Source organism: Lepidochelys kempii, chromosome 3, assembly GCF_965140285.1.
Source record: "Lepidochelys kempii isolate rLepKem1 chromosome 3, rLepKem1.hap1, whole genome shotgun sequence".
Lineage (NCBI taxonomy): Eukaryota > Metazoa > Chordata > Testudines > Cheloniidae > Lepidochelys > Lepidochelys kempii.
Genome location: NC_136382.1, coordinates 21,866,893 through 22,011,071, shown reverse-complemented (window position 1 = coordinate 22,011,071; position 144,179 = coordinate 21,866,893).

Genomic DNA, 144,179 nt, shown 5'->3' with positions numbered 1-144,179 from the left:
GGAAATAATCCTAAAAATACATCTTATTTGAATAAAGGCTACGCAACTTAAATAAGAAGTTTATATAAGTATGGGACAGAAGAGAATGTCCTTGGTTAACAATTAATTTAATTCAAATTTACAAATTAGAGTGTGTCTGATAGATAAAGTTGGTTCTTATATCTAATATATGTATGTACTGTAGAACTGGAAGGCCTGTATTTGAGGTGTTGGGTCTACTTCGGCTGCCATACAAATGAATGTCTGAAGATGACCCTGTATATAAGCTAAGGTGGAACTACAGGTCTTGTGCAAGTACATGCACAGAAGTTTCTCACATCCACTGATACAGAGTTCCTACCCTTGAAACCCTCTGGGAGGATAGTTTGACAAATCATTCCATTGCTGACAACTCTGTTGAAAGGAATTTCCTGCTAGCAGATCCCCTGGAATTGCTCACTTCATTGGGGAGACTCGTTCAACAGACATGAGGGAGATGGCTAAAGTAAGGCAGGGTCGGTTCTATGAAATTCTGCCCTGCTGAAGCTTCCAAGAAAAAGAATGGAAACCGAGCACTCCTTACTTCAGACTCTGAAATCAGTGGCTTGGTATTGAATAACCTCGCATTGGACATTCCTCCCCCATGATTTTTGATCTGCAACTTGCAATTTTTGATCTGCAACATAAATAAAATGTGGGTGTTCAAGAATTTTATCAGATTTCCCAGTCCTTCACTGGTATCAAACTATATATTGCCTGAAGTTTAACGCACAAATACAGTGAGGTCCCAACACACGGCTGGAAGAGGCCCAGGTTGTGCTTAATTTGTAATGAAAGAGGTGCCAGGGCTCAAGCTGGGCAGCTGGAGAGCAGCAGCTGCTGGCCAGGCACCCAGCTTTGAAGGCAGCACTGTCACCACCAGCAGCTCAAAAGTAAGGGTGACACAATGGTGGGGGCGCTGCCTGCAGAGCTGGGTGACTGGAGACTGGTGGCTGCTGGCTGGGAGCCAGGGCTGTGAACTGCCAAGCCTAGAGATGCCATGGCACAAATGAAGCACTTGCTCCACGGGTATGCAAGGTGTAAATAATCAGCATGTTTTCTGCTTGTGCTCTTTGCTGGAGGCATTTCCTTTTGCTGCAACCAATTCGTCACTGAAGATCTGAAATATGACGTGCCCTTCTTCTGACTATCCAATTCCCCACCCACCACAACCTCCTCATTTTGTCAGCTGTGACAGGAAAATTGCTCTACTCAAAACATAGTACTACAGTCAGAGTTTATCCATTATCCAACAACATTATCTAAACTCAACTGGCAATCTTTGTGTTTGCCTAACATTGTGCAATGGTGAAAAATGGCAAGAAAGGTAGCATCAATTAATATTAAACTTTTTTATTTGGACCATGCATTTACATTCAAAACTCAACTAACAAATTCTAAGAGACTTGGGTTTTTTGGCTGGTATTTTTTCCCCTTGAGTTCCCACCCACCTAACTCCATGACGCCATTTAAAACGCCGTAAGTAATACAGCAGCAGGTCTCTTCCATACTATTTCAGCTTGTGGAGAGTGAAAGTACTAATGAGCACACCACCCCATCTTGCTTGTTTCCAGTTCAATGAATCTACCTGTTTATTTTCAGTACCTATATGGCTTCCATCACCATAGTCTCTGAGTGCCTCCTATTCTTTAATGTAGTTATCCCTATTACAGTCCTACGAAGTAGTATCTCCCTTTTCAAGATAGAAAGTGGAGACACAGAGAGACTAAGGGTCAGATTTTTAAATATATTTTAAGCACCTAAAGATGCAGATAGGTGCCTGGTGGGACTTTCAAAAGAGCAGAGGAATGAACCTGGATCTCTCAAATCCCAAGCTAGGGCCCTAATCACTGGCTCCCAGGAGCATTAACAATATCTTATGTAACCCTTCTGCCCATCAGAGTTGGCAGCAACAAGGGTCGGGTTCAGTATCTAGGGATTCCATTCCAATAACACAATGCAAAACTGGCTCGAGCCCCCATCCAGTGACCTGGGACAAATATATACCACCCCACTGGGCGCCTCCAAGAGGCAATACTTCCCCTCTCGCAAGCACATAGTCTGAGTGTAGCAAAAGCCTTTTAATAACAGAGAGAAACAATGTGGCATTATGTTGGGGAAACACCACCAACAGGCTTCATAACACAACCCATGAGCAAAAAACCCACCCCAAGCAAATTGGGGCGTGTCTTTTCCCTTTGGTTCTTGAGTTCAGCAACCCAAAATCACTCAAAGTCCCAAAAGTCCAACGACACTAAAGTCTCTGTCCCTGGTCAGGGCAGCCCCAGAGTTCGAAAGTTTATCTGCAGAGTTTTACCTCCCAACCTGGGTGGAGATGGGGGGTTTAAGGGGCACCTTACATGGTCCAAAGCTGATGGCCCCACCTCTCCATGGGGCTCCGCTCTGCCAGCCTCCCCATGAGCTGCTCTAGGTATCTGACGCTCTGCTCTACCAGCCGCTCTGCTCCACAAGCTGCTCTGCTCACCATCCCGCAAACTGCTCCACCATATATCTTCAGGCTCCCCCACTACTTAACACTCAGTGATTTCTTAGTAAGTTTAGCTCTTTTGTGATTTCAGCTTGTAGTAGGGGAGCCTCAGTGCTAGTACACCATAAGGCCAAAGTGAATTCAGCTCAGCAGCCTGTAACTAGACTTCTGATGGAATCAAAATTAGCTCTGATATTCTACAGTGGAGAGAGGAGGAAGTGCAATTAGCATGTAAGGCCCTCACCAGGGGGCCCATACCATCAAGTATTAATACCTATCCCCAACCTCTCTCAATTCACACAGTTTTGGAACCCATATCCCTTGCCTAGTGAGTGCTACTTAATTGATGGCGAGTCCCTCCAGCATAACAAAAGGCCAAGTACAGTTCCACTGTCCTTGATTCCCATAATCAGGGTAATAACAATTTATTCTTCCTGCCCCAATAACAGAGACACTGGGGATCCCACAGCAGCCAAAGTGACCATTTGGGCAGCTATGGCCTCATTCTAGGTGGGGTGGGTGTGCCTATGCAAATGAGATCAGCTCCTGAAGTTCTTTTCCACAACTTGCCACACTTCACCACCAGATGTCAGGGTGGAGCTCATCCTGACTCTGCTTACATCTGGAAAACACTGAACACCAATACTAAACTTAAGCACACCCCTTGCTTGATGCAGAATGACCTACAATCTGACAGCCAAACCCTTTTGGTTCGTTCAGCACCAGCACTAAAGATTTTGCCTTCAGGCAGTTGACAGTTCTTCTTCTGAACAAGCCAGGACATAATTTCTCCCTTTCTCACAGCTGTGTTGCCTCTCCTGCACCACTACACCATTGCCAACCCCAAGCATTTGAAAATGAGTCAGGGCCCCCCAGATCATAAGATTATAAATAACGATGAGTTTGTATTTTCCTTCTAGTTTTCAAGTCTTTTAGCGTTCACGTTTTTAAACATTTCTCTCCAGTCATGAGAGCTAGAAGCTCTTATTTTTCAAAGAAAGCTGAGGTTCTCACACAGTCACACAGCTCCAGCAGCTTGCAGATTACCACCAGGCATCACAAGAATTAGCAACACTAATACTAATAGGAGAGGGCAGTAAACAAAATACATATGACCCAGCATGTCTGGAGAAGATCAGAAAAGTTCTTACACTAACCAGCACCTTTCTACTCTGATCATAGCAAGTGGCACTAGCCTTGATATAACAAAGGTCGGCAACCTTCAGCACACGGCCCACCAGGGTAATCCGCTGGCAGGCCACGAGACATTTTGTTTACGTTGACCGCCCCAATGGGCACGGTCCGCTATTTCTGACCAATGGCAGCTGCAGAAAGTGGCAATGGGAAAGTCTGATGAACAAATGTCCCTTTAACACATCACTCCTCTCTCCCTTTGGTCTGTCCCACTCACAGTTGGCAGTCCTTGGTTAGCGAAGACCCAGCGTTCAGAGGTGAATTCATGGGGTTCACATCCCACTCCTGTGATATAACAATAGCTTACTGTAAGGGGTAAATTTTCGGAAGGGTTGTCTCCCTTTTACAGGGAAAATGTGCAGCTGAAGTTCATTCTGAATGCACATAAATGCAAGTGTAGTTTGTGTGAACAATGTCAGAGTTTTATTTTCTGATAGATAAGTTTGCTCATTAAGCAGAATGAGGCAAGATTTTTTAAAATGGGGAGCATCAAAGATCCATGAGAACTGTTTGGTGCTAAGCAGTTTTGAAAATCAAGTCACATTATCAGATGAATTTGGGAGACTAGCTTTATAACTAACTTTTGAAAATATTGGCTACCATATTTAGCAGTTATGCAACTTTTTCAACTTTATAGCAAGCTATAAAATCCTCTGGAAAATACTGTCCAATAGGATATTACCTTTACTTTACAGTCTGAGAAAGCTGAGGCAAGAAGGTAAATTGGGCTAACCAAGGCCAGAGTGAATCAGGATTGGAATTGGAGAGCTGCTTGCTCTTGCTCTTAAAATAGATTACTAATCCACTTGTTATATAGAAGTATAAAGAGTATACTGTACCATTCAGCATCATATGTGTACCTAGCACAATGTCTAAAAAGAATAATACAATATAAAGAATGCTGAACTGGTGAATCATAGTTGGGTTTCAGGAGTGATAAATAAAACAGACAGATACCTTTTCATCAGTCTTTAAAAAAAATGGTATCAAAATCTATTGATCAATTGCTGACATAAATGAGGTGATTGAGCTGGAATGAAAAGCTACAATTTGAAGTTGTCTGAAGAAGTTATGGAAGCAAGTGTAAAACTTATAACCAGCCTAGCTGTTCAAAAAAAGTAATTTGGTTGCAATTTACCAATTGTTTTTAATCATAACATCTTCAGTTTTAAGTGTATATAAAGCTAATACATAAGGTAACGGTAAAATTCTGTTTCTAGTTGCATCAATTACACCATTTAACAGCAAGAATAAATTTGGTCCATTAACTTTATAGATTACTGGGCTTTTCTTACTAATTTTGAATCCCCAGGAACAAGAAACAAACCTTTCCTAGTGGTAGCGGGGTAATATACAGAAGTTCCAAGTCTTTAACTTTCTGGTGGATAGATATTGTCATTACCCTATTTTCATTATATTGAATAATTCAGTTTAGGAGATGGCTGCGTGATTTTTGCAGAATTGTCCTAAGACTGGCACTTCTTTTGAATACAGGGCAGACAATTGCCATCTTCAGAGGCAGAAAGAAATATATCTATAGCCATCACATAAACTTGCCAGTTCCACTTGTCAGTATGCTTGACATAAGAAGGGCCCTACTGGGTCAGACCAAAGGTCCATCTAGCCCAGTATCCTGTCTTCTGACAGTGGCCATGCCAGGTGCTTCAGACAGAATGAACAGAACAGATAATCATCAAGTGACTATAAATGTAGCCCTTCTGTCAGGTGTAGTCGGCAGAAACAAGGGTCTGGTTCAATATGAAGGGGTTCCTCTTAACAATACAAACAGAACTGGGTCGAGCCTCCACTCGGTAATCTGGGAAAACTTTTAACATCACCCCCGGCTGCTTCTAAGAGGCAATACTTTCCCACTTGCAAGCACTGAGTCTGGTGTATAATAAAAGAGAACTTTTACTGAAAGGGAACCAAGCATTAATTTGCAAAAACACCACAACCACAGTTAAAAGCATGTGACCATAGGGAAACCCAACCCCACAGTACAGTGGGCAGCGACCTTTGCCTCAGTTTCCCATCTTGCAATAGGAAAGTCTGACGAACCAATGTCCATTTAACACATCACTCCCCTCTCCTTTTGGCCTGCCCCACTCACAGTTGTTAGTCCTTGGTTAGCGAAGACCCAGAGTTCAGAGGTGAATTCATGGGGTTCACGTCCCACTCCTGGGGTAAAGGGGCATCAAGTGATGCCTCTGCTGCTGCCTCTCCAGCTAGTTCACAGCTGCTGCTATCTCTGCTGCTGCTGCTGGCTGCCATCCTACTGCCACTGGATGCTACTCCTTCTCTCCTGCCTTTGGCCACTGCTGCTGCTGCTTTCTCTTCTACCACAGTAGGCTCCTGCTCTCTGCAGCTGCTGCTGGCCTCTTTTCTCTGCTGCTACTTGCTACTCCCATAATATCATGTTCTGAGGTTCCACCACTTAACCCAGCTGTAAGTGATTTTAGCTGGTGCTGGGGAACCTCATAGCCACTGCAGTCTCTGTGTTGTCTTTCACTGTCCCCACCCAAGGTCTAAGGAGTAGCTGCTAGACCTGCTCTCTAGGAAGCACCAGCCAGAAACAAGGACTCTCAATTGAATCTAATCTGCTTTTGTCATTAAATGCTGGAGAGGGGCAAGTCAAATGGTGTCTAGGGGTCTTTTGGGCAGAGTCCACACCACCAGGTAGAAACCTGTCCATGCCTACTCTCATCTGCACTGGGATTTGGCAACCTTACCCCTGCTTAGGAAGTGAAGTTCAGGGTGGCCCCCTCAAGCAGGACATGCTAATCACAGTTCTGCTGCCCTTTACTCATACAACAAGGATAACAACATTTCATTACCCCTCCATTCGAATGCTAGAGTGATTTGTAAGGCAAAAGCAGCCAAAAATGATCATTTTGGCAAAGCAGCTCCATCATGCTGCACACCTAGGCAGAGTAGGCACCAGTACTAAGCCCTATTATGAAAGCTTCAGCAAGGGCAAGGGCTGGCTGCCTCACACGTTGCCCAGTTCTGGTGACTTGCAGCTGATGTCAAATGGAACAAGGCGTCCCAATTGCAACAGTTTTGGTAGGTACTTAGTGGGGAGGTAAAGAATGAGCTAGTCCCTGTTGAGACCCTGACCAGCTTGGATGACTTTGTTGACCTGTTTCTCCGTATTGACAATTGCCTGCATGAGTGAAAGGAGGAGAAAAGGGCTTTGCTCACATGCCATACTGAAAACCCCAGGGTCCAACCATGAATTGGTGCAGATTGATCTGCCCTGCCCACACTTGACCCAGGAACAGCAACAGTGCAATAACTTAAGACTTTTATTGCAGGGCACCAGGACATATTGCCATCTCTTGTCCATTGTGGACCTTGACCAGCAAAGGATCGGGAAATAAATAAAGCCAATGTCATATGCTGGGGAAGCCAGCCTGAGTCCCAACAGCTCATTATGCTTCAGAATTACCCTTCAGCCCTTGATGGAAACACTATCTGAGACATGCAGGTCCTCCTCATGCTTCCAAGTACAGATACAGATGCGCACCATAGATACACGTTTGGCATCCTTTTGTCTGCGGGAGACGGTGGGAATTGCAGCCTATTATGTAGATGGTTAGTAATGTGTCATGTGACTGAATAGTCCAGTCCAAGATTTGCATGATCTTTGACAGTTATTGCAAATGTATGTATCTTGGTTGGGAGCAGCTTGCTTCCTGTGGGCTCTTTTCTCTTCTAGCTGTAGGAGCCAGCTTCTGTCATGGACTTTGATACCCTGATGGAGATGATGGCACCACTTGTTACAATTACTTGCCAAGATTTCCCATTGGTAAGGATCAATTCCAAAGTCCTTCATATCTTCATATCCTTCATAGCAAAGCTTGGGCTGTCCTGTTGTTCTTGTTCCCTCTGATAGTTCGTCGTGTAGCATGTTCTTGGGTATGCGTCCGTCTTCCAACCTACTCAGATGGCCCAGGCAGTGCAGTCATCTTTGCTTGAGCAGGGCTGTCTCACTTGGTAAATTTGCCCTTTGGACAACTTCTGTGCTGGTGACTTTATCCTGCCATTTGGAGTTGAGTATGTGGCGTAAACAATGTAGGAGGAAACTGTTTAGCCTTTTCTCCTGATGAGCATAAGTTGTTCATGTTTCCCCATCATACATGAGTGCTGAGGATGCAAGCTTGGTACACTAGCATTTTGGTCTTGATGGTAAGCTTTGAGTTGTTCCTTGCTCTTTTAGTTAGTCGGCTAAAGGGGGTGGCAGCCTTTTCAATGCAAACATTTAATTCTTCATCCAGTGAGAGGTTGGTGGTCACTGTAGAACCTAAATAGCTGAACTTTTGGACTACTTCTAGCTGGTTTGCATTTAAGATAATTGAAGGATCTTGTGAAACCCCCTATCTTAATACAACCATTTTCTTGATGCTGATGGTGATAGCAAATGTCTGCCAGGCACTTGAAAGGCGGTCCATGAGTTCTTGTAGTAGATCTTCATTGTGGACTATGAGGAGGGCATCATCAGTGAATAGAAGTTCCCTTTTTAGCATCTTTTTGACTTTGGTTTTGATTTAAGTTGGGACAGGTTCAAGAGTTTCCCATCTGAACTTGTGTGGAGATACACTCCATCTTTCATGTCCTTAAATGCACAGTTCAAGAGTACTGAGAAGAAGATTCCAAAGAGTGTAGGGGCAAGAACACATCCTTGCTTCACTCCGCTTTTCATCTCAAAGCTGTCTGAAGTGGACACATCAAACTGGACAGTTGCTCTCATGTTGTTGTGGAATGAACATATAAGACTTAACAGGGTTGGTGGGCATCCTATCTTTTCTAGTATTGCAAATAGACCTGCTCTGCTTGACTGTGTCGAATGTTTTGGTTAGGTCCACAAAGGTGATACACAATGGTTGGTTTTGCTCTCTGCACTTTTCTTGGAGTTAACACAGAGAAAATATCATGTCTATAGTTGATCTTCCAGCCCTGAATCTGCACTGTCATTCAGGGTAGACACAATTCGCCAGCTGTTGTAAGTGCACCAAGATGACTTTTGCGAAAGCTTTTCCTGTTACACTTAGTAGCGAGATACCCCCGTAGTTGTTGCAGTCGCCCTTTTCCCCTTTTTTTACAAAGTGGTGATGTTTACGTAACACATCTCTTGTGGTACCTCACCCTCTTTCCAGCATTTAAGTAGCAACTAATGAAGATATGGTAGTAGGGTGTTTTTCCTGCACTTGAGGATTTCCTCTGGGATGCCGTCTTTTCCAGAAGCCTGGCCACTGGATAGCTAAGCAAGGCCATTGATTTGCCCTTCTACAGTGGGCTCCACATCTAGCTCTGGCATGATCTGTAGAGTTGGTATTTGGTCCAGTGATTCGCTGGTGATGTTTCTTTCTCGTGCATCTAGCTTGGAAGCTGGAATGTCAGGACCATGTGCCCGGGACTGACAGAGTATGACGACCTACAATACACAAGCATAATTCGGAAGTCAGCTTTGATAGACTGTGAGTTGTACAAACACAATGTTGACATCGCAGCACTTCAGGAAACAAGACTTGCAGATGCTGGTTCTGTCCAAGAGGCCAATTACACCTTCTTTTAGCAAGGTAAAAGCAGCGAAGAAAACCGTCTGCATGGTGTCGGTTTTGCTGTGAGAAACAAGTGGGTAAAACTCCTAGAAACTCCCACTGGGAAATCAGAGCGAATCATCTCACTTAAACTTCAGACGACCATCAACTCTGTGAACATCATTAGTGCCTATGAATCAACACTCAAATCTAGCCCCGCGGAGGATACATTTTACGACCCTTTGCATCAAGTCCTCAAAAGAATACTATCAACTGAGCAACTTTTCCTCCTTGGTGATTTTAATGCAACAGTCGGTGCAGACAACAACTCATGGCCAGATTGCCTAGGACATTTTGACATTGGCAAGATGAATGAGAACAGCCAACGACTTCTTGAATTCTGCGCCCAAAACCAAATGTGTATTACCAATACATATTTTACAGGAAAAGATCACCACAAAGTATCATGGCAACATCCATGATCAGGCGACTAGCACCAATTAGCCCATGTTATTGTCAAGAGGAAAGACCTACCCTTAGTGCAGAACACTCGTATGTTCCACAGTGCTGATTATGACACTGACCACTCCTTGATTATTAACAAAGTGAATATTACAGCCACGAAACTACATAGAGCAAAACCTAGGAGGAAGCCCAAAATCAATGCTATTAACACTGAAAATCAGAGGAAATGCCAGGAGTTTGTGAAGGCTTTTGAACTTAGCATGCATGGGAAGTCATTACCAGGGAAGGCAGAGGAATTATGGGAAGATTTAAGAACAACAATCCATGAAATAGCTTTCGCTACATTTAGGGAAAAGAGATCGTCAAAAAAGGACTTGTTTGAAGAAAATGAATCGGAACTATTCTCTCTCATCAACATTAAGAACACAGCCTAGCTGGAACACAACAAGAAGCCAACAGAGAGCACCAAAGTGAGACTTTGACATGCAAAAAACAAAGTACAGCAAGCAAGCAGATGCTGTTCAAATCATCACTGGATCAATCTCTGTGAAGAGATACAGACAGCCTCACACACAGGAAACCTCAAAGTCATGTATGATGGCCTGAAAAAAGCTCTCGTTCCCACTGTCAACAAGGTTGCCCCTCTCAAATCTCACAGCAGTGAAATCATTACAGATAAAAGCAAGCAGTTGTCTCGTTGGGTTGAACACTATTCAGAGCTATACGTATCATGGATAGAGCCAAGTGGTTTTCCCTCTTCAGGGGGCTGTGATCTATTCTGGGGCCGCCAATAATTTCATAGATACCAAAACCAATCACTCCGGTTAAAGCCTATTCCAGTTCTTGTAAAGATGATAGATGGGTCAGCCCTATCCTGTGGGCCAGTGACACAGGAAACAGTATCCCTAGAGGCCGTACTCTAGGGATGCTGGGAAGTGCTGCAATTCAGTGTGATTTGTTCTCTACACTTTCCCCTGGTTATGTGTTACTGTACCAGAAATGGATATATGGATTGGCTACAGAGCTTGCTTATGCACACCAGATGCGTTCATCATAAGATCCTTTAATGCTCTATCAGGTATGACTGAGGTTTGTTTAAATAAGATATTTTAACACTGCACCACCTAGTGGCTGAACTAGGTTTAACATTCTATTACACCCCTAATTCTCAACTTCACCTGACTGGAGCAGCAAAATCCTTGCATCTCCTAGCAAGAAGAGAATCAGCTTCCCCTCTGAATGTTGCCAAAGGGTCTGCATGCATGCTGCTGGTCCCAGCCCTCCGGACCCAAGCTGCTGCGACCTGATCAGAGATGGCAGCACCTATGAGGGAACCCTGGATGGTGGCAGCTAGCCAAAAAGAACCACTCCCATGTCTGAGTCCCCATCTCCCTGATAAGTACCAGGATTATGTGGATGCTTTAGGGGGAAAAATGAGGACATGTTATCTCTGCACCAACACTATGACTGCCCCTTATGAACGAATCCAGGGGTTCTCAAACTTCATTCCACTGTGACCACCTTCTGAAAACAAAAATTACTACATGACCCCAGGAGGGGGGACCGAAGCTTGAGCCCATGCGAGTCCCACTGCCCCGGGTGGGGGGCCAAAGCCAAAGCCTGAGCCCCACCGCCTCGAGTGGTTAAGGGGTCAAAACCGAAGCCCACTGGCTTCAGCCCCAGCCAGGGGGCCTGTAACCTGAGCCCAGCTGCCCTGGACTGAATCTCTCGGGCTTTGAGTTGGGCCCCAAGCCCCAGCAAGTCTAAACCAGCCCTGGTGACTCCATTAAAATGGGGTCATGACCCACTTTGGTGTCCCAACCGACAGTCTGAGAACCATTGGACTAATCTATGCAATGTCCAAGCCATACCTGGCAGCCCTTTGTGCACACATCCAGGAAAACCTGGCCAAAGGCTTTATCTGATGCTCCTTTTCCCCAGCAGGTCTCTGGTCCTTTTTATTAAGAAAAACAATGGAATACCTCAAACCTTGGAGTTGCTAGATTATGTGTTATCTGCCAGAATTTTTACCAAACTGGCTCTCTCTGGGTTTACAACCTAGTGCCCCTTAGGGCAGGAGACAAATGGAAATCTGCCTTCCAAACCCCCTAAGGGCACGTTGACTACTAAGTAGTGTCATTTGGTCTGACCAAGGCTCCTGCAACCTTTCAACACTTTGGGAAAAATGTGTTTAGAGACATTCTGGACCTGTATGTAGTCATTTATCTTGATGACATTCTTGCCTTTTCAGAGAACCCTGAGCAGCATTGTTACCATGTCCATTTCATCCTGGAAAGACTAGGAAAGCACAGTCTTAATGCCAGGCATTCATAGCGGAAACTGATGCATCCAATGTAGCCATTGGGTTTATACTCTCTCAGAGGAATGGGCCAGAACAAGGCTGTACCCCTGAGTGTACTAGTCCTGAAACTCATTCACACAGAATGGAATTATAAAATACTAGATAAAGAACTGATTACGATTAAATCAGCTTTTGAAAAGTAGTGCCGTCAAGTCAGGGGAGCCCTGCCCCCTGATGCAAGTCTTCACTGATCATAAAAACCTTTAACGTCTGTGTAAGCCTCAAGGCTTGAAGCAAAGACAGCTGAGGTGGTCATTATTCTTCTCTGTTTGATTTCATCATCACCTATTACCCAAATATGGGAAAGGTGATGCCCTATCCTAAAATGGGGGATGCTACCAAGAGGGTGAGAAGCCTAATCAAGAATCACCTTTTCTGCTAAAACCTTGGAACTTCCTTATAGCCATGGTACACCAAGAGATGAGCCATCTGGTAGGACGACCCTTTAGCCCAGGAAGTGATGGAACAACCTGAGGATATTATGGAGATTCCCAAACCTGAGCCATCTTTTGTAGGTGACAAATCTGAGGAATTGTCAAAGATTGAAGTGTCACTAGAGGAGGTTTTGGAATTAATTGAGAAACTTAACAGTAACAAGTCACCGGGACCAGATGGCATTCACCAAAGAGTTCTGAAAGAACTCAAATGTGAAATTGCGGAACTATTAATTATGGTTTGTAACCTGTCCTTTAAATCAGCTTCTGTACCCAGTGACTGGAAGATAGCTAATATAATATAATATAATATAATATAATATAATATAATATAATATAATATAGCCAGTATCTAAGAATGGCTCTAGAGGTGATCCTGGCAATTACACACTGGTAAGTCTAACATCAGTAACAGGCAAATTAGTTGAAACAATAGTAAAGAATAAAATTGTCAGACACATAGAAGAACATAAATTGTTGGGCAAAAGTCAACATGGTTTCTGTAAAGGGAAATCATGTCTTACTAATCTATTAGAGTTCATTGAGGGGGTCAACAAACATGTGGACAAGGGGGATCCAGTGGACATAGTGTACTGGCCATAGTGTAATGGCCATTATCTTTGAAAACTCATGGCAATCGGGGGAAGTCCCGGATGACTGGAAAAAGGCTAATATAGTGCCCGTCTTTAAAAAAGGGAAGAAGGAGGATCCTGGGAACTACAGGCCAGTCAGTCTCACCTGAGTCCCTGGAAAAATCATGGAGCAGGTCCTCAAGGAATCAATTCTGAAGCACTTAAAGGAGAGGAAAGTGATCAGAAACAGTCAGCATGGATTCACCAAGGGCAAGTCATGCCTGACTAATCTAATTGCCTTCTATGACGAGATAACTGGCTCTGTGGATGAGGGGAAAGCAGTGGACATGTTGTTCCTTGACTTTAGCAAAGCTTTTGACACGGTCTCCCACAGTATACTTGCCAGCAAGTTAAAGAAGTATGGGCTGGATGAATGGACTATAAGGTGGATAGAAAGCTGGCTAGATTGTCGGGCTCAACAGGTAGTGATCAATGGCTCCATGTCTAGTTGGCAGCCGGTATCAAGTGGAGTGCCCCAAGGGTCGGTCCTCGGGCCGGTTTTGTTCAATATCTTCATAAATGATCTGGAGGATGGTGTGGATTGCACCCTCAGCAAGTTTGCAGATGACACTAAACTGGGAGGAGAGGTAGATACACTGGAGGGTAGGGATAGGATACAGAGGGCCCTAGACAAATTGGAGGATTGAGCCAAAAGAAATCTGATGAGGTTCAACAAGGACAAGTGCAGAGTCCTGCACTTAGGACAGAAGAATCCCATGCACCGCTACGGACTAGGGACCGAATGGCTCGGCAGCAGTTCTGCAGAAAAGGACCTAGGGGTTACAGTGGACGAGAAGCTGGATATGAGTCAACAGTGTGCCCTTGTTGCCAAGAAGGCCAATGGCTTTTTGGTATGTATATGTGGGGGCATTGCCAGCAGATCGAGGGACATGATCATTCCCCTCTATTCGACATTGGTGAGGCCTCATCTGGAGTACTGTGTCCAGTTTTGGGCCCCACACTACAGGAAGGATGTGGAAAAATTGGAAAGCGTCCAGTGGAGGGCAACAAAAATGATTAGGGGACTGGAACACATGACTTATGAGGAGAGGCTGAGGGAACTGGGATTGTTTAGTCTGCGGAAGAGAAGAATGAGGCGGGATTTGATAGCTGCTTTCAACTACCTGAAAGGGGGTTCCAAAGAGGATGGATCTACACTGTTCTCAGTGGTAGCAGATGACAGAAAAAGGAGTAATGGTCTCAAGTTGCAGTGGGGGAGGTTTAGGTTGGATATTAGGAAAAACTTTTTCACTAGGAGGGTGGTGAAACACTGGAGTGCGTTACCTAGGGAGGTGGTAGAATCTCCTTCCTTAGATATTTTTAAGGTCAGGCTTGACAAAGCCCTGGCTGGGATGAGTTAGTTGGGGATTGGTCCTGCTTTGAGCAGGGGGTTGGACTAGATGACCTCCTGAGGTCCCTTCCAACCCTGATATTCTATGATACTTAGATTTCCAGAAAACCTTTGACAAGGTCCCTCACCAAAGGCTCTTACATAAATTAAATTGTCATGGGATAAGAGGGAATCCTTTCATGGATTGAGAACTGGTTAAAAGACAGAGAACAAAGTGTAGGAATAAATGGTAAATTTTCAGAATGGAGAGATGTAATGAGTGGTGTTCCCCAAGGGTCAGTCCTAGGACCAATACTATTCAACTTATTCATAAATGAACTGGAGAAATGGGTAAACAGTGAAGAGCAGTTTAGTATCGCCTGCAAAATTTGTCACAAGATAGTTAAGACCAAAGCAGACTGTGAAGAACTTCAGAAAGATCTCACAAAACTAAATGATTGGGCAACAAAATGGCAAATTAAATTTAATGTGGATAAATGTAAAGTAATACACACTGGAAAAAATAACCCCAACTATACATACAATATGATGGGGGCTAATTTAGCTACAACTAATCAGGAGAAAGATCTTGGAGTTATCGTGGATAGTTCTCTGAAGATGTCCATGCAGTGTGCAGCGGCAGTCAAAAAAGCAAACGGTATGTTAGGAATCATTAAAAAAGGGATAGAGAATAAGACGGAAAATATCTTATTGCCCTTATATAAATGCATGGTATGCCCACATCTTGAATACTGCGTACAGATGTGGTCCCCTCATCTCAAAAAGGATATACTGGCATTCGAAAAGGTTCAGAAAAGGGCAACTAAAATGATTAGGGGTTTGGAATGGGTCCCATATGAGGAGACATTAAGGAGGCTAGGACTTTTCAGCTTGGAAAAGAGGAGACTAAGGGGCGATATGATAGAGGTATATAAAATCATGACTGGTGTGGAGAAAGTGAACAAGGAAAAGTTATTTAACATGAGAACATAAGAATGGCCATACTGGATCAGACCAAAGGTCTATCCAGCCCAGTATACTGTCTACCGACAGTGGCCAATGCCAGGTGCCCCAGAGGGAGTGAACCTAACAGGTAATGATCAGTGATCTCTCTCCTCCCATCCATCTATACCCTCTGACGAACAGAGGCTAGGAACACCATTCCTTACCCATCCAGGCTACTTGTTCCCATAATATAAGAACTAGGGACCACCAAACGAAATTAATGGGCAGCAGGTTTAAAACAAATAAAAGGAAGTTGTTCTTCACACAGCACACAGACAACCTGTGGAACTCCTTGCCTGAGGAGGTTGTGACGGCTAGGACTATAACAGGGTTTAAAAGAGAACTGGATAAATTCATGGAGGTTAAGTCCATTAACGGTGATTAGCCAGGATGGGTAAGGAATGGTGTCCCTAGCCTCTGTTCGTCAGAGCGTGGGGATGGATGGCAGGAGAGAGATCACTGATCATTACCTTTTAGGTTCACTCCCTCTGGGGCACCTGGCATTGGCCACTGTCGATAGACAGGATACTGGGCTAGATGGACCTTTGGTCTGACCTAGTATGGCCATTCTTATATTCTAACCTGAGCAAACCAGAACCAAAATGCAATGCTCCATACAGGATGGAGTCACATATGTTGACAGGTGCATATACATTCAACCAGGGAATCCCTGGTTGGAGGTGCTTCACCTCTGTGTTGACACTCCATTGGCTGCACTTTCTGCACAGCTTCCTGTTTGTGCAGGTGATCTCATATGTGAGGCAAAATCCAGGACAATGTTAACACTTGTGACCTGTGTGCACACACCAAGATGCCATTTGCTAAGCTCCTTGGCAGTCTAGTATCTCTGGGCCTTCATTATCCTGGAATTCATAGCGGAACTCGCAGACTCTAGCCACACTGTGGTCTTGACTGTCGTAGACCAACTGACGAAAATGGTGAACCTTATCTCCCGAGACCCTCTTCTGAAACAATCAAATCCCAGTGGTGTATGTTATCCGTCTCTATGGGCTTCCAGACTGTATCACCTTTTACTGAGGCCCACAGTTTGTCTCAGGCTTTTGGCACAAAATGCTGCGGTCAGCACACATTCACACTTTTACCTCCTCTGTGTATCATCTGTAGGCAGATGGGCAGACTGAGAGGGTGAACCAAATAGGGAAGCAATATCGAAGTTGCTTTCTCTATCAAGAAAATTGGTCCTCCCTCCTACCTTGTACTGTATTCTTGTATAACACTGGCCACACCTCATGGTGCAGAGTCCCTTTTTTGCAAATTATAGGTTCTACCCTCGTTTCCATCTGGCTTTACCAGCACACTCCTTGAACTGAACAGTCACTGACTGGATACAGAGGATTCAATGCATCCAGGAGGAGTTTAAGGACCACGTCAAACATGGAAAAAAAGGACTACAAGTGATATGTGGGCCATTGACACCAGGAAGGGCCACCTTTTGCACTGGGCCAAAGGTCTGGTTCATCTCCAAGCATTTCCATATGAACAGGCTGTCCCACAAGCTAGACCACCAGTTCCTCAGACCTTTCTGGATTTGTCAGGAAATCAGTCCCATCACTTTCAGTTTACAGCTTTCCTGTTCCCTTAAGATACGTCGTGTTTTCCACATATCACTCTAGAAGTTTACACAAAGGACCCTTTTCCCAACTGGTTCCACCAGCTACCCCCACTGGTCCAGGCCCAAGGGCATGAGAGATACATAGTCCAGGCTGTCCTCTACTTTAGATTGTAGAGGGGGAAACTTCCCTACTTCATAGACTGGAAAGGCTGTGGTCCCTGAGACTGCTCCTGGGAACCTGCTCCCCGTGTCCTTGCCCCTGACTTGGTAAAAGGATTTCATCAAGATCATCAGGATAAATGGGGCTTGGTGCCAACCCAGAAGGGTACCCCTGAAGGGAAGAAGATAATTTAAGGATCCACAGGACTAGGACTAGAATCTGGGTAAGTAGCACCTTACATCATCCCTGGAAAGCTATGTAGAGCCACAGCCAAAGATCACTCTGGAAAATAGGTGCTACAGGAGGTACTGCCTGAAGGGGCCAGAGTGACAGCACCCTGCAGCCCTCTGATTTGGCTCACACTAATTATTTAACCTTGATGGTGCCTCAGGAAGCTGTCTGGGCAACCACACAGACTACTGGCTTGTTGCAGCACCAGACCTCACCTTGCTTTCCAGTCTCCGACCCCACCCAGACTTTTGCTTCCTGACTCCAGCATGGTAGCTACTCCTGATTTCTGGTCTCCAATCCCAGCCTGACTCTGACCCTGACTCTTGCCTATTGATCTCAGCACTTACAATTGCTTTGATACCTGCTCACTGACTATGGACTCATGGCTGTCCTTGGCTTGGTGACACCAGCCCAGCTGTGACCACTAGGCCAGACTGCCTATGCCCTGGTCCTTTAGACTTTAGTCCTGCCAGCAACAGATCTTATCCTGATGTTTTTCCTTCCTTTATTGGTTTTCCACACTTCATAACTTCTGATTTATATTCTTTGCTATCTATTTCCCCTTTTTTTCCATTTGTTAAATTGCTTTTTTAAATCACGGAACCAGGATGGGATTTTTAGCCAAAGTTTAGAATATAAAAATTTTATATTACCTATTTTAAATGCTCACTATTTCCTCCCTATAAACACACTAAAGACACAACTCCTCCAAATTAATTACCACCTTTGACAACTCATCCAAGGTCACAAAAATTTTGTGGCATGGCCAGAAATCTAATCCAAGTCCTTTAACTCACCTTCCTGTGAGTTAGTTAGCCCTTCCTCCTACCATAGACTTATGCTGGCAAGGAGTAACTCCACAACACAAAAGAAAGTTCTCCACATGTTCTGGTATAAACAGGTCCCAGTTCTGAAAACCTCCCTTTCCAGAATATGTTCTCTATACACTCTGATTCAACTTGAGTTTTTCCAAGCTATAGCAGCCTCCTTCTGTTTTATGTCTGCCAGCCAGTGTGGCCAAGTGGGTTAGCCAGCCCCAGCTACAACCTCTCTTCACCCCTCTACAGCTAAGTATCAACTATAATGAAACTATATGAGTATGACACTTTTCGGGGATGGCTGTGGTATCAAGAGTGAATTGTTACCACCCTGCTTACAGCATGAAGGAGTCTTGTCTGTGCCTACCAGGGGAAACTTGCCCTGAACTACCTGCAGCAGGAAACACAAATACTCCATACTGGGCTATCGTGAGTCATAGAATATCAGGGTTGGAAGGGACCTCAGTAGGTCATCTAGTCCAAACCCCTGCTCAAAGCAGGACCAATCCCCAACTAAATCATCCCAGCCAGCCTTGTCAAGCCTGATCTTAAAAACTTCGAAGGAAGGAGATTCCATCACCGCCCTAGGTAACACATTCCAGTGTTTCACCACCCTCCTAGTGAAAAAGGTTTTCCTAATATCCAACCTAAACCTCCCCCACTGCAACTTCAGACCATTACTCCTTGTTCTGTCACGTGCTACCACTGAGAACAGTCTAGATCCATCCTCTTTGGAACCCCCTTTCAGGTAGTTGAAAGCAGCTATCAAATCCCCCCTCATTCTTCTCTTCTGCAGACTAAACAATCCCAGTTCCCTCAGCCTCTCCTCGTAAGTCATGTGTTCCATGACTAATAATTTTTGTTGCCCTCCGCTGGACACTTTCCAATTTTTCCACATCCTTCTTGTAGTGTGGGGCCCATAACTGGACACAGTACTCCAGATGAGGCCTCACCAATGTCAAATAGAGGGGAACGATCACGTCCCTCGATCTGCTGGCAATGCCCCTACTTATATATCCCAAAATGCCATTGGTCTTCTTGGCAACAATGGCACACTGTTGACTTATATCCAGCTTCTCTTCCACTGTAATCCCTAGGTCCTTTTCTGCAGAACTGCTGCCAAGCCATTCGATCCCTAGTCTGTAGCAGTAACCTCAATAAGGATTCTTTAAAATACAGCCAGCTCACCTGGACTCCTTTCCCCCTCATGTTATTCTCCCAGGGGATCCTGCCCATCAGTTCCCTGAGTGAGTCAAAGTCTGCTTTTCTGAAGTCCAGGGTCCGTATTCTGCTGCTCTCCTTTCTTCCCTGTGTCAGGATCCTGAACTCAACCATCTCATGGTCACTGTCTCCCAGGTTCCCATCCACTTTTGCTTCCCCTACTAATTCTTCCTGGTTTGTGAGCAGCAGGTCAAGAAGAGCTCTGTCCTATTTGGTTCCTCCAGCACTTGTACCAGGAAATTGTCCTTTACATTTTCCAACAACTTCCTGGATTGTCTGTGCACCGCCGTATTGCTCTCCCAGCAGATATCAGGGTGATTGAAGTCTCCCATAAGAACCAGAGCCTGCGATCTAGTAACTTCCGTGAGTTGCCGGAAGAAAGCCTCGTCCACCTCATCCCCCTGATCCGGTGGTCTATAGCAGACTCCCACCTCGACATCACCCTTGTTGCTCACGCTTCTAAACTTAATCCAGAGACTCTCAGGTTTTTCTTCAGTTTCGTAACGGAGCTCTGAGCAGTCATATTGCTCTCTTACATACCATGCAACTCCCCCACCTTTTCTGCCCTGCTTGTCCTTCCTGAACAGTTTATATCCATTCATGACAGTACTCCAGTCATGTGAGTTATCCCACCAAGTCTCTATTATTCCAATCACATCATAATTCCTTGACTGTGCCAGGACTTCCAGTTCTTCCTGCTTGTTTCCCAGGCTTCTTGCATTTGTGTATAGGCACTTGAGATAACTTGCTGTTTGTCCTCCTTTATTAGTAAGAGGCAGGAGCCCCTCCCTTTCGCGTTCTCCTGCTCGCGCTTCCTCCCGGTGTCCCATGTCCCCACTTACCTAAGGGCTTTGGTCTCCTTCCCCCAGTGAACCTAGTTTAAAGCCCTCCTTACTAGGTTACCCAGTCTGCTTCCGAAGATGCTCTTCCCTCTCTTTGTAAGTTCCTTTCCTGTCTAATAAATGTGTTTTTTACCCAGTGGTCAGTCCATGCCATACCTGTTCTGTCTAGAGAGATTTCACGAGACTTTAACTCTGGCAGAGTGTCCTCTCTGTAATGGATAACATCTTGTGCCCTTTCTCCTTTTCTTATACAGTCCCAGACTTTGTCTAACTTCGTAAGCAGAGCAATTCAGCTCAGCCCTAATGATTCCCTATTCAGACTCTTTTCCTGGGGTCCTTCTGTCATAAATGTTCAAACCTGCATCTGATCCAGATGTGGCCTGTCTGTGTCAGAATGGGATCTTGTGGCTCATTGGTGTGGAGTAATGAGAGGACTTGTTTCAGCTGGGAGCAGTTTGGCTCTGCTTTCAAGTAGAAAAGGCCTCACTCTGGATGCTCAGGTATAAATGAAAATAGTAGGGTTTTTGGCTCGATCCACAAAAAGACTTAGGCATTGTGACATTGAGCTTTGCAACACTTAACTTTTAGATACCTAGAAGATCACTGAGACAATACCAGGATTCACTAGTATCCACAAAGTCTGGGGTAGGAGCCTAGGCTTATATACAGTCATGGAGAGAGGCACTCAAAAATGGGATCCACAAAAGCCTGCATGTTAGGCTGGAAGCTGCTGAAGCTAGCTAATGGGAAATGCTGATGAGATGGGGTGTGTACAAACCTTGTCCCTCTCATTGAGTTTGTCACCTAGGTTCTGGAGGCTGGAAGGAGGCACGTATCCCTGCTTGCAAACCACAACCAGGAACTCTCTCCTGGAGTCAGGTTGTTTCTTATGAGCATGAGTTAGGCACCTGTCTCACTCCACCCAAAACAGCAGAAGGTGTTGGGGCCTCATAAGTTTTAGTCCAGTGGTTTTAGCCCTCATCTAGGAGTGGGAGACCCAGGCTCAATTTCCCGCTGCCTGATGGGAAGAAAGGATGTGAACTGGGATCCCCCATACCTCTCAGGAGAGTGCTGTAACCACTGTGGGGAGTGCAGAGTGGGAAACTGTGTCACAGTTTAGCCAATTTAGGATTAAGCAGATTTTGCATTGGATACAATTTCAGATAGAATTGTTGTCACTTATAGTAACTGGACATTATGGATATTATGGTAAACAGGTAATAACAGACAAGACAAAATAGATAAATAGGCCCAAGTTACCACATTCTGGGGTACTAAAAAGACCTTCCTTCCTTCTTGATGGTTTTCACCTCCCCTGATCTCCTGGTCTGGCACTTCAACCTCGTTCTGCAGTTTCTGGTCCAGCATATCGCCAGTTTTGGGCTTGTTTTCATTTGTATTCTCATAGATTTTCACATTCACCATTACTCAATTGTCCTCCAATCAGCATTCAACACATTACCCGTCCATTTTACATTTTACATAACCCGTCCATTACCCATGTGCAAGCTTCAGTTACCTAATGTCCACTTTTCCCCTGCTAAATTCGCAGTTCATCCTTGCATGTTTGTGTCTCTTGCTTAAATCTTCCAACACGGCACATTACTTATCTTGCCAGCAATATCGTTTTAAACAAATCAACAAATTATATCAAAGAGAAATTAACAAGAATACACTCATGCAAGGCAAAGCCTTGGCCTGTGTGTTACCTTATCTATCCACTTACTCACTATCCATAACCACAATTTATTAAAAATATAGTTAACAAACCTTGTAATCTTATCATTAGTAATTCTTCATTTTAATGTTAAAGATTACTATGTCTATGTTATCCTCCCCCTTCATCTATTAGTAGCAGGATTTTGGAGAGCACACTATGATTAATGTCAACATTTCTTATCTTCTGCAAACACAAATTTATCAGGGAATTTTTATTTTACTTCAAGTCTAAAACCTTTGTAATTTTCTAAAGCCAAGTTTGATCAATGCTTTTCCTGTTACAAATTTTGAGGTGCTCTGGTTTTCAGGCTTTGTTTTTTAGTTAATTTTAATGGTACTCCAACACCACTGAGGTATGGGCTATTCTGATGTGGGGCATCCTCAGTCTCTCCTGTTGAAGCTGCTCCACTGTGTATAAATAGTCATTGTGCCGGAGAGAGAGAGAGACTCTATAGCCAAGTGATTAGGGCACCCACCAGAGGTCCAGTCCCCTTGTTCCAATGGTTCTCAATTGTTTACCCATAGTAGAACATTTCAATGGAAGAGATTAAGGGAGCCCCACATCCCATTGCTCAGTGGTTAGATCATTCTTCTGAGAGGAGAGACCCCTGTTGGAATCCTTTCACCTCTTAGGGAGAGGGGGAATGAAGCCTGGGTGTCCCACATCTCAGATGAATGCTCTAACCACTGGGCTAAAAGTTATAAGATGGGCAGTGGCATCATCACCATCTATTTCTCCTCCTGGATTCTGAATGGGCCCCAATCCAGTAGGTAGCGCACAGAGGCCACCTCCTAGATCAGTCCCTGCAGGGGAGATTGGAGTTTGTCCACCTATCTTCCCTTGGTTTGTGGATCACACTACGGTTTAGGTGTTAAATAGTGCCCAGGTGTCTAGCATGAGGCAACAGTGTACTTGCCTAGAGGCAGAAACTTAGACACCTAGGAAACTTTAATGGCAAAAAATTAGGCTCTTAGCAAGTTTAGGTGTCTGCAGGGTTTGGTGGCAGCTGAATGGGGAGTTTGTGGATCGCAGTGCAGTCTAAAACTGCAATGTTGGCTCCTAAGTACTTTTGTGGATCTGGGCCTTTGTCAAAAAGGGATGATCTCCAGTTTTGTTCTTATTTGCTAGGCTGCCCCATCTCCCCCCACCACAGAGGAACTTACGTAGATATAAAGTTCTGGATACGTTTTAAAAGTGTATTCTATTTTTGTATGTCATGTGAAACATTCTTTATACAAAGTGGCCATAACCTTGGTTTAATGTACTCCATGGCATGTTCTTCCTGCCTTGTTGTAAGATGCTCTAGAATTCATAGGTAAAATGAGTTTTCTGGTCTGGACTTTACCTGGCAGGCCTCAGCTAAGCTGCCAGGGGTGTCTTGGAACCCAGACAAATAGTACATGCCATCAGATGGGTGCTTAGATAGTTAACAAATTGGGTAATGTTTGTAAAGTTCCTCAAAGAAGAAAAACACGGTGTATGCGCTAATTATTATTAAGAAACATGCTTCAAACAGGATGTTATGATATGAAAGATGTTCAGTGAGTCCTTACCAAATCATAAGATTATAAGCAAATTTCATTAAGAGATCATTAGGACATTAAAAGATATCCTTACTAATCTGTACATGATCTAAGTTTGGCAAGCCACTGTAACCCAGGCTTGCTATATAAGTATGATTGCCTTTCTAGCCAAAAAAGTTTTGGGATTTCACATGGTAGCATTTCAATTTATCAACAATATTACAGAGGAAATAAAAACTCTGATTTTTTGGAAAATCTCCCTTTCTAGTCTCATTACTTCTTCCTGGGTTTGATGAAGTGCAGTTGTTGTTCCTGGCATTTGGGCCTTTGAATTCAGCATTGCAGACATTACTTTGAGTTTGAGTAGGTCTTGTACATAAAGTGCAAAAGATTTTCTGCAGGCTCTGTGCAGGGGATGCTTGGATCTGCATCAGTTGATTTGCATGGGAAAAAATTCCTCTTGGTAAATGTGCAGTCATTAATAAAATATACTAATTATGATGTATAGTAAAATAAATAGTGTATTGAAAATCATAGCTATTTGTTTTAAAGGTTGTTTGATTTAAAAAAAAAGTGCTAAAATGCCTGAATGTAGATATGCAAAAACAAAACAAAACAAAACAAAAAAACAAAAAACCCAAGAAATGTATATTTTCATGTAAAACCCAAGAAATGTATTCACCAAAAAAGGATCGACTATATTTTCTTAGTTGCCAGTGAATTCTCACTAATTCTTATTTTCTAATTACAAGCATGATCTTGTAGTGATTTCTAGATGATCTTGCCTTTACCTGTGCAGAGACTGCACAACTGGCCAGTTACAGATGAATGAAAGAGAATAAGAGGTAGTGAAATACAATAGAAATTACCATATTAATCTTCCGTTTTTAGGTATGAAAGACTTCTTACGAAAGAAGTTTTGGAGCATGCACAGCTGGCAATAGATATTTGCTAAGGAAAATCTGACTCCTAGCAAGAAAGGATTAATGAATTCTTTTCACATATATTGAACAGTTTAGAAAATAAACTTTGTTCATCTAATATAATAACCAAAAAGATTTTCTGTGCATTTGGGATATAATTGCACCATCTCACAAGAATACCAAATAGAACACAACACACCAACATTTCAACATTATTCTTACATATAAACTTCTAGGTATTTTATAAAAAGAAAAGGAGTACTTGTGGCACCTTAGAGACTAACAAATTTATTTGAGCATAAGCTTTCGTGAGCTACAGCTCACTTCATCAGATGCATTTGATGCAGATTTATTTACATTTATAAAACTCTGTTCATCTAGAAGGATCCCCTAAACATTTTAGAGTCCTAATCTTACTAACATTTACTTTCACAAGGTTATTCAAGGCTATCACTCACAGCCGTAGGAAACAGTAAGGGACAGATTTTTCAATGTATATAGCCATCTAAAGATGCACCCAGGCACCCAACTTCCATTGACTTCTTCGGAGCTTATTGCAGGAGTGGAGCCTTAATTAGCTAGCTGATTTAGGATGTGACTTCTCACAAGTGAGAAAAATAATCCTTAATATTAGCAGAGCTATAGTTATGCTAAAACAAAGATTCCTATCTACAATGATCATGAACAAGATCCAGGTTCATTATTAACACCTTAAAATGTAAGACAAAGGCATATTCTGTCAATACTTGGGTAACAGAAGAAGAGTACATGTACACAATGCATGGAGACTGTACCACATAGAGAATAACATTTGAGGTGCTCATGGAAGGAAGAAATAAAAATTACTAGGTGGATCTGGTCTATAGAGCTTCCCTCGTGGTCTACAAAGAGTGGCAGGACTGTCTTGTGCAAAGGACACAGCTGCACAGTGTTTCTGTGGTGTGAAAAAACATCCACCAGAGGCTCTACTGAGACCAGCAAATGCATCTGAGTTCTATTTTCAAAAGTGACATAGGCACTTAACAGCCTCCTTTGTCTTGTGACTTAAGCCAGACAGACTTTGAAAACCAACATTTTTCTTGGGCAAGGAAAAGCTAACAGCTAAGAGAGACACATTTTTTTCCAGAGGATGTTATGTTGCAAGAATATTAAATACAGGAAACAGCACCCGTATTTCCTTAAAAAGAATAGTTGAAACATTGCTAAAATATTGTACCTACATTGCTCTCCCTATTATGAGGAACATTTTACACAACATTCTGGATAAAATCTATGGTTAAAAATCTTTAGCATAGTACAATATTATAGCTTGCTATTGTAAACAGGAAATGTTTCACACTGAACTCTTCAAGGCAAATATTTATATGTATGACTCTATACATACACTGGCTGAGTTCGACCCACATATTCCAATCATATCACCCTAGTCATAGAATATGCCAGCCATTCGTAACTCTATAATGGAATATGCTCCTAGACTGAATATTGGATGGTAGACTAATATATTGCTGATTGCATTAGTCTTACTTGGTATCACGTCCTTCTCCTTGACTGGTCTTTCTTTTTCTGGTTTTGTTTTCTATATGTTTTCACTGCTCCATACCAAAGAATATCTTTGCAGGGCACAATGTATAAGGACAATGTATGTTTATATATACACATGTCCAATAAAATGTACTTATGAGTAAAGCTTGTACTTTGTTTTAATATGTTCATTTATTAAAATTATTCTTAAAAACCTACTTATTTTTCAAAGTTTGTATGTATAAAGTCTAACCAATAGCAAAAAGTCTCAGAACACATGCCCATCATTTGATATAATAAATTACTCTTGACAACTGAAGTAGAGAAACCAAATGTATGATATTATTGCTCTAACTCTCATATTCCTCACTCCATCCCCTTCATAATATTCATTCCCTCCCCACCCATTATGTCACAGCTAAATTTAGGGTGAAACTTTCAAAACCACCTAACTGGCTTAAGTCCTATTTTTAAAAGTGACGTAGGCATGTAGGTCCAGAACCTCAAAGGTATTTAGGTGCCTATCCACCTCTTCAGGTGTCCAATTCCACCATTTTGGCACCATTGTCATCCTGAAAATTGCTCTTCAGCTTCCGCCTAACCTGGTACCACCTAAGACCCCAACACACCTAAAATTTCTGTCATGAAAGCTCTAATGTTGCCCCATCTTACAAGGTGCTCAAAGCCCTAGCTCAAGCTGAAGTACCGACAAAATATTAGCCACTAACCTTGGTATACCACAACTTTTAAAGACTCTACTGCAAATCACTTAGCTTTCCCTCTGTAACAGCCTTCTAAATGCTTTACTCTGCAGCCCCTTTGAAGGAGACAGCTAGCACCTTTAGTTTAGTATAAAAGGTTAAAAAGAAGCTCTTGATGGTCACCATGAATTTATTGAAACAGCTTCCCATGTAATTGATATATATAAACTTTGCAGAAGTTGTCTGAAATAAATAGCAGAAATGGCAAAATATTTTAAAAAGCCATAGATCTTGCCAACTCAACGCTAGGGCATCCTGACCGTGAGTCTGGAACTACAAGAAACAAGTCATAAACCTCTGACCCTTGGAATTATGAAATCTGGCACAAAAAAGGCAAAGCTAAGCGTATCATCTCAGCCATGGTTGATACTTGGGGTGTATTTCCTGCCTCTTCAATGGGAGTATATGCAGAGATGAAACACTTTGAGTGGAAATAGATAAACAGCACTGAGCTGCAGCAAATAAAATGTGTGATGCAACAAAGAATATGGGAAGGATGAGGAGGAGTAATGCAGATGGATAACAAGTACATGAAGAAAGTGGGAAAGGAATGCATGAGAGATGATCACTTCCCCCAACCCCCTGACCAATATTCTTCATTTTGTTCTTCACATCATTCCACATTGGGCTGTGCTCAGACACAAGGAAAAAGAGTGAGCGAGGACTGGCACTGAGGAAAAAAGGAGACATGAAAGGAAATGAAGAATGGAAAGAAATGAATGCAGGAGTTGCTAGAGAGAAAACAGTATAAAGAAGAGAGATAAAGGAGTGGTAATAGGAAACCAAGGAGAATGAGGAATGGAGAGGGCAAAGGACTGGAATGGAGAATCACAGCAGAATTGCAAAAGAGGGGTAGGGGGAATGAATACAAGGTGAGAGAAAAAAATGCCAGAAGGGGAACAAGAGGACAAAGGGAAATGGAGAGACTTGAATTTCATGGAGGGAGGAAAGAAACTTAAGTCCTGAAAAGGAAAAGAGAAGAAATTATGTGCATTAAAAAGGAAGACAATTAAGAAGCGCAATGTGAAGAATACAAAAAGGAATGAGTGGGAGTAGACAAGAGGACTGGTTCATTGAAAGGGAAGGAACAATTGTTAATCTCACTTTCAAAATTCATTTCAGTTGGCCTGCAAATTAACAGTGTTTAGAATGTGGATAGAAAACTGTTTGAAGGACCACTAAATAGATGGAAATGATACACAGAAATGTATGAAATCTGGGAGCCGGGAAATGTCTAACAGTCTCACCTGCTAAGTGTCACGTATCTGTGATGACTCTCTCATATATGCCCTTGCTGTTCCTCTATCACTCAGCCCTGCAGAAATGTAATTCATAAGCCAGGTGGTGCTGTTTGGAGGTGAAAAGATTTCTCTTGCAGTTCTTCCTCCCACCTTCCAGGGGCTGCTGAGCAGACTGTCCAGGCTTCTTTCTTATCCTTCTATGCTACCCTCCAACCTCCCGGCCCCACCATGCTCGCTAAGCTTCCTCACCTCCCCTGTGCCTAACTGTACAGCACAGTGTGCAGAAACTGTAGTGGAGATGGACAGTGGGAGGATGCGGAGAAGTCTCCAGTACTAGCTGTCTCATATTTGCTTCCCCGATGGCCTCCAGGGCTGAAAAATGTCTAGCCCTAGAAAATACTACATGCCTATAATAGTGGGCATTGTACTGATGCTTTGGGGAAGGGACTGAGGAGGGTTCCCATAAATGCAAGCCAGAGCAGTCTAAGTCTTTGGTGAACGGAAGAACGGTGGTTGCCGAATAGTAGGTACAATAGGATTAGACAAGGCTTTGAGGAGTGAGAGGGGGAGAGAGTTTCCTAAAATTAAAAGGAATTATGAACAGCTTGGTGCTTTCTGCAAGAAGGGAGAGCGAGGATTGCCTAGATGAGGAGGAGCTAGGAACTGGGGTTAGATGAAGCAGATAGTGGAGTAGTACAAAATCCCTGATTGCTGCCTCTAGAAGCTACTGCCATGCAAATAATGAATTGTAATAATTAACAGCAAGCAGGGCACCATCCTGAGTCATGCAGGACAAGAGGGTGGTACCAGTAGTTTTTAAAAAACATGCTCTTCTCTGGTGTAGAAAGTAATCCCTCTTCTCTATAGGTGATCCTGGTAGAAAAAGCCATGTTATGCATAGTTTATTTCTTTTCAGGAGTCTGTAATTAAAGGCCATGTTTTAGAACACCAAGTGGGTCTCTGCTGGCTGTGATACAGAATCGATTCATGTAACAAAATTGTATTATCTAACTGAGATCCTATGAAATCTAGTCACTAATTTTTCTTGTCTATTTGCCTTGGAAATTTTTCCCAGTGTTTCTTTAAAAAAAATACCCCCCCACCCCCTTTTTGTAATTTTTTGCTTTAAATTGACTGCAGTGAAGTGTTTTGGTGAACACCAATGCTGGCTTTCATCCGTGATCCCAGCCAATGAACTGTATATGTTTTCAACAGATGTTGCTTCTGTTTAGGACAATAAGATGTTGTGTACTTCTCAGATGTAAATTAAAATAAGAAAGAGATATTAGAATGTCTTATGGAAACAAGACACTTTCCCATGCTGTTTTTTATGATATTTGATGTCATATTTGAGTTTATTAATAAAAATCAGAAAGATGGTCAAGTGAAAATTGTGAGTAGGAAGGAAACATCTGCTACATCCACCATTAGACATAACAGGTGTTGTTGCTACAGTTTTGGTACAATAAGCCAGATTCTCAGCTTCTATATATTAGCATAGCTCCATTGACTTGGCCAAAGTTCTGCTGATTTTACACTGGTAAAGGAAACAATCCTGATGTACAACAGCTGAGGATCTGGACAATGAGTCTCAAGCCGTGAATAAAAAGAAAAGAGGAAGGAACAAAATATGGGAATGAATTTAAAGATGTCTGTTTCTTATCTTATTTAAATTCTGAATGCTTTCCATTAACATACAATATCTTTTGTATTGTATAGTGTCTGTGCTGTATACAGCATTATTAAAATGACATGTAACACGAGCCTTCGTTAAATCAAAATTACTTCAATCAAAACATCCTGTGTTCTGCAAAGCTTATGTCATATTTCCTTCCATTTTCTTTGTTCTTTCGGGTTGGGCTGCCATCTTTATTTAATTCACTGACTCTTGTTAGGGTTTTGTTATTTTGCTATGAATAGTGTCTTGTAAGAAATTTGGTGGCACCCGTATATTTGAGGAAAATCTGATGCCAGAATAATTAGTATTTGTAGGATATTTTGAAAATGTACAGGACTATATAAATGCAACCTATTATTACCAGAAGCAGTGGTATTAAGACTCTTTCGTCTTTGGCTCTTCAAATGAGAACAACATAACACTGCAAAACCAGCCTTATAATGGAATCATATTCTGTGCATATTGAAAGTACCCACTCAACTCCCACAGAGCCATGAGGAAGATTGTTTGTGTGAGAAACATGAGTAATCCTAATGAGTAAGGTAGCATTGGGGTGTGGGAGATAGGTGATAAAATTATGAAATATAGTCCCTCACTTCAAAGCCCCCACTGGTGGCTTGATCCAAAGCCCACTGAAGTCAATAGGAGTCTTTTCATTGATGGGCTTTGAATCAGGTTCCAAGCAGGGAGTGAAATGTGGTGCTGGACAAATTTACCAAGGGTGTTGGTGTTTTCTCCATCACTGGCAATTTTAAAATCAAGATGAAATGTTTTTCTAAAGAATCTGCTCTAATTCAAAGAGGAATTATTCGGGGGAAGTTCTATGGCCTGTGTTTCAGGAAAGTTCCTTCTGGCCTTGGAATCTGTGAATCTATGAGTATGAGATCAAGATGTTGGTAAAGGTAGAGTTGTGCAGAACTTTGAAAGCGAAGACAAGAATCTTGAATGTAATGAGGAAGGATGAATATATTATGTGCCAAATCCTGCCTTCTGCAACACCCATGAAAGTGGCTTGGGTTCAGCAGAGTTGTATAAGTATCAGAGGCTCCAAATGAGGCTGAGAGTGTGAGGTGCTTTAAAAATGCAGAGACAGGCGTGGTCCCTGCTCCAAAGGGTTTGGCACGTGGGATGTCTGATTTGAGGATGCTAAGTGATTACATGCAAACTCTTCCTTGTCTATTAGTAAGTATTTGAAGGTCATGCCAGATGCAACTGGCAAACTAATTTTCCATAAAATCTCTGATTTGGCCTATTGCTTTCATGTCATGGTAATTTTGGTATTTAGGTATTCCTTTGTGGGGAGCCTCAACATAATTTGTCTTGTTTGCTTTATAAGTAAAATTTCTAGGCGATGCCAATTGTGGCCCAGATTTGCCATTGGTTTAAATTGGCATTGCTCTTTGTCTCCCATGGTGTGAGAATAATTTACACCAGCTGAGAATGTGGCCCTATAGGATAATTTTTGGTAATCATAGGTATTCCCATCACAAATGTAAATAGTTATATATGAAACATAATTTTTAATTAGTTTGCAATTGTGACCATTTATTCCTGTTTGTGGAACTATATAAAATCCGAACTGCTCTTTTTCAAAATGAAAGTTGCTAGCTGGCTGCATTTTTCATTTTTCACCCACTGGCTTTTAACTTTGAATGTAAAAAGATGGCTTGAGAACACTTTAACCTCCCCTTTTTGAAATCAACATTTCATCAAAGCAAATAAATGAAGATTTTTTTCAAAGGCAACTGTGCCAAAAAGAGTATGAGTGAATAAATGTATGAAGTGTAGCTAGAACTGGGTTACAGTCTAAAACTACAAGACACAAAGTGAACATAATTTCTTCTTGAATGTTTTCTCTTGTCAGAAAAGCAAACATCATTGAAGTGTTTTATTAGTAAAATATTCCAGCAGGTTGTGTAAAGACTTGATCTTACAACCGACAAATATATGACACACAGAGAAACTTAACTCATACAAAAACTCTAGTTGAGGTCAGTGGACCTAACCTTGTGAGTAAAGGTTTAGAGATTAGGCTCTATCTTTGGCTGATGAAAATGTTGTATCCACCAGTGGAATTACTTCAATTAATGTATCTGGGTCAGCACTTTATATGTTTTCAGAAATTTACACCAGATCCAAATCAAACAAAATTAACTAATTTAATATTGCAATAAAATATTGTTCTGCTAACACACAGGTGTACTAGATGGAAAGAAGCCAGCAAAAATACTTGAAACCTCATGCACTGAAATTACAAAGACTTCACAAAAGACCATAGGTCACACTTTTAATTACATAAAGAGCCATTCATTTAGATAGGCAAAAGGGATTTTAATCTCAGCTGAGTAAGTCTGGGGAAGTGCCATTTTGTTTCAAGTGTGCAGTAGGTCACAAATCTTCTCACCCTTTCTGTTGTTTTTAATAGTATAGATTTTTATTGACATGTCTTTAACAAATAACAGTTGTTGTCTTTAAGAAGAAAAAGGAGAAGGTCCTTCCAGAGGTATGATATGCATAGAACTCTGAAGGAGTTTGGATATTTAGTGAACTTATTCAAACCACTTTAGTCCACAAATTGGCACATGTGGAAAAGACATATGGGCTTGATTCTCCACTTTATTACACCAGTTTTATGCTGGTGTAACTTCAATAGAGTTGCAGTGGTGTAAAATTGATGTAACAAAGTGGAAAATCAGATCCATATGTGTTTCATGTACCTAGAGAGTTGTATATCACACACTCTTCATATATGGTACCTATGTAATGTGATGTAATATATGGGAGAGACCACTTTCATGTTAGTTCATGTAAGTGAATATATTATCTTGTACAAGTTCAAAATGTATGCTACTGATATGAGGTCAGATTGTGAACCCCTTATGCAGGTGAGAAGTTATTTACTCAAGCCCTCCCACTGATTGCAGCAAGCTTAGCATTCAATACATGCTTAACAGTTTTTCTGGGACTTACAGCACGGCCCATTTTGATGGAGCAGAAAGAGAGTATCTCTGAAAGCATAATGCCTCCTTAACACCATGTTGGTGTGCTGATCTTCACTACTGGCTGAAAAAGGAAGACTACCACCTACTTAATATCATCATCACTTCCTAAAACATCTAGGTGTATTTTGTAAGTATCCCAACCAAGCAATGACCTCGCCCATCCCTGTTTATCTTATGAGATCTGATTGGATTGTAACACAAAGCAATAATACTCCAAACTAACAGCTGTAGAAAAAACAGTCCAAAGTTCTGATCTGTGTACAAGATTCACAGCATATGTTAAACTGTTATTGTGTACAACAGAATTAATTTAATTTTGCAAACCAATTGTTAAAACATGCTGCAAGATGTCAAACTCATATTTTTAATATGTTGGGCAAACTATCAAATGGTCAATGTTCCTTGCTTCAGCCTTTTTTGATTAGTAGCTTTGGAGGCAGATTTGGACAGTAATATGGAAACAATACAAGGATGAACAAAGAAGGAATTGGAGTGATAATTTGAGAGAGTAACTGGGAAATCGGTCAAAGGATGAAAAGCATGATGTAGATGGTTCACGGCATGTTGCTTTTTATCCTGTTCAGTTAAAAACAATGTGCTGTAATTTATGAGTGGACAGACCTGTTTAATCCTTACTCGGTTTATGTAGATGCATGGGTGTCCAAAAGCACTAAATCAGTTTTATAGTATGTATTACATGTGCTGTTGACTGGCTGACCCGAATAAAAATGAAGTTTACAAACTGGTTTTGATTAACCATGTCTGATTGTAGATATTTAGCCTATTATTATATCTAGAAGTCACTGGTTTATATTTTCTTAAATTGTTAAGCATCTTTTGAGTTACATTCATGGTTTCCATAATGTCCAATTTAAAAACATAATGTCATTTACTGATAACAGGCTTGTATCAATAAGTCCTGTGTCATATGAAAATAGCAGAGCACTTATCTGGATAGCACCCATTCAACTGCATTGTAATACAATGGAGGAATTGCAGACAGGGACAAGAGAAATCTGAGGGCTTGGCTACACTTGCGAGTTACAATAACAATATTGTGCAATAAAGGAGCCTCGGGTGCCCTAGCTCACTACCCGTCCACACTGGAAAGGCACGTAGAGTGCTCTGTCTCCACGGCTACAGCACTCTTGGTACTCCACCTCGGCGAGTGGAATAATGTTTGCTGCGCCACTGCTGGAGTGCCGCAGCACCAGTGTGGACACCCTGGTCTGTTATTGCGGTGTGATCGGCCTCCAGAAGTGTCCCACAATGCCTGGTCTAGCCCTTCTAGTCATCACTTTGAACTCTACTGCCCTGCCCTCAGGTGACCAACCTTCAGACCCACCCTTAAAATTCTCTGGGAATTTTGAAAATCCCCTTCCTGTTTGCTCAGCCAGGCGTGGAGTGCTCTCAGTGCACCTTTCCAGGTGACCATGCCTCCACGCGCCAGCCGATCCCCAGAATGGAGCAATGGCGAGCTGCTGGACCTCATCAGTGTTTGGGGGCAGGAAGCCGACCAGTCCTAGCTGCGCTCTTAGCTCAGTGGTTTGAGCATTGGCCTGCTAAACCCAGGGTTGTGAGTTCAATCCTTGAGGGGGCCATTTAGGGATCTGGGGCAAAAATTGGGGATCAGTCCTGCTTTGAGCAGAAGGTTGGACTAGACGATCTCCTGAGGTCCCTTCCAATCCTGATAGTCTATGATTCCAGCCGCAGGAATTACGATACCTTCAGGCAGATATCAAGGGCCATGCTGGAAAGGGGCCATGACCGGGACAAACTGCAGTGCAGGGTTAAAATGAACGGTCTGTGGAATGCCTACCGCAAAGCTCGAAAGCTGCTCCAGTGCTGCCCCCACAGCCTGCCGTTTTTACAAAGAGGTGGACGCGATACTTGGGGGCGACCCCACTTCCATGCTGAGTACCAGCATGGACACCTCAGAGGCCAGTGCAACAAGGGAGGAGGAGCAGCTAAGCAGAAGCGAGGGTGCTGTGGTGGAGGAAGACACCCTGGAATCCCTAGATGCGTGCAGCCAGGAGCTGTTCTCAAGCCAGGAGAAAGGTAGCCAGTCACGGCGGCCAGTGCTTGGGGAGGGACAAACACCAGAGGAGGTTCCCGGTAAGCGGCTTTTATTTTGGGAAGGAAGTTATTCAGTGCAGGCTCTTGGGGCAAGGAGGGTTTAGGGCTGCATGCATGCCTAGATGTGGAATAGGGCATTGATGTGTTCTCTCACATTGCGGTAATCGGCCTCAGTGATCTCTTCAAAGGTCTCAGCCAGAACTTGGGCGATGCGCTCGCGCAGGTTTTTCAGGAGAGCCACTGTTGTCCTCATCCCAGTAAGGCTAACTTGTCTGCGCCACTGTGCCGTGATGGGCGGGGGGACCATTGCTGCACACAGGCAAGCTGCATATGGGCCAGGGCGGAATCTGCATTGCAGTAGAAGACCCTCCTTTGCTTCCCTGGTCACCCTCAGCAGCGAGATATCTTCCAGGATGAACTCCTGTGGAAAATGTGGGGACAGTGTTCAGTATAGGGGCCCCCTGCTGCTGTTGGCTCTCCCCAAGGCACAGAAACCCAGAGGACAGTACAGCTATGAAAGAATCAGTCACGCTTGACCCTGTGCTTACTCACCATTTTGGGGCTCCTGTGGGTTATGTGCGCTCGCTTTGGATCAGGCAAATTATGCTATTGTGTAGACTGTGCTTGCCCTTGAGTACAGGGGAGTCATTGCTCTGTCTGGTGTGAACAATGCTGCCTCTGTTAAGTGTTGCATTTTGCCTTTACGGATGCAACCTTGAGATCTCAGTCATCTGTGTTATCACCAGCCGAGAGGCTGCAAAGAATCAGGAAGAGGCCACAGAGAAGCAAAGAGGACGTGCTGTATGAAGTCATGAAGCATTCAACCAATGAAAATCAAAAAGTGCAGGAGTGGTGGGACAGTGAAAGGAGGGTCCGCCAGCAGAATGTGGATCACCGGCACCAAAGCACAGAGCAGCTGATAAGCATCATGGAGCGCCAAGCGGACTGTATCCAGGCACTCATAGCCATGCAGGCGGAGCACTACCATGCCCATCCCCCCCCCACCCCGCAGCTCAGTCCCAAAACTCTTTCCCTTGTGCCACCATGTCACCTCCAAACCACTTTCCCCAACATCCAGGTTCCTACTGCCACCTGCTGCCTCCAACACCGGTAGCTTCACAACCCAGCCCTGAAAACTATGACCCTTACCCACTGCTCTCAACCCCCATCACCAGGCAGTATAGCCATCCTGAAGTGTAGCACGCATTGCACAGCACTCCAGACAGGACATACGCAAATCTGTGATTGTACCGTTCTCCACCCCACCCCACCCCACTCCACCCTACCTCCTTCCCTTTTTGTTTTTCCCAACCAGTTGTGTTGAGTTTCTTTTCAATAAATTGATTTTTTGGCTTTGAAAACATTCTTTATTATTGCATAACGTAAAAGAAACCTTAGCCCAGGAAAGCAACAGGCACTGCAAGTCAGTGTATTGTACATAGCAAACACAGACTCCTACTGCACTTCACTCCCGTGCAGGGCACCACACTAGAAATTACTGTTGGCTTTCAGCCTCAAATTGCTCTCTCAAGGCATCCCTAATCCTTGCAGCCCTGTGCTGGGCCCCTTTAATAGTCCTGCACTCTGGCTGTTCAAATTCAGCCTCCAGGTGTTGAACCTTCGAGTTTCATGCTTGAGTGAATCTTTCACCGTTCCCTTCACAAATGTTATGGAGGATACAGCACGCGGATATAACCGCGGGGATGCTGTTATCGCCCAGGTCCAGCTTCCCATACAGAGAGCACCAGCGACCCTTTAAACGGCCAAAAGCACACTCCACAGTCATTCTGCACCAGCTCAGCCTGTTGTTGAACCGCTCCTTGCTGCTGTCAAGGCTCCCTGTGTAGGGTTTCATGAGCCACGGCATCAAAGGGTAAGAGGGGTCTCCAAGGATCACAATGGGCATTTCGACTTCCCCTACGGTGATCTTCTGATCTGGGAAAAAAGTCCCGGCTTGCAGCTTCCTGAACAGGCCAGTGTTACGAAAGATGCGTGCGTATGCACCTTTCCGGGTCAGCCTGCATTAATGTCAATGAAACACCCACAGTGATCCACAAGTACCTGGAGAACCATAGAGAAATAGCCCTTCCAATTAACGTACTTGGAGACTAAGAGGGCTGTTGCAAGAATTGGAATATGCGTCCCATCTATCACCCCTCTGCAGTTAGGGAAACCCATTTGTGCAAAGCCAGCCACAATGTCATGCACGTTACCTGGAGTCATGGTTCTTCTGAGCAGGATGCGATTAATGGCCCTGCAAACTTGCATCAAAGGAAATGCTAGGATGCGAACCAATGCATCACAATGTATTGGGACAGGACCCAGAATGCCCCGCACTCCCCGCCCCTTCCCACAAGCCACAGCGCCAGAATGGGAAGAGGTGCTCTGTGGGACAGTTGCCCATAATGCACCACTCTGAATGCCCCTGCAAGTGCTGCAAATGTGGCCATGCCAGTGTGCTTGCAGCTGTCAGTGTGAACAGACTGCAGCGCTTTCCCTACTGCGCTGTCCGAAGGCGGGTTTAACTCACAGCGCTCTACATCTGCAAGCGTAGCCATGCCCTTTTGCCCTTATCTATAGCAAAGACAGGATGATCTGTTTGAGTGACAGGTGCTGCTCCAGATCTGTTGTGCTTGAACATAACTGCACATATGGAAAGTCATGCATTCTAGTGATCTGGCTTCCTATAGATTTTGCTGTATACTTGTTAGGTGTCTCAAGAAAAAAAGGCACCCATGATTGAAGCCCATTTTTTAAATTTTAGTGATAGATATTGCCAGTTGGGCAACCATAACTAGTGGGCACTTTGGGGCTTAAATAATTAGAGCTAGTTCTCCTTTAAGTCAGTGAGTATTGCAATCCCACCAAGTTCATGGGATACCCAGAACCTCAAAGGAGGCCCTCAGCAACTTGTTTTAATGTTTGCACAGTGGTTTGAAAGTGAAAAAATGTTTGGTGAGAGTTCTAGTATTATTACTATTCAGTATAGATCAGAATTTAGCCTAGCTTCCATTTGAATGATCTTAGTCACCAAGGGGAATACATCATGCCTTGTTCCAAGGAGAGAACAGTTATGGATGGACACTAGCAGCTGCAGCAGCAAATTCACATAGCTATGATGTAGCTCTGGTGGTGTGTAGAATGGATTTTCTTCTTGAATAGTCCTTTGCAAGTATTCATTTGGCAAGAGTCAGTATGGGAGGATTTAGGTTTCTTAAATCCCTCAAAATTGCATGTTCTAACCTCATTCATGCTCTATTTCCTTCAACCTCAGCTCTGTAAACCTTCTATAAAAGCATACCTTCATCTGCGCATTGGACATGGCCCCACCATTTCAGTCGTCTTGTTCTCAACTGATGCAAGACTGCCACTTGGTGGGATCATGCAAGTATCTCCTGCTTTGACAAAATCAAACCAATGGATGTTAAAAATATGCTATGCCTTTTGGCGCCGAAAACTTTTTAGTTTCCTCTCCTCAGCTGCTTTTAGCAGCCATGTTTCTGATTCATGTATCAGAAAAGTCATCACCACCGCGCTGAACGCTTGTATCTCAGCTGTCGCACAGACATCCTGTTGCCCAAACAGAGGCCTTTGAAGATGCTGAAATGCCATTGATGCAAGACTGATCTGACGTGTGACTTCATCACATACAGAACCTCCTGCTGTCAAAAGACTGCCCAGATAGATAAAACTATTCTCCATTCAATATCATTGACATCTACATGTTTCATTTTTATAGGGGGCATGCTTAGCTTTGGCTTTATAACCATTGATCTGAAGTCCCATAGATTCTGCCTTTTTTGCAGCTCTTCCAGCATTAACTTTAGTTGGTCAGTAGTCTCTCCAAGTAAGGCAATATCATATGCATACTTGAGCTCCTCTAAAGAAGAATCTTTAAATTTCACACCTCCTACTTTGGCCTCAATCAGCTTTGTCATCAGATAGTCTAATAGAACATGAAATAACATAGGTGAAAGACTGAATCTCTGGCATACTCCTGATTCTAGTGATACCTAGACAGTAATACAACCATTGCCCCTCACACAGCTAATGTACTACGGTATAGTTCCTCTGCTAGGCTCACTAAGTTCTCAGGCATCCCATACTGGTGTAGCAGTACTCGCAACACTGATTGATGCACTCAGACAACAGCAGCCAGAAATCGTAGGGCAAGTCTACCCTATAGTGCTACATCGGTGTCACTGCACAGATGCAGCTGTGCCACTGTAGTGCATCTGGTGAAGACATACTATGCCAATGGGACAGCGCTCTCCCATCGGCATAATTACACCACCTCAGTGAGAAGCAGAAGCTATGAAAAAACTCATGCAGACACAGACAGACATCATCTTCCTTTCCAAATGCAAACAGATGGACATCATACCAAAAGGACTTCTGTAATATATATACTGCTTACTGTATTTTTCACTCCAAGCATCTGATGAAGTGGGTTTTAGCCCATGAAAGCTTATGCCCAAATACATTTGTTAGTCTCTAAGGTGCCACAAGGACTCCTCATTGTTTTTGCTGATACAGACTAACATGGCTACCCCTCTGAAACTTTCCACTGCCAAAGTGCCCGTGTGGACTTGTGTCGCTCGGACGGGGAAGGGGGACGGATGGACTTTTTCACACCCCTGAGCTACGTAAGTTATATCGACTTAGGCGGTAGTGTAGACCTGCCTTATATACATTGTGTTAACTTTGTTTTGTCAATCTAGTCATTTTTCAGTGACATTCTGCAGAGCATATGTAGCATGGATTATAGATCGATCTGTGCAGAATTGGTCGTTTCTGATTTTTGGATTGAGACGGTATTTCAGTTGGTTCAGTAGCATGGTCCCTGGGACTGACAGTAGCATTATTCCCCTATAATTTGAGCAAGATAATTGTCCTGTTTTGAAAAAAGGGATGTTGTAGACCCTTTTCCAGGTTTCTAGAATGTGACTGTTTTCCCAAACTTGTAAGATAACTCTGGGAAGTCAGTGAATGCAATTGGGGCCTCCACTTTTTAGCAGTTCTAATGAAATATTGTCAAGATCAGGTGCTTTATAGATGATGGAAGTCTGAAGAATTCTGTTGTATTACTGAACAATTAAGCGTGTGTGAATGCGTGCGCTTGTACTTATGCTGTTTGTTAACAGAGACTGCATCAGAGCCATCTAAAGGAGAATCTTAGTTTCTGGGTTTTTTTAAATCTTTAGCCCAGTGGTTCTCAAACTTTTTTTTTCACAGACCCCTTGAAAATTGCTGAGGGTCTCGGCGAACCACTTTATGATCTTTCCAAATGTTGTTTGTACCGTTAGCTAACTATTGTAAAGTGCTTTGGATAAAAGCACTATATAAAAAAACCCCGTAATAATAATTAACGTTTTTTTGTTCTACAAATAAAAGCACACAACTCATATTTTAATATCAGTGGTCTTACCTTTCTGATGTGATGGATGTGCTCTCTCTCCCTGACTGCAGCAGCCCCCAAGCTCGGGCTGGGAAGAAGTGGGGGTCTCTCCCTCTCTCCCCACAACAACAGCCCCCGAGATGGGGCTGGGAAGGAGGGGGTCTGTCCCCTCCACAGCAGCCACAGGGTTGAGGCTGGGAAGGAGGGCTGTTTCTCCCCGGCAGCCGCAGCCCTGGAGCTGGGGAAAGTCACCTCCTTCTCTGGCTGCTGCAGCCCTGCATGTCCCAAATTCCCCCCACCCCCTCTTCTCACCCCACTGCCCCCTCCCACCTACCCTCTACTCCCCCCAAGGCCACCACCTCACCTTTCATGTGCGTCTTCTCCAGGGTCCAGGCACCTAATTAGTGGAGCCATGCCTGCGCGGCTCCACTAATTAGATGGGTGGCCCCTCATTCTCTTGTGTGCAGCTGCCAGGCGCACACCTTAGAGGGAACTATCCACAGACCACCTAAATGGAGCTTGCAGACCACAGTTTGAGAACCTCTGCTCTAGCCTTTTCCTTGTAAAGGTAGCCATGAAAACCTAGTCATATAAAGTTTAAGGACAGAAGGGACTAGCAGATCATTTATATCACAGGTCACCATGCCCACCCTGCACCTGGACACTAAACCCAACAATTGAAATTAGACCACAGGAGACTCGACTATTATGTGCCTCAGTAAGAAAATAGGACCGAAGTGTCAGGAGAGATTTGTTGTCCCCAAATCCCCCTCACCAACTCCAGCAGTCAGGGGAGACATGCCGACCACAAGAATCAAAGGAGTACTATTCCCCACCTGACCACCCAACCAACCACCAAAAGGAGACCTACTCCCCATCCCCGCAACCACTTCTCAGCTAGTAACCCATCTGCCCGTGGTGTTGCCAGTAGTGGCCAGGACAACTCCTCATCCACCTGGGCTGCTGCTTTGAGGAGCAGCTGCCAACTAAAGGATCCACCTAAATAAGGCTCAGTGAGATACTAGAAGGTACTGGGTGGTGGAGTGGAAGGACTGATAAACTTGGGAGGGGAAGAATATGTAATCAATGGATTTTGGGGACTTTGGGAGAAGAATATAAAACTGACTTTTTTAAAATGGAAGAACCAACGGTGAAAGTTGTCACTGGTGGATTCTTTTTAGAATAGTTTAGAATGAAAGAATAGTTGATCCTGAGTTGAGTTGAGTGTGCTGCTGACCATGTAAAGAGTTTTGAGGGAGCACCTTTGTTAAAATTTTTGTGGACCATTATTGGGCTATGTCAAGAGGTTCAAATTTCTGATGCAAAAATACACAAATAAATAAATACATAAAATAAAAATAAAGGTGCCTGACCTTCCAAAACATTTTTCATTGACATGAGTCTAGTGAAGTACAAAATATTTCTAAGGCTCAAAATAAGTGATTTTCTCTGAATACAGATGCAGTACGTACATTCTACATCAAGCACGGCAGAATCAGGATTGGCATAAAGTAAATTGCTCTTTTTGAGGGACTTGTTCATAGATTTAACAATGCTTTGGTGCATTAAACACCATTGCCTTGTGAATGCTAGTCCTAGCTCTGTGTGTGATTTATGTAGTTAATTATTGTTTGTAGTACATAAGTGCATTCAGTAGAATCATGCGGGGTGGAAACTTCCTCTATTTATTTTAAAGGGGGATGGGCCAAGTGAACTAAGTAGCCTAATTAAGAATGCTTATGTTGTTCACCACTTCATTGAAGATCTTTACATTGATAATATCTAATTGATGCCCTTGTCCAGTGGTGATGGATATATTTGTCCTACCCTCCTAGTCACAGAGTTTCAGTCTTGAGGGCACTATTAGATCATCTAGTCTGACCTCCTGTAAATAACAGACCGTTAAATTTTCCCAGTTACTCCTGCACTGAGCCCAGTAACTTGTGTTTGGATAAGTATATCTTCCAGAAAAGCATCCAGTCTTGATTTGAAGACATCAAGAGAATCCATCACTTCCCTTGTTAGTTTCTTTTCCAAATCATTAATCACCCTCCCTGGTAAAAATCTGTGCCTTATTTCACATTTGAATTTGTCTGGCTTGAGTTTGCACTTGCTGGGAGAGGGGTATTTTCACAGGGTGAGCTGGCACTTTAAGGGTGCTAGGAGTACTAAGTGCCCAAGTCACTTTTGAAAATGTTACCCTTTGAGGTAGCTGCTCCACAGAAGTGGGTTAAAATAATAAATAATAAAACACTTTGTTTTCAACCACATAAATATTATTGGGAAGTCCTTACCAGGTCCCTGTGGATCATAATTATTGAAAGTTGCTTTCTGTGCATATTAAAATCCAGTAAGCGAACAACAGGTAGACCAGAATCACTTTTCCCATTCACGAGAGTACTGAACGGCTGCAGAAGAAACATGATCTGACCAACTTGGTTATGCTGCAGTTGGCCTACAAATCTTCAGTCACATGCCCACCCCCTTATTCCTCCCCCCTCTTCTGCATCCTGTTCTGACTGACCCCGCCTTCCCCAGCCCAACTAAAAAAAAAATTTATTACTTTGTTATTAAGAAATTAAAACTAAAACAAACAAAGAAGCAATATTTGGCCAATGGTACAGATGGTTGGGAATTTTTTGATGAATAATTTTTCATAGAAAAGTGCTGATTTGTCAAAAGAAAACAGTGTCAGTTGCGCTGAATTTCTCGACTCACAGAAATATGAAGAAAAAGGATTTTAAATTGTTGAAAGGTTTTGTTTTGATATTTTTGAAACAAAAAATTCTTGTTTTCTGGTTCAAAATGATGTTGTTTCAAAATGTGAACCAATCAGACTGAAACAAAGGTTAAAAAAAAGGTTGAAACAAAACTATTCAAAAGTGTTGAAATAAATGGTTTGATTGACTGGAACTGAATTGTTTTTTCAATTTTTGATTCATCAATATTTCTGAGATTTTGATTTTTTTTCCTGGTTCGGGATAGTAAAAATTTTTGAACTCTCTAAAATATTCTTGGGATAGTAAATTTGTTTCCCACCCAGCAGCACTCCATGGTCCAAACTTGCTTGACTAATTCATGCAAGTAGTTCCATGGAAGTGAATGATGCTATTACACAAGTAATGATAACAGGAGCTAGCATTTAATGTATAACCCTATAATATTTGCATCCTACATTTCTAGAGGAAACCACTCATGCAGCAGCATGAGCAGAGCTTAACCAGTCCTATTACCAACACTATTCTGCTATCAGTGATGTGCTGGGTCTGACCCGGAAGGCATAATACTTACAGAGAATACTGCAAGTCAGTGGAAGTTTTGCAGGAGTAAGCTGTGCAGGAACTGAACCACCACAGGTCATGTTTTCTAAAAAAGGGAAGTAAACCAGAAAGGTCATGTTGGCTTTTGCTCCATAAATCCAAAAGAAAGACAGTAAACATTGAGCCAAATTCTGCTACTGTTGTAAATCTGGAGAAAATCTTTTTATATCAATGGGGTTACTTTACATTTACAAAGGTGTTACTGAGTGCAGAATATGGGCCATTATATATTATATATATGAAATGTTCCTCTGAAGAGATAAACATCCACAGACATGCCATCAGAGCCATGGTTTCAGATCCCTAGCTGGTGTAAATTGGCACATTTTCATTGTCTTCCATGGAAATATGCTGGTTTGTGCAAGATGAACAGCTGACCTATGAGACTTTTGCGTCCACAATACCTCTTGAAGGTATTAATCAACTGCTGGATTAATACAAAGTTGTGGAAAATCTGACAGAGGGTGGATCCCAAGAAAATTAAGTGAATTAGTCTCATTTCATGTGGAAAATTGGGGAGAAATATGCATACATTAAGGAAGTATGCAAGCTAATGTCCTAGGTATTTATTATTTCCATGTGTTTATATCTAAACAGCATAACTCAATAAATCCACTTTGGTCTTTAACATATGGGCTAAAATCTGAGGGAAAATAGGGAAGCAAAAGTGAAATGGAGAGCTGGGGTAGGTTTTTTTTCAGTTGTTTCCCCTTTTGTATTACTTAGGAGGGCCATTTTAAAAATCAAGTTCTTGGAGCCACTAATGTGATTCACATAGCAGGCAGACTAGTCTCTATGGTATGTTTTCTGTATTTGCTGAGCTGGGTGGCCTCATTAGATACAACCTATGTATGTTTTAAAACTTTCTCTCAGATGGACATTCTTATATGGTGAAATAATAAACTGTTATGTGACAGCTAAGCTAGAGCCAGTATAGAATAGGTAGGAAGGGCCATGCCCCACCTTCTCCCTGCCCCATAGCGAGGGAGCAGTGACTACTATTGTTTGGCTCTGCACAGCAGACACAAGAGTGGGACAAAGTTCCTTGCACCCTAGCACCCCCATGCCAGGGCCAGAAGCAATCTAGCCCTTATAGAGTTTGTCTTGGTTAGTCTAGTAGAACAAAGGCTGAGTGCAGATACGATTGTTCTATGTAAATAAATCAGGGGAGTAAACATCAGGGAGGGAGAAGAGCTATTTAAGCTAAAGGGCAATGTTGGCCCAAAAGCTAATAGGTTTAAACTGACCATGAATTAATTTAGCCTGGAATTTAGAAGAAGATTTCTAACTACCAGAGGAGGGAGGTTCTTAATAGGATCAGTAGGGGAAAGAAATCTAAATAGTTTTAAGATGGAACTGAATAAGTTTGTGAATGGGACTATATGACATGGTTGCCTGCAATAGTAGAGGCCTGCATTGGTGACCCAGGAGGTTCCTTCCATTCCTATGTTCTTATATGAACTGTGAGGAACAATCCTATATAGAAACGGGATGGAAAAATGATCTACAGTAATAGTTTTTCTTCTCTGAGTGTTCTGAGTCTGGTAATAAAACGCATCATACTGAACATGAGGGGAAGTATCAATCTTTATTGATTTGTTTGTATTATCTAAGCACCTAGGAGCCCTAGTTGTGGGCCAGGACCACATTATACTAGACACTGTACAAACACAGAACAAAGGACAGTCACTTTCCCAAAGAGCATACAATCTAAGTACAAGACAAGAGACAATGGATGGATGGTCAGTCAGATGGGGGAATGCAAGGAAATAGTGAAGAGGCCCTGGAGGTTTTTCGCCTTCCTCTGTAGCATGGGGCATGGGTCACTTGCTGGAGGATTCTCTGCTCCTTGAAGTCTTTAAACCATGATTTGAGGACTTCAATAGCTCAGACATAGGTGAGAGGTTTTTCGCAGGAGTGGTGGGTGAAATTCTGTGGCCTGCGTTGTGCAGGAGGTCAGACTAGATGATCATAATGGTCCCTTCTGACCTAAATATCTATGAATCTATGAATCTATAAAACATTGGCCAGCATGATAGGAAGTGGTCTCACCTTACCAGCAGCCTAGGCCATTGTCAAGTTTTTGTATGCAACATGGAAACAAAATCCTATTACTATATAACAGAGAGCACAAAACCATCTTGTTCTCTATTATTTTTGTAGGATGACTCATTTTAAATTTCAGACAAAGACCATGTTTCCTCTTTGTTTAGCAAATTATCAACCATGTAACTTAATACAGATGAGCGAGACTGCAGGGTTTGCATGGTTTGTACTTCAAACAAAATTCTAAGTAAGTTACATCCAGTCAAATCTTATTGAGTAAAATGTGGCTGTGTGCATACACAGGCCTCAGTAATGGCAAGATACACAGGCCTCACAGGGCAAATAATTGTGTTCATATCACATTAGTGACATGATGTGTTAAAACATTGTAATTGTAGGGAATGATATAGATGCTAAAACTGGTGTATTTTGAATGCTACACAAAGGTCTAGCAGAGGAGGCCTATAAATAAAACAGTATTGTGGCAATCCATTCTTGCTGTTGAGGCATGAATCAGGAACCCTAGCCCCTGCTAAGGCAGTAATGATCTCAAACTTTTAAAATTGCTGAAGTACAAATCCCATCAAGTGATTTGGGCATCCAAAAGACACATTGCAAAGTAACAAACAAAACCTTGAAATTAGATCATCTGATTCGAAAGACCAAACAATCATGTTACTACTCAGTGGCGTAAATAGTGAAGAAACAGGGTTCAACTAAGCCTAACATTCTCTTTATCTGGATGAAGCTTTAAGCTAAGTCTGCACTGGAAAGGCTTTGCTGGAGTATACTGGTATAGTATACCAGCAAAGGGCTCCTAGTGTGGATGCAGCTTTTATCAGCAAAACTGCCAGCATAGCCATGTTGATCAGAGATGACATCACCTCACATGCCTGGCCAACATAGCTATGATGGCAAAAGTTTGGAGGGTAGACCTGGCCTTACAATATGGTTTCCAAAGACTCCATATCCTACTACGAATGAACCCATCTGTTCACATAACTGACTACCTCCAGAGTTAAGATCATGAGTATCTGCAGCATGAGATAAAGGACTAACTCACCTAACTGGCTTCTGCAGCAGAATCATTTCCTCTGGGGATCAGGAATAGAAGGGGAAATGTAACACATACTGAACAGTGGGTTACATGCACATTATCATAGAATCATAGAATCATAGAATATCAGGGTTGGAAGAGACCTCAGGAGGTCATCTAGTCCAACCCCCTGCTCAAAGCAGGACCAATCCCCAATTAAATCATCCCAGCCAGGGCTTTGTCAAGCCTGACCTTAAAAAATTCTAAGGAAGGAGATTCCACCACCTCCCTAGGTAACGCATTCCAGTGTTTCACCACCCTCCTAGTGAAAAAGGTTTTCCTAATATCCAACCTAAACCTCCCCCACTGCAACTTGAGACCATTACTCCTTGTCCTGTCCTCTTCTACCACTGAGAATAGTCTAGAACCATCCTCTCTGGAACCACCTCTCAGGTAGTTGAAAGCAGCTATCAACCCCTCCCTCATTCTTCTCTTCCTCAGACTAAACAATCCCAGTTCCCTCAGCCTCTCCTCATAAGTCATGTGTTCCAGTCCCCTAATCATTTTTGTTGCCCTCCGCTGGACTTTTTCCAATTTTTCCACTTCCTTCCTGTAGTGTGGGGCCCAAAACTGGACACAGTACTCCAGATGAGGCCTCACCAATGTCGAATAGAGGGGTACGATCACGTCCCTCAATCTGCTGGCAATGCCCCTACTTATACATACCAAAATGCCATTGGCCTTCTTGGCAACAAGGGCACACTGTTGACTCATATCCAGCTTCTCTTCCACTGTAACCCCTAGGTCCTTTTCTGCAGAACTACTGCTGAGCCATTCCATCCCTAGTCTGTAGCAGTGCATTGGATTCTTCCATCCTAAGAGCAGGACTCTGCACTTGTCCTTGTTGAATCTCATCACATTTCTTTTGGCCCAATCCTCCAATTTGTCTAGGTCCCTCTGTATCCTATCCCTACCCTCCAGCGTATCTACCTCTCCTCCCAGTTTAGTGTCATCTGCAAACTTGCTGAGGGGTGCAATCCACACCATCCTCCAGATCATTTATGAAGATATTGAACAAAAGCAGCCCCAGTACTGACCCTGGGGGCACTCCACTTGAAACCGGCTGCCAACTAGACATGGAGCCATTGATCACTACCCGTTGAGCCCGAAAATCTAGCCAGCTTTCTATCCACCTTATCGTCCATTCATCCAGCCCATACTTCTTGAACTTGCTGGCAAGAATACTGTGGGAGACAGTGTCAAAAGCTTTGCTAAAGTCAAGGAACATTATCAGAAATGGACCAGTCTGTTTTTTGGAGGAAAAACTAAACAGACATAGTAACTGAACTAATATTTTTTCCAAATAAATTGCCAAGAAAATAAAGTAATGTAGAAGAGCATTGACCTATCTGTCCTGCAGGGGTTTGCCATGCGTATCTAAATAAGTCCAGTAGAAGTAGCGGTTATGGACTGATAGAGCTTTGATTAGTATGGTTGACATCAAACCCGGTATAAACTGTGTGACACACTTATATGATTTTATGAAAGTATGCTGATGAGTGTGAATATAATGTAACTAAAATACGCTTCAGGTCTCTTGCAAAAGGTCTCTTGTAAGGTATCATTACAAAGCTTATAATCTACTGAGTGTGGTCATCCTATTTGTATAAATGTATCACTCTTGTATCTGAAACTAGAAATATGAAATATAACTCTGAGGGCCTTGTCACGGTTCCTCCCCCACTCTGAACTCTAGGGTACAGATGTGGGGACCTGCATGAAAAACCTCCTAAGCTTATCTTTACCAGCTTAGGTCAAAACTTCCCCAAGGTACAAAATATTACCCCCGTTATCCTTGGACTGGCCGCTACCACCACCAAACTAATACTGGTTACTGGGGAAGAGCTGTTTGGACGCGTCCTTCCCCCCAAAATACTTCCCAAAACCTTGCACCCCACTTCCTGGACAAGGTTTGGTAAAAAAGCCTCACCAATTTGCCTACGTGACTACAGACCCAGACCCTTGGATCTTAAGAACAATGAACAATCCTCCCAACACTTGCACTCCCCCTTTCCTGGGAAATGTTGGATAAAAAGCCTCACCAATTTGCATAGGTGACCACAGACCCAAACCCTTGGATCTGAAAACAATGAAAAAGCATTCAGTGTTTTACAAGAAGACTTTTAATAAAAAATAGAAGTAAATAGAAATAAAGAAATCCCCCCTGTAAAATCAGGATGGTAGATATCTTACAGGGTAATTAGATTCAAAAACATAGAGAACCCCTCTAGGCAAAACCTTAAGTTACAAAAAAGATACACAGACAGAAATAGTTATTCTATTCAGCACAATTCTTTTCTCAGCCATTTAAAGAAATCATAATCTAACACATACCTAGCTAGATTACTTACTAAAAGTTCTAAGACTCCATTCCTGTTCTGTCCCTGGCCAAGACGACTACAGACAGACACAGACCCTTTGTTTCTCTCCCTCCTCCCAGCTTTTGAAAGTATCTTGTCTCCTCATTGGTCATTTTGGTCAGGTGCCAGCGAGGTTACCTTTAGCTTCTTAACCCTTTACAGGTGAGAGGAGCTTTCCCTTGGCTAGGAGGGATTTCAAAGGGGTTTACCCTTCCCTTTATATTTATGACAGGCCTATTGTAATTATGTAAAGTGTGAGCCATTAATGGTGGTTTGGAATCTTGATGGCTCCCATCAACCAGGACAATTGGCTCTGTTTGCAGGCAGGCCTTCCTGTGAGTCAGGCTGGGAGGAATGAAGGCTTGGGGTCTCACAGGACATGTGATCATGTCACCTGAACTGGAATCCATCTTTAACCTGGTGTTTTTCCATTGAGAAGGAGGGGTGGGAACCCAGAGGGACAAAGGATTCCCACCTTATGCAAAAGATATATAAGTGGATGGAACAAACCAAAAGGGATCCATCATGAGGAATCCCCTAGCTACCACCTGAGCTGGAACAAGGGCTGTACCAGGGGAAAGGATTGTGCCCAGACTAGAAAGGTGTCTGGTCTGTAAAAGAAACTTATTGAAACATCTCTAAGGGTGAGATTAGATCTGTATTCATTTTTTATTATTGTACTAGACTTAGACTTGCATGTTTTATTTTATTTTGCTTGGTAATTCACTTTATTCTGTCTGTTCCTACTTGGAACCACTTAAATCCTACTTTCTGTATTTAATAAAATAACTTTTTACTTATTAATTAACCCAGAGTATGTATTAATACTTGGGGGGGGGGGCAAACAGCTGTGCATATCTCTCTATCAGTGTTCTAGAGGGTGAACAATTTATGAGTTTACCCTGTATAAGCTTTATACAGGATAAAACGGATTTGTTTAGGGTTTGGACCCCATTGGGAGTTGGGCATCTGAGTGTTAAAGACAGGAACACTTCAGTACGCTGCTCTCAATTGAGCCTACAGCTGTTAGGGGACGTGGATCAAACCTGGGTCTGGGTTTGCAGCAGGCTAGCGGGTCTGGCTCAAACCAGTCAGGGTGCTGAAGTCCTAAGCTGACTGGGCAGGAAAGCAGAAGCAGAAGTAGTCTTGGCACATCAGGTGGCAGCTCCCAGGGGGTGTCTGTGATCCAACCCGTCACAAACTGATTTTTCAAAAGTTTAAAAAGTAGCCTCTGATCTGGAGTGTCAGGTGCTACTCAAAGGTCCAACAAAACTATGGATAAAGCATCAGTAATTGTAACCTACAAATGTTTATCTGCTATTTCCAGAGTTATTAAAATAATTAAATCCTTTCTAAAATAATAATGTGCTAGATCTGATTTGAATTCAGGGTTAAGATGGGAATACCATCATCAGTACTCTTACACTGCAAAATAACTAAAAAATATTGAGGAAAACTCAAGGGAAAAGAATGAGGTAGGCAGTAACAATTTTTTCATCATCCAACCCCTTTCTTTCCTTCTGCTCCTTTTAGGAACTTGGAATCTCCTCTTTTACATGGATTTCCAAATGGTTGGTTGCAAGCAAATACTGCTCTAAATGAGCAGGCTCATTTATTTTAGTCAAATTCAAAAAACTTAATTAATGCAAAGTTTAGGTTGCAAAATTCAGCCAAGTCAATGTTACTGTTGGAACCTTAACACTTCCATTTTCTTATTGTTTGCGATTTTTAACTGTGTGAGCCTATTGGCCAAATGATGCATTTTTCTCCATTTAATTTCCTAATCTTTTAAAAGGAAAAAGTATTAAAAACAGGGTGGGAGGTAATTAAGAAAACAAGGGAAAAAGTTAGTCTGGTAAACTTGCAAACTGCTTGCTCTGGAGCTATCAGACGGACAAACTCCATTGACTATGCAAGCCAGAGAATATCTAACTCATTGGACACTAAGGGCAGACCTTTAATGCACAATCTAGCCCAGAACAAGGGCTCCTGTTTAGCAGTTCCACTCCAAGAGTGGCCTTGGGGAGGAATTGTGATTCCCTTCTTACTATTAGTGGGGAAGGGAAAGTAATACACTGCGATCCTTGATATGATGCAGTTTAGATCTCCCATTCTGTCTGGCCAACAAGTGTGTGCGTGTGTGGGTTGGAGCCAAGGATCTAGTATTGTTCACCCCCCACTGCACCTGCACCATATCCAGACTTAATTTATAGAAGAGTTTAGAAAACCTTAGGCTATGATTTTCAAAGCCACTTAGAAGATTTGGATACCCAACTCCCTTAACTTTTCATGGTGAATGGGGTGTCCAATGATCCCTTTAGGCAGTTTTGAAAATCGCAGCCTCAGTGCCAATATAGGGTCCAATCCAGCACCCACTGAAGTCAGTGGAAAGATCCCCATTGATTTCAATGGGCATTTGATATGTGTCTGTGGGCTGTAATTGCTCTTTCCTTTCTAAACACAAAGGACTGAATTCCATAACATGAAGTGCAACAGATTATTTTACATTTGTTTTGTAATAAATATAAGCTACTAGTTCACATAATGCATGAACAGCCTGAACAATTACTGTACTTTTGTTTAAAGGAAAAAGGAACACAACATAAAATATTGAAAACAGCTAACCTCATTTTCTTCTTGTCTGTAGCCCCAAACCAACCAATTTTTTTCTCCAGCTTTGATATGTTGTTAAGAAAATATTAGTCGGTTAAATAGCTTACAAACTATTACAAGTGACTCAGCTAGATAGGCTTATTTTTTATTTTAGGTTTTCTCTGAGGCCTGGAAGACAAAAGGAAGTTTGTGAGATGCTTAATAAACAGAGGAACAATTTTGTGTTATTTCGTGATTAAATGTTTACCTTCATTTGTGACAAATGCAAACTGGAATGACTGGTAGAATGACTAATGGTTGTGCCTCTTTTGATTTTGAATCACAAGTAACCAAAATAAATAAATGAAACCTCTCAAAAAGATTTTTTTTCGAGACAGCATAGTGAAGGAGTGTATTTTTTCCGTCACATGAACTCAAAATCTTTTGTACCATCTTTTACAATCCAATCAAAACTAATGCCAACAAAGAAGAGAACCCCTGACAGTGTTCTTTATTATTTCCAAACCATTTAAACCAGAAATACTGATTTTTAAAGTGAAACAAGCAAAACCAAGGAGGACAAATATTGATTCTCTCCCCAAAAAGAAAACCTTTATCATATTATTAAGGACACATTAGAAAAAATCTCTCTCTTTGGAACCACCAACTATGGCAAAGCAAAAGCATCAAATTGCATAAAGTAAAGAATTGAATGCAATGGTTCTGATTTTCTTCTCAGTGCAATGAAGGAGTAAGTCCATCAAAATGATTGGAGTTACACCAATGTAAAACAAGACTAAGAGGAGATTCAAGTCCAGTATTAGAGCTGGATGAAAATGGGAAAATTCAAAGTTGACCTATTTTCTGTTTTTTGTGATTATTTAGCAGATTTTTAAAATTTAAATTGTACTGATATTTGTATCAAAATGGTTTAAAAATTATTTTAGAAGCCTTTTGTTTACCAATTCTCCATTACCCTCCCCTCTTCCACTTACTTAAGGAAAACCAGGGATTTGGTAAATGAAAAATTTCAATACAGATTTCCAAAAAAATTGCAATAAAAATTGTAATAAAATGTCATGGAAATTTTTGGAAAAAATATGAAAATTTTGATAATGTCAACAATTTTTTTTGCAAAAAGTTTTGTTTTTGCAAAAAGCCTTTTTTGATGTAAAAAGTTTCATACATAAAATATCAACCAACTCCATCCAGTATCACATAAATGTTTCCATCTCTTCAATTATTGGTCTATTCACTGATACCCTCCTGAATAACCTTTCCCCCTTTTACATTAGCCTTCACTTCTTCAGGTAGATGCAGCCATGTATTCCTCCTAGGTGTGTGTGAGCCCAGTGCACCAGAGTTGGAGAATTTTACCTACCAGTACCTGCAGAGTGGCAATGTTTGTACCTTGTGGCCATAGTCCCACCCCTGGCTATAAGACAGGGCGTTGCCCTGACCTCTTCACTTCCTTCTTACTGTCCCGTGGCTGGAATCAAAGCTCTATGTGGTCTTAGTCTCACAACCTCTCACTATTTTAGTGTGTGTTTTCTATTGTATATAGTTAGTACCCTTAGTGTTAGATTTAATCTTAGTTGCATTTAGTTAAATGTTCCCCTGTGGTGCCCTCACTGGGATTCATACATTGTCCATTGTATGGGGGAGCGATCCCCAACAGCAATCCCCACATGTGGTACTTGCTTTGCTTGGGTGAGGCCCATGTCAAGGAGTGGTATTCGATTTGTAGATGATTCCTGAAACAGACCTAGGTGCCTAGGGTTCTTTGCCTAAAGCAGCACCAGCTTGAAAAAGCCATGTGGCCTGCTTCGGCACTGAGGCCCTCATAGATTGGCATGGCTGCTCCGTGGTGGAATGAGGGGGAAGAGTGATGTTTGGTGGCAGTTCATCAGGTCCTACTCAGTAGCAAAAAACACTCTAACAAGATGGCCTATTTGGCATAATGGAAGCGTTTATCAATGTGGTCATTGGCTTGCGGAGTTCAGCGGACAATGGCTACTATCTAAAACATCTTAGAGAGTTTGTTGCACCTTCAGTCATCGGGTCTTATGCTTAGCTGGTTGAGGGTGCATCTAGTGGCGATTTCAGCCTTTTATCCACCCATTTATGGAAGATTGGTGTTTTCCAATGCCATGGGGGTGAGATTTTTAAAAGGAATCTCGCATTTCTGCCCACCAGTGAGAGAACAAGTTTCCTTGTGGGACCTTAATATGGTCTGAGCGGCTCTGATGGGACCTCCATTTGGGCCACTGGCCTCTCCTGCCCCTTTCCTCTCATGTCAAAAATTGCATTCCTTGTGGCAATAACGTTTGCAAGGAAAGAGTGTGAGTTAGAGGCTTTGATGGCAGAGCTTCCTTACATTCAGTTCTCCAAAGACAAAGTGATGTTGCGGCCGCACCTAAAATTTGTGTCTGAAGTGGTCTCTCAGTTTAATTTAAACCAGGTGATAAATTTGCCTGTGTTTTTTCCAAAGCCACTTTCATTTCCAGAGGAGCAGAACATTCACACATTAACCATCAGACCATGTGTGGTCTTTATCTGGACAAGACTAAACACTTTTGGGCTTTGCCTCATCTGTTTTGTTTCATATGCAGACTGGCAGGACAGGCAGTTTCCTCACAGATGATAGCTAAGTGGATAACTTCCTACATCAAGACTGCATATGAAACAGCTTCAGCTACACTCCTTCTACAGGTTCTACAAGAGCACAAGCCATGTCAATAATGCTCTTAAGTGATGTCTCAGTACTGGAGATTTGCAGGGCTGCCATGTGGTTGTCGATACTTTTGTTCACAAACTATTATGCCATTACCATGGCATCCAGAGCAGATGCCAACTTTGGTAGGGGGTCCTGCAGTTCTTGTTTAAATAGACTCTGAGCCCCAACTCCTGTAAGTACTGCTTGTGAGTCACCTAAGTGAAATACACGGTTGCATCTATTAGAAGACATGGTTACTTACTGCAATTCTGGTTCTTTGAGATGTGATGCAGACATATATTCCACAGCTCACCCTCTCTCCCCTCGGTATTGGAGTCAAGTTTCTGGGTTTTTGGTGCAAAGGAACTGAGGGGAGTTGGGGCAGCACCACTTCATATAGCCAAGGGAGGGACTATGGCCACAAGGCACAAGTGCCATCCCTTTATGGGTACTGCTAGGCAAAATTCTCTGGCTCTGGTGCACTGCGTGCGCACACAGGTAGAATACATGTCTGCTTTGCATGTCTAGGTAGAATACATGTCTGCTTTGCATCTTAAAGAACCACAGTTACAATAAGAAACTGTATCATTTCATAGCATAACAATATAGGAAAACTGTGGTCTTCCACATAACATTTTCATTGCTACCTTAAAATAATGCTTCACATGTTGTTGTTTGTTTAAATAAAAATGGGAACAGGTGGGCTTTTCAATAAGTGGAGAGAACATTTTGCCAGCAGCTGGATGTGATACGAATTTACAGCCAAGAAAGCAAAAGTAACAGAAACATATTTACTATTTTTGAGGCGGGCAGGAGAGCTTATTTTCATTCAGATGTTGACCATCTGTTAAGTTGGTGAAGAGTTATTTTTTTGTCAGGCTGCAAAAACAACAGTTTTCCACAGTTGCGAACTGATGTTCACCCTGTAGGATCATCTTTTAGGCTTTGTAAAGCATCTGTTAAGGTGATGTGTCTGGAAAATCCAGCAACTTTATGCAAATGATATCATGACCTAATTTGCATATTCTGGTAGATATGTCATTAAAAATAAACCCTGCACGTCAAACCATTCTTCTCTGGCATCCCCCAAACCCATTAGTTCCCCACTCCTTCTCTCTGTGAACCCATAATTTCTCCCCACCTTAAATTTAGGCTCCCCCATTCTCTCCCTCTAAATGCTCCCCAACCCGCCTAAACCCAAAGATGCATTACTAGAGTGACACTCTGCACAGCAGTGTTAGGATAATTTGTATAGTGTCACAGTAGGCATAGCACTATCTCTGTGGGCTGTCTGGGCACTACACCTTTGGAGGTGAGTAATCTAGATGTCTGAAGTTTTGGAGGACTGAAGTGGGGACCTCAAGGCGCGATCTCTAATCAGGCATAGAACTCTGGAGGGGTAATGTCAGGCATCCTCTTGCCTTTTCCTTAGGCCTTACAGAAGGGGGGATGGGCAGACTACTAGTAGATAGCGGGTGGTGGAATCAGGGCTGGTGGAGTGCATGTTAGCACTCAGTGAAAATTTCAAAAACACCTAAGTGCCCTTAGGAGCCTAAATCCCTTTAATTTTCAATGAGATTTAGGTGCCACTTTTGAAAATTCCACTTAAGCACTTTTGAAAATTGTATCTATTAATTGGAAAAGTAACATGGCCTTGTGAAGTTCTCTTGCCCCTTACAAATTTTACCATTGGAACGGTTTCTCTGACCCTTAAACAGGAAATCTGTGACAGTTCCAGGAAAAGAACCTAGATCTTCTGATTCTACCCCTGCTCTTTATCCACAAGATCATCCTTCCCCAATTTATGACATGGAAGTGGAAAGGGGAGGGTGAATGCATAGTGAGTTTTAGTATCCTTTTTTATAGTAATATAAATTGTCTGAGAGTTTAAATATGGAAAGTATTACAATAACTATGCAACTTTACATGATTAGAAGCACACTTTACTGCAGATATGATCTGTATTACCAACTAAATAAGTATGTATAAGGTCTGGTTTAACTTAGTTATCCTTTTGTCCTTTTTTTCTGCTTATTGTTATATAACAGTTGTGATGGTGAAATGCATAATGACTATTCCGGACAGTATGATAGAGCATCATATGGCATTTATATTGGAGGCTAGCGCACTATAAACATATGAAAGTAATTTACAGATACAATTAAACTTCTAAACAAAGAACTTCATAAATATTTCATTTGAAAACTGGGCATCAACCAACTACCTGAGGGCGGAGGGGACTTTTTTTTAATACAACATAATAAAGATTTAATAAAAATGTTGTTATAGGTGCAACTGTGTTAACTCTCCCTGGCAGTTAGGTATTAAAATGTATCCTTTAGTCAGTTCCATCTTATGTTTTATTTAAAACAGCAAGGAACTGTGAGTTTACCGCCTGGCATTCTGGTAAATAATGGAAGCAATATTTACAAGTTACATTACATTATATTTATTTATATAAACCTTTAATCCAGATCGCTCTTCCTCCCCACAGAGACTGTTCTACTATATATGAGCCAAATCTGGAACTTCTTTCTCAGTCCATGTTCAGTCCTTATACAAGTGAATCTGTCACTGAAGTCAATGGACTGAATGTCTGGCTTGACATTGCAATCAGATGGTAGCCACTCCATTTTTATGGTGGAACCTAGCTTCCCAGGGATGTGGCGGCTTCTCCGTCACTTGAAGTCTTTAAATCAAGACTGGATGTCTTTCTAAAAGATATACTCTCACTCAAACACAAATTATGGTTTGATGCAGAAATTAGTGGCTGATGTTCTATTTCCTAAATTATGCTAAAGGTCAGATTAGATTATCATAATGGTTCCCTCTTGAAATCAATGCATGTCTGATTTTCAACCACCCTACCTTGGCTAAAGAGGGAAGCTGATCTTCCTTTCATGTCACATACTGCATCTTATCCCAGGAGAGAATGATTCCTATAAATCTGGTAAAAATCAAAAAAGGAATATTAAAGTTGTGAGGTAAAATCCTTTCTCCACTGAAGTCAACAGGAGTCTTGAAATTGACTTCAGTGGGCACAGGATTTTACCCATGCTGTTTTGGAAACTTACCTGAAGTTCATTTTTGAACATTCTCATAATATTTTTAAACGTATTAAAACTGGAAAACTTTCAAATTTTTGTTTGGCCTCATTGAGGAGAAGTTCACTTCTGTATTTTGGGGGTGGACAGTGGGGGAAATGTCAAAGGTATATAACAAGGACATAAAAGCAGCTTTTGTTACACAGGAAGGTAGGCAGACAATGGGTTTACTGGGGATTAATTAAAACAATGATATGTAAAGGAGTCAGTGGAATGTCAAGGGATAGGCCCTGAGAGGAAAAGAAGAGGAAATGATTGCCTACTATAGTCATACCATAAGGTGGAGAAGCAAGGAAGAACTGAAAAACTGCCTAAAAGAAATGTTGTAAATTAGTTTTTTTTCCTCTTGGCTGAAGCAAACAAGCTATGTTTTGTGTCCTGGAATTAGGTTTTGATACTTGGTACACTGGGGAATAGAAATGGCCTGCATCTTATTTCTTTTTTCTTTCCCTTTTCCTCCTTTTCTGTGCCTTGGGGTGACAGCCTGGGCCACAGCTATACAGAGCTATATTCATGTGACGACAGATGAAACTTTAACATGTTTAAAGGTGTCATAAATATAAAGGAAAGGGGGAGGAGAATACGTTGAGTGGCCTGAAGGTGTCTACTACGAAGGGAAAAGTGCTGGTGGCGTGGAAGAGGTGAACCTCTCCATGACACTTGGGCATATGCAGCGACAGCAGATCAAGGAGCTGTGCACTAGCTACGCGCCGACATTCTCAGCCACCCCAGGACTGACTGAATGGGTATACCACTCCATTGACACAGAGCTCCAGGAAGAAATCACAGCCAGCGTTTCACCCTATCTGTGATTTGGGGGGCGTGTCATAAAGATAAAGGGAAGGGTAAACATCTTTAAATCGCTCCTGGCCAGAGGAAAAACCCTTTCACCTGTAAAGGGTTAAGAAGCTAGGATAACCTTGCTGGCACCTGACCAAAATGACCAGTGAGGAGACAAGATACTTTCAAAGCTGGAGGGGGGAGAAACAAAGGTTCTCTCGATCTATGTGTTGCTTTTGCCAAGACCAGAGCAGGAATGCAGGTCAGAACTCCTGTAAAGAGCTAATAAGCAATCTAGTTAGATATGCGTTAGATTCTGTTTTGTTTCAATGGCTGATAACAGAAGTTGTGCTGAATGGAATGTATATTCCTGTTTTAGTGTCTTTTTGTAACTTAAGGTTTGACCTAGAGGGATTTCTATGTTTTGAATCTGGTTACCCTGTAAGGTATTTACCATCCTGATTTTACAGAGGTGATTCTTTTACTTTTTCTTCAGTTAAAATTCTTCTTTTAAGAACCTGATTGCTTTTTCATTGTTCTTAAGATCCAAGGGTTTGGGTCTGTGTTCACCTATGCAAATTGGTGAGGATTTTTATCAAGCCTCCCACAGGAAAGGGGGTGTAGGGTTTGGGAGGATTTGGGGGGGAAAGACGTTTCCAAGCGGGCTCTTTCCCAATTATATATTTGTTAGACGCTTGGTGATGGCAGCAATAAAGTCCAAGGGCAAAAGGTAAAATAGTTTGTACCTTGGGGAAGTTTTAACCTAAGTTGATAAAAATAAGCCCAAGGGGTTTTTCATGCAGGTCCCCACATCCGTATCCTAGAGTTCAGAGTGGGGAAGGAACCTTGACAAAAGGTTTATAGGCAAAGCTTAAAGTACCTTATACTAAGATTGTGTGATACTTTCCATTATAACCCCCCAGTTTAACTTTGTCAAATTTTAATTGTTTAGGCTGAAATTATCAATGCTGAATGTCTGCCTCAGGTTGGATGTTTTTTGGAAAATTTCACCCAAAATGGTTCAATTATTTCCGAGAATGATGGCAGAGAAAAATACATTGTTTTGCCCATGTTAAAGAAAATTCTTGAGATCTTTTCTTTAACATGCTCTAGTGCCAGGGGTGAGCCTTTTGCTGTCCCCTTGAAAAGGCACCTAAATCTGGCCAAGTTATAAGACTTTGAAAAAATGCAGTTCATACGTGCTCAGTAGAGACCTGCTATTTCTTAACAAGTAAAATCTCCAAAGATTCCGTCCTCACTGAGCATGCTCCATCCCCTCACAGCTCCTGTTGCTGACCAGAGTATGCATGCACCATCCCCAAAGAGTAACTGAACATGCTCCAACCTAAGGATACAGATTGAAGCTGGATTTTCCCTGTAATGACTGCTTCTGGCTGCTGCTGGGTAGGGTATATCTTTCTATAGATCAGCTATTAATGAGTAACTTCTGCTTTTTACTCTGTCATTAAAAAACAACAACGAGGAGTCCTTGTGGCACTTTAGAGACTAACAAATTTATTTGGGCATAAGCTTTCGTGGGCTAAAACCCACTTTATCAGATGCATGGAGTGGAAAATACAGTAGTCAGGTATAAATATGCAGCACATGAAAAGATAGGAGTTGCCTTACAAAGTGGGGGGTCTGTGCTAATGAGGCCAATTCAATTAGGGTGGATGTGGCCCATTTCCAACAGTTGACAAGAAGGGGTGAATATCAACAGAGGGGAAATTACTTTTTATACTGCTAATGAGGCCAATTCAGTCATGGCGGATGTGGCCCACTCTGTCATTGTTACCTTGCAATCCCCTGTCTGTTGCATTCACCCTGTTTTCTCTAATTTTAAACTTAGATTATGACTCTTTGGGGGCAGTAACTGTCTCATGTTATGTATTTATACAGCACCTAACACAATAGGGCTGGAGCTACTAGCTGCTACAACAGAAAAAAAAAGTAAAATGAAGTTGTCCAAGGGATGAATTTGACTCACAGATTTAAACATCAAATTCAAATTCTATCCTAACTTTCTCAAAAGGATAGCACCAAAAATACAGAGAAAAAGAACAGGAGATGTAGTAGGAGGTAAGGGAATAGCTATTCATCATAACTGCTAATATATTGCACAATATATGTCTCCATTATTATTGGATATAATTGGATTCTTTCAGAGTTCATTCTACATAAACATTTTATTTATAACAACATATCTCTTTCTTCTCTTTTTTAAAAGCTAAAGTCCAGATCCCATTGGCTTCAATGGGCTTTGAATCAGGCTCAATATCTATGAACAATTTTTGTTTAAAGGCATGATTGATAATACCTCAACATGGTCCAAACCACAGACTCTTAAAGAAAAGCTTTAAAGTATATATCAGTTTGATCTTTATATTGTGCCTAATTATTTTTATAATGTATCTTGATCTGAAAATTACTTGAGCTTGAATAAAAAAATTGCTAGAACTGTTTAAAAACATGAATTGTAACCACTACTGGGGTTTTTTATGATAGTGTCAATGTGACTGCAAGAAAAGTGTTTTTGAAGACTACTATTGCACTCCACAAACTAGGATTCCCTACTCTATGCATCATATTTCTGTTAAATACACAAGGTCACTCTGCATTACCACCCAATGCCTTTGTCGTTAAATTCTGTTTGAAGTTTTCTTTACTCAACTTACATTATCTCACTGGGCAATCATTCCCTGGAACATTTTGAAACAAATGGTAATTTCAGTTCTAACAAGCACACAATCTTTCAGAAAGCACTCAGCACCAATCACCAGGCCATGTTATGGTTTATAATTTTAGCAACCCCATCAAGCTAAAGAAGAGAAGAGAAGTGCACAAATCAAGGGAGAAGGGTAAATATTCATTCAACGTAAATGAGCATCAGCAAAATTGTTTGTGGATTGTGCAGCCCACAAAAGAAAGAAACTACAAACTTAAATAAAACAGGATGAATGAACAAAACATGTGCAATGTGAGAATATTAGAGAAGGTGCGGTACAGAACACATTAGTTCAGTAATTTTAATTAAGCAATTATCCATACCATGTTTCTGATTCGTTTCTTGGATTTTTGGTTGCTTTGCTAATATATAGGCTTGAGAAAATTAGAACTATATACATTTACTAATCAAAAATAGAAGCTTAAAATAGATTAATAAAGTACAGGAAGGAAAATAAAGATGATTGTACAGTATTGTTTACAATGTTTAAATGCATGAACTTAATGCAGGTGTTAACACCCTTTAATAAATGAAATTACAAAATATTTCAAAATTTTATGACACTGCTAAATTCTGTACAATTCTAGGGAGGTGATTTTGATCCAAATATAGAAGTATGGATCCATCCATTTAGATCAGGATTTTTACATGAATTAGAAGTTATTTAAACTACTTAATTACTGTACTACTGATCCAAATACAAATTGCACTCCTAAATAACAGTAATTCATAGTCAAGTCATTTTCTTATACATACACACCACCCACACTAACTGTAAGGCCTTCTCTGCCTTGTGGAGGGGGGATAATTGACCAACATGTTTATTCTAGAATGATTATTTTGCTATATCTATTCTGGCATAATCTAGGTATTCTGAAATAACTCCTCTGGGTGGACACTTGTATTCCAGAATCAAAAAGTATCTTTATTCCAGAATAATTGGAATTGCTCACAAAACAACCACTTGACAAAGTGAGGATTTGAACCTGTCTCCCACATCCCAGGCGAGTGCCCTAACCACTGAGCTAAAAGTTATAGCGAGGGTGGCAGCACCACCTCCTCCAACTATTTTGTGAATCCATCCCTTTAAGAATGCCGAGAAACTAAACATTTTGGCCTGACCTTCATGTTTAGTTCAATCCAAAACTTTGATTCACTGCAGTTTTTTGGAATTTTCTGATTTGGTTTCACTCAAACTGATTTTAATTTTTTTCCAGAACTGCCAGTGAACCAAAAAATAAAATAAAAATCAGTTATTTACTCAACTCTACTAGTAGGTGTAACTACAGGCAATTTGTAACCCTAATCTTGGTTTACTATAAACATTTTTATTATTTTGACCAAATGTTAAAATAGTGATAAAGTCTTTATTTTATAAATCATATTAATTAATTCAAGCTTCTTTTTCTTTGCCTGAAAAGTGATAGTTTTGTATGACACTACAAATCATATGTTCTCTCTGGGCTGTAACTGTGTTAAGCACATATGCTTTTTCATCTGTCTTTTCACTGAATATAAACACAGTTTATTGTTAAAGTACCTGAAGGGGGGTTCCAAAGAGGATGGAGCTCAGCTGTTCTCAGTGGTGGCAGATGACCGAACAAGGAGCAATGGTCTCAAGTTGCAGTGGGGGAGGTCTAGGTTGGATATTAGGAAACACTATTTCACTAGGAGGGAGGTGAAGCACTGGAATGGGTTACCTAGGGAGGTGGTAGAATCTCCATCCTTAGAGGTTTTTAAGGCCCGGCTTGACAAAGTCCTGGCTAGGATGATTTAGTGGGTGTTGGTCCTCCTTTTAGCAGGGGGTTGGACTAGATGACCTCCTGAGGTATCTTCTAAGCCTAATATTCTATGATTCTATGATTTTAGTGCTATACTGAACTAATGTAATGAATTTTCCAGTCTCAGATTTCTTTCCTATTGTTTATGGTGAAAGGTTTTAAAGTTACACATCATTCAGTTAAGAGAGGCAAGGTGGATGAGGTAATAACTTTTACTGGACCAAATTCTTTAGGTGAAAGAGACAAGTTTTCGAGCTATACAGAGCTCTTCTTCAGGTCATACCTTTGAAGAATATCCATATTGGAACAGAAGTTGGTCCAATAAAAGATATTACCTCACCCACTTTGTCTCACTAATATCCTGGGACCAACACAGCTACAACACCCTGCAAACATACAGCTAAATAATTTACAGGATTTATAATTCAGCTGTGTACTTTCTGAGTAGCATCTACCTTAGAATAAACAAGTCATGACTTTCTAAAAAGGGGATACTTATCTAAAAGTCTTTGTTATTAATCAGATGGAACCAATATGTGGATAAATTCTCTAGCTCAGCTGACATTTTGCAATGCCTTTTAAGACAGGTAAAAACGTCATACAGCGCAGAGTAGTTTTACAAGTCTTGTTTTATTCCAATATTGCTGCAGTCTTCCTTTAGGGGCTTAAAAGAAAATGTCAATAAGGTGTTTATCTGTGATAAATCTTTGTGTCTAGTAGCAGGCAAGTCCTCAGAGTCCAGCCACTGGATCTCATCTCCTGACCTGACCATGAGTTTTTCCCAAGCTTGTGGGAAGAGATTTGCATCAAGCTTTTTATTCAGTGGTTTGCTTCTTCTTGAAGAGCTGATGTGGGCCATTCAGAATAAAATGCACTCTTTGGATTAAGAGTGGCAAAATCCAACTGGATTACAAGGTGGGCTTTGCATGTCAGTGTTCTGTAGTTCAATGGGAAAGCAGGGGAGGTTTTTTTTGTGGCTTCATAGTTGTAAAACACACAAGTGATTATGCGCTGTTTTGATACCCCAATGCCGCTTACAGAATTTCAATGGCTTAATTTAGCAATTGATGGACATCCACTCTAAATATCTTTTTCTGGGGTCTTCTGTTTTGCCATATACAGTTCTAAGGTCTCTGTGAAGCTCCCATCAGGCCTTTCTGTTCAATGTAGTGTAAGTTTCTTGGTCATTCCTATATTCTTTCTGAGGTTAAAATTTCTCTACAGATATATCCACTGTGAAGCTTTATGGTATTTAGGGACAGCCTCTGCAAGTTCTTTGGATTGCATTTAATCGGTTTCCTCATGAATCACACTATGGGTTTTGATGGAAAGCAACCCAGCAACAGAAGCTTATCTGCCATTTTAGATCATTTGAATGTTATTTATGACTACGTTCTCCACTAGACAAAACATTCGTTTAAATATTTTGGTATTCATTTATTTTTATGTCAGCACCAAAACCAATTGCAGAAATGAATGAAGCTGAATAGTAATGCAAACTATAATTAGTGTCAAAGTATCCATTGCCTAGGGCAATATACTATATAACTGATGAAGAATGCAGTGAAAACAGAAAACCTTATTTCCTTCCTAAACCTTGCACTAAGGACCGCCCCCCATAAACACGCTCGTAAACCTTTGTCTTAAGATTCTACTGTCAAGTATCTCCAAGGCATAATTTCATTTGACATTTCATTGAAAACCAGTTTTATTACATAATCAATTTTTGCTGATTCTTTTGACAATCACTTAAGACACATTTCACTGTAAATTACTAGATGACGTCTGTCGACTGCAGTCATCTTTTGTCCTGGCTGCAGTATCTGTGCTGCTTCTCTCAACGCTTTACTGATTGTCTTTCTTTATATAATTATTCCTGCAAAGTAATTCTTAATAGTTTGTCCAGTCTTGTTTTAAATGTCCCAAATTTTCTAGTTTCCTCAGTTTTCCATTGGACACTATTCCATGTGAATACATCTCACCTCCAGGAAGGTTTATTTTTCCTTGATATTCAAGCTAAATTTTCCCTTTCTTAAGTTATCCCATTACAGCTAGATATAACCACTTGTATCACAATAAATAATTCTTCTACAATCTCAGTGTTTAAAATCTTCAAATATTTTAGAGGGTTGTCATGTCCTCTCGTTGCCAAGCTCTATATATTTAGGTGGGTAAATCATTCATTGTATATTAGTTGCTCCAGATGCTTGGATCCCTCTAAGTTGTTAATATCTTTCGGGGATTTAGGTACTTGGGACTCAACCCAATATTCTAGGAGCCAAATGGAGAAGATAGTTACCGGTAGATTTGGGTGAAAATTTTCAAGCTAAACTTAGAAATGTCCTTTAATTTTATTTAAAAAGAAATCAAAAACATTTTAAAATACTCACAATTGAACTGAAACTTTTTGTTTTATATTGAACAACAGTTTGTTCAACCGTAAGTATTTTTTTTTACATCTAGATTTGCCAATAATTTAAAAAATGTTTGGTTTTGGTCCAACCAGAAAGGATTTTTTTTTTTACTTTTCCAAATTTCCAAAGAACTGAAAAATCTGTTGTTGATCCAGGTCTCTAATTACTAGGCTTGACTTGCTTCTTCTGTACATGCAGTTCAGAACTACACTTGCTGGTTTTGCTGCTATATAGCATTGCAAACTCAAATATAATTTGTTGTTCATTATTAACCCCCAAGTCTTTTCAGCATTGTTGCTTTCTAGGTATCTCCCTAAGATTGAACTAAATGTCTATATTTTGGAGTATTTTTCTTAAGATGTATTAGATTGCATTTTCCCAGACTGAATCTCATTGATTTAGTTTTTCCCCCATGATTCTAAGATCAGTGTCTTTGTATTATTTCTCTATGCTCACCGAGGTTTTCAATAACTCCCCAATTAATATCTATGCAAATTTCAGTCAGGAGCTCCTTACTCCTACTTCTGGACTGGCTAGTAAAGTCAGGTGTTTAAGCAGTGGAGATCTTCAGGTGTGTGTAGGAGTCGGGGTAAGGGGAAAGAGAGGTAATGTTGGTAATATAACAGATTTTTTAAACTAAAATTAAAAAGAACACCTCACCCCCCCAAAAAAGCCCCTGAACCAACCAAGAAAAACCAACAACATTTAATAGCTTTTGTGATTTCAGCATCCCTGTAGTTAGTAATTGAGAGCGTGGGCCTTCCTTTTTTCTGCATTCAAAACTCCCACAGACTTCATAAGCTCTTTAGGGCTTAAGAGACTCTCTTTTTGTTGTTTGTACAGCACCTAGCACATTGGTGCATGACCGGGGCTCCAAGGCACTAAAGTAATAATAATAATAATAATTAATGGCCTGTAGAACCAAAATGGCAGAAATACCCAAGATAGATTGACTTTACTTGGATTTTTTAGAGTAATAATATCCAGTAATTGTTATTAGTCTGAATATTATTACAGACACACACAACTCAAAATACTATTTTAAACCATATTTGTAATGGGTTGGGAGGTAAATTAATTAGTTTCTTCTCTGGGGATAAAGAGTCCAAGTTCTCAAGGCTATAAGCTATGGCCGGAATGGCTCCAATCTGTCCATTTAACAGCTGATGAATCTGTAGAGCACTGCCAAACACTCACACTATTATTTCTTTCTCTCATTTTATTGTCTTAATTTAATGTTTTTAAAAAAACTGTTCCTATAAAAATGTATCCTGGGGCCTTCTGACTTCCTTTACAGTCAAAAAATAATATCCTTTCTGATGATTCTTCATATGAACATCATGGCCACCCACACTCAAAAGTAAAACTTCCCTCTGTCTGAATTTGCCTGTGATGGCAGACAATCAAGGAATCTATGTAACCACAGATGTAGAGAATTTCACTTCCGGATTTTGGCCAGGTGAGAAAGAGCAGAATAGCTAACTCAAGGGGGAGGGAATGGAGAGAGGGAGGAAATAACCAAACTAATCCAAACATCAAAAAGTTGATAATGGGGTTTAATGTTTATGCTAGTTCTTAATTGATGATAAAATATTCTGCTAATCAATATATTCCTTGCACTCCATAAAAGGAATGATCTAGGCCTGAAATAAACATACGGTGAAACCTGCAGCAAAGAGCACCCCCAACAAGAAATTCCATGCCTTGAGTCAGCACTGTAGAGACTCCCTGAGGTTTCTGGTAATTCTTTGTTCAGTCATTAGCTGAAATCTTTGCTAGGTGGCCAATCTTTGCAGGCTTTTTTGGTTGCTGCTTAACACAGGTTTTGACTTTGCGCTTATATTTACAAGGAACCTTGAAGTCAAAGGCACAGTTCCTGCAATGTGTTCCATGTGGGCAGACTCCTGTGTTCACATGGAACTCCAATAAACATAACTGCAGTCTGTGGATGCCACAGGTATCACCACACATTGAGTTAATCATAGGATGAGGACTTGAGTTCTTATAACGCCTCTTGCTATCTAATTGCATTTATTAGAGCTGGTCAAATAACTGGGGGAAAAATTCCATGAATATTTGAATTTTGATATGAATCCATGTGGGCCATGTCGACTACCACAATTAAATAACAGACCCTGAATTTTGAATATTTCCAACCAATCCACAGAATAAAAGCTTAGAAACTGAGAATAATTTCAAATAATGAATAAAGTCAAAAACACTGTAACATGCATAGAGCAAATGAGGGTAATCTGATTAATTAAATTATTCCTTGTGAATTATTTGCAAAAATGGTTTAGTACAGACAAGACCAGAGGTGATATTCATAGAATCATAGAATCATAGAATATCAGGGTTGGAAGGGACCTCAGGAGGTCATCTAGTCCAACCCCCTGCTCAAAGCAGGACCAATCCCCAATTAAATCATACCAGCCAGGGCTTTGTCAAGCCTGACCATAAAAACTTCTAAGGAAGGAGATTCTACCACCTCCCTAGGTAACGCATTCCAGCGTTTCACCACCCTCCTAGTGAAAAAGGTTTTCCTAATATCCAACCTAAACCTCCCCCACTGCAACTTGAGACCATTACTCCTTGTTCTGTCATCAGCTACCACTGAGAACAGTCTAGAGCTATCTTCTTTGGAACCCCCTTTCAGGTAGTTGAAAGCAGCTATCAACCCCTCCCTCATTCTTCTCTTCCTCAGACTAAACAATCCCAGTTCCCTCAGCCTCTCCTCATAAGTCATGTGTTCCAGTCCCCTAATCATTTTTGTTGCCCTCCGCTGGACTCTTTCCAATTTTTCCACTTCCTTCCTGTAGTGTGGGGCCCAAAACTGGACACAGTACTCCAGATGAGGCCTCACCAATGTCGAATAGAGGGGAACGATCATGTCCCTCAATCTGCTGGCAATGCCCCCACATATACATACCAAAAAGCCATTGGCCTTCTTGGCAACAAGGGCACACTGTTGACTCATATCCAGCTTCTCGTCCACTGTCACCCCTAGGTCCTTTTCTGCAGAACTGCTTCCGAGCCATTCCATCCCTAGTCTGTAGCTAGCAGTGCATGGGATTCTTCCATCCTAAGTGCAGGACTCTGCACTTGTCCTTGTTGAACCTCATCAGATTTCTTTTGGCCCAATCCTCTAATTTGTCTAGGTCCCTCTGTATCCTATCCCTACCCTCCAGCGTATCTACCTCTCCTCCCAGTTTAGTGTCATCTGCAAACTTGCCGAGGGGTGCAATCCACACCATCCTCCAGATCATTTATGAAGATATTGAACAAAACCGGCCCCAGGACCGACCCTTGGGGCACCCCACTTGAAACCGGCTGCCAACTAGACATGAAGCCATTGATCACTACCCGTTGAGCCCGACAATCTAGCCAGCTTTCTATCCACCTTATAGTCCATTCATCCAGCCCATACTTCTTGAACTTGCTGGCAAGAATACTGTGGGAGACCGTGTCAAAAGCTTTGCTAAAGTCAAGGAACAACACATCCACTGCTTTCCCCTCATCCACAGAGCCAGTTATCTCATCATAGAAGGCAATTAGATTAGTCAGGCATGACTTGCCCTTGATGAATCCATGGTGACTGTTCCTGATCACTTTCCTCTCCTCTAAGTGCTTCAGAATATTATCTTCTCCTGTGGGAGGAGTTGTGTCTGCTCTTTGAATGAAGGCTTGCAATTCAGAGGGCCTACTAGATCCTCAGCTACTTCTGGGTGGCAAGGCAGTGGGAGTGACCAAGACAGCTTTTGTCAGTTCCACTTTGCCAGGCATCTGCAACATTTTCTTTTGGATGCTGAAGATTTGTACATTTGCCAAGAGCAGGCGATAGGCACATTTTAAATTGATTTTTTTTTAAAAAAATGTTTTTTATCTGTCATCATAATGAGATCAACCTAGTTGGAAGTTGAAGCTAGAAAAATTCAGACTAGAAATAAGGCATACATTTTTCACAGTAAGTTTAACTAACCATTGGAACAACTTACACCTTGGGATGTGATGATTTCTCCATCACTTGTAGTCAAGACTAGGTGTCTTTTAAAAATATAGGCTATAGATCAACATAACGTACGGGCCTGATGCAGTGATTACTGGGCAAGGTTCTCTGTCCTGTGTTATTCAGGAGATCAGACTAGATGGTCATAATGGTCCCTTCTGGCCTTAAATTCTATGAATCTATATACCTTGCATACTTTCAGGTGGAGAAAAAAATGGTGGGTATTTCAATAAGAAATGTTTTGGAAAAGAGATTCACTACAGGGTTAAATAGAAAAAAGACGAGCAGAAACACAAGTACAATAGGAATGGGAAAAGTTCTTATTAAATAGATTAGATTTCCAATTTTCTCTCCAAGTTATGATTGTATTAATTTTGTTCCATTCCTGATGCCACTTTTGTTTGGCCATCACCCTGCCATTACAGAGCTATCGCTCTGTTTCACTCACTTTGGAACTTCAATTTACAGTTTTTCCTCTTTGTCCTCCTGCACATCAGCTGTTTCCCATGTTCCCATTAAAGGGATTGACTCTGTCACAGCTGGAATTCTGGCAGGGTAGCAATTTAAATTCTGGTTGCAACTGTACAAAGCGATTGCTTTGATGAAGGGGTCCCACCGCCCTGCCCCCCAACAAATAAAGTGTCAAGTGTTTTTTTTTCTCCCCCATCCATTTGTTTTAGAAAAATGGGTAAAATAGGGGTTACGTTTACTTTCCAGAATGTGATTGCTTTTTTATGGTGTGCTGGCTCTGCTGTTGATGCATTCTTTTACAATCTGAACGTGCTCCCATAGAACTCAAAGGAAAAGCTTTCATTGACTTCAGTGAAAGCAGAATTGGGGTCATGCTTGCCAATATGGCTAACTTGATCTGTGTATTTGAAACTCCAAGCCAGATCTTCATCTTGTGCAAATTGTTGTAGCTCCATTGAAGTCAATTAAGGCCTGCAAGTTCACACCAGCTGATCTGTTCCCCCGGAATCATCTTACCCTTCTTCATTCTACATTATCAGATATTATTTTCTTTGAGTGTCTGGTTCCCAGCCCTAAATTCTATTTTTCTAAATGACTGCCCTTTCAAAAAAAAAATAGACGTTAGAAATATTTTAAATGATTCAAATTAGTGTTTGATATGGTGTCAAACTGATATTGTGAAGAAGTCTGAAGCTTAGCTCACCTGCTATTCCAGCTGGGCTTGCTGAATTTCTGCCAGGTTCTCCTGGAAGATAAGAAAGGGAAAAAATGGCAATAAAAATTACACCTATTAGAACAATGAGCAGCACAACAGTTATAACAGTTGTTTAACTGTGCACACACATGTTATCCTGGTTGTGTCTAAAAATGGACTTTCCTCAAACAAGAAAAAAGGAAAGTGGTAAAAGAATGAACTTGACCTAATAGATTGTATACACCTTATCTGGTAATATTAACATGCACTTGAATGTTATTAGTGCCCCAAACCTTTCAATACTAAAGTGTGCCCTAAATGTTACTTGACACTAGATGTTACATAAATCTGTATTTTCATTACTAAGCAACTTTAGGATATGCAGTGTGTATGAAAAAAGACGTGGTAATAACTCACTAATAATGGGTGCCATGTGAGGGGGAAAAAGGCAATATTACCTACCTAAGAAATATAAAACATGGTTTATATTTTCAACAGTTTGAGAATGCAAGGAAAACGGAATATTTGGTGCACCTGTAAAAACATATTTGATCATAATGGCAAGTACGGCATTCTTAGTGCAGGATTCATATTTCATAACTCGTGTTCAAACAAGAAAAATGATTATAATGTTAAGTATTTCCTGAGTTTATTTTGATGGATGGCAGAATAAGTATCTTTTACTCATTAAAATACAGATTGGTATAATTTAATAAATGAATTTAATACACAGATGTTCAAGGCTGTTTGAGCAGAGTACATATTAATCAACTTCTTTATAACTGACCCTCTTTTATATTTATAAAATAAATTTGCAGGAGCCAAAAATTTATTAGATCTGCATGCTCTTGGTCTTGTGTTAGATATCAAGTGTGGTGTTTAAATCGTGTCAGGTGATCAAAGTGCTTCTTTTTGATTGATGAATTTGTAAACATCAAACTACCTGAGTGGTCGTTGCTTTTGCATCTGTTTGAGAGACCGACACATCCTTTTAAAATATGGCCCAGATTTTCAAAAATGATATTGGATACCTCTGTTTTTGGGTACCCAATTGAGACACCTTAAAGGGGTCTGATTTTCAGAAAGTGCTGAGCCTTCTCTGAAAATCAGGCTCACTTTAAGTGCCTCAATTTGGGCACCTACAAATTAAGACACTCAGAATCACTAATTGCTTGGAGAATCTTGAGCAGTGAACACAGCCTGATTCTGTATTCACTTAGACAATGTATTGTTCCATTGGTTTCAGTGGAGTCACTGCAGATTTACATGGGGGTAAATAAAAGGAGAATCAGGAACATCGTTTTTTTAAATAGAGTATGCTGGGAAATACCTGGAGCTGTAAATCTCCTCAAATTATCAGGGCAACCTTGTTGGTAGTTTCAGCAGAGAGGCCAGGGTCAGGAGTAGGCCTAGAGTGAGGCCGAACAGCCCTTTCACATCTAGGCCTTGTCTTCACTGGGGAAACTAAAGTGTGTTCTTAACTCAAGTTAACTAACCTGAGGGAAAACCCTTGTGAAAACAAGGCACTTTGTTGTTTTCACACAGAGTAGCATGTCGAGGTAAAGACTAGGCTCCTCTCATAGTCTGTTACTCAACCTGCTAACTTGGGTGAACAGGCAAACAGCTTTGTCTTCACCAGGCTTTTACCTCAAGCTAGTTACCATGTGTTAACTCTCTCAAATTAAGACTGCATTTTTCTTTCCCTAAGGTACAATTTTAGAGGTGTTCCCTGTGGCCAGGTAAGGCACCTAGGCCAGGGTCAGTCAGTGGAAAGTTTGCATGATCCGGATCATAGGCACCAACTTTTCCAGGCGCTGGTGGGTGCTGGCCCCCAGCCCCGCCCCTGCCCCGACTCCCCCTCCTTCCCCCTCCCTCCCAGCGCTTGCTGCAGTGAAACAGCTGTTTCGTGGCTGCAGGCACTGAGAGCTAGGTGGAGAAGTGGGGATGCAGCGTGCTCAGAGGAGGAGGTGAGCTGCGGCAGGGTGGGGAGCTTGGCTGCTGGTGGGCGCAGAGCACCCACCAATTTTTCCCCATGGTTGCTCCAGCCCCAGAGCACCCACGGAGTTGGATCCTATGATCCGGATTCATTAGGTGGATTTATGAAATAAAAAAATATTTATGGCTACTGCACACTGGGTCAAATCATCGTGGGGGTACATGGTGGTGTAAAAGTGAGGCTAAGGTGGTGCTACTTACATGTTGATTGGGTGAGAAGGTGGGGCTGAAGCACAAAAGCAACGGGGGATCTAACTGGTATAAGAAAAAATAGAAAGGGACTTGCTTTTTCTTGCCATGCCATACACTTTCCTGTTAGTTGCTTTTGCAGCCTCATACCTACTGTACTGCCTACCTGAGGCCAAATTCTCTGAACTGTAAATGGACACAGCACCTTTCATTTCAGTGGATTTCAGATTATTTACACCAATAGAGATTTTGGCCTATGGTGTGTAAATTACACCAATTTAGTCTCACTTGCTAGTGGGTTACTAATACCACCATTTATGTCACATCTGAATTCAACCATAGTGACTCTTGCATCCCACAAATGTTTTATATTCTGGAGGGCACTATTTCCAAAGCATCACACACATTGATCTACGCAATGCTCCCAGTCAGATGAGTAGCACGTTTTATTTAATTCCTTTTTTAATTAATTTCTTTTAATCCTGCTGTAACATGGATGTAATATTTTTTCATGTTTCATGATAAATAATAGGGGCCAGAGCATTCCAGCACTGTAGTCAGAGGGGGACTCCGCTGAGATGTAGTTACACCTCTCACTGTGTGGAAGAAAGGGTTTGTTACATCTACAGCACTAACCTCAATTAACCATGACCATACAGATGCCCTTTCATTTGGGTTTTACAGGGTGGGTACAGAGGCAGGTGTTATGGGAAGTAAACCGAGGACCAGATGCTATCCATGTCTCTGGCCCCTGCTCAGATCCCACATTTTTAATACACAAATCTGGAAGGAAGTTAAAGTCACTTGCTGCAGGATTAGCTCCTGCAGCATCCATTCTGTGGCTGCTGCAGAGCAGGAGGACTGAACCAATGTATACATACAGGCTTGCATCTTTTTGAATGGGAGGGGCCTGACTTTGCATTGCCCTTTGTGCCTCACACACCAGTGCAAAGTGCGGGTAAGACGCTTCCAGTACAGGATGGTAGCATTGCATACCCACTTTGCCCAGATTTTAAAAAGACAGCATAAGCTGCAGGGCAACAAAAAATCAAGCCAATAGCCTTCTTCCATCTCTGCAGCTGCTGATTCCAGGGTACTTGGTAATAGTTCCAAAAAAGGAGATTGTGAGAAAGGGATGCTTTGAGGTGAACTTTTCATCTCAAATGGACAACAGGATAATGCAGCTTTCTTTGGTTTTCAGATAACTTAGACATGGTATTGTAGTGAGAAGAGGTTAGCTTCAGTGTCCGTTTCTATAATGTATAAGCCAGGTTATCAATTTCTGGTCCAAGAATTTTAACAATAGGCTTCTGGTCTGCAATTAAAGTAACTTCTTCCAATAGAGAAACTTGGAATTTCCTGATTCCAAAATATAATAGTCAGCAGGAGAGTCTTGTTTTCATATGCTTGAGCAAAGGTCCTGGAATTGGAAGCAATTAGTCTTTTGATCCCATATATTATTTTAGGTGATAAGTTTTCATCTATACCTACAGCTGAAGCATCATATGCTAGCTGTTGTTCTAACTTGGGGCCATACTTTCTTTTAAATCCCTTGCAGGTGTTTGTAACTTTTTGGTTTGATCAAATAGCGTGTTACAGTTTTTAGTCCAATGCCAGCCACTAAGAACTGTGTTGTTAGATTTTTTTTTTAATGTAGACAAATTGTATGTAGCTCTAAGACTTTCCATGATAATTAGACAGTTCTAGAGAGGATCTGTGGCATCCTTAGGTACAGTGACTTTTGACACAACATTACATTTCTCTATGAGAGGTGTTAAGCCTTCCACATCACCACTCAGATGGCCTAGGTGAATGGAAAAAGGTACATTTGTCCTTTTTTCTTACCTTTTTGAAATCATTTAAACCACTTTAGCCCAGATTCCAGTCTTCTCAAATAAGCTTTTGCATTTGCACCCAGATAAAAATATCACTCCACTCAAATCTGGTAATGTTTGTTTAATTTTAAGTTGAGCTGTAACCAGAATTCTAGTCATGTTCTATGGAAGCATATTGTACCAGAAGAATTCTTTTTGCATATTAATGATCATGTATTATCAAGACTCTTGCTTGAAATCCAATGACTGGTAAACCTGAAACAAATCTAGTTTTATAAACTTTTGTCCCTCTTTTAACAATGGAAACAAAACCTGGGTTTTCAGGGTTTTAATATTGGGACAGAGATTCAAACTTTATATCACTAGTCCTTATATTTTGAGCCCAATTCTACAATCCTTACCTGATTACAGATTTAGTCCTTCTTTACTCTAGAAATTGCTGTTATTTGAGATAATCGCTGTAGATCCAAGCACTAGTCTTGAAGACTGAAGATCGATTTTGTCCATCACTTTTGTAACATTAGTCTTTCAGACCTGATGAAAGCTGGGAACAGCCATTTCTTAAATCTAACTGTGGTGGTTGAACATACTTGTATTAATTGAGGAATATTTGGCCAATCACATCCTCATTCATTATGTATAAAATAATGGATACACAAGATGTGGCTCTATGAGCCCTATTAGGCCTGACCAACTCAGTACACCTAACATGTAGATGTCATAGTATTTATCTATAAAAAATGTTGTGTAAGGAATCAAATAAAAGCTTATATCATACTGGTCATCATAAGCATTATGTATGTATGGATTTTATGCAAAAAGTTGTATGTATGTAGTAAAAATATATTTAAACTATGTAACCAGGCAGCATTGATAAACAAATTTTTCCCAGGCAAAGGAATGTTGATTTACCTGTCTGCCTTGATCGCCAATGTAAAGTAAGCAGGGTAGGCCAAACACAATGGAGACTACATTTGCATCTGAGATAGACAGGATGAGCAAGTTAACAGGAGGATAAGAGAGCAGCATGGTGCCAGCACTCCAGAGAACAAACAACAAAAATACATTTCAAAGGTTTACTGTACTATAAGAAGCAGGGAGAAAAGACATTTTATTGTCCATCACCGAGGAACCAAAAAGGATGGCACTTCTTTGCATCCATGTAAGTTGGACCCTGTCTTGCATGGGGACTAATGATGCTGAGAAGTTGCTTTTGGTGAATGTTTCTTTAGACAAGGATTGTAGCCTGATGAAGTTATGTTTAGTTTTTCACAATCATGCTATACTTTTGTTTTATTTGTAATCATTTCTGTTTCCATGATCCTTGCTCAGTTTCCCTTAAATCTTTTTTCTTTGTTAAAAAAGCTTACTCTTGTTTTATTATAAATTCATCTCAGTGCTGCAAAATTAAGCAAAGTGTGAATTCTCAGTTGAATCAACCAAGCTGGTGTGCACACGGTTTCTTTGGAGATAGCAAACTGGGTAATTTCTGTAAGTGTCCAGTGACAGGAGCTGGACACTCCAAGGGGAAGGCTCTCTAAGGAACAGGAATACACCAAGTATTAACTGCAAGACAAAATAAGACAGGCAGAGTCCTGAGAAGTTTGTCTGAAGTAGCTGTCAGAATGGAGTGGCAGGGACCTGTCATTCAGTTTAGCATCAGCAAATCTATCTCCCAGCAGGACAGTGGGGTGGGAGGAGGTATTGTTTCATGATCTCTGTGTGTATATAATGTCTGCTGCAGTTTCCACGGTTTGCATCCGATGAAGTGAGCTGTAGCTCACGAAAGCTCATGCTCAAATAAATTGGTTAGTCTCTAAGGTGCCACAAGTACTCCTTTTCTTTTTGCGAATACAGACTAACACGGCTGTTACTCTGAAACCTCTCTCTCTCTCTGTGAGGCAGAGGGTTGCATGGTGACCTACAGTTCTGAGTGTCCTGAGGAAACATCACACAAGAGCACAACACATAGTTAGATTCCCTATGCCTGATCACGCTTGGAACAATTATTACTCTCAGACCACACCTGTGCAATTTAAATACTATTTGATATGGTCTAAACAAACTTTGTGATGCATCAGCTTAATTTCCCAGAATTATTGTCTGTACAACTTCTCTGAAATCAGAAAAATTGCAGCCTTGGTATCAATTTCCATTTTAACTGATAAAAAGGAATACATTTTCTCTGTGATGCATTGAATTATGATAGGTGGCTATAATCCCTGTGTTCGTTCTTTCTCTCTCTCTGTTCCCTTCCCTTCCTCCCTTATCTTTAATATAACAGGTTTTTATATTTAAAGCACTTTACAGAGATTACCCAATTATCATATGTCTATGTAAACATGTTTTAGCTGTTCAAAGTAAATGGCATGTTACCTAGCAACAGCTTGATCCAAAACTCATAGAAGTCAATGGGAGGCTTTCCATTGATTCCCACTAGCTTCAGTGAGCTTTGCAACAGGACCCGTATGTCCATGTTTATTCCTAAAGCTATGTTCTTGTATTGCAAACAGCACAGCTGAGATTTTTAGATCCACACAGCTGATGGGCAATTCACATTAATATTAATGGAACTTGGGCATTCAAATACCATAGGCAAATTTGAAAATCTTGGCCTGTGCAATCCAATACACACCCCATTTGTGCATCCCAGTTTTGCTGAATCAGTCTTACAATTCAAGGCTTTTTTCAGATAAATGAAAGACTCTAAAGGACATTGCTTATTATTTGAGCAATGAGCCTTAGGATTGTTCTGTGAATTGTGCGCTGAAGAATTCTGCAGTTTTATAACTTTCTCATATTTTGCTCATTTAGCACATCAACTGCTACAACCTTTGCTATCACATGCCTTGTGCAAATAAGCTTATTATGTTATAATCACTTACCTTTGCTGTGGGTATCACAGTACTGCAAACTCAAAAGGCCATATTTCACATTCCTTCGTGTAGTTGCTTCTTAATGATCTCTCTCAGTTCTTCTATTTGTTTACCTTTTAATTTATAAAATATACACACCCAAAGGCCCAGGTACATCAGCTAATAGTATATAAATTACAACATAGCTAAACTGCCAAAAAACAAACACACACACAAACAAACAAACAAACGAACAAACAAACAAACAAACCCAAAAGCTCTCCAAACATAATTCCAAGCAACAGATCAGGGCTTTGTTGGACCAGTGGAAGAAGGGAGCTCGAGAGCTGAGGCCTTCCTTCACCAAAAATTCCCAGTCCAGTCTTTGGGGACTTTTGGCAAGAACATTCCAGTTCATCTCATTTTCTGGGGGACAGAGGTAGCCAGGATTCAAACCATATAATGCTTTATGGCTCACACTCAACTCCTTGAATTGCAAGCAGATGCCAGTGCAATTTAGGGAGCATCAGTATAGTATATTCTGTGTGAGAATCACTGCTTTGTAAGCGTGGCAGGTGCTTCCGAGCGGGCTTCAAAGGTACATTGCAGCAATCAAGTCCAGGAGACAAAGGCTTGTATAATATAACTGTAGTTAGGTCTCGGGGCTGATTCTAGGAGTTCTGATGCCCTGTGCCAAAAGGCAAATAGCCACTGCTCCTAGAATGTAAGACACACAAATAGATGCTGTTTTGTTACCTCTCATGTTTTAGTGCCTTAAGTGACTGCCTGTCCTACCTGACCCTGTGAGGGACACATCTGAAAGGAAAGGGCTAGGATGATACATAATTCAGTGAAAATGAATGAGCTTTGCATCTTTTCTACCCAAAACCTTATTCCCTGGCACCCATGTGGAAGAAGCTTCACCTGACACTCATTTAAAGTTTACTTGTGTGGTTCCTAGTCCAGTTAGTGAATCTGGGTTCAGTTATGGATTTATAAAGAAACCACAATTTATTATGCCTGTTTTATGTACGAGAGCAGTGGTTCTCAAAGTCAGTCTGCCACTTGTTCAGGGAAAGCCCCTGGCGCACCGGACCGGTTTGTTTACCTGCCGCATCCGCAGGTTTGGCTGATCGCAGTTCGCTGGTCCAGGCTAATGGGGGCTGTGGGAAGCGGTGCGGGGCAAGGGACGTGCTGGCCGCCCTTCCCACAGCCCCCATTGGCCTGCAGCGGCAAACTGCGGCCAGTGGGAGCCGTGATTGGCTGAACCTGCGGACATGCCAGGTGAACAAACTGGTCCAGCGTGCCGGGGCCTTTCCCTGAACAAGCAGTGGACCGGCTTTAAGAACCACTGTACTAGAGAGACAAGGTGAGTGAAGTAATATCCTTTATTGGACCAACTTCTGGTGAGAGAAACAAGCTTTTGAGCCACACACAGCTCTTCAAGTCTGGGAAAGGTATTCCAAGTATCACAGCTAAATGCAAGGTGGAACAGATTGTTTAGCATAAGTAGTTAGCACATACTACAGCAATGTTTTGTCTACTGTAACGTTACTAATAACTACACTGCAGTACAAACTTATCTTTAAAATGTAGCATAGCAGGCTATACTCAAAAAGCAATTGTAGAACCAAACCCTAACATCCCATGTAGAACAGTATAAAAATCTAGATAGAAAGATATACAATATACTAGTACATTGCTTTATGTATCTGCTCAGAAAAACAAAACAAAGGTAAGTCATACATAGGTATCTCTCATGGACTTAAATGTCCTTAGTTTCACATTCTTCTTCCCCTGCTGACAGATTCCTGCCCCCCAACCCCAATAATTCAATAGACAGGGGAGGAAGTAGTATATGTTCCTTCCCAAATTAGCCTTTAAACATTTTGGTTGCATATTTGCCACTTGGAAAGGTTTTGCAGCGGCCTGACATTCCTTTAAAAAAACATGTGTATTTCAGTTTTCTGATTTCTGACATATGTTGTGTCATGCCATAATTGTTTACATCTTGTCAGACTGGGAAGATGAAATAACATGAAGTGACTTATTGTAACCAAACATAATCTGAAACATTATTTATTTGGGGAAAACACATTATTTTTCACTTCTATGACTGATGATTATTTTGGATAGTAAATAGCCAAGCCAATATGATGTCCCTACACACAATTACACGTGCTGAAAACAGTATTCCTCTTATACCTCATGAAAGATCTTAGAATCATAGAAGATTAGTGTTGGAAGAGACCTCAAGAGGTCATCTAGTCGACCCCCCTGCTAAATCATCCCAGCCAGGGCTTTGTCAAGCTGGGCCTTAAAAACCTCTAAGGATGGAGATTCCACCACCTCTCTAGTTAACCCATTCCAGTGCTTCACCATCCTCCTAGTGACATAGTTTTTCCTAATATCCAACCTAGACCTCACCTACTGCAACTTGAGACCATTGAATCATAGAATCATAGAATCATAGAATCATAGAATATCAGGGTTGGAAGGGACCTCAGTAGGTCATCTAGTCCAACCCCCTGCTCAAAAGCAGGACCCATCCGCAATTAAATCATCCCAGCCAGGGCTTTGTCAAGCCTGACCTTAAAAACTTCTAAGGAAGGAGATTCCACCACCTCCCTAGGCAACGCATTCCAATGTTTCACCACCCTCCTAGTAAAAAAGTTTTTCCTAATATCCAACCTAAACCTCCCCCACTGCAACTTGAGACCATTACTCCTTGTCTTGTCCTCTTCCACCACTGAGAATAGTCTAGAACCATCCTCTCTGGAACCACCTCTCAGATAGTTGAAAGCAGCTATCAAATCCCCCCTCATTCTTCTCTTCCGCAGACTAAACAATCCCAGTTCCCTCAGCCTCTCCTCATAAGTCATGTGTTCCAGACCCCTAATCATTTTTGTTGTCCTTCGCTGGACTCTTTCCAATTTATCCACATCCTTCTTGTAGTGTGGGGCCCAAAACTGGACACAGTACTCCAGATGAGGCCTCACCAATGTCGAATAGAGGGGGACGATCACGTCCCTCGATCTGCTCGCTATGCCCCTACTTATACATCCCAAAATGCCATTGGCCTTCTTGGCAACAAGGGCACACTGCTGACTCATATCCAGCTTCTCGTCCACTGTCACCCCAGGTCCTTTTCCGCAGAACTGCTGCCTAGCCATTCGGTCCCTAGTCTGTAGCTGTGCATTGGGTTCTTCCGTCCTAAGTGCAGGACCCTGCACTTATCCTTATTGAACCTCATCAGATTTCTTTTGGCCCAATCCTCCAATTTGTCTAGGTCCCTCTGTATTTTATCCCTGCCCTCCAGCGTATCTACCACTCCTCCCAGTTTAGTATCATCCGCAAATTTGCTGAGAGTGCAATCCACACCATCCTCCAGATCATTTATGAAGATATTGAACAAAACCAGCCCCAGGACCGACCCCTGGGGCACTCCACTTGACACCGGCTGCCAACTAGACATGGAGCCATTGATCACTACCTGTTGAGACCGACAATCTAGCCAACTTTCTACCCACCTTATAGTGCATTCATGCAGCCCATACTTCTTTAACTTGCTGACAAGAATACTGTGGGAGACCGTGTCAAAAGCTTTGCTAAAGTTAAGATACAATACATCCACTGCTTTCCCTTTATCCACAGAACCAGTAATCTCATCATAGAAGGCGATTAGATTAGTCAGGCATGACCTTCCCTTGATGAATCCATGCTGACTGTTCCTGATAACTTTCCTCTCATGTAAGTGCTTCAGGATTGATTCTTTGAGGACCTGCTCCGTGATTTTTCCGAGGACTGAAGTGAGGCTGACTGGCCTGTAGTTCCCAGGATCCTCCTTCTTCCCTTTTTTAAAGATTGGCACTACATTAACCTTTTTCCAGTTATCCGGGACTTCCCCCGTTCGCCACGAGTTTTCTAAGATAATGGCCAATGGCTCTGCAATCACAGCCGCCAGTTCCTTTAGCACTCTCGGATGCAAGTCGTCCGGCCCCATGGTCCTCGTTCTGTCATCTGCCACCACTGAGGTCCTCGTTGGTCCTCGTTCTGTCATCTGCCACCACTGAGAACAGCTTAGCTCCATCCTCTTCAGAACCCCTCTTCAGGTAGTTGAAGGCTGCTATCAAATCCCGCCTCATTCTTGTGTTCTGCAGACTAAGTAAGCCCAGTTCCTTCAGCCTCTCCACATAAGTCATTTGCCCCAGCCCCCTAATAATGTTTGCTGCCCTCCTCTGGACTCTCTCCAATTTGTCTATACCCTTTCTGTAGTGGGGGGACCCAAAACTGGTCGCAATACTCCAGATGAGGCCTCACCAGTGTAGAAAAGCTGACTAAAACCAAGGAAACTTTCAACATTTATTGCTGTTATGGATTGGTGAATTGATTTGACTAAATGGATCCAACCATTTGACAAAAATTGGAACCAAATCCAAAATCATTTTTTTTAATGTTTAAAAGGGGGTAACTTTTATTGTCTAATTTTACATATTTCCACGCTCCTACATTTTTATATTGCGTTATTGTTAGCAAAAAATATCCATATCTAAGGTGACTAAATGTCATTGGTAATCTAAATAGATTGGCAGACAGATAAAATCTGTAGTAAGAAATAGGATCAAACCTATACAGATTACAACCAAAATGGTTAGCCAGCCAGTGCCCTAAAAAAAAACTCATAGCAGTCGTTTTTACCTTTACTTATAACAAAGCTCAGGCTTTTCTTGATACATTTAACTGAGCAGCAGCACTCTATACTCCATATAGGTAGATTTTATTATTCATTGACTGTATCAAGTATAAGGATATGCCTGTTTAATATGTTCCATCTCCTGTTTGTTATTGAAATGTGTCAGTTTCATAGATTAAATATGTTGTTTTCAGTGCATGAATGCTAATGTGTTACAAGAATATGGGGTTATTTCTATGTGGCCTTTGAGAGAGTCTAAGCCAACTGAAAGAGGACGATGCATCCTCTATAACAGGAGTATATTCCTAAATCATCCACTGACTATAGTATGTGGATCAGAAACTCTGTAGCCAATGTTTACCTACTCAGTGTCTGTGGAAAGACGCTTACATTGTACCCACATATACCAGGACTAAGTTAGTTCTGCTTAAACCATGGATAAATTTAACTCTACGTACATAATTCAAACTTATCAAAGTGAAGAAATTGAAAATTAAAAGTTAAACTCTATTCATAAGTAACTACTTTTGGCTTACTAGAGTAGGGTAGATATTATACAGGCTGTCTGATCTAAAGCATCATATCTATCTAATATTGCATGTTAGGAAGGGGCATAGTTTTAGCCTTGCCTTTGAACTTTAGCTTTCAAATTCCTTTGCTTTTATGAGTAAGACCTTTTATTTCACGTGTTGATCTGTCTAAACATAATTCGGCATTTCATAGTGTCCTACAATGTATGTGTTTAATTATAGAACACTTACAATTTCAATATATAGTATGTGAATCTGATCATGAATTATATCTGCAACTGCTCTCTTTACATTTAGAGTGACAAATAAACGCTATAAATAGATAGCTGTATGTACAAAAGGCCCATGAATTTCCTGAGCTAAAATAGTGTTCTTCATGTACCCACACAGATTTTATGGAATAAAACTCTGTTGGAATTTGCTTGAGAATAACAGGGGGCAAATTAAATTTGCAAGTGGAATTCAGAACAATAGTCATATTTTCTGAAAGGCGACTAATTCTAGTGAAGCTGTTTCAAAGGCCACATTCTTTGCAGGTCACTATGGAAGGCTAGCTCTTATTATAATATGATAGCACCCTTTTGTTCCCTAAGCTCTCAATTACACCTGCTGTGTCAATTTTTTTTTTATAAAAGTTCTGCTTGGTCTAGCATGGACTGGTTGTCAAATGAATAGAGAACAGCATTGTAAAGGAATCTGCCCTATTTCTCAGTACTTTGCCCTACAATGTTTGAAGATGCAATTAACTTTCATAAAACATAAAATAACAGTATTTGAGGCCAGAATTATCAGTTGATATTATCCCATGTGTTAAATTACTATAACAGTGAAGATAAAGATGGGAAACACCCTATAAAATGTCTCATCGTGAACAATGCAGTTTTTCTCTCCTTGATATTTTGATTTGGTAAATCTGTTCTTAAATTTCATTTGCTTAAAAGGAACAATGAATCCAGCTGAGCTACAAAGGCTAAGAGAAAAGAACTTTTTCCTACAGTAAAAGTCTTTCAGATGAACAGGTTGAAGGTAGACTCACTTAGGGTTTCTTGGTCATTTTTAGCAACTCTTTCTTTGGTGTTTTTCCACAGAGGTTTCCCATGGTTCATGCTGCATAAAAATTTTGTTCTTTTTTCTGTCATGAGACTTGCCTGTCTTTCAAGTCTTAGTCTATTGATCTACGGCACTTCTGTGGTCGCCATTACTGGTATATCTGAGTGCCTCACAATCTTTAATGTGTTTTTTCCCTTACAACACCCTTGTGATGTAGAAGTTGCTATTATCACCTCTTGAGAAATGGGGGAAATTAGGCACAGAGAAAGTATGTGACTTTCCTGAGGTCATACCTGAAGTCTTTCTCCTGAGTCTCAGGTTAGCTCCCTAACCACTGGGTGTAGGTACTGGAAGTAGGCACTGGGAGTAGGTTAGGTAAAATAATTGGATTTTAAGGAGCTGACAGTCATCGCCCCTCTCTATCACCTTTGTCCCTGCATGTGTTTTAACGGCTACTTCCTATGTTTAGAGAAAGAGAAAATAAAGGAATAGCCTGAGAAAAGGTGCAAAGTTAAGGCATCTGGGTGTTTGAAGTCTTTAATTAAGCCAATAAGCCTGTCTGATGTCAAAAGGCATCTGAATGGGGGATTCCAGCAAAGGAAGATTTTTGTTATTGTCCGGACTTACTTCAGAGGCTGTAAGAGAGAATTTAATACAGGATTGACACAGTTCAGCTTTTCAGAGATTCTTCTGGAGCCAAGTGAAAGCAAAGAAACACAAGACCAGAGACCAATGCATCAAGGTGCCAGGGAAGGGAGTACGGAGGTTTGGCTCTGCAGAGCAATGATATAAATTAAAGCTAAAAGACATGGAAGACAAATAATCCAGAACTCACCTGGGGGAGGCAGAGAAGCCTAGTGAACTGCAGCACTGATAGAAGATTAGTCATGTGATCACAAAGGAGGGCAGTAATAGACTCTCTCTGTACAGCTCCGCTTGTCCCTTTGTCAGTGCCACCTGGAGTACTGTGTTCTGGACACAACTAGAGATGGGAGAATAACCAATATTTTAGTTTGACATCAAGGAAAAGTTTTTGAATATTTCAGTGAAATTTAAAAGTTGAAAAAGTAATTATGGGTTGAACAAAATGTTCCATTTTGTTTGAAACTTTTTATAGAAATAAAATTGAAGAAAAAATTGGAAGGAAGCATTGTTTTGAATAAAAAAACCCAGAATGTTTCTGTAACAGGATGGCCTGCCCCTTGAACGGGCAGGATGCCTTGGGCCAACCAGAGCAGTTCAATCAGCCCCACCTAGGCCATAATCAGCCTTCCAGCCTGAGGGGGCAGGGAAGGACTAATGGGGTCAGGTGTCAGCCTGATGAACCTTATTTCTTCTCTTTCCTATCTCTCTTCTTTTGCCTTCTGTCTAATAAGAGTCTGGCTTAGCCAGCCAAGAAGGTAGGTATATTTTGCAAAACTGCTATAAGCCTGTGACCAGAAAGGCAGCTAACTTCAGTACCCTGAACAGCCCAGTGCTGGTACAAATTTGCCAGGTCTCAGAGAGAGTGATGAAACCGTGTGTTGTGCCTGTGTTTTTCCAGGAGTGAGGTTGCAAGTGAGAGTCTACACCAGAGACAGAAGCTTCATTTTCTATCTTTTGCTGTTCCCCCTGCCCGCCTTTTGTGTGTGGTTGTCTTGTTTTGTCTTCTAGGAAACAGGATTGAATTTCAACAACAGCAATCACAACAGCTCTAGCCCATCACAACTAACTTCTCTTTCCCCCCAAAAGCACAGTTATGACCATTTTAAACTGCATCTGTGAGACTGTCAGAAGAGGGAGGTTTCCTTCCAAAAACTCTCTCCATTTAAAGAGAAAGGGAACAAGGAATGTTGTTAAAATGAAAGCCTTCCTTAATATTTTATATTTTAAATGCTTTCACTGTTATTCCTTTTTGTCTGTATCTTTAAGAAAAGGTTAAAAGGATTTGGTATTAAGCCTGGTACTAAACAGGCTGAGGTCTCTGTGTACCAAACCTCAGACCTTGTGTAGTAATGTTTAATGTTGGACAGTGACAAGGTCATGTCATGTCAACACCTTTGACTCTTGGGCCCTTTATTCCATCTAAATTAATACCGTAATGAGTTAGGGCTGTACTGATTTATGGTTATTAGCTGAGCAGCGTATAAGAGCAGAAAATGTTTTTCAGTATAGTTACACTCATAGATGACTTGTGCTTCCCCATACTGGCGGAAGGGGGAGGTGGGTGGCCACGCACAATCTTAAAGGGGACACGTGGCCGCTCTGCCCAGTGACTCCCCCTGGCCTGCACCCAGCCCGGCGCTGCCGCGCTCTCCCCGCCTCACGTTACCTACGGGGAGGAGCTCTGTTCTTTCCCTACTGTGCCTCCGCCTTGGCATGTTCAGCTGCTTTCCATGGCAGCTGGGCCGTGGCGGGGCGTGGAACTGAGCCACTTCTCACGTGGCTGAAGCTGGCCTCTCTGGCTCGCTGCAGCCTGGTGGGGCAGTGGTGGTGGCAGCCCTTTCCTTGCCTGGGCTCAGCTGCCAGTGATGGGCTGAGCATGCCGGGGGTAAAGAAGGGCTTTGGCTTGTTTGGCCCCTGTCCCCGGCAGCCTGGCCCGGGCAGGGGGTGGCCCGCTGTCGCCACCTCCCCAGCCAGGCTCTCTTAGACAGCTGCTGTGCTGCACAGAGCAGCGACCCAGCGGCCGGTGTGAGAAGCGGCTGGTCCCGCTCCCTGCCCAGCCTAGCTGCGAGGGACTGGGGCCGAGCATGCCGCGGGGCAACCGCAGCGGGAGGAGGACAGAGCCCCTCTCCCTTCCCTCCCAGCAGGCCAATCGGGCGGGGGTGGGGGGCAATTGACCCTGCATGCCGCCCATGCATTGCCTCTGATGACTCTAACTAGAAGAACAATTACAGGGACTATTAGTCCTCAGGTCTCAGGGCAGTGCTTTTCATTAGCTGGAACTGGGGGAAATTCATCTGCCAAAAGTTGTTGTACAAGCAACTGCATTATGGTGGTGATTACACCTTTCTCTGAAGCATCTGTTAATGGCCACAGTCAGAGCTATCTATCTATCTTTCCTATTTCTGAGACACTTATCACCTCGTCTTATTGGTATTTCTGCACCAATACTAGCATCTTACACTTCCTGATGTCTTAGTACCAATATCTGAGGTTATACTGGGATAGATAAATTATTGGCCTTTTCAGGTCCAACTATTTTTATGCTATGAAAAAGAATATTATTTGCCTTGTGGATAGAAGAATTACATCTTTCCGGTGTCCATGTGGTGAGAGTTCTCTGTCATTCTCCCTGATGGGGTCCCTTAAGAACAAAACATGTGGGACCAGACTCTGCTACCCTAATTCATGTTGAGTAGTGTCATATTGAGTAGAGCAAGGTATTACTCAGCACGAGTAAGGGCATTGGGATCTGTCCCTGAATAGACAGTTCAATCCTTCTTATCAATGAATTCATTTCCAAGAATGTTTATTTGGGAAGTGAGGTCAGTGGTTTGCTATACAAGATGATGGGCTATAATTTAGCAAAGGAAATCCTTGACATTTTGGTGTGGTTTTTGTCTTGTTCTTTTAGATAAAATAGTTAGAGTTTAGCCAAATAGCCTGTGCTTATTTTATAGGGACTTTTTATTTTACTAAAGGAATGCAGTCCAATCACTGCAAAGCAATACTTAGAGAGCATAGCTTTTTATTGTTGCTTTTAAGTATTTATTGAGCAGTGGCTGATCTACAGCCAGAAGAGAAGCAGATGATATATGTTTCACTTCTTTTTAATTGGTTGTTCAGAATCACTACTTTTCCAACAATGGGCCTCCTGACTTTCTGAATTGTTTTTAAATTAACTGAAAAAATATTACTGTTGAAAGGTGAAAGCATAAAGAATTACATGCAACCTGATCAGTTCTGCTACATCCTTTCATGTACTACTGCTTGCTAGTAGTCCTAAATCATTAGCTTGGAGGGACTGTTTTTTTGGAGTAGATATGATTTTGCATTGCATGTGCTCAGTTAAGCTGTTATCTTTTTACATTTGGCTTTTTTGCAACCGGTGCCTCTACTGACATCCACTGGTAGCAACAGGACAGCTATGGTGCTGCAAAACTTCTCATAACCCACCATGCTAATTCTGTCTGTTGTGCAAGTCATTGACTGAGTACTGTGCTGTATGTCAGCTCAAATGTAAGGTCAAAATAATATAATCTTTCCAGTTTCTCCCCCTTTGCCAGAGGAATGACTTCCCCCCCTCTTCCATGATGGTAAATAAATTCAAGAGATGAAAACCTGCTAGCAATTTCTGTGCTCACCAATTAGCAACACAGAAAAACAAACCACAGTTTCCTAGGCCTTGTGGGAATTTATAGGGAATGAGAGCTACCACGCATATGAGCCTGTATGTTCCTCATTTTATGTTTTTAATTTAAAATTTAATAAATTAAGCCTTAATGATCAAGGTGCAAGGATGGGGATTAGAGACCAGCTGGGAGGCACTGCGGACCTTAAGCTGCACACATTGTGCCATTAACACTTTCCAGTCATTCATCCCCATGCACTTCCCTGCACCTATTTCACTATGGGTACTGCAGTGCAAGATGAAGATAAAAAAATAAAGTGCCTATTAATGGGGCTGGTTTTCATGGCTCTTTCTGAACTTCAGTTTGTTGTGAGGACATGAAACTGGCTGTTGGGTCCCTCTGAATCTGTTTCATGGCTGTGTTTAGTTTGCAGATTTGTAAAGGTCTGCAGTGAGTGCAGGAAATGGAGAGATTTCATGTTGCCAGGTGGACAAATAGGATGTGTTGGAGCTAGAATGCCAAGGTTCTTATTAGAGTTTGGCCAGTTAGACAAATGTTGTCCCTTTTCTTTAAGCCAATGGTTCACAAAAGGACTTAGCTTTTTCTGAGTCTGTTCATTAGTTGTAACTATTCAGTGAACAAATATCAGCCTAGGGGTTGTTTGAGGTCTGTACTAACCCTACTTATTATTTTTTATTGCTATAGTGTGATTTGCCACCTTAGTCACATGCTATTGTTTCTGTTTCCTGATTAGATAAGCGCAAGTAATAAGTAGTAGGAGGGCATGATCAAGCCACTAGCCTTTTATTCTCTCAGGGTGAGTGGGAGCAATCTGTGGGATTAAGAGGAGCTAGGCTGGCAAGATTTGGGAATTTTTAAGACCCTATCCTCAGGGTCACGCGAGCCAGGTCTTTCTTGGAACTTCAGTACTGGAGGTACAGGAGGAAAGAGGTTTGCTGGAGTCCAGGGTCTGGCCTTAGGATTTTTTTTTTGCCAGACTTGCAAAACATTTAACCACCCACTGTTTGATCACAAACTTACTGATCCATCACATCCTCTCACCAAAAAAACAACCCCCTGATTCTTGCCCACCAGCCACTTTGTATCACAGTCAAGGGACAACACCATGTATCTCAGCTTTTAGAAATAAAAATAGGGAATGGACCTATTTTGTAGACCTGTCCCTGTAGGTTTTACAAAAAACAGTGTTTTGTCCTTGTAAGAAAGTCATGAGAAAGTGTAGAGTTGTCCTGGCAGGAATGTGTCTCAGAGAAGCTTCGTGTTTTATTTTAGAAGTTATTATTCTCATAGAACAGTCTCTAAATTTGGGTACTCCTGCTACCTGCACTCAAGGTGCAAGCTCTGGGAATATGAGCTCTGTTGGGGTCTCCACAAAGTAAGAGACAGTCTCGGCCCTGCTGAGCTAACAGTCTTAATAGACAAAGGATGAGAAGCACAGTGACTTGTACAAGGTCACACAGCAAATCATGAGCAGAGAATAGAATGTAGATCTACTGAGTCCTAGTCCAGTGCACCTAATTCACTATACCTCACCATCTCTGAGTTTATGTACCATTATTTTCCATTACTCATGTGCTATGCATCTGTTAAGATAATTTTAAAATGAATAGTTTCTAAAAACTCAGGAAATCGTTTAGTATGTTTCAGCTACTTTTTAAATAAAACCTATAAATTCTCTCAGGGGAAAAAAAATCCGACATACCTACATAATTTCCAGTCTCCGATCTGCGGTGTGAGTACGTAGTGTGCTATATGAAGTTTGCAAATGCATGTACCGCATACATTGCAGAGAGAAGAATTAGCATTTTCCTCTGGACCCTAAGTAGAACTTAAATTGGAAGTTAGAATGTCAAAGAAGAGAGATCTGAGTGTGCCTTCTCCTTATGGAAAGTTCAGTGCTTGGGAGTTCTTAATCAAGATTGTCAGACATTTCCTGCACATTTTCAGCCACCAACGGCAGGCGTAGGTGACTCCCTCCTTGCTGTCGAGGGGCGGACAGAGCAGTACTGTGTGATCTGCTGCCCACTGAGCCACCTGCAAGTCGTTTCGCTCCAGCTGTGGTAGACCTCATGCAGAAACACAGCCTCGAAAGAGCTGGCTTCTGGCCAACAACACTGTTAGGGGTTTTCAGCTTAATTCTTTCACTGACCTCCTCCTGAGAAGCATAATTCATTAAGTACAGTATCATAAAGGCCATGGCGATTAGAAACAGAAGATACCGAGCACCAGTGTAGCCAGTAAAGGAGTGGTTGGCAATAATGTGTATATAAAAAATACTTGCTAGCTGTTCTGATATTAGGAACAGCCTGAGAAAGAAACCTCTCCAGCTTTGCTTTCCTGTGATCTAGGGGTATATGCTTAAATGAATAATATTTAGGCTGTGCTACTGTAAATCCTTGTGTGGTGCCCAGCAGTTTGTCCAAAGACATTACTGCACTCCAGAGCAAGGGTGGATGGCGGGGACACCTGGGCATGAATAAAGCACTTGGCAGAGACCTCTGCAGTGATCAAAAATGTCAGCTCCCCACTTCACTACCAGTTGTGCAGGGTAAAAAAAAAAGAAGAAAGAGAATGGGCTGGAGAATGTTTAAAGTCTTTTTTATAAGTTCTTAAGACCTAATTTAGCAAAGCATGCTCTTAACTTTAAGCACATGGTTAGTTCCATTTTACGATAGGTAAATATTTCAATAGTGCCTAAAGCTCAGATCCTCAAAGGTATTTAGACACCTAACTCCTATTGAATTCATAGAGAGTTAAATGCCTAACTGCCTTTGAGGATCTGGGCCTAAATGATTCAGGCACCCAAGTCCCATTGAAAGCCAATGGAATTTATGCTCCAAAATCACATAAGGGCTTTTGAAAAATTTACCTTCTATTCCTACTTTATGAAGGCAATAGCAGTAGGCCTGGATAAATTGCACTCTTCATGGGAAACTGAGTTGAGAGCCACTTTAGCTGTATCCTAGTGGAATAATATTGGCTGTAACATTAAACAATCCTCAGTTGACTTAAAGTTACAGTTGATTCAGCTGAAGATCATCCTAGTACCTCCTCATGTTTATCTAAGGCATAAAAGAGGATGATAAATGTAGGAGGTGCAGCAAAACCTCTGTTTCATTGACACACATGCTGTGAGATTGCCTTAAGGTGAAAGGATTTTGGAAAAATCTGTGACCAATAAATTTTACTTTAAATGTGGCTATTCTTGACCACCTGAAAATTTCATTCTAGAAATAATAAAGGTGGCATTAAATCCTACACATCCTCAGACTCTGGTTTCTTTGGCTTAGCCAAATGGTTTATCAAAAGTGGAAATCTCTTCAAACAATTAAGATAATTATAACATCTTATCAGAAATGGCAGTCCTTGAGCAACTCCCAATAAATGATAGAAAGAACTAGAAATATTCATTACAGACTTAGCAATACCTTTAATTGTTTAATGGTGAAAAGTTGAATTTAACTTACAACCTACAATCTAACCTAATAAGTGATACAACTTCTGTGCCATTATATTTTTTCTCATATCTATCTTTCTCTTCTTTTTTTATCTCATAACATCCTGCTTCTGTACTGAGCCCTCTGTGGAGGATTACTCTCCTTCATCTGGTGAACTCTTTATGTCTTCTAGACCTTTCTCCTTTTAGTCATATTTGCTCCTACAACAGTAGAACACACCAAACAGTATAATTTGATAATGACATTTAATGTTAGAGTCTCTAAAAATATCTTTAATATGAATAAGATATATTCATAGATTCCAAAGAAGATGATCATCTGGTTTGACCTCCTGTATAACACAGGCCATAGAACTTCCCCCAAAATAATTCTTAGAGCTTATTTTTTAGAAAAACATCAAATCTTGATTTTAAAATGGTCACTGATGGAAAATCCACCATGACCCCTGAGAAGTTATTTGTTATCAAATTTGTGGTGCATCTTTAACTGATGTATTTATTTATTTCTTGATGATAAATATTTGCTTACATTTCAGTAGAAGGAGAACAAGCCTTTCCCAGAACTATAGTGCAAAGTTCAATATGAAGACAGAGGAAGTCAAACTGTATAATTGATGCAATGCATACATATTAATAAATAATGGTGATGCAGCATGACATTTCTTTACAGCATTTAATATTGTTTTTTTTAAAATATAAAATTTATTCCCTTAATTTTGCAAAGCTCACACATCTGAATGCAAATAATAATGCATGACCGTGAACAACCTGGTTTAAAATAAACTGTCATCAGAATTTCTGCATTATAAACTCAAAGGGATGGTTATTCTGAACCTGGATATCTTGTTTCAGCTGTATTAAATATTTTGGTTCTCTACTGAATTGGGTTTTTAATGCGCTTATTCAAATTTTATGGGAGATATAACTCCTCATGGGGATAGAGAATATGAGGTTTGTTGTTAAAAGTACTGTAGTAAACACTGCAGTGTCAGTTTACTTGTCTATCCTCTGTTCTGACATATTGTGGTTCTTCATGTAAAGGATATATGTTATCTTTTTTGAGAACCTGGAGACTACTTGAGGATCAGTCCATTTTTACCTGGACTGACAATTTTTTTTTAATGTGCTACAAAAAGCATTCATAATGTAATGCAGCAAGCCTTTCTGGATATGGTTTCCTGAATGTTAAGTGGCCATAAATACATTCCACTGAAAACTGTTTCAAATACAAAACTCACATGCTTTATTGGCAACTGTATACAATTATCAAGCTATCAATCACCATTGACAATTGAAACACACAGTCTCTCCTCATTATCGAAACACATCACTGTGCAGCTTGCTGAGAGCTAGATTGTGCCTTATGCATCATAAGGCATGTCAGAGGGGCTGCACTGCAGCCAGAAATGTTAGGACTTAGCCAGAATTCCTTCTGGGGGCTCCCAGGCAGTGCGCACAGTCCTGGCAGTTGTGCTACTCTTGAAGAGACTGCAGCATGTTTTGGCGAGAGAGCCCAGGCCCTCTCCACTGAGGATTTTGACGTTCAAGGCCAGGACCTTGAATTTGACTTGGAATTATGTGGGAAGCCAGTGCAATACCTGGAACATCTGGGTGATGTGCTCATGGTGTCAAAATATGCTGTTTAACACATGTACCTGGCTTTTACTAAGTGCAGCTCTGGAAACACTGATCACCAGGATACAGGGAAACAACTGCCTTTTGGCTCATATGTAGAATAGGCCCATCATCATTGTCATGTTTTAGTGTGAGAGTGTGTACAAATAGTTCTAGTAACCACCTCCTTGTGTTCAATGACAGAGCAGCAACATGGTGGTAATGAATTAATCAGATAAATGATTAACTGACAATCAATAAATACAAACAATATATACATGTCCCTAAATGATCTAGGGCAGAACATACAAGAGAAGAAAGGGGGACAGATAGAACTCTGAAAGGGATGACCACAGACTCTTCCCCTTCCCCTTCTTGCCTGACAATTTTTTTCTTATTTTGCCATGATTTTGTTATAGACTTTGCTATGGCTCTGTGATCACTAGGAGTGAAATCCTGGCTCCATAGAAATGAATTGAAATTTGCCATTGAGTTCAGTGGGGCCAGGATTTCACACTGGAATTCAGTGTCCAATGCATTCTTGCCTCTGTCTGAAATTGACACCTAGGCAGCTTGCTAAGTGGGCCAAGGCAATTTTTTTTTTATTTCCTGCACTGAGTGAAGCAGGCAAATGGGGAAGCATTTTTAGTCTCATCCTGGGTTAACAGGAAGGGCTTCAATAGCACCGCCCGAGGTGTTCTTTTTTAGGTAACTATGCAAAGCACTTGCTGCTTATTAGTACAGATAGGCAATTAACTGGTGTGGACAATTTTAATTCTTTCAGTATGATCCTATATAGGGTGTTGGCTAAGCTGTAGTAAGAATAGTAAGCTAATTCACTATTTCATTACTATATGTGTCTGAGTTAGTGTCTTCATTAAAATGATAAGTCTCTCTAAAAGCTGCAAATGACAAGTGACCTTATAATGTAACATGGCCCTGCAGGAAAGTATTAAATGTCAGGACTTATGATTGTAAGGATTTGATATTTATGAAGGTCGGTTCAAGTGTGAGTAATATAACATAGTATTAAATTTAAAGTAAGATCTGTGTTCATAGGAACCTTTTAAAAATACACAGCTGCCACTGCTGAAATAGTGCAATGATAGATGATGATTTTTGTAGACTTAATACATATTGTGAGTTTGCAACCCATGTAGGGTTTGTATTAAAAGCTGACACTGTATTTTAATTTAAACAGAGGTAAGATTATTAAAACTGGCCAGCATCCAGAAAAATATCAATGTTAAAAAATGTCCATTTGTTTGACTTTTGCACTCCTTTGTTTTTATTGGTATAATGCATATTTTTTTAAAAAATGCCACCTGAAATGTGCCTAACACATTCAATATTGCTCACTTGAAAATTGACACAATTTGCTTTTTATTTAAGTTCTTGACTTTGTGAACCAAAATATTTTTAAAGCTCTTCCAGTTAATAAAGGAAAAAGTTGTTCCCTGATGTTCAACGCTCATCAATATTGACTTTATTCAGCTCAAGCAGTTTATTGTTTTAAAAGATGGAAATTGGAAGACTTTCCAGTAGAAAGTGGCATCTCTGTTCAGAATTATTTGGGGAAGTTCTATCTCCTAGGAATAAATACCTCTCTTCTCAAAAGGTGTATAGAGCGGGGAGAGGAACTTCTGTATATTAAATACTGTAAACAAAGAAATTCTCCCAGCAAAAACTTAGATAATTTACAGTTAAGGTTGCTCAACTGCATTTCCCATCAATGCAATCAGTAATAATTTAGGACATCACTAGCTAACCCAAGCATCCAAACCATTCACATACCACCTACTACAACCACGCACAGCACAGAAACGTACAATACAACCTGAGCTCTGACCTTGAAATACTCACACTGGTGGGAAATGTAGACTTTTGAATGTAGAAAGTAGAGTAGAAAGAGGGCAGGAAGTGTTTTAATTGGAAGTAAATACCTCTGAGTTCTATTTTAATAGAAAAGAATAAAGCTGAAATTAGCTTTTCGAAAATGAGTGACAATATACGTTTAGTAAATATTTTATATGAAGGAGTGAAGAAGTTGAAGAGATTCTAGAGGTGGGGAGGTTGTACATCTGTAATGTTCCAAGTGTATTTCATCAAGGGAAAAATTACCTGGTTGTAGTTAAGGGTCTACATTTTATTTGTGCAGATGGTGGGTGGTGTAGGTTTGTATTGGAAATGAATGTAGTGTGATGGTATCTAAGACAGGAATGTGGATGTGTATTATTTTGTGTGGTTGTGAAGATAAATGGTTTGTGGGTGTATTGGATAATATTAAATATTACTGTAAATTGTGTTTTCACAGATTTTAGTGAGTGCATTGATGGGAAATACATCTGAGCAACCTTAAATGTAAGTTAAGTAAGGGATGTATGTGCGTATGTAAAATAGGACTTTAGATTAAGTCAGCCACTTTTATTCTAACCAGTTGGGGTTAAGGGCACAGTTGTTATTTATGAGGCTTTTTTTACTGTTTTATGTTGTATAGGAGTAAAATGGGTTATGAAAACATTGGTCAGCCCTGTCCTCCAGCTCCATTCTCTTTGGCTGCAGATGAACATAATGATGAGATGAAGGACTAGCTCTCAAGTATGAGAATGAAATGAAGAACGGCCTGCCAGAAACTGGGACTGGACAACAGGGGATGGATCACATGATAAACTACCCTGCTCTGTTCATTCCCTATGAAGCATCTGGCACTGGCCACTGGCAGAAGACGGAATACTGGGCTAAATGGACCATTGGTCTGACCCAGTATGGCCACTTTTACGTTCTTATGAAGCATTTCCCGCTGCAAGAATCATGGGCTTCCTTTCTTAGGAAAATATACATGTTTTTTCCTTTTGATCTTCATACAATATTTTTTTTGTTCTGTTGAACTACACCAAATGGCTCTGAGAGCTAGACAAAAAAATGTCAACCTCTTGCCATTTGGTATGAAATTAAAATAGTATTTTTGTATCTATTTCAATTGCTTCTCTGACAGACAATGATTGTATAATTGAAAGATATCCAGTTGATTAAAAAAAACACCGTATTTTTTACTGGCAGTTCAGTAATGTGAGTTCAAAGACGGCATTTGCCAAGAATGCATAACTCTGTAATGGCCGGCATACTTTTACAAGTGTTCAGTGGTATTACTGACAGACAGATCGCTTTGGTCCAAGACAGATGTAAAATACTTCATTTAACAAATATTTACTCCACAATTGTTGGGAAATGTAGAAAGTACAACCTGACATGTTTGAATATCTAAAGAACCTGTTTGTGGGGTATTCTGTTATTGTTCCTACATAATAATAAAAAAAATAGAGCTATAGGGGAGGTTGGAAGATTTAGAATATTGGTAATAGGATACAAAGCCTTTCACATCTTGGTCAGCAGTTCAAAGCTAACCCAGGTTGGTACTGACTAAAAATGATTGTTTCGTGCTTTTGTGACTAGAGTTGATGATAGTTTGTGTGACATTGGTCTGCTTTCTAGCTTCCAAAAAACATCATCATAATTGGCATTCTCAGCTGAAAGAGCAAGGATTGAATTGGGTTGCTGACTTAAAGCACATCCTCACCCTTCCAAGCATAGGCATAACCAGAGGGCAGGAGCCCAAAGATGACCCATAGCTCCCCAGGCTCCTGCACCCCTTCCTCAGGCCATGAAGTGGGGCAGAGCCCACCACCTCTTCCCAGCTGTGGAGTAGCACCCAAGAGCAGAGACTTAACATGCCTTCACAGATTCCTGGAACCTCCAGAGTTGTCAGGAATGAATTCTTGAACTCATCTGTTGTGGAGGAGATCACAGAATCATAGTAGACTAGTGTTGGAAGAGACCTCAGGAGGTCATCTAGTCCAACCCCCTGCTCAAAGCAGGACCAACCCCAACTAAATCATCCCACCCAGGGCTTTGTCAAGCCAGGTCTTAAAAATCTCTAAGGATGGAGATTCCAACACCTCCCTAGATAACCCATTCCAGTGCTTCACCATCCTCCTAGTGAAATAGTGGTTCCTAATATCCAACCTAGACCTTCCCCACCGCAACTTGAGACCATTTCTCCTTGTTCTGTCATTTGCCTCCACTTGGCACAGCCTAGCTCCATTCTCTCTGGAACCCCCCTTCAGGTAGTAGAAGGCTGCTATCAAATTTCTCCCACTAGGCAGAGATATTTAGATAGGAGCTTCTGCAAATGAGTGGACGTTTTCTCTCAACAGAGAGGCACTGGGAGGATGTAGTGGGTGTCATTGCCATTCACTATGTTGAAGAAGGTTGAGGGGATTGATTATGGACTGATAGTGTAGAGCAGGGTCATGATAAGTGTTAGTTTAACTGGTTTTTATTTCATTTAATTTTAAAAACAAAATAATGTTGGATTTATTGACAAGAGTGTGAAGTAGTAATAGAGCTTAGCAAAGAGAGGGGAGAGAGTTTGGTAGGTAAGGCTCTGAAATGAGAACTCCAGTTCCTAGGTTTGCCACGGACTCTCTGTAGGCAAGTCACTTAATCTTCCTGTGCCTCAGTTCCCCGTGTGTAAAATGGGGATAATAATACTTGCTTCCTGCCACACTGTTTGTATCTTGTCTATTTATATTTAATCTTTTTAGGAAAGGGTCTATCTCTGATTATATACAGCACACAATGCAAAGAGTAATGATCTTGATTGGGGCCTCTAGTCCCTACAGTACTATAAACAATTGGCTGAGTGAAGTGAGACCTTACACTCAATTTCATGGTACTTCTCTCCTACACTCAATTCAATTATGTTTCTCCATCTGCCTTTCTGGATGTAATGTGATAACTTCTGAACTAAGGTCTAAGTCAGGGAGCACAGGGGATTAAAACACCAGAGGTGCAAGTGAACAGAAGCAGCAAACGGGAGTTTTGCAAGGGAGATAGCTGTCACCACTCAAGAAAGAGCTCTTGGAATCCTTGTAGGGAGTTTTCTGAAAACATTGACTTACTGTGCAGTGGCAGTCAAAAAAGCTAACAGAATGTTAAGAACTGTCGCGGGGTGTCAGTTCACAGCAGGGGAAAATGCGGGGGTCATTCCCCCCCTCAGTGGCGGTGACTCCCAATTACATGTATCTAGAAAGCCATCCTACCTCTCAGGAAGGCAAGGCCCACTGACCAGCATCCATGGAGTCTTCCTTTTCTTCAGGGCAGTGAGGTCCAATGGCCAGAGTCTGTGGAGCCACCCCATTCTTCAGGACAGCGAGGTCCAGTGGCCGGATTTTATAGAGTTGCTCTTTCCTTTAGGCCAGTATCTTAGTCCCAAGCAGCAGGGCCTGACACCCACAGTCACAGGCAGCAGTGTCTAATATTGTGTGCAGTTGCCACATCCCACAGTAGGCACAGGATGGGGGAGGAGGACCCAGGCCCACCCTGCTCCCCCTGGTCCTGACCCAGGGCCCTGTGAGACTGGTAACCTTGTTTTCTGGTTCAGGTTTCCATACCAACACATGCATTCCCTGGGCTGCTTCCTACCCTTGCTCCCTGCTCTGGCGGCTCCTCCATGGGAGGCAGCCATCCGTCTCCCTTGGTGTCCACAGCTGAGTGGGGTCTCGCAGCATCCTCAGTGTGCTTGGCCTCTGCAGTCTGGAATGCCAGTGTCTCCCTGGCAAGAGCCTGCAGCATGTGTCCGGTCTTCTCCTCTGTCAGCCCTGACTGAGCTGAGCTGCTTTGTTTTATATCCTGTCTCCACCTGGACCCAGGGCTGGATTTAGGGGCAGACAACGTAGGCACCGGGCTTGGGGTGCTGTTTTTGTTGCTAGCAACAAAAGGGAAAATAGAATGTTTGAAGTAAAATATTTCAAGTGTTCCGTACGTGGATTCATTTTTCACTAACCTCCTAGAATGCTCTGGACCTTTGTAGAATTTCATGGAACTTTCCACACTCTCTGAAAACTACATTTTCTGTGAAACTCCTAGAACGTAGTCAACCATGCCTTCATGGGTATATAAAGGATGGAGTGTCACCAGTCAGTCAGTGAGATATAAGAACAAAGTGAGAGCCCAACTGCGATATTTTATTGTGTAATTGTGAAAGTGTACTTGTGTTTTAAGACTTGAAGAGTGTAAGTAGCAACTAATAAAGGACATATTTAATAAGATGCCAGAGATATCTATCGAACCCCTATCTACACAATGATATAAAAGAAATACTGTTAGTTCTTTTGCCATGCTTAACACATAATGTTTGATGACTTTTTAAGACTGCAGAACATAGATTTTTGCTCTCCCTAGTACTGTCTGTTTCTCCTGTGAAGGGGCAGCTGCCCCACACTAGCATAAAAGGGGTTAAAAGCAGCCCTAAGGAAGCAGCATCAGAGGCAGCCAATTAGAAAGGGTCTGAGAGGAGCAGCCAGTCATGGCCCGGCAGGCTAAAATAAGAAGGGCTGCAGAGCAGAGCAGAGGGACTCACTCCCTGGAGCCAGAGGAAGGGGTAGACTGGCTGCCTTAGAATCATAGAATCATAGAATATCAGGGTTGGAAGGGACCTCAGGAGGTCATCTAGTCCAACCCCCTGCTCAAAGCAGGACCAATCCCCAATTAAATCATCCCAGCCAGGGCTTTGTCAAGCCTTTGAAGGCTGAGGGCAGCAAACACCCTGGACATAGCAGTGATGTAGGCTGATGCTTCTACACCTGCCTACAGGTGCTCCTGTGTGCTCCTACACCTACAGGCTGAGGCCCTATGGCTAGGGCAAAGAGGTGCTGGGGCCATGGGGAAGTGGCTCAGGGGAGGAGGAAGAGGATTCAGTAAGTGACTGCTATCTGTGGGATCCCTGGGCCAGGACCCGGAGTGGACTGCAGTTCCTCCGGAAGGGGGGAACATGGAGTGTGGCACAGCTGGAGGGCAGTGTCATGAAGTGGACGCCGAGGTCCTAGGAGTGATATGGGTCTAAGAACTGAGGTGACAGTGGGTGAGACACCACCAGCAGAGGGTTCAGTGCTAATTCCCTGGACAGCCAGCAGGAGGCACCGTAGTGGTGAGTTGCACCCCATCAAACCCATCATAGAAATTAAAAGATTCCTCCAAAGAAGCCTTCAGGAGCTCAGTATAGGAAGCAAAAAGCTCAATTGTAATCTAGTTTGCAGCAAGGGCAAATTTGATGGAAAAATATCTGAAACAGAACAGCATAGACTGGGCTTTAGTCAGTAGTAATCATCCCAGTACAAAGAAATTGAGGAGTGAAGCGTAAATGATGGAAGTCCTATTACTAAGGAATTAGCAGATTTATCTGAAGATAAAGAATGGAAATGTGAGGAAAGTGATTGTCCTAATTTCCTGGCAGCATAAAAGAGTGATGATAAAGAAGAATGTGGCTCACATGAAAAGGAGAGTAATGACAAAGAAAAATCTGGTTTACATGAAAAGGAGAGAAACAATAAAGAAGAATCAGCCTCTCATGATGACAGAAACAGCAGTGAGAAAAATTGCATGCCACAAATCGATACATCAGATCCTGCTTTATGGCTGGAGATCCTAAACTCTGCCAATATTGATCATACAATTCTGAATGGTCCAGGCAAAATCAAGGATACGATGTTTCCATTAAGTGAGCAGCAGTGACCCTTCTCAAAGTCACACTACGAAAGAGTGATCGAGAATGGTGAGAAACTGAATCTGCATTGGCTAGTTTACTCAAAAGCAACTGACAAAGTGTTATGTTTTTGTTGCAAAATATTTGACAAGAATACCAAATTGTTGCTTGGGCTTTCCAGCTATAATTACTGGCATAACTTAGCTGATGGGTTAAAACAATATGAAAAGTCACCCGGCCATTTTATCGCCTACTCCAAATGGATGGTGGTTGAGTGCAGGCTCAAGCCCAATAAATGCAGATGAAGAAAACCAGTGCATTATTAATGTTGAAATCCAGCATTGGAGGAACATGCTCGAGTGTCTGATCTCAATTACCCGCTTCCTTGCAAAGAATAATTTGGTATTCCAGGGCTCATCAGGTAAGTTGTTCACCGACCATCATGGTAATTTCCTCGGTTTGGTCGAGCTCCTGGGGAAATATGATGATGTTATGCATGAGCACCAATGTTGAACAATTTGTAAAGAAGCTATAGACCATTACTGCAGCAAAAAAATTCAAAACTAATTGATTGACCTTATGGCAAGGAAGCTGCTTGATAACTAAGGCTACATTTTAGTCATGGGCATTTGTGTTAAAAGTCATGGACAGGCCATGGGCAGTAAACAAAAGTTCATGGCCTGTGACCTGTCCATGATTTTAATTTAACCCCTAACTAAAACTTGGGCAGGGGGCCATGGATGCTCTGAGGGAGGCAGTCTGGAGGCACCGCGGATGCTGGGGGAGGTGGTCTGGGACCCCGCTGGTGCTGGGGGGAGGGCTGGGCCACGGCGTGTGGTCCGGGACCCCAGCTGGTGCAGGGAGACAGGTTGGCAGGGCTGGCAGGGGCTCCCTATCCAGCTCCACATGTTCCTGCAGCTCCTAGGTGGTGGAGGGCCTAGGGGGCTCTCCCCACTGCTCCCACCACAAGTGCCAGCTGCGCAGCTCCCATTGGCCTGGAACTGCAGCCAATGGGAGTTGCGGGGGCGGGGCCTGTGGGTGCCGGCAGAGCATGGAGCCCCCTGGCCTCTCCGCCTAGGAGCTGTAGGGCCATGCCAGTGGGAGCCGGGGAGCCCCCCCAACCAGAGGTAAGTGCCCTCCCATACCTACCAACCCCCTGCCTCTAGCCCTGAGCCCCCTCCCACACAACCAAACTGCTGCTGCTGTCTGCCCAGATCGGACAGTCCATGAGCCAGCACCAGCCGCTGCAGAAGTCATGGAGGCCACGTAAAGTCACAGAATCCATGATTTCCATGACCTCCATGACAGACTTGCAGTCTTATTGATAACATATTGATGTGGCTTGGCAAAGCGAAGTATTATGCCATAATAATGGACCGCACTAGCGATATTAGTCACAGTGAAAAAATGTCATTTACAGTAAGATTTGTTGATGACGAGGGCTGCTGTATCCAAGAAAAGGAACACCACATCTGTTTCCGGTTTGTGGATGACTCTACTGGAAAAGGCCAAACAGAACAGTTTATGAACATTTTGAATGAGAATTAAATAAAGCTTCAGGACTGCCGTAGCCGAGGCTATGACAATGGCATGAACATGAAGAGAAGAAACAGTGACGTCCAGGCAAGGATCCTTGTGCTGACTCCAAGAGCTTTCTTCATGTCTTGTGTCTGCCATTCCCTCAATCTGGTTGTGTCAGATGCAGTGTCATCTTCTTTAAATTCAGTAACTCTCTTTGGGGCACTGAAAAGGATACCCATCCTGTTTTCCAACTGCCAGGTGGAAGATCCTCATGGACAATGCTACAAATCTGACAATGAAGCTGCTAAGTAACACTCTCTGGGAGAGCTGCATTGACAGCATAAGGCCAGTAAGGTACCAAGTGACTGAGGTTTATGATGCCTCGATGGAACTGGCACAGTCAAGTAAAGCCGAGGCCGAAATCTGATGCAAGGCACAATGCCTGGCAAACCAGTTCACTGACTTCAAATTTCTGGTCTCAGTTGTGGTTTGGCATGATATCCTGTTCAAAGTAAATGCTGTAAGCAAGGCATTACAAACTCAGTCAACGGTCATCGCGACCGCTACTGTTTAGGTCAGAAGCTGCCTTGATTTCATTGTGGCTTACAGAGACAATGGATTTGAAGAAGCCATCACTGCTTCCAAAAAAATGATGGAAAACGCAGTTGATCCGGTCTTCGAGGAAACTTGTGTTCATCAGAAGAAGAGACAGTTTGATTCTGAAGGCAGAGATGAGGTTATGGGAAGCTCGGAATTAAAATTCAAGAGGGTTTTTTTTTTTTTGCTTGCTCATTGATACTGCTTGAGTGTCCATCAAAGAAAGGTTTGGAAAAATGAAGTACCACGAAAAGTCCTGAGGGACTTTTATGACCTTAGTAAGCTGCTGGCAGATGGGAAAACACTCTTGAACAATTGTATAGACATTCACTGAACACTTACTCATGGGGTATTTTTGGATGTCAATGATAAAGACCTCTATGTCAAATTGGACAACATTCATCATATTTTGCAACACGGGAAGCATTCTCCACTCAAAACTCTCCAATTCATTCAGGATGCAGAGATGAAGGACATTTTTCCTAATATGTGGAGCTTTGAGGATTCTGCTCACACTGCTGGTCACAGTCATGAGTGCTTAGTGCAGGTTTTTGAAGCTCAAGCTCATTAAAATATATCTTTGATCGACGATGGCCTATGAGAGACTGACATTACTTGACATCACTGTTTTATCACTTGAAAATGCCATTGGCCAGTCTTTGGATCGCTTTGACGCTGTGCTTCAGTTCGTGAGGGCAAAGGTGAGAACAGCAACCTTTTGAAGTAAATGATTAGGGTTAACATGCTAAGGCTGTCACCTACTGTAACACTATTTAATACTGGTCCACCCAATGTGGGTGCACAGTTCAAATTCTTGATGTTAGCACATTTCAATTATTCTTAAAATTAAAAAGTGTCTATCAACTTAGAGGAAACAATTTTGTTATTTTATTTTTTATTTATACATGGCATGAATAAATACAGATTTACAGAACCGAGCATGCAAATTTATCATCTTATATGACAGGGATAAATCATGCATGCAAATTATGTATCAAATTCGTGAAATGGGCTACAAATGCAATAAAAAATAAGGTATTCAAAAGTTTAACAAATGGAGTGGGGTGGGGGTGCTGAAGATGCTCCTCGCCTGGGGTGCCATTTGGAGTAAGGCTGGCCCTGCCTGGAGCATGTGCACCAAGGGCAAGGCAGCATAGCCTGTTGGGCCCAAAGTGATTGGTTAACCCCCTTTGGGCCAGTGTGAGGTTGGTACATCCTGTCTCAGGAGCCATTAGGAAAGCAATAGTTAGTAAGACAGTAAATATCATAATACAACTATATCAATGCATGGCACGCCCACACCTTGAATACTTCATGCAGTTCTGGTCACCCCATCTCAAAAAAGATAAATTAGAATTGGAAAAGGTCCAGAGAAGGGTAACAAAAATGATCAGGGGTACAGAACAGCTTCCATATAAGGCTAGATTAAAAAGATTGAGACTATTCAGGTCGGAAAAGAGACGAAGGGGGGATACGATAGAAGTCTATGAAATCTTGAATTGTGTGGATAAAGTGAATAAGGAAGTGTTATTTACCTCTTCACAAAACACAAGAACCAGGGATCACCTGATGAAATTAATAGGAAGCAGGTTTAAAACAAATGTAAGGGAGTATTTCTTCACACAATGCACAATCAACCTGTGGAACTCATTGCCAGGGAAGTCCAAAAGTATTATGGGGTGTCATAAATATAAAGGGAAGGGTAACCACCTTTCTGTATACAGTGCTATAAAATCCCTCCTGGCCAGAGGCAAAATCCTTTCACCTGTAAACGGTTAAGAAGCTAAGGTAACCTTGCTGGCACCTGACCCAAAATGACCAATGAGGGGACAAGATACTTTCAAATGTCGGGGGGGGGGAGACAAAGGGTTCTGTCTGTCTGTGTGATGCTTTTGCCGGGAACAGATCAGGAATGCAGCCTTACAACTCCTGTAAAGTTAGTAAGTAATCTAGCTAGAACATGCATTAGATTTTCTTTTGTTTAATGGCTGGTAAAATAAGCTGTGTCTTTTTGTAACTTAAGGTTTCGCCTAGAGGGATTCTCTATGTTTTGAATCTGATTAGCCTGTAAGTTATTTACCATCCTGATTTTACAGAGGTGATTCTTTTACCTTTTCTTTAATTAAAATTCTTCTTTTAAGAACCTGATTGATTTTTCATTGTTCTTAAGATCCAAGGGTTTGGGTCTGTGTTCACAACTGGTGAGGATTATTATCAAGCCTTCCCCAGGAAAGGGGGTGTAGGGCTTGAGAGGAATATTTTGGGGGAAGATGTCTCCAAGTGGTCTCTTTCCCTGTTCTTTGTTTAAAACACGTGGTGGTGGCAGCATACGGTTCAAGGACAAGGCAAAGTTTGTACCTTGGGGAAGTTTTTAACCTAAGCTGGTAAGAATAAGCTTAGGGGGTCTTTCATGCAGGTCCCCATATCTGTACCCTAGAGTTCAGAGTGGGGAAGGAACCTTTACATGGGGTTAAAAAAGAATTAGATAAAATCATGGAGGATAGGTCCATCAATGGCTATTAGCCTACATGGTTAGGGACACAGCTCTATGCTCTGGATATCCCTAAGCCTCTGAATGCCAGATCCTGGGACTGTGTGACAGGGGATGGATCAGTCAATAATTTCCCTGTTCTGTTCATTCCCCCGAAGCACCTGGCATGGCTACTGTCGGAAGACAGGATACTGGGTTAGATGAACCAGTAGTCCGACCCAGTATGGCCATTCTTATGTTCTCCAGGTGAAGGAGGAGCAACTACATGACTGATGGGGTAAGTTTGCTGTCCGTTAGTTTGTTGTTGTGTGCTTGCTTGTTTGCTGAGTGTCTACTTGATTGACGTTTATAGTGTGGTGTGTTTGTGGGGGCTGTGAGCCGAGCCTAGTAGCCTGCTAGGCAAGGCTGAGAGTTTCCCAACAAGGTGCTAGCCTGCCATCCTTTGATCACTAATTGTTTTAGGATCTCTTGACAAGGCAGCAGAGCTAACTCAGCAAGAATAGGGAGTTTTAAAAAGCCAGCTCCTGTTCGACCAGAGAAGTTTGAGAATAGGGGAATTTTTGAGAGGGAGTTTAGAGAAAGAGCATCAGAGCCAGGTACACTTAATAAACATTCTCTAAACCAGTGGTGGGAAACCTGAGGCCTGTGTGCTGCACGCGGCTCATCAGGGTAATCCACTGTTAGGCTATGAGACAGTTTGTTTACATTGACTTTCCACAGGCACAGCCCCCACAGCTCCCAGTGGCCACGGTTCACCATTCCAGGCCAATGGAAGCTGCAGGAAGCAGTAGCCAGCATATCCCTGCAGTAAAAAGTGATGGAACCATGGCTCCCTGGCCCCACCCTGTTCCGGAACCCCTAGTAGGTGGTCTACTATGCATTTGGTGCAGCAACCCATGGCCCTCAGGGACTGAGTACAGGCTCTGGAGACCAGAGTGACTGAACTTGAGGAGCTAAGGGAGACAGAGAAGTATATAGATGAGACTTTCTGGGACACAGTAGTACAGTGCTGCCCTCTGTCTGACAGCCTCTATGCTGTTGAGAATGAAAATCCAGGGGAAGGAGAATGCCAAGCTGAAGTGGAGGAAAATGATCCCATGGTTAGGACACTTCTTCCAGATGATGTCATGGTACTCTTGCACTGAGAAAACCTCTCTGAAGCAGGGGACCCCAGTTATGAGGGAGAGACAGATAATAGTAATGGGTGATTTGATGATTGGAAATATAGATTGTTGGGTTAGTGATGACTGAGAGAACTGCATGGTGAATTGCCTGCTGGGTGCAAAGGTTGTGGGCCTCTCTAGACATCTAGACAGACTTATGTGCAGTGCTGGGGAGGAGCTGGTGGTTGTGGTACATGTAGGTAACAGTGACACAGGGAAAGGTAGAAGAGAAGGAGGCCAAATTTAGCCTGCTTGGTAAGAGATTAAAGTCCAGATTATCTGAAATGCTTCCAATTCCTCATGCAAGGCCAGACAGACAGAATGTGTGGATGAGACAATTGTGTTTGGAGAAGGGATTTAGGTTTATTAGGAACTAGAGAACCTTTTGGGAAAGGAGGGGCCTATACAGGGAGGATGGACTTCACCTAAAACAACATGGAACCAGATTGCTAGTATGTAAAATTAAAAAGGCGGTAGAGGAGCTTTTATACTAAGGGCTGGGGAGAAGCCGACAGGTGAGGCAGAGCACATGATTTGAACAGATACATCCCTTATGGGAAGATTTATTAGAGGAGATACTCTGTATCCTCGTAAAGAGGAGAGAATAGAAGTTGATAAAGTACAGATAAGAAGTGAAGAGAAACAATCAAACACAAAAGAGTCCCATTCAATTACATTATATGAAGGCAGACAACTAAATATTGACAAATTTTGTAAGTGCTTGTATACAAATGCTGTAAGTCTAGATATTACAATGGGTGAACTTGAATGAATATTAGGCATGACAGAAACGTGGTGGAATGATGATAATCAATGGGATATGGTAATACAAGGGTATAAATATATAGAAATGACAAAGTTGGGTGTGTCAGTATATGTGAGAGAAATCATAGTCAAATATAGTAAAAATCTTAAATGAATCAAACTTAACCACAGAGTCTCTATGGGTAGAAATTCCATGCTTGATTAGTAAGAGAATAGCAGTAGAACTATGACACTGCCCACCTGACCAGGATGGTGACGGTGATTGTGAAATGCTCAGGGAGATTAGAGAGCTACACAAGCAGAAAACTCAAAAATAATGGAAAATTTCAGCTACCCCCACATTCACTAGGTACATGTCACCTCAGGCTCGATGCAGAGATAAAGTTTCTAGACACCATTAATGACTGCTTCTTGGAGCAGCTAGTCCTGGAACCCACAAGGGGAGAGGCAATTCTTGATTTAGTCCTAAGTGGCACACATGGTCCAAGAGGTACATATAGCTGAACCTTGGTAATAGCAACCATAATGTAATTAAATTCAACAACTTTGTAGTGGGGAAAATAGCAAAAAAAACCCACCACAATGGCATTTATCTTCAAAAAGGGGAACTACACAAAAATGAGGAAGCTTGTTAAATGGAAATTAAAAAGAACAGTCACAAGAGTGAAATGCCTGCAAGATGCACCATACTCGAGAGTCAACTAAATGTGTATAAAACAAAGCAAAACAAACAAACACAGTAAGAGGACCAAAAAAAATGCCACTATGGCTAAACAACTGAATAAAAGGGGCAGTTAGAGATAAAAAGACATCCTTTAAAAATTGGAAATCAAATCCTACCAAGATAAATAGGAGCATAAACTCTGATAAGTCAAGTGTAAAAATATAATTAGGCAAGCAAAAAAAAAATAAAAATTAAAGAGCAACTTGCAACAGACACAAAAGCTAACATCATTTTTTTTAAAGTACATCAGAAGCAGGAAGTCTGTCATACAATCAGCAGGGCCATTGAATGACTAAGCTGCTAAAGGAGCACTCAAAGAAGACAAGGCCATTGTAGAGAAGCTAAATGAATTCTTTGCATTGTTCTTCACTGCAGAGGATGTGATGGACATTACCACACCTGAGACATTCTTTTCAGACGATAAATCTGTGGAACTATCATAGATTGAGGTGTCAGTAGAGGAGGTTTTGGAACATATTGATAAACAAAACAGTAATAAGTCACCAGGGCCAGATAGTATTCACCCAGAGTTTTGAAATAACTCAAATACTAAATTGCAGCACCACTAACTGGGGTATGTAATCTATCACTTAAATCAGCCTCTGTACCAGATGACTGGAGGATAGCTATGACAATGATTTTTTTAAAAAGGCTCCACAGACGATTCTGCCAATTACAGATTGGTAAGACTAATTTCAGTACCAGGCAAATTGGTTAAAACTACAGTAAAAGGCAGAATTGTCAGACACATAGATGAACATGATATGCTAGGGAAGAATCAGCACAGCTTTTATAAAGGGAAATCATGCCTCACCAATCTATTAGAATTCTTTTAAGATGTCAGCAAATATGAGGACAAGAGAGATCGAGTTGATATAGTGCACTGGGACTTTCAGAAAGCCTTTGACCAGGTCCCTCACCAAAGGCTCTTAAGCAAAGTAAGCAGTTATGGAACGGGTATGTCTACACTATGAAATTAAGTCAATTTTTAGAAATCGATTTTATACAGTCAATTGTGTATGTCCCCACTAAGTGCATTAAGTCGGTGGAGTGCATCCTCAATACCGTGGCTAGCATCGACTCACAGATTAGTGCACTGTAGGTAGCTATCCCACAGTTCCCGCAGTCTCTGCTGCCCATTGGAATTCTGGATTAAGCTCCCAGTGCCTGATGGAGCAAAAACATTGTCGCAGGTGATTTTGAGTACATGTCGTCAGTCTCCCCTTCTTCTGTGAAAGCAACAGCAGACAATCATTTTGTGCCTTTTTTCCTGGGTTACCCTTGCAGATGCCATATCACAGCAAGCATGGAGCCCACTCAGCTCACCGCTGCTGTTGTGAGCATTGTAAACACCTCGTGCATTATCCTGCAGTATATGCAGAACTTGGCTAAGAAATGCCAGCACGAGGACGACTGTGAGGAGGACATGGACACAGACATTCCTGAAAGCACGGGCTGTGGCAATTGGGACATCATGATGGCAGTGGGGCTGGTTGATACAGTGGAACGCTGGTTCTGGACCCGGCAAACAAGCACAGACTGGTGGGATCGCATAGTGTTGCAGGTATGGGATGATTCACAGTGGCTGCGAAACTTTTGCATACGTAAGGCCACTTTCTTTGAACTTAGTGAGTTGCTTTCCCCCGCCCTGAAGCACAGGAATACTAATATGAGAGCTGCCCTGATAGCTGAGAAGCTAGTGGCGATAGTCCTGTGTAAGCTTGAAATGCCTGACTGCTACCGGTCAGTCGGGAATCAATTTGGAGTGGGCAAATCTACTATGGGGAACTGCTGTGATCCAAGTAGCCAGTGCAATCACTGACCTTCTGTTATAAAGAGTAGTGACTCTGGGAAATGTGCATACTGGATGGCTTTGCTGCAATGGGGTTTCCTAACTGTGGTGAGGCGATAGACAGAATGCATATCCCTATCTTGACACCAGACCACCTTGCCAACCAGTACGTAAACCACAAGGGGTACTTCTCAATGGTACTGCAAGCAGTAGTGGATCACAAGGGATGTTTCACCAGCATCAGTGTGGGATGGCCAGGAAAGGTGCACGACGCTCACATCTTTAGGAACTCCAGGCTGTTCGAGCAGCTGCAAGAAGGGACTTATTTCCCAGACCAGAAAATTACTGTTGGGGATGTTGAAATGCCAATAGTTATCCTTGGGGACCTAGCCTACCCCTTGCCCCAATGGCTCATGAAGCCGTACACAGGCAGCCTGGACAGTAGTAAGGAGCAGTTCAACTATAAGCTGAGCAAGTGCAGAATGGTGGTAGAATGTGCCTTTGGATGTTTAAAAGCTCGCTGGTGCTGTTTGCTGACTAGGTTAGACCTCAGCGGAACCAACATTCCCATTGTTATTGCTGCTTGTTGTGTGCTCCATAATATCTGTGAGAGTAAGGGGGAGACATTTATGGTGGGATGGGAGGTTGAGGCAAATCGCCTGGTGACCGATTTTGAGCAGCCAGACACTAGGGTGATTAGAACAGCACAGCTAGGCATGCTGTGCCTCAGAAAGGCTTTGAAAACCAGTTTCATGACTGGCCAGGCTACAATGTGACAGTTGTGTGTGTTTCTCCTTGCTGCAAACCTGCCCCTTTGTTGATTTTAATTCCCTGTAAGACCTCCTCCCTTTGATCATAGCTGGCAAAGGAAATAAAGTCACAATTGTTTTGAAACCATGCATTCTTTCTTCATTAATTAAAAAAAGTGAGATAACTGACAAGATAGCCCAGATGGGGTGGGGTGGAGGAGGAGGGAAGGATAAGGCCACATTGCTTATTGTAGCCACACTACAAATCAAAATTGTTTGAATGACAGCCTTCTGTTGCTTGGGCCATCCTCTGGAGTGGAGTGGCTGGGTGCTGGAGCTTCCCCTGCCCCGTGTTCTTGGGTGCCTGGGTGAGGAGGATATGGAACTTGGGGAGGAGGGCAGGCAGTTATACAATGGATGCAGTCTGGGTCTGTGCTCTTGTTGGCTTTCCTGCAGCTCCACCAGCCGCCTCATCATGTCCGTTTGCTCCCCCACTAGCCTCAGCATTGCCTCCTGCTTCTGCTCACCGCAGTCACTTAATGCTTTCCTGGCCTCTGCCACTGAATGCCTCCATCCATTGAGCTGTGCCCTATCAATACGGGAGGACTGCATGAGCTCGGAAAACATATCATCATGAGTGCTTTTTTTCCGCATTCTAATCTGCGATAACCTCAGTGACGGAGATGATAGAGGGAGCATAGAAACATTTGCACCTGTGGGGGCATAAAAAGGGAGAGTAAAATTTAAGATGGTACATTTCTGAGAACAAAAGGGAGACTCTTTCACAGTGAATCAAGCAATTCATAGAAGACAGCACATGTGCTTTAGGTACAAGGGTCGCATTTTGCCTTTTATATTGAGCACCTGCCAGTATGGTGACACATCACACATGGCTGGGCAACAGAATTCAGTTTCCAGGCAGCCATAGTAAGCCAAAGGGTACATGGGGTTGGCTTCTTTTGCCTTCAACATATGGGAATGTTTTCAAACTGCAGCACCCTCCTTTCCCATAGCAAGCAATGCCAGTTGGGTTTCACATTTAAAAGGAGGGGCTGTGGTTTTCGGGTGGATGTGCAGCACACACCTCCTTCCACCCCATCGTGTGGCTATTCTCCGGGATGATCCCTTTTAGCCAAGCGCAAACAGCCCAGCATGAACAGGGTCCTTTTACTGTTCCCTTACAAAAATTCCCCTGTTTCAACCAGGTGACCATGAATGATATCACTCTCCTGAGGCTAACAAAGAAAGATATAGAATGAATGTTGCTTGAATGTCACCAAAACCCAGGACCATTCGCTGCCATGCTTTGTGCTGCAATGATTCCAGAATACTTTCAGAGTGCCTCCAGGAGAGCTTTATGGAGATGTCCCTGGAGGATTTCTGCTCCATCCCCAGACATGTAAACAGACTTTTCCAGTAGCTGTACTGGCCGCGAATGCATCCCAATTCTTCAGGGCAAATCAAACATTAAACACTATTGATTTTAAACCCTTACTGTAGCTATAAATGTGCATTCACCAGAGGAGCCTTCTCCAGCTTCAATGTCGGGGATCCTGCCTTCGGAGGGTATTGGCTCCAGGATGGTGAAAAGGTCCTGGCTGCTGGGGAGAACGGATTCACCACTTGCCTGCTGCGCATTCTCCTCCTACTCCTCCTCCTCATCCATAAAATCCTCCTCCCTGTTGCGTGAGACTCCCCCCTTGCAGGTGCCCACAGACAGTGGTGGGATAGTGGTAGGGTCCCTCCTAAAATGCCATGCAGCTGATCATAGAAGCAGCATGTATGGGTCTCTGACCTGGAGTGACCATTTGCCTCCTTTGTCTTTTGGTAGGCTTGCCTCAGCTCCTTAACTTTCATGTGGCACTGCTGTGTGTCCCTGTTGTAGCCTCTCTCCACCATGCCCTGTGAGATTTTGGCAAATATATTTTCATTTCTGCTTTTTGATCGGAGTTCTGCCTGCACAGATGCTTCTCACCAGACAGCAATCAGATCCAGTGTCTCCCTTTCGGTCCATGCTGGAGCTCGTTTGCGATTCTGCGGGGACTGCATGGTCACCTGTGCTGCTGAGTTCGCCACGCTGACCAAACAGGAAATGAAATTCAAAAGTTCCCAGGGCTTTTCCTGTGTACCTGGCTAGTGCATCGGAGTTCAAAGTGCTGTCCACAGTGGTCACAATGGAGCACTCTGGGATAGCTCCTGGAGGCCGATACCATCGAATTGCATCTGCACTCCCCCAAATTTGACCCAGCAAGGTTGATTTTAGCACTACTCCCCTTGTTGGGGAGGAGTAAAGAAGTTGATTTTAAGAGCCCTAACGTGGCTAAATTCGACCTAACCCAGTAGTAGACCAGGACTAAGAAGGAAAGTCTTCTTATAGATCAGTAACTGTTTAAAACCTAGAAAACAAAGGTTAGGAATAAATTGTCAGTTTTCACAGTGGAGAGAGGTAAATAGTGGAGTCACAAAGGATCTGTATTGGGGCCAGTGCTGTTCAACATATTCAGGTTTGCAGATGATACCAAGCTGGGAGGGACTGCAAGTACTTTGGAGAAGAGAATTAAAATTCAAAATGCTCTGGACAAACTGGAGAAATGGTCGACAGTAAATAGGATGAAATTCAGTAAAGACAAATGCAAAGTACTCAATTTAGGAAGGAACAATCAGTTGCACACATACAAAATGGGAGATGGCTACCTAGGAAGCAGGATCACAAGCTAAATATGAGTCAACAGTGTAACACCATTGCAAAAAAAAAAAAAAGCGAACATCATTCTGGGATGTATTAGCAGGAGTATTTTAAGCAAGACATGAGAAGTAATTCTTCCACTCTAATCCACACTGATAAGGCCTCATCTGGAGTATTGTGTCAAGTTCTGGGCACCACATTTCAGGAAAGATGTGGACACATTGGAGAAAGTCCAGAGGAGAGCAACAAAAATGATTAAAGGTCTAGAAAAAATGACCTATGAGGGAAGACTGAAAAAATTGGGTTTGTTAATCTGGAGAAGAGAAGACTGAGAGGGGACATGATAACAGTTTTCAAGTACATAAAAGGTTCTGAAAAGGAGGAGGGTGAAAAATTGTTCTTCTTAGCCTCTGAGGATAGGACAAGAAGTAATGGGTTCAAATTGTCACAAGGGTGGTTTAGGTTGGAAATTAGGAAAAGCTTCCTTTCAGAGTGTGTAGCGGGGCAGTTACCCCACTCCTGTGAGAAGCTAAGCTGATTGGGGGAAGCAGCCACAGCTGGGGCCACACCCCATCAGGCCACAGCTGGCCCTATAAAAGGGCTGTGAGCCAGGAGCTGATTCACTCTCTTTAGCTCTGCAGAGAGAAGGACTACATGGGAGCAGGGTACCTGAACTGGAGCAGTGCTGGGAAATAGGGCAAGGGAGCCTTTTTGAAGGCCTACAGAAGTACTGGGGCTGCAGAGATTCAGCCTGGGAATAGGCAAAGGCAGCAGGTCCTACCCCCTTGCCAATGATGAGTGGCCATTCCCTGGATAACCAGCAGGAGGCAGTGCACCAGTGAGTGTGAGCTTCACTACAGGGTGGTTAAGCACTAGAACAAATTGCCTGGGAGGTTCTGGAATATCCATTGTTGGATGTTTTAAAGAACAGGTTAGATGCACACCTGTCAGGAATGATCTAGTTATTATTTAGTCCTGCCTTGAGTGCAGGGGACTGGACTAGATGACCTATTGAAGTCTCTTCTAGTCCTACACTTCTATGATTCTATGATCTGGAAAAAGGGGGAAATAGTGAAGTGGCAAAGTTCGCAGATGATACAAAATTACTTGAGATAGTTAAGCCCAAAGCAGACTATGGAGACTTACACAGGGATCTTACAAAACTGGGTGACTGGGCAACAAAATAGCTGATGAGTGTTGATAAATGCAAAGTAAGGCACACTGGAAAATATCCCAACTACACATACAAAACGATGGACTCTAAATTAGCTGTTACCACTCACCATAGAGATCTTGGATTCATTGTGGATAGTTCTCTGAAAACAGCTGCTCAATGTGAAGCTTCAGTCAAAAAAGCGAACAGAATGTTAGGAACCATTAGGAAAGGGATACATAAAAACTCAGAAAATATCATAATGCCATTATATAAATCCATAGTACGCCCTCATCTTGAATACTGAGTGCAGTTCTGATCCCCCATCGCCAAAGAGATATATTAGAATTAGAAAAAGTACAGAGGAGGGCACCTAAAATGATTAAGGGTATGGAAGAACTTCCATATGAGGAGAGATTAAAAAGACTGGGGCTTTTCAGCTTAGAAAAGAGATGATTGGGTAGGATATGATAGAGGTCTAGAAAATAATGACTGGTGTAGATAAAATGAATAAGGACGTGTTATTTACTTCTTCACATAACACAAGAACCAGAAGTCATCCATCAAAATTAATAGGCATCAAGTTTAAAACACACACAAGGAAGTATTTCTGCACGCAACGCACAGTCAACCTGTGGAACTCATTGCTGGGGATGTTGTGAAGACCAAAAGAATAACTGGATTCAAAAAAGTATTTGATTAGTTCATGGAGGTTAGGTTCATCAATAGCTATTAGCCAAGATAGTCAGGGATGCAGCCCCATGCTCTGGGTGTCCCTAAGCATCTGACTGCCAGAAGCTGGGACTAGATGACAGGGGATGGATCCGTTGATAATTGCCCTGTTCTGGTCATTCCCTCTGAAGTGGCTGGCATCTACCAGTGTTGGAAGATGGGATACTGGGCTAGATGGACCATTGGTCTGACCCAGCATGTCCATTCTTATGTTCTCATGAACACCGCAACTGATCAATTCCAAAATTTCAGGAACATTCTAGGCATCAGTGGATAGAACCCTATTGATTTTAGAGAAAATCATAAAACCAGAAAAGCTATTAGTACTAAAAATGTTATTCTTTGCTTTCCCTGCTAAGAGACACCTAACAGCTCAGGGGTGGACGCTAAGCCAGCAGGGGAAGAGAGAGAGCGAGAGGATTATGGGGAAGCCATCTATCCCCCCTCCTAGCACACTGCATCCCCAAGCCTGCTTTACGGTGTAGGGGGAGGGAGACAGAGATTGGGCACAAGCCGTCTGCCTGTCACTTCCAATCTGAGGAGAAGAAAGGGACTTGGGAGGGGGAAGAAAAAGCAAAGACACAGAGGCCTGGCATAGGGGCAGGGGAGAAGATAATTGCATCTTGCCTCAAATTTGTCTTAAGATGTCACCTTGTTGCATCTTGTCTGAAATTTGGGCATTTTCAAAGGGAGCCAAGAGAGTTACGTGCCCAACTCCTATTGACTTTCAAATGGGCACCTAACTCCCTTAGTCCATTTTGGAAATCCCAGCCTTTGATTAGAAGCTGTTTGGGAGCAGTGACTGTGTCCTTGCTATTTTTACACTTGTGGCAGCAGAATTCCTATGGAGGGAAGGCAGAAGAGCTGAAGAATATGAAATCCACAAGGCACCTCTTCGCTTGTGCTTGTTTCTTTTTTCATTGATGTCTCACTTAGCACAGATGTAGATCTCATATAGTCTCCATTCTGCTTCCATCGGTGTTTTGTATGTGGTGGGCAGCTATGACTGCAGGTCGCCTTTGAGGAACATCAACAGGGCAATGTGAGCAAAGCTTGCATGGCCTCTGCTCACACTGTAACTTTTCCATGGGAACTAGAAGCCTTCACTCTCCAGGTTATTAATCTGACCTTTCACAAAGTTCAGTTCAAAAGAAAAACAAAGACAAAAAACCCAAGTAGTGCTGCTTCCTGATGAAACAAGCTACTAGAGAGATGAAAACATGTCCACTGGAGAGAGAGAGAGAGTCAAGTAATATCAAGCAGTACAATGATCTCCAGCATGCAAGAGATGAGTTTCAACAAGAAATTTTGCAGACATAACTTCAGAGGAAGGTTCCACATAATGTTTTTAGTTTATTGTTCACCATCAAAGTAGCCCCAGTATCTAAAGATGAGCGGACACCTTGTACATCAGGGGAAGGAGGGAGTGGTTTTGTGCTTGTAGGCCAGATTCATTTTCCCAGGGAAGAGCCCAGATTACTTGGCTGGCTGCTGAGGGACCATGTGGGTAGAAAAAGGCAAGGAATATTCCCCCACTCCAGAGGTCATAGAGCAAAAGGGCAGCACCTTGGTGGCTGCTTCTCTATGCTAGAGGTTGGAGAGCCCTTCATGTCTTCAGTGCTTTCATTCCAGTGCAGGGAAGGATTGGAGAGTTCATGTAGTTGTCAATCCTCTGTACTCATTCCCAGTTTTTCCTTACCCCATTGCTGCTCTCCCACTTCCAATCTCCACATGCAGCACCGCATAGGGAGCCCCTGCAGCACATCTGCCACTTCTCCTCGCTCCCTTGGATAGTGGAATCACTGGTAAAGTGATGTTGGTCCATTGACTTCAGTTCCAAAGAAATGTGTGGCAACAGAATCCCGGTATCCTGGCAGCAGTTTGTCCATGAGCCAGCTGAGTTCCTAGGCCTGACATGAGTAAACCTGTAGTACCTGACTTTCCTGATGGTAAAAGTGACAAGCCCTTGTTTTAAAATACGTTTCTTCAAGAACATAGAGTTATCCAGCTATGAATGGCAACTGTGCAGCTGTACCGCATGTTTTTAATGTGGATTTTAAAATTATATATACCATTGTAATCAGTTAATTAACTTTTTTTTTTTAAAAAAAGGTGTCTAGATACACTAAAGGTATTCAAATGTGACTAATGAATCTGAGTGCCTTAGTTTGTGGATGTCAAACCTAAGATCCCATAACAGGGCCTGATTTTTCTTTTGCTTCCAAAAATTAGACCTCTTTACAGTGTGTCAAGCTGGGTGCTCACAACTGATACACCCCAAATTACTAGTCACTGTTAAAAAGCTTATTCTTATCCTTTTATACAAAACTCATCTTGAATAACAGATAGGGACAGCAGCAATGGACTGACATCCAGTAAAAACAGAATAATCCTCTCATCTGTCACGGTGTGTGTGTGGGTGTGTGTGTGTGTGTGTGTGAAGAACAAAGAGGGGTCTAGATCATTAACTTGACCTCCATCCTAGACATCGCTATTTGTGCATTTTATTACTTGGCTGTATTATATTGTTATGGTTTGATGCTATCTTTTATTTGATTTTGATTTTCAAAAGCATAAAGAAAGATACAACAGGAATCAGTAGAATCAGTGGCTATTGACCACCACCATGTGACAAGGTATACTTTTTTGTAACCCTGCCACTTTCAGTGTGACTGGGCTCAGCAGTCATGCACATCATTATTTTATTGCAATGAGCATGTGCTATCACCTGGCAACCTTATCCTTCTTGGTGTTGGAATCTGAATGCACACTGGCATGTTTGTTGCACTCTGTCGCTCTAATCCTGCATTGTGAGCTATCTGGTCAGAGAGCGGCAACAGCGCAGTCCAGCAGCCCATCTGCAGACATCAGAATGAAGGACCAGGGTCTAATTTCCCTCATTCCAATTACTAATGCACATGGCCAAATTCTGCTCTCATTCACTTTGTGCAGCCTTATTTCAGTCAATGGGCAAAATCCTTCCCTGACTTACACCTGTGCAAACATATTGAATTTAGCATGGGTGCTCAGCATTTAAATCATAGTGAAAATTGATTCAATGAGATTGCAAGGTTGACAATATTTGTCAGTCCTAAATATACTTTCAGAGAAAAGGGAAAAAATAGATGGTCTCCTTTAAAAATGAAAAACAGACTAGAAAAAAATAGGCCCATATATTTAAAAAAACCCAACAAAACTGTAGTTATACCAACAGAACTTATAAAAACATTCCAAAGCAATGTAGTGTGATGACCCTTATTTATAATAACAGAAAACCTATCCAACTTTTTGATTTTTTTAATAAGCCTATCATTAATCTTCAATGAAAATAATACAGATTTTATGAAGAAAGCTCACTAAAGTTCTTGGAAAACTTACAAGACATTTAACAGCTGAACAGTGTATCTCACAAACAGACTTTAAAGGTGCTCTTTCAAATTGAAACCTTTTTTGATCTGGTTTTATAGTTAACAGTTGCTTTGGTCTGAAACCTCACCCATCCTTTCCAACTAATAAGAAAAATAATCCTGAAATATAGCACTTGCAGGAGGTACAGCATGACAGCTCCTAAACTAATTTGTATTACTCTTATACTTTGAGATTGGTTTTATTGTTCATTCTGTGACATCCTATTTTAACAGAGCTGTGATATTTTTTTCTTTAAAGAAACTCCAGGACTATCATTGCTCACCTATAAAACAGTACCTGTTTTTTTTAAGTCCTTCATTTAAAGTTTTATAAACCTCAAACATTATTGAAATATGTCCCTGAGTAACTTTAATCTGGATTTCCTTTTTGAGAATTAAATAGTTGTTTGTAGATCCACCCTTCGGTTTTACAAGGATATCTCTGAGACATCACAATTATAAAACAAGTTGGAAGGAAGACCAGCTGTACTTACAAACAAACATCACAGGCACAATTAATCTGTTTAAAGGTTTTATGAGGGGAAGCATAAAATATCAAATAAAGGCTAATGGGAAATATTTAAAAAATGCTCAAGATAGTAACAATCTACACAGTAGAACAGCCAATGCATGTTCAAAAAAAAATGTTACTAACAACTTGTTTTGATTTTAAGCCATGAGCTCTCTACCTTCCAACGTGAATTCTAAACTTCAGCTTTAGGACTGTTTCATGTTTCTAAAACAGTTACATTCATAGTTTATGTACTTTGTAGATCCACTTAAAGAAGGGGATATTTCTTTCTATAAGCAAAGATGTCAATAAAGTGTAAGACACTGACATTATTTTCCCTTGTTCACCTTAAAACTAGAACTTTTCCATTTTCTGTAATAGAAATTAATGTACATTTTCAATAAAGACAATACCAAAAATGTGTGCACACGAGTGCTTTTTTACACACACACACACACGTCAGTAAACATATCGGAAACACAGTGAATCGAGCAGGTGTTTGAGTCTTTGGAGCTCTTGCTCTTTTTTAAAATCACAGTATGATTTCTTTTTAAGAAAAAGAATGAAAGATGGTGCTATGGGTGACAAAGAACCTTGCCTCCAACTCCAAAACCCCATGTTAGCACCTGCAGTTTCATTTGTAATTTCCCTTTATTTCTGTTATTGAACATTCTTAAGGAATAGCAATCCCAGCTATAGCAAATACCCTCAGCAACAATCAGTAAAGAAATTGTTCCTCTTACTATCACAACAAAGTGATGAACAAAGTCTTCATCATAAAGGCATAGTCTACCTACCTAGAATTACATAGGCATATCTGTTTGTAGTACTGGCTCTTCAATTTTTTTAAATAAAAACTCCAACCTGAGGGAGTCACCAGCGACGTGATGACCAGCGTACCCTGTGAATCAGTTCATAAGAATATAAGAACAGCCATATTGAGTCAGACCAATGGTCCATTTAGCCCAATATGCTGTCTTCTGACAGGGGCAATGCCAGGTGCTTTGGAAGGAATGACCAGAACAGGGCAATTTTCAACTGATCCATCCCTTATCGTCTAGTCCAGTGGTTCTCAACCAGAGGTACATGTACACCTGGGGGTACACAGAGGTCTTCCAGGGGGTACGTGAACTCATTTAGATATCTTCCTAGTTTTACAACAGACTACGTAAAAAGCACTAGCGAAGTCAATACACACTAAAATTTCATATAGATGACTTGTTTATGTTGCTCTACATACTATACACTGAAATGTAAGTACAATATTTATATTCCAAATGATTTATTTTACAAATATATGGTAAAAATGAGAAAGTCAGCAATTTGTCAGTAATAGTGTAGCTGTGATACTTGTGTATTTTTATGTCTGATTTTGTAAGCAAGTAGTTTTTAAGTGAGATGAAACTTGGGGTACACAAGACGAATCAGTTTCCTGAAAGAGGTACAGTAGTCTGGAAAGGTTGAGAGCCACTGGTGTAGTCCCAGCTTCTGGCAGTCAAAGACTAGGGAAACCCAGAGCATGGAGTTACATCGCTGACCAGCTTGGCTAATAGCCATTGATATACCTATCCTCCATGATTTATATAGTTCTTTTTTTGAACCCTGTTATAGTTTTGGCCTTCACAATATGCCTTGGCAATGAGTTCCACAGGTTGACTGTGTGTTGTGTGAAGAAATACTTCCTTTTGTTGGTTTTAAATCTGCTGCCTATTAATTTAATTGGGTGACTCCTGGTTCATGGTAAGTGAAGGAGTATATAATATTTCCTTATTCACTTTCTCCACATCACTCATGATTTTATGGAACTCTATTTAATCTCCCCTTAGTTGTTTCTTTCCAAGATGAAAAGTCCCAGTCTTTTTAATCTCTCCTCATAGAAAAGCTGTTCCATACCCTGAATAATTTTGTTGCCCTTCTCTATACCTTTCCCAATTCTAATATATCTTTATTGAGATGGGACAACCAGAACTGCACTTAGTTTTCAAGGTGTGGGAGTACCATGGATCTATACAGTAATATTATGGTATATTCTGTTTTATTATGTATCCCTTTCCTAATGGTTCCTAACATTCTATTAGCTTTTTGGATGGCCGCTGCACAGTGAGCAGATGTTTTCAGAGAACTATCTAGAATGACTCCAACTTTTTCTTGAGTGGTAACAGCTAATTTAGATCCTATCATTTTGTATGTATAGTTGGGATTATGTTTTCCACTGCGCCTTACTTTTCGTTTATCAACGCTGAATTTCATCTGCCATTTTGTTACCCAGTCACCCAGTTTTGTGAAATCCTTTTGTAACTCTTCACAGTCTGCTTTTGACTTAACTATTGAATAATTTTGTTTTGTCTGCAAACTTTGCCAACTCAGAGTTTAGCCCCTTTTCCAGATTATTTATGAATACGTTGAACAGCCCTGGTCCCAGTACAGATCCCTGGGGGATCCTGCTATTTACGCATCTCCATTCTGAAAACTGACCATTTATTCCTCCCCTTTGTTTTGTGACTGATAACCAGTTATTGATCCATGACAGGACCTTCCTTCTTATCCCATGACTGCTTACTTTGCTTAAAAGCCTTTGGTGGGGGACTTTGTCAACGGCTTTCTGAACATCCAAGAACACGACATCCACTGGATCGCCCTTGTCAACATGTTTGTTGACCCTCTCAAAGAATTCTAATAGAATGGTGATTTCCCTTGACAAAAGTCATGTTCATCTATGTGTCTGATAATTTTCTTCTTTACTATAGTTTGAACCAATTTGCCTGGTACTGAAGTTAGGCTTACCAGCCTATAATTGCCAGGATCAGCTCTGGAGCCTTTTTTTAAAATTTGGCGTTACATTGGCTATCCTCCATTCATCTGGTACAGAAGCTGATTTAAATGATGGGTTACATACCACACTTAGTAGTTCTGCAATTTCATATTTCAGTTCCTTCAGAATTCCCGGACAAACACCATCTGCTCCTTGACTTATGACTGTTTAATATATCAATTTATTCCAGTTCCTTGGTTCTGTTTCCACTTGGACAAGCAAAGGGCTTTGGTTCAAGGAAGAGCGAATAATGAGAATAATGGGACTGACCTTCAGAGGACAGAGTTGTTGGCTGTTATCAACACAGAGTCTTCCTCAAACACCTTCTTATGGTTGGCTGAGCATTAACTGTTGTCTCAGAGAAGGCTATGTATTATCTTTCCCCTGCTGTGGCTCGTACAGGCATAGCAGCAAGCTGACATGCTGGAGTTCCTTCATTGGGCCATATCTAATTTAAATATTAGGTTTAAAAAGTTTTAGTTGATATTTTTTAAAGAACTCCAGGAGTCTGATTCTGACCTTCTTGACACCTGTATACATCAGAAGCAACTCCACTGAAGTTACAATGGTGAAAAACCAGTGGGTGATTGAATCTTCACATAAAATAGTTCCTTGTTGCTCACTTAAACCTTAAATTCCCTCCACCCCCCACTGCATTTTAAAAGAGAAAAAAAAATCAACTAAGAAAACATGTGAAAGAGTAGAGGGCCCGTAGATTTTTCCAGGAAGATGAAGGCACCGTGCCTTTGGATTTGTGCCCATTAGTGCACATGAGGAATGTTGGTATCCCAGGATAACCACACTCCTTGTCGTGTGTTATGCTTTAGATGGACTCAGAACTGTCATCGCAACCCACATAAATATATTTTATTTTCTTCACCTGCTCATGTGGCATACACCTGGGACTTGCTGGCAGCGTACTTGGCCTCAGTGTGGTGAAAGGGAGGCTGCCAGGTTGGAAAGCTAGCACTGTTCCCCCTACTGAGTTGACCCCTACTGCTTTTATAGAGTGGTAAAGGACAGGCCTCAAAAAACCTGGAAAAGTGCAGGTTCTACTGAAAATTCACTGATGTGGGGAAAAGAGAATTTCCAGAGCCTGAACGACAGTAATCCTGCTTGGACCCTCATAGCAGGACTCTGGAATCCCCTACCTGTGGCCATCACTAAGTCAATTCCTTCCCAGCTATCTGCTTCCTCGGTCACTTCTGGAGACCCCTAAGACTCCTTACTCTGTGTTATATGTGCCCTTAGCCCAAACCCTCCTCACAGGTGTGATAATGAGCAGTACTTTGGGAGTTAGCACAACACTCATGTGTTGTTGTTATTCTAACGCAATAGTTTGGACTGAAACCTTTGTTGCTGGTTAGTGCTTCCTGGAGTGAAGGAGGTGTCAGCTGTATATTGCATAGAGCTGGCTGAAATGTTTATAGAGGAACTGAAATGTTCATTGGTTTGAGTTCACGGGCATTCCATACAAATGCAGTGTTTCCTGCTACATTTTTTGTATGAGTAAATGTTTTGCTGAAATGCTTTCCGCTCTCTGGATGTCACTCTCCCAGGCCCTGAAAGCTACAGGAGAGGGGGAACTGTCACAGAAGTTCCCCTGACAAGCAGAGGTCTAGGCTGCAGTCCTAAGGCAGCCTCTAGGCCTCATGAATGTCCCATGGTTTAACAAAGTGGCTCCAATGAACCCTGGGAAGTTTATTGTCCTGGGACTCACAAAAGCTGCCCTTCTGAGGCTGTGGGGAGCAGGACACTGACGAGCGAAGGAGGGATTGTGTTTTGGGGAAGGAGGGTTGTTTAAATTGTGTTCCCTATTGCCCTGGCCCTTTATTTCCCATCACTGTCCACTTGTCCCAGGTTTTCTGCATATCCCTGGCCTAGGTGGCCGATGCAGAGAAGGTAGAGGGGGTTAGCTGTGGTGCTAGAATGCAGAGCAGGAGTGCCGGGCTGATCAGAAGGTCTGCTGCTGACCTTTCAGTGGGGCTACCAAGTCCTCTCCTCCCTGGACCACTCATCACTTCCCTCCTTCACACCAGTAATGGTGCTCCCCCCTGCACCATGTCCTCTGCCAGAATCACCCTCCTGTGTGACCCATCCCTCGTTCCACACTGTGGTAGTGGTGAAATAGTTGATGAGACATTTAAATGACCAACAATAGGCATCTGCACTAATAACCCATTGAGATGAATGGTGTACTCAGACCTCTCTGAGCCATCGTTCAGGCTCTCTGCAGATACAGGCAGGCACTGATGTGCTATTGGCTTATATTTGCTTCTATTAGTCTGTGAAGAGATAGTGGGTACCACTTGAGCTCAGTATATAATCCCATCAGAAAGAGACTGAGTGATTTCCGTTCCACTTTAACTTGTAGTCTCAACACAACACAATGTAGGCAGTCAAGAACAAGCCCTTCCAGAGGGGTGCTATGAGACACATAAGGATTTCTCTCTCTTTCCCATCCTCTCTCTACTCAACAAGGGAGTATTTTCACCCTTTTCTGCTCAAACTTTTGTGAGCACCCATATAATATTGTCTCAGAGTCCCAATTGAGGCCCTGCTTCCCCTTTGTTCTATGGGACAAGTAAACTGTGCTAGCCCCTTTCCGGACACAGCTTACTTCTTTCTGACACCTCCAGAACAATGATTGGCATGCTACTGGGCCAGGTGTTGCCCATTTCATGCTCATGCCAACTGACTCTCCACTCACCTACATGAGAGGGGGGTAGCTTCCCAGCAGTGGAGGAGTAAAAGGGCTCCTCACATCCCTTTCCCATCTTTGTGGGCACACAGTTGGAGTCATAACTGAGCCCCAATAAGAAGAATTCTCTTTCTTTTCCAGGGCAGGATTGTGAGGCTTCTGTTGTCAGATAGATGGCAGATCTTTGGCCATATTCTACTCTCATGTAAACACATGCAATTCTTTGGGGGGGGGTGTAACTGAGTGTAGAATATGCCTCCTCTTAAAAAAAAACATGATACATTGGGTTGGGGATGGCAGTAGAGTACTGTAATATACGAGCCCTTCCCCTCCAGAAGCTGATTTGAAATCTTACTTTTAGGTGCATGTTAAATAAGTTTGATGGCCATGTTCACATTGCTAAATTGCACACATCCAGTGCAATTAGCTATTGTCTCTGTTAAGGAGCCGCTCAGTCCTGGAATACCTGGCATGCTAAAGACAAAACTGAGATTTATTACCACCAGGGGTAGGCAAATCTCTACATGTTCGGATTTGGTTTACAGGCACAAAGTTTGAAACTGAAAATGATGTGATGATATTTGTACGTTGTCCCCCTGTCTGAGGAGCCTCTGAATCCTTTCAGAAGTATTCTGAGCAGACAGCCCTCTACGTACCATATGCTGGCTTTGAAGGACTACAAACTCCAAGTTGCAGGGGTGGGGGGGCGGGGACTGACCTTCCTTGCTCAGAGGCAGGGCATTGGTGGACTCCATTTTGTAGGCAGAGAGCTGGAGCAGAGCTGCTGCTCCCTTTGGGGTCTGGGCCATGAAGAAGCTGTGATGGAGTCCTTAACCCCACATGACTAGGGTTAAGACTACACTACAGTTGATAACTTGTTAGTGCTAATCCCTAGCTCATGGGTGCGTTCTCCACATTGAGAGCAGAAGCCAGAGTCTTTTGGTTGCGCGGATCTGAATTTGGCTTACAGACAATTGAGGAAAGAGTGACTTACCCCTGGGTTATTGCTCTCTAATATAACAACTGTTACTGCCAACTTGTACTGTGCAACCTAAGCTGGTCACAATACAAAATTGCCTCACTCCTTCTTGTTTCACTTGGACTGCCTTTGCCGGATTTACAAAGTGCTGGCCTGAACTCCTGCTCACCCAGTGTGCCAACACAAGAGAGGGCTATAATCTTAAGGGAGGGTGTGCATTCAGGGATGGGATAGATCTGTGTATGATGCCAAGAGATTTGTTTATGTTGCTGTAGAAAGCTGCAGCCATTAGCTGAGCTATTGCAGTGCCACCTACTGATCTCCTGTAGGTATAATAACTTAACCTATATTAGTCTGTTGCATTTTCTACTGTATGTTGCTAGAATTACTTTTAAGAAACATTGTGTTGCTTTTATTTTGAGTATTTATTTCCTGCGTACGATCTATTATTTATATTTTTGTTCCTGAAGGCAACCGAGGTACGCCCACAGGTGTATGCAGTGCCTGACCCGGTAGAGGCACCACGAACTATAAATATTCATAGAAGTAAGAGGGCTATTGCAGAGGTGTGACTAGAGCATTCCCACCTAATTTCCCCTCTCAGCTGGGACCCCCCCAGGAACACCATTATCCTTAATGAGGCAAGGCACCCAAGCAACAGGTATGAGTTTCCTGCTCCAGAGTAACCTGGGAGGGAAAAGGCAGTTACAGGTATTGCAATGTAATGACACACTCCGCATAACACCAACTCAGGAGAATCTATGTTCCCGTATGCATTCCAACCATCCTTAGGATGCATGCCCAGTTGTAAAGCAGGGTAGCTTCATGTCATTAATCCGTATAATTTATACAAAAGTGGATTATTTTTCAGGTGCAAGTTCATCATGAACAGTATTCAGTTTTCAGTAGTCCCTGAAAGATCTGATGTTCTCCCACCCCTGGTGTGTGGCATTCTGCTGCAACAAACAAGGGTGTTCCCACTCAAACTTAGGCCTTTTCATGAAGTTCATCATTTGTCCATGGATTTTATATCAAGTCAGGATGAAGTCCAAAAATCATATAAATGCCAGTCTTAAAATATGGAGCTTATTTAAAAACAGTAATATTTACTATGCTATCAACTTTTAAACAGCTGTTCAAAAAATGGAAAAGACAAAAAAGAGAAAGAACTTGTATACACCTTTAATAGTGAATTATTCACACAAGCAGCTGGAGCCCCAAGGATTCAACTTTTTAAAACTAATTCCACTTTATTAATATCAGTTTCATCCAACCAAATATACCTGGAAAGGTTGACACAGAGACTAAGTCATTCTTGTTCATTTGTATGGCAAAATAAAGGAAGGCATTGTGTTTTAAACGCAATATTTGCTATCAATAATTGTTACCAAGAAGCAGAATTCATAGCCAGATCTACCCCCCTAATGGACACACATTGAATTTTGTGGCATTCAAATGTAGGGCTTTGGTTTGGCCTGTTTTAAAGATAAGGGCCATTTGCAAAATTGGAATCTGGCTCTGGGTTTGAATTTTTGGCTGTTCATATCCCTAACTTTGGTTCTAGCCCATTGCTATTTATTAATGTTTCTGCTTTACGTAGCCTTAGGAGATCCTGAATGTCCAGCTAGCAACTATTGCTAAGACTATTTCCTTTATAGGCTTGGCCAGAAGGTTGTAGAAGGTCTTGGAAGCAGATCTGGGTACCATTACACATATTGTTACTTCGACACTGGACTACCGCAATATATTGTACATGGGGCTATACTTAACTTAATGATTTATGTCTGACCCAGCAAGGCCATTTTTATGTTCTGTCATTGAGCTAGCTCACTAAAAATAGAGTTTAGCTGTGGAAGCACAAGAGGTGAGAGGGGCTAGCCAAATTAGTACATACCCACTTGAGACCCTAGGCATGTGATTGGAGCAACTAGCCCCTCCAGCTGGAGGTGCTGCCACAGTTCCACTCTAGCTTATTGCATGCTAGCTTGATCAGAGCTAATGTGGGTATGTCAACTTCAAACAGAGAATCACACCTTCAGCTCGAAGTGTAGACATGCCCTTTGATGGTTTATTCAAACAGAGTTCCCACATCATTAGCAGAGAAGACTAGCAAGCAGATCAAGGTTATAATTTTGGAAAGATGCATGAATGCCTCTGACTGGTAGGCTGAGAAAACTGGAACAAACCATGAGGAGCCAGATATTAGAACAAGGATCAAGTAACTTGGAAGCCAAATAAGAACCAAGAAAGTCAGTCTGGTAGGGATAAATCCTGGTTTAAGAGGAACTTTAGTCACAGAAGTGGAAATGAGCAAAAGATAGAGTTAAGATGAGCAAAACATACAAATGGATAAACCAGAGAATTACATCAGACAAATTCATATGAGATAATTGGTCATTCAGTTCATCTCCCAATTAGTGCAGGAGTGATTTTCTACAATATGTTTAGGATCTCACCTAATACACATGTATGTCAAAGGGAGTCTCTCTATGGTCTCCAGGGAGAATTGGGTCAGGTCCTCATTGTCCAATTATCTTTAAATGATCCAAGTGATGGAGCTGCTGCCTCATTTCATGGGATACTACTCCACCAGCTAATAGACTGCAACATCAGAAGGTTCCTCCAAATGTTCAGCCTGAGTATTGTTCTTCTCAATTCCATCCCATTACTTCCTTTTATTTGCCTAAATAATTACTTCCTCTTGGTATTTATACCCTTCAAATATTTGTAGATTGAGATCATGTTCCTCCTTTACCTTCACTTAGCCTATACATAATCCATGTAACTCTTTCCTTAAAAGTCAGTCTCTCCAACCTTCTTATTGTTTCTTTGCTCCTCCCTGAACTGCCTTAAATTAGAGATCAAACCCATATTAAAGACAAAAAACCAAAAGATACCACAAGCTTGATTTAACTTTCAGTGAAAGGAATAATTTTGGTAGTGCAGCCATTGACACCTATTCTGGAAATGTATCCACTCCTTCCTCAGTCCTCATTATCTGAGGCTTCCAGTAGGGATGGGGAACATTCTTATTTCTAGGTACATTCCATTGCCTATTGGGCCTGATTCTTCTTTTACTTACATCAGATAGAATCATAGACATGCAAGACTGGAAGGGACCTCAATAGGTCATCTAGTCCAGTACCCTGCTCTGAGGCAGGACTAAGTATTATAGATACACCATTGTAATTCTCTTGACTTGAGAGAAACTGCTTCCGATTCACACTAAGGAAAACTAGGCCCAATGTGTCATCATTATTTGTATAGTATGGCCTATGCTATTCCATGCAAAAAAATAAAGGCAGTTTCTGCTGTAAGGAGTATGCTATTCATTTCCAAAAGCAGCTACATAACTTTTGGTGCCTCAGTTTTTGGGGTTCCTGTGATGGAGTGTTGTCACAACCCAATGGCCCCCTCCCTAAGGGGGTCCCCTGGGGAGACAGATCAGCATTGTATGTTGCTAATGCTGTTGCAGGCATTGCAAAATATTCTGGGTAGAGTTAAAGGTGTGAGTGTAAGTGAAAGGTTCCTTTGCAGGTTGTACAAGGCCAAAGAGGGAGCGGGAGAGAAGAGAACGGGTTAACTCAAAGCTTCAGCTCAGCCTAAAGATAAGACGCTGGCCCCAGTCCAAGGTTACTACACTCAAACAAACTCTCTGCAGACAAAAAGCCTGCCCCTGCATCTGTATCTCACCCAACCCCAGCTAACTGTGAGAAAAAAGAAACAAGCCGGACAGGACTCAGAGACTGCAAAAACTAGGAGACAGCGAAGGCCAGCAAGAGGGAAAACAAAGTCTTGTATCTCTAAAGCCGGTGTGTTTTGGGAAAGCTGAGGAAGCCACAGAAGGCTGGTTTGAACTGGTACACAGAGCTTGGGGAATAAAGGTCCTGGAAGGAGACGCCCCCAAGAGACCCCAGGGACTTAAAAATCCTTCCGGGAGCTGAGGCAAATCAGAGATCAACAGCGGACCCTGGACGACCTGTGCACAGGACACAAACTCCCGACCACCCCTCCCCTTCCTTCTTCTTACGTTACACCCAGGCTTGGCCAGCCTTGAGTAGTGAGGGTGTGAGTATGAAAGTGGGTTAGGGCTTGGGGCACTAACACTTTCTTCCTTCCTCTGAGTGATGTGGGGAACCCTGCCCCCCCAGCACTCTCCACTGTTATTTTATAATTTTATCAATAAAGATTTAAAACTCAGTTCTTTGGTGTGCTCTGTCATCTCCTCCCCTAACAATCCTGTGGCCTCAGCCTGATCAACTGATGCCTCAGGCCAATTGGTATCAGAAATCTGTCACAGTGTGAGTAGCCTAAGGCTGGCTGGCTGCAGCCCAAGAACTCAGAGAGCTGAGGTCTCTCCCCCTCTTTGGTGGTAGATAATGACTTGGGGAAAAGTCTTACACTGTGGGGAACAAATATTTATAAAGCACTTGATGCTGAACTTGCCAGAGGTGTGTTTGAAGCCTGTTTGCAGTAAGAATCCAGGGCGAGGGAACCCCGCCCTGTGACAGTACCCAATAAAAATCAATTTTGGGGTATCTGAGTGCCCATAACTCAAGCTGCAGTCAGCAACCCTGAAATCGGACTAAGAGTTTCTCAAATTGGGCCCTCAAAACCAGAATCTACCAAACTCAGTGACCACTTTTGAAAATTTAGTAAATGGAAGACAGATGCCCTGGACATCCAGGGATAGGGATAAGCATAGTGTGACGATGTTGTGTCCTTTGTAATTAATTAAAATGTACACACAAGTAAAATGGATATATAAATCACCTAGACAGCTGGGCAAACACGGTAGGTTTACAATGTTTCTCTCACTCAGATATTTGATGCTTTGTAAGTCGGCATGGCAGAATTTGATTTTTTATATAGTTTTGATGAGTAATATCAATTTTATTTTTATCTATTTAAATTTTCACAATGGTGGGAAATTCTGAGGGGGTCAGACGATTATTAAATGACAGCAGAGGTTGACAGGTTTCAGAGTAACAGCCGTGTTAGTCTGTCTTCGCAAAAAGAAAAGGAGTACTTGTGGCACCTTAGAGACTAACCAATTTATTTGAGCATGAGCTTTCGTGAGCTACAGCTCACTTCATCGGATGCAGAGGTTGAGATTCAAAAAGTTAAAGCTTTATAACCATTAAAACAAAAGTCAGCATCATATATCGAACTATGCACAAAAAACAGCCTTAAACCAAACTCTAATAAGTTCCCAAGCAGCATTTTTCTTTATTTGCCTACCTGTGAATTTCAATTATTATCCCTGGAAAATTTTTTCCATTTGTGTGTGTGCAGTGAAATCAACATTTACTGATAAAAATCTAATCCTTCCAAGCCTACTTGTAAGAGTAAATATTCTCGATATGGGATTTATCATACAAATAAAGTGATGAAGTGTTGCTATCGGAGTGATTTATGCTAATATTAATCCTCTGAGTATGTCCAGTGTGAATAGATGTTTCCAGAAGCCTGAGCATAACCATTCTGAGTTGAGTACTCCTACAATTAATACAGTAAAAATGCTGGGCTTCTCTCCAGTGAGCTTGTTCCCTGTGTACTTATTAGAGTGTGGAGGAGGGTCAGCAAAATAAAATGGAGTCTGCCAGAATGAATGTGAAGGAGCAATCCTTGGACCCTCATCTGGCTTTTAGACTTGGGAGAACTCATGCTGGGAGGCCTAAAGTACTCCATACTTTTCCCTCTTTTCTCCACTCCCTCCTGCCCATTCTTCCCCACGTGACACCCTCTCCCCCACCGAAAATAAAATAAAGAAAAGGGGCAGGAGGGAATCAACCAAAACCCTGTAATTTTTCTTGCTGAATTTTCATATTTATTGTGTGGCAGATCAATTCTGTATTTTCTAAAGAGCATATGCAATGTGTGTGTGCATTGGAAGGCGTGTTAGGGAGGCCTCGGATGAAACATGAAAGGCTGCAATCCAACAAGTTCAGAACTACAGTACTTAAATTGAAATGGCTGGCTTGGTTTGATGTTACAGATATGCTACAATGTAAATATAAACCGTTTTGATGCAGATATCCAGATCTTTGTGCAAAGTGTTGCTCATTTCCCAAACCTGTCTCCTGAGTTATCTGCAGTAATTTATAGCCTGGCTGCAAATAGCAATGTTTCCTTTGTGTGGTACACATTTGTTTGAAATATTAATCAGTTCCATAAGAGAAGCTGCATTTATGAACTTTTCCCACTGATAAATGGCAGAATATGCAGTCATTTCTCTTTGCTGTGGTTTTCCCAAAGGGCTGCTTTCTCCACATTCAGGCATCAGCAGGATGGAAGGTTTTTTCAACACCTGTTTACAGTAGCTCTGAAATGAGAAACCAGAAGACCATCTGCTTGCAGGCTCTCTTTCCTCATTACCATGTTTAAAGCAACTTCTCTTCATAACACTTCATTATTTTCTCAGCATCTCTATCCTTCGCTTGTGTTCACAATTAATGAGACAAGTACGTTTTGGTTTAATGAAGCCTTACCTTGTTCATTGTGTAAAATGCACCAAGCCTGGTTAAGACAATAGCTCTTGATTTATATGTTACATAGGAAATTTCAATGGTTGTTAATGGTTATTTTTATGATAATAATGGGCTATTGGAATTTTAACTTAAGACATTTAACTAGTTTTTGTACAGTGCCAAGCACAGTGGGACTTCAATCTTTATTGGGGCCTCTGGGCACTATAAAATATATCAAAGCGTACCTTAAGAATTATACTAGACTGTCCGAGTCCTCTTCACTAAAGGTTTGTCCTGACAAGGGTGAAAGCTGTGTTGGTAGAAGATGTTAGTTAATATACACAGAATCTCTAATGTAGGCAAGGCAACACAGAATTTTTACACATCCTATCCTGATCAAATTGAAATCTAGACCCCTCCTTTGGCTTCAACCTAATTAACTTGGAATGTGTTTAAAAGTCCACACTGCCTTGTCTGTATTAGACTTTCACAATGTGTTAGCTAACACTCTCACAACACACCTTTCACTCCAGTCAAAATAATTCCTAAAACGTGCTAATAACAAAAATCAAAACAAAAAGATGTATAGTATCATTAAGATCAAAGTATTTTTTCTCCAACCCATATCTCACCTTTATCCATAGATAATAACGTATTTGGGTCAGTGATCATGGGTCAAATTTTCTAAAGCACCTAAGTGAGGTAGGAGGTAGGAGTCTGAGTCCCATTTTTAGAAGCACTTAAATCACTTAGGAGCCTAAATCCCATTGACTTCAGAATGTGGTACAAATTAAGAATCTGAAATGTCAATAACTCATTTGCACACAGGTTGCTTTATTTGTACCTGTGTGAAGGGGATGTTCAAACCCAAGATTCCTGATTGGATGACCAAAATTGTCATGAGCAGGAGGAAGGATAAGTTCCTATAGTGATGGGTCTGTGTAAGTATTCTTATAATAGGCCATTTCTGTTATGAAGACTCATGTGAACCCTCTAGGTTTTCAGCCTGCCCTTGAGGAACAAGCTACCCAAATACACGGTCAGGGTGTTGATGAGTTAGTACAGCAGTATAGTCACGTCTAACATCAATGCATTGGTTTCAAGTTGCCCACTCTCCCCATACCATCCAAGAATATAGTTTCCCAACCACCCTTCTTGGAAATTATATCTGTATATGTGTATATATGTTTGAGTGTTTACAAGTGAATTTCACCCTACAAGATCAACCCACAAGGTATTAAAATACAAGTGTCACAACTGTTTGTGTGTATATAAACACACTCACATGAATACTCTTGTTCACATGCAAATACAGGTAATCATGGAAAGAACAGCCTTTCCCCAAACATTTCCACAAAGAAAAACCATTGCATAAACATAGTTGAACTTAACAGCTGTTTGGAATTGGAACAAACCCTCATAAAATCTGTTTTTGCAATGTTCAACAAGCTCTACTTGTCAGAGTGTTTCTAGAAAACAAATAAAAAGTTTCATGCAGTTGCTACTAAATAACATTAGTGAATATTTGTGAATGCATTTTTTACAGCTGTTAGGATTTAGTTATGATCCTGAGAGCCACATGTCAGTATGAATGAAGAAAATAATTCTCAGTGACCAAAAGTTATAACTACTGCGTCCACACACCATCCTGGATCCATGACATTAAACTCATGGAGTAGGATCAGACTATGAAAAAACTATATGGATGTGAAATAGTATGATTTAATCTGTCAATACACTTCTACACTGCAAATAGATACTGAAATCCTTGTTCCACTAAATAGGCTTGATTTGTGAAAAATTATAAGAAGAAATAAAATGTATTCATGCATAATGTTTTTATTGTTCTGGTTCTTATATCACATCTATACCATGTTGGCTTGCCCTTGGGTTGGAAAGCTTGGTGGTAAGCCAGCTTTGATTAAAAGATGAACCCCACCTGAGAAATTTCAACCAGTGACCTAGAGTAGAAAGGCTCTGCAGCCCATTGTAACCAGAACTCTGAATGCTGCAGCCCCATTTTCCCACTGAAATCTATTGCCCACTTTTCTGTATGTAACTAAAAGTTTTCCATAGGGCGGACCTCATCTTAACAGAGAGAGAATGCCTTATGGACCCTGTGATGTTGCACCCCACAATTCTTTATGGAAATATGCTTATGAATGTATATATGACATGACTGGAATATGTTTTATGCTACATATGCCATGTAACATATCTCTGCAAAAGTTATGATCTACTGAATATATTCATCCTATTTGTATGCATGTGTCATTTTTGTATTCGAAGTTATTAATATTGGCCATGTACTTGTTTGAGTTTAAGTACCCTTAGTAAAGCATTTGGTCAGCTTCTTGAGAAAGGAATGTGCAAGTAAGTGCTCGGTCAAGAAACACTTAACTGACAATGGATCTTGGAAGACTCCAATCCACATAAGAAGTCTTCCTGGAGACATTCAACATAGCACGTGGACAATGGCTGCTGCCTGTAAAAACTGAGTCATGCATGGACATGTGACTTGCCCATGTGACTCCAAAACTCCACCTTGGAGCTGGATTTTGCATAGGAAAGAGGAGGGAGTCTCCACTCACAAGAAAAAGTCTATTTAAGCTCCTGGGAGACCCCTCCATTTTGTCTTCAGCTTGCTCAAGAGATAGCCTCTCCACCCTCAAAGGATATCTGAAAGAAACTGGAACAAAGGACAGTAACTATGGGGGTATGAGTGATTGCTGGACCCAGACTAGAAGGAGACCAGTCTGTAAAAGAAACTTATTGGAATATCTCCGAGGGTGAGATTTCATCTCTAATCACTATCTTACTGTATTAGGTTTAGACTTGCATGTTTTATTTTATTTTGTTTGGTAATTTACTTTGTTCTGTCTGTTATTATTTGGAATCACTTAAATCCTACTTTTTGTAGTTAATAAAGTCACTTATTACTTATTAATTAACCCAGAGTATGTATTAATACCTGGGGAGGGGGGGCAAACTGCTGTGCATATCTCTCTATCAGTGTTATAGAGGGCGAACAATGTATGAGTTTACCCTGTGTAAGCTTTATACAGGGTAAAATGGATTTATTTGGGGTTTGGACCCCATTGGGAGCTGGCATCTGAGTGTTAGAGACAGGAACACTTCTTAAGCTGTTTTCAGTTAAGCCTGCAGCTGTTGGGGGACATGGTTCAGACCTGGGGCTGGGTTTGTAACAGGCTAGTGTGTCTGGCTCAAACTGGCAAGGTTCTGGAGTCCCAAGCGGGCAGGGAAAATGGGTTATATGGTAGAGGTCTATAAAATCATAAATGGTGTGGAGAAAATGAATGTGGAAATGTTATTAACCTCTTCACATAACAGAAGAATTATGGGTCACCCAATGAAATTAATAGGCAGCAGGTTTAAAACAAGCATAAGGAAGTACTTCTTCACACGGTATACAATCAAGCTGTGGAATTCATTGCCAGGGGATGTTATGAAAGCCAAGCGTATAACTGGAATTAGACAAAAACAAAAGGAGGACTTGTGGCACCTTAGAGACTAACCAATTTATTTGAGCATAAGCTTTCGTGAGCTACAGCTAATTTCATCAGATGCATTCAGTGGAAAATACAGTGGGGAGATTTATATACACAGAGAACATGAACCAATGGGTGTTACCATACACACTGTAACAAGAGTGATCAGGTAAGGTGAGCTATTTACCAGCAGGAGAGCAGAGGGGAAGAAACCTTTTGTAGTGATAATCAAGGTGGGCCATTTCCAGCAGTTGACAAGAACATCTGAGGAACAGACAGTCTCTGCGTAAAAGAATAAATGGACACAAATCAGACGTCAAGAATTATAACATTCAAAGACCAGTCGGAGAACACTTCAATCTCTTTGGTCACTTGATTACAGACCTAAAAATGGCAATTCTTTAACAAAAAAACTTCAAAAACAGACTCCAACGAGAGACTGCTGAATTGGAATTAATTTGCAAACTGGATACAATTAACTTAGGCTTGAATAAAGACTGGGACTGGATGGGTCATTACACAAAGTAAAACTATTTCCCCATGTTTATTTCCCCCTGCACCCCCCACTGTTCCTCAGATGTTCTTGTCAACTGCTGGAAATGGCCCACCTTGATTATCACTACAAAAGGTTTTTTCTCTCCCGCTCTCCTGCTGGTAATAGCTCACCTTACCTGATCACTCTCATAGATTCATAGATATTTAAGTCAGAAGGGACCATTATGATCATCTACTCTGACCTCCTGCACAATGCAGGCCACAGAATTTCACCCACCACTCCTGCAAAAAACCTCACACCTATATCTGTGCTATTGAAGTCCTCAAATCATAGTTTAAAGACTTCAAGGAGCAGAGAATCCTCCAGCAAGTGACCCGTGCCCCATGCTACAGAGGAAGGCGAAAAACCTCCAGGGCTTCTTCCAATCTGCCCTGGAGGAAAATTCCTTCCCGACCCCAAATATGGCAATCAGCTAAACCCTGAGCATATGGGCAAGATTCATCAGCCAGATACTACAGAAAATTCTTTCCTGGGTAACTCGGATTCCACCCCATCTAATATCCCATCACAGGCCATTGGGCCTATTTACCATGAATATTTAATTACCAAAACCATGTTATCCCATCATACCATCTCCTCCATAAACTTATCGAGTTTAATCTTAAAGCCAGATAGATCTTTTGCCCCCACTGTTTCCCTTGGAAGGCTATTCCAAAACTTCACTCCTTTGATGGTTAGAAACCTTCGTCTAATTTCTAGTCTAAATTTCCTGGTGGCCAGTTTATATCCATTTGTTCTTGTGTCCACATTGGTACTGAGCTTAAATAATTCCTCTCCCTCTCTGGTATTTATCCCTCTGATATATTTATAGAGAGCAATCATATCTCTCCTCAACCTTCTTTTTAGTTAGGCTAAACAAGCTCTCGTTACAGTCTGTATGGTAACGACCATTGTTTCATGTTCTCTGTGTATATAAATCTCCCCACTGTATTTTCCACTGAATGCATCAGATGAAGTGAGCTGTAGCTCACGAAATCATAGAATCATAGACTCTCAGGGTTGGAAGGGACCTCAGGAGGTCATCTAGTCCAACCCCCTGCTCAAAGCAGGACCAGTCCCCAATGTTTGCCCCAGATCCCTAAATGGCCCCCTCAAGGATTGAACTCACAACCCTGGGTTTAGCAGGCCAATGCTCAAACCACTGAGCTATCCCTCCCCCCTCACGAAAGCTTATGCTCAAATAAATTTGTTAGTCTCTAAGGTGCCACAAGTCCTCCTTTTCTTTTTGCGGATACAGACTTACATGGCTGCTACTCTGAAACCTAGAATTAGACAAGTTTATGGAGGATAGGTTCTGTGACAGGTTCCGTGCATTAAGCTAGGGAGCGTTGGCCCAGTGCAGGGTTGGTGCATCCTGTCACTCCGTAAATAGCCCATAGTCTCTGGACGGGCAAAACAGACAAACCTTCTGGAGCCCTGGAGCCCTTTGGCTGGGCAAAACGAACAAACAGTCTGGGCTAGGGCAAGCAGTTACACTGGGGAATTTGCCCCCTGGGAGGGACAAAGCACTAAGCAAACTACATCCCCTGGGCAGGGCAAAGCAGACAGAGTCTATGGCCCCGCAGCCTCCAGGCTGGGGCAGGCAGTTACACTGAGGAATTAGTCCCCTGGGAGGAGCAAAGCTGTAAGCAGACTGGAACCCCTGGGTGGGGCAAAACAAACCAACTACCTATAGGCCTTAATTCCCTCTGTGTTGGGATGCAGAACAAGCCAGCAGCTTTCTCCACAGGTGGTGGCTTGGCTTCCCTGGCAGTCTCCGCAGGAGTAGTCCAGGTCTTCGGGCTCTACTGCCAGGACCATTGCAGGAGTCAGCAAGTTGCATCCTTCCTTCTCCCTCACCCACCCCAACTGACCTGGGCTGCCTCCTTTTATGTGGTCTCCCCACCGGGAGCATGCACAGCAGGGGCAAGGAGGCATGGTCTCCTGGGCCCACAATGATTGGCCCACCCTCAGCGGCGCAGTGCAGGGTTGGTGCATGCCATCACAGGTTCATTAATGGTTATTACCCCCAATGGTCAGGAACACAACCGCATGCTCTGGATGTCCCTAAGTCTGTGACTGCCAGATCCTGGGACTGGATGACAGGGGATGGATCACTCAATAATTGCCCTGTTCTCTTAATTTCTTCTGAAGCATCTGGCACTGGCCACTGTCAGAGAAAGGATACTTGGTTAGATGGTCCATTGCTCTGATGCATATGGCCATTTTTATGTTCTTACAAATTATCCTTCCCATTATGAGATGCCTATACACAAACTGCTAACACTTAAGCGTATTTTTTCTGTGTCAATGCAGTTGTTATCTTAGCCAAACAATTCTCAAAAATATGAAGTGGTAGGATTTACTGACTCCCAACAGAGGAATGAGAGCTTATCTGAAAATGATGTTCTGCTGGAAAAAAACACCATGCCTAGATCACTTGCAAGTCACAAGCTAAAGTCATTACTATCTGATAGCTCTTCAATGGCCCACGTGAAATGAGTTGCTGGTCTCAGTCCAGTTCCTAGTGTCCACATCCCTAAAATCACGTCACTAAAATCACCAGGTGGAGATGACTATGCTTGCCCCATAAAAGTGGGCGATTATAGCTAACACAATGTAAAATATTAATATAAAATCCTTATAGTTCCCACAGCAGATGTTACAGAAACTTGGAATTCTGTTCACTAGAGAAAATTGTGCCCAGATGCTCATACTTAAACTTTATGGCCCGAACTCTGCCCTCAGATGTGCACACACAACTCCCAAAGATCTCACACACAACTCCCAAAGATCTCAGTGGGAGTTATGTTCATGTAGGTCAGGGCAGAATTTAGCCCACAGCATAGTAATATGAACATAAGGTTCATTGTGATGTTTAGTGACATTGTGAGGCAATGTCTGTGCCTTCAGCCACCTGAGTATTATTATTTATTATTATATTACAGTAGGTCTTAGAGGCCCCAGCCAAGATCAGGGCCCAAATGTGCCAAATATTGTAGCAAGAGACAGTCCCTATCTTAATGAACTTTCAATTTAAATAGAAGAGACCAAAAAAAAAAAAAGGGAGGGGAAATGGAGGCACAGAGAGGTGAGGTGACTTGCCACAGAGCTGGTCAGTTGGAGAGCCATGACCAACACCTATGTATACTGATTTCCAATCCAGTGCCTTATAAACTAGACCTCAGGGAAGTACGCCAATTGTCCGCTATTCTATATAGGTTCTTATACCACACTTGTCACCATAGTATCTGAGCATCTTCCAGTAGACTACACATCTGGTTTGTTCTCTCATCCTCTCTCTATGGGGAGAAACATGGGAACTGGAGTGTCTTGTTTTGGTAGTGTCTTGTGTTTTTTGTTTTTGTTTTTTTCTTTTGTTATATAAATATACCTGTTATGTGTCCATGTTAGAGAGGACAGGTCAAATAATGTGCCTTGCACTTGGAATGGAAACTTGTAAGGTTGTTAGTCCTGGAGGAGTTCATTCCACAGTCTTGGACCATGCTTGGAGAAAGTTCTGTTTTTCGTACAGATGAGTTTGCCAATGGGAAGCCAGTGTAGACAAAGGAGGATAGGTTTGCTGTGTTTGCAATAGCCTGTGTTGCTGGGGAGATGCTGTGCATTGTTTTGTACTAGTTGGAGTTTCCAAAGTGCTGAAGGCTTTATAACCAGGTGTAGTGGGGCAGTTTCCCAACTTTGGCAGAGGAGGGGTTAAAGCAGTCTGGAGGGAGCCTGTGCAGAACCCAGCCAATCAGAGAAGGGCAGAAAGGCAGCCAATCAGGGCTAGGCTGGGCCCTATATAAAGACTGCAATGCAGAAGAGAGAGCAGTCTCTTCCTGACAAGCAAGGGAGAAGGACTGGCTCCCTGTAGACAGAGCACCCAGGCTAGAGCAGTGCTGGGCAGGCTCAGGGGGGCATATATATATATGTATATATCTGGCCTGTTACCTGCAAAATGGTGGCCCCCTGAGGAAAAGGGCCAAGAAGGTGCACAGGCCAAGGGGAAGTGGCTCAGGGTACACAGGGAGAAGAGGGGATTGAAGGAGGGCAGTGGGAGGCTGCTGCTAGAGGGTCCCTGGATTGGGACCCAGAGTAGCAGGAGGGCCTGGGTCCTCCCCTCCCCCTTTACACTGCATCTTACCATGGTGGAGCGTGGCTGATGGACTATGCCTTGTCCCTGAGGCAAGGGACTAGACTGTGGGGCAGCATGTGGCCATGAAGGCAGGTGCAGACTGAGGGCTGCTGATACCCCCAGAAGCGGGGAGAGAATAGAACAGGGGCACAGCCAGAGGGCTGTGTACAGAAGAGGACACTGCAAGCCAGGGAGCAATGTGGGTCCCAAGGAGCACAGCAGAGCAGACAACGGGCAAGACACCACCCGCAGATGGTGCTCCATGGCTAGAATGGAGCTAATTCTCAGAGCGCCCTGCAGGAGGCACTGCATTGGTGAGTCAGTGATCCGTTACACCAGGTTATTGTTTTGCTGTAGTCCAGCTGAGAGATGACAAAGGCATGAATAATAGTTCAGGTCATCATCCACCAGGATGGGATGGAGTCTCCTAAACAAGTGGAGATGGTAGAAAGCATTACTTGTGGATGTTGCTATATGAGATCTCAGCATCAGCGAAGAATCCAAGAGTGCTCATGGACTGAATTGACAAATTGTGGGTGTGTATCTTAAACCAATGGAGACTGCACCGTGGCTGCAAGCTCTTCAAAACCCTTTCCTCTGCCCACCCACACTATCTCTGTCTCACTTGGGATCAGCTTCAACCAGCTGTTCTTCATCCCTGAGCTGATTTTACCAAGCATTGGACAGTCTTGGTGGTAGTTGGGTGGTCATATGTAGCGAAGGAAAGGTAAGGTGTATCATTTTCATAATGCACTTGAGTCCATGTAATCTGACCCATTCACCTCATGGTTGAATGCACATTTTAATGCACAGTACATCTTTCTATTGCTATGTGAATATGTTTTAAAATTATGAAGGAGCATTTGGAACATTAATAGTTGTTTATTTAGAATAAGTTATGCCTTTTTTCATTTTCTAGAGAAAAGAGTTACTAGAAATAGAAAGAAAATTAGAAATTTAGGACCTGTTTGAAAGCTCACTGAAGTCAATGTGAGTTCTTCTACTGACTTCAGCACATTTCACGTTAGACTATTTGAGAGGAGGGGTCACTCTGGAGTACAATGAGTATCAAGAAACTATTAAAATATGTGCTGTGGAGACACTGATGGCTGCTAACTCATCTTTAAAATGTAGAGTGGAAATATAGAAGGTGATTCTAAGGCACAGGTGGGATGGTCTGGAAAAATAGATTCAGCCAAGATTTTGGTTGAATATTTCAAGAGACACTGGCCTCAGGGGAATGTTTGGAGGAGGAGCGAAATGGGTGAAGAGGATAATCCTAAACTTCAGAGGAAATGAGGAGACAGCAGACTGTTAGACGAGAAGAGGATCCTGAATTTCAGAGGCAGAAAATGACTCATATAAAATGGTCCCTTTTGAAAATTTCCAGTGCAATCTTAGAGATAGTGACATACATATCAACATCTTTCAATTTATTATTATTAATTTACTGTTTGTATTTCAGTAGCACCTAGGGTCCACAGGTATGGACCAGGGTCCACTGGGTGAAGCAATGTACAAATCTCTGTGTATTAAGGTTTTCGTACTACTCCCATCATGGAGCATCTGAATGCCAATTAAGGGGGCTGATTCCCAAAGTAGCTAATGAGTATCATAATTTTAACCATAAAATGAACTCATTCCAGGGGGTATGTGGTAAACAAATCCTGATTGTCTAATTATCTCAGAATCATTCGAAAGCATCCAAAGATCTGAAATGGCAAGTCGATTTTAATGTAGGAAGATAAAGGTGAAATACTGCAGAGCTTTACCGTTTACTTTAAAGACATCCCATTGGAGATTTTACATAACCTGCAGTTCTTCTTCTTTCATATGGTTTAGGTAGGTAGCAACAAATACAAATTTATATCTAAGTTGGATAGCCAGCACTCTGCCGCAGTAATCTGCAGTAAATTTAAGTAATACACTGCTTTTGATTAGTGTTGTCAGCGTAATCAGTAACTTGTGTCTTGAGGGCCACTGTAAACCAAGACAGAAACTGGCCGTTATTTTTCTTTACAGTCATTTATATCAATTTATAAAACAGTGATAATAGAAGTGCCCTCGGTATATGCTTCTGAGTTATTACATTTACTGCCAGTCACTTGTAAACTATCTCACATTTTCTGAATATAGTGCAGAATGTAAATATACTATGACTACATTTGCTTACTTCCACAAGCAGCACTATATTTGCTCCTATTTGGACATCTGTCTACCAGGACAGCAACTCCATCTTTTTTGATATTTTCACATCCCCAATTCATATATCAGACCTATTTTTGTATTAATTATTTATTATTAATATTTATTGTAGGGCCTAGAGTCCCTAATCAGGGCCTCATTGTGCTGGGCATGGTGAAACCACAGGCTATTTATATAAACAGGATAGACAAACCATTTTGGGCAGATGGGATCTTTGCATCCATTTGATGACTTTTTTGCATCCATACATATACTATGTCTATGAAAAAGGCAAACTAGAGTAGCAAACAGGAGAGTTTTGGAGTGAGTATAGAGAAGAGGTGTGAGAGGTTTTCTTTCTAAATACAGTTCTGTGTTCAATAGTTTGTTGGCCAGTGATGGAACAGTGGTTGTGACCTGCAATAGATGTGCCATGTTTTCTTTCTTGCCTGAATCACAGACTCATAGAAATGTAGGACTGGAAAGGACCTTGATAGGTCATCTAGTCCAGTCCCCTGCACTGAGGCAGGACAGGGTATGTCTACACTATGAAATTAGGTCGATTTTATAGAAGTTGATTTTTAGAAATCGATTTTATACAGTGGATTGCGTATGTCCACACTAAGCACATTAAGTCAGCAGAGTGTGTCCTCACTATCGTGGCTAGCATCGACTTTCGGAGCAGTGCACTGTGGGTAGCTATCCCACAGTTCCCGCCGTCTCCACTACCCATTGGAATTCTGGGTTAAGCTCCCAGTGCCTGATGGTCAAAAACATTGTTGCAGGTGGTTTTGGGTACATGTCATCAGTCTCCCCTCCCTCCATGAAAGCAACAGCAGACAATCGTTTCTCACCTTTTTTCCATGCAGACGCCATACCACGGCAAGCATGGAGCCCGCTCAGCTCACCGTCACCGCTGCTGTTGTGTCCTGGGTGTTGCTGTTAGCCAACAGTGCAGTACAACTGCTAACCGTCATCATCCACCGCTTCCGCTGCAATTCTGCTCTCCTGCTCTTGTAAATGAGCTCAGTCTCAATAGAAAATTTCTCCATGTTATCGTCATCCACTGCTTCCGTTGCAACTCTACTCTATTTTCGTGGCATCCATCATCATCCACTGCTTCTACTGCAACTCTGGTCTCCTGCTCTCCTGCAAACACCATACCACAGCAAGCATGGAGCCCGCTTAGCTCACTGCTGCTGTTGTGAGCATTGTAAACACCTCGCGCATTATCCTGGAGTATATGCAGAACCGGGCTAAGAGATGCCAGCACGAGAATGATTTTGATGAGGACATGGACACAGATGTTCCTGAAAGCACGAGCTGTGGCAATTGGGACATCATGGTGGCAGTGAAGCTGGTCGATACAGTTGAATGCTGATTCTGGGTCCGGCAAACAGGCACAGACTGGTGGGACCGCATAGTGTTGCAGGTATGGGATGATTCACAGTGGCTGCGAAACTTTCGCATGCATGAGTTCCACAAAAGTGGCCTTTGTGTGTTGCTTTCCCGCACTGTGAAGCACAGGAATACCAAGATGAGAGCTTCCCTGACAGTTGAGAAGTGAGTGGCGATAGCCCTGTGGAAGCTTGCAACTCCCGACTGCTACCGGTCAGTCAGGAATCAATTTGGAGTGGGCAAATCTACTGTGGGGGCTGCTGTGATCCAAGTAGCTAATGCAATCATTGACGTTCTGTTATCAAGGGTAGTGACTCTGGGAAATGTGCAGGTCAGATTGGATGGCTTTGTTGCAATGGGGTTCCCTAACTGTGGTGGGGTGATAGATGGAATGCATATCCCTATTTTGGCATCAGACCACCTTGCCAACCAGTACGTAAACCACAAGGGGTACTTCTCAATGGTGCTGCAAGCACTGATGGATCACAAGGGACAATTCACCGACATCAGTGTGGGATGGCCGGGAAAGGTACATGATGCTCGCATCTTTAGGAACTCTGGGCTGTTCGAGCAGCTGCAAGAAGGGACTTATTTCCCAGACCAGAAAATTACTGTTGGGGATGTTGAAATGCCAATAGTTATCCTTGGGGACCTAGCCTACCCCTTGCTCCAATGGCTCATGAAGCCGTACACAGACAACCTAGACAGTAGTAAGGAGCAGTTCAACTATAGGCTGAGCAAGTGCAGAATGGTGGTAGAATGTGCCTTTGGATGTTTAAAAGCTCGCTGGCGCTTTTTGCCGATTAGGTCAGACCTCAGCGCAACCGACATTCCCAATGGTATTG